Below are 142921 nucleotides of genomic sequence, written 5' to 3' on the forward strand. Positions count from 1 at the left end.
AACATTGCCCTAGCTCAGCTCCAGCCGATTTTTGAGCCTTCCAAACCCACCGGAAGTCGGGAAACAGGCTGTTTCTGGCCCCCGGGGAGGGGGGAGAGGCCATTTTCACCCTCCCCAGGCTCCTAGAAATCCTCTGGACTCTGGGGAGAATGAAAAACGGGCCTTCTAGTCCCACTGGAAGTTGGGAAATGGGCCGTTTCTGGCCTCCGGAGGGCCTTCGGGGGGGTGGGGAAGGCCGTTTTCGCCCTCCCCAGGCTCCAAGAAAGCCTCTGGACTCTGGGGAGAATGAAAAACGGGCCTTCTAGTCCCACTGGAAGTTGGGAAATGGGCCGTTTCTGGCCTCCGGAGGGCCTTCGGGGGGGTGGGGAAGGCCGTTTTCGCCCTCCCCTGGCTCCTAGAAATCCTCTGGACTCTGGGGAGAATGAAAAACGGGCCTTCTAGTCCCACTGGAAGTTGGGAAATGGGCCGTTTCTGGCCTCCGGAGGGCCTTCGCGGGGGTGGGGAAGGCCGTTTTCGCCCTCCCCAGGCTCCAAGAAAGCCTCTGGACTCTGGGGAGAATGAAAAACGGGCCTTCTAGTCCCACTGGAAGTTGGGAAATGGGCCGTTTCTGGCCTCCGGAGGGCCTTCGGGGGGGTGGGGAAGGCCGTTTTCGCCCTCCCCTGGCTCCTAGAAATCCTCTGGACTCTGGGGAGAATGAAAAACGGGCCTTCTAGTCCCACTGGAAGTTGGGAAATGGGCCGTTTCTGGCCTCCGGAGGGCCTTCGGGGGGGTGGGGAAGGCCGTTTTCGCCCTCCCCAGGCTCCAAGAAAGCCTCTGGACTCTGGGGAGAATGAAAAACGGGCCTTCTAGTCCCACTGGAAGTTGGGAAATGGGCCGTTTCTGGCCTCCGGAGGGCCTTCGGGGGGGTGGGGAAGGCCGTTTTCGCCCTCCCCTGGCTCCTAGAAATCCTCTGGACTCTGGGGAGAATGAAAAACGGGCCTTCTAGTCCCACTGGAAGTTGGGAAATGGGCCGTTTCTGGCCTCCGGAGGGCCTTCGGGGGGGTGGGGAAGGCCGTTTTCGCCCTCCCCAGGCTCCAAGAAAGCCTCTGGAGCCTGGGGAGGGCGAAAAACAGGCCTACCGTCCTGTCACGTTCCAAAAGCAGGGGGAGGGTGGTGGTGTCGCGCACGCATGCACAGGGGGACGGGACACATTGAATTATGGGTGTGGGCACACGGGCATGTGACCCCCCCACCCACACACTACCCCCGCTTTTGGCACGTGACGGCAAAAAGGTTAGCCATCACTGATACAGGGTTTCCTGCCTAAGCAGGGGGTTTGACTAGAAGACCTCCAAGGTCCCTTCCTACTCTGCTGTTCTGTTCTATTCTATTCTATTCTATTCTATTCTATTCTATTCTATTCTATTCTATTCTATTCTATTCTATTCTATTCTATTGACTTTGCTTGTCAGAAGGTTGTAAAAGCTGATCGCGTAACTCCGGGACGCTTCAACCATCATAAGTACGAAGCCATCGCCCTAGCCTCTAAATTTTGATCACGTGATCAAGACGATGCCGCAACGGTTTGTTGCAAGTCTGAAAAACGATCCTAAGTCACAAAGTGCCGTTGTAAATTTGTACAGTCACTAAACGAACTGTTGTAAGTCGAGGACTACCTGAACTGTGTTTCTAAATTGCTGGAGAGAAAAATGAACAGGGAAAAAAAAACAACCCACATACACACATACATCTTGTTGGCACCTTACATATTTCGGAGAGCGCTTTTGCTTGGATTGATGCTTCATGGAGTTGCGTTTCTGTCGTTTTCCTTGGGGGCCAGTCAGTAATTTTTAGAATAGAATAGAATTTTTTGTTGGCCAAGGAATTTGTCTTGGGGCATATGCTCTCAGTGTACATAAAAGAAAAGATACGTTCATCAAGAATCATAAGGTAATGATTTTTTAGAAAGCCTCAGGAAAACTGACTGTTCCTTCTCTTCTGCCTCACGTCTCCAAATCTCTGCTTTAGATCATTGAGGAATGCAACTCCGAGGTCGGCCGCATGCGTCATATGGAAGAACTGATTCACACGGCCAGCAAGATTGAGTTTGATAAGCTGAAGGTCAGAAGGGGTTTGGCTTGGGCCCGTCTTTGGCCTTGCTCTAGCCTGCCACAACTTATCCCTGTGGGCTTCCAAGAAGGCTTGGCATGAAGTGGAGAATTTAAGAGAAGATACAGCTGCCTGGGGTAGTGCATTTGGGAGGTGGCGCGGGGATATTTTTCCCTGGAAGGGATGCCTCAGATCACGCCAATTTGACAGGTATAACAAACAAGGTTTTTTCACATTAAAGACAAGCTCGCTATTAAAGGATTGTCTCCCTTGGCATACCCTCCCTAACCCAGTGTTTTGCAACCTTGGGGAGCCTTAAGACGTATCAGGGGTGAAAGGTAAAATTTGTTACTACCGGTTCTGTGGGCGTGGCTTGGTGGTGGTGGGGTAATGTGACTGGGTGGGCATGGCCAACTTTTTTTTTAAAAAAAAAACTTTTCAAAGCATTTTTTCCTACAACCTCTTCGGCTGAAGAAGTTGCAAAAAAAAATGCTTTGAAAAGCCTCTGCCGATCAGGCAACTCAGCTGGGATCGTCAGAGGCTTTTCAAAGCATTTTTTTAACCACCTCTTTGGCCGAAGAGGTTGCAGAAAAAAATGCTTTGAAAAGTCTCTGGCCATCCCAGCTGAGCCGCGTGATCATCAGAGGCTTTTTTTTTTTTTTACTTTTAAAAGTATTTTTTCGGCGGAAGAGGTTGTAGAAAAAATGCTTTTAAAAATAATTTTAAAAAAGCCTCTGACGATTGTGCGGCTCAGCTGGGCGGGGGGTGGGTGGGGGTGCAGGGATTTTTGTTACTGGTTCTCCGAACCACCCACCGCCATCGTTAGCGGATTGGGCAATCCAGTCAGAACCGGGAGCATTTCACCCCTGAGATGTATGAACTTCAACTCAGTGGTGGGATTCAGCCGGTTTGGGCAAATCGGTAATTAAATTGCTGGCTGGCAATTTCAGGAGTCCCCACGTGCCCATTTTGGCTCCCAGGGAAGTGCAGGGAGGCTTACTAGGCACAAAACAGGGTACGGGGAGTGCAGCGCCCCCCCCAGCCCATTTTCGCTCCCAGGTGGCTGCAGGGAGGCCTACTAGGCCCAAAATGGGGTGCAGGGGGTGTGGCACGCCTCCCCGCAGCCCATTTTCGCTCCCAGGTGGCTGCAGGGAGGCCTACTAGGCCCAAAATGGGTTGCGGGGGGTGTGGTGCGCCTCCCCGCAGCCCATTTTCGCTCCCAGGTGGCTGCAGGGAGGCCTACTAGGCCCAAAATGGGTTGCGGGGGGTGTGGTGCGCCTCCCCGCAGCCCATTTTCGCTCCCAGGTGGCTGCAGGGAGGCCTACTAGGCCCAAAATGGGTTGCGGGGGGTGTGGTGCGCCTCCCCGCAGCCCATTTTCACTCCCAGGAGGCTGCAGGGAGGCCTACTAGCCCAAAATGGAGTGCTGGGGGTGTGGCGCGCCTCTCCGCAGCCCATTTTCACTCCCAGGAGGCTGCAGTGAGGCCTACTAGGCCCAAAATGGGGTGCGGAGGGTATGGCGCGCCTCCCTGCAGCCCATTTTCGCTCCCAGGTGGCTGCAGGGAGGCCTACTAGGCCCAAAATGGGGTGCGGGGTGTGTGGCGCGCCTCCCTGCAGCCCATTTTCGCTCCCAGGTGGCTGCAGGAAGGCCTACTAGGCCCAAAATGGGGTGCGGGGTGTGTGGCGCGGCCCTCCGCAGCCCATTTTCGCTCCCAGGTGGCTGCAGGGAGGCCTACTAGGCCCAAAATGGGGTGCGGGGTGTGTGGCGCAGTCCCCCGCAGCCTATTTTTGCTCCCAGGTGGCTGCAGGGAGGCCTACTAGGCCGTAAATGGGGTGAGGGGAGGGTGGCACAGCCCCCCCGCGACCCGTTTTTACTCCCACAGGACTGCAGCAGGCCGAGTGCTGCCTGTCACACACTCTGGCCACACCCACCATGGCCACGCCCACCCAGCTAATCATTAGGGCAGAGAACTGGTTGTTAAATTATTTGTATCCCACTACTGCTTCAACTCCCAGAATTCCACATTCCCAGAATTCTAGGAGTTGAAGTCCACAGGAAAAACGGCCTTAAATTAACTAGGGGGGAAAAAGCACTTCACGCATACAGATAATACCCTCTGCAATCCCAAATGTAATAATTGGAAACTAAAGTTATACCCCCCAGAATATCTTTCGCTAAAGAGTAAGACGTGACTTGATGGCAAATAATCAAATTAATCAATATCAACCAATACAATTCTCCGTTTCAACGACGCGTGGACTTCAATGCCCAGAATTCCATAGCCAGCTACCACAAAGTTTCTCAATTTCAGCTATGTTCACATGTGAGGACTTCAACTCCCAGAATTCCACAACCAGCAAAACTGGCTTGAGGAATTCTGGGAGTTGTAGTCCACCCATCTTCAAGTCCCCCCAAGGTTAAGAAACACTTAATCCCCTAATCTGGGAATTTGCTCAGAGAATCTTTGTTCTCCTTCCTTGCAAAAAAAAAAAAAAAAATCCAGGTGGCTTCCAGGAACTTTTTCTAACGATTCTTTTTCCGGTTTAGGCCGTTCCCATCATTTCCCAGACCCGACAGCTGTTAAAGCAGGGAGAACTCCTGGAAGTTGTGCATCGTGGTACCATTTTTGGCAACAAGCCCAAACTGATCCCCATCTACCTGTTCCTCTTTAATGATCTATTGTTGGTCACTCAGCGCAAGAGGTGAGCCCAGAAGCCTAGACTGAAAATTCTGGCGACAGGACGATCAGTCTGCATTTAAAGGGGTGTATCTATAGAAGAGGCAGGAAGGAGTGGCGCGGTGGCCTAGAGATGGAGGTCTCGCCTCACAATCAGGAGGCTGTGAGTTCGATCCTAGGTAGAGGCAGATATTTCTCTCTCTGGGCACAATGAGAATATATCTGCTGAAGAAAACTCCGCACTGGCGACAGGAAGGGCATCCGGCCAGTAAGCGCTCCATTCGGTGGCCCAGACTCCCACCCCGCAAGGGATTATGGGGTTGTTAAATGATGATGATGATCTATAGAAAAAGGCAGGAGGAGGAGGGCAACCTTGACCTCTGCCCCCAAGGTCACGTTTTGAGGGGATGGAGAATTAGGGAGACAGCAAAGTTTGGGGCTATGGTTCTGCTTCTGCAAATTTGGCAAGTTTGAGAATGGAGCACGGCCTACTTTCCAAGCCTCGCGCTTCAAATCTTGAGGCCTAGAAACTTGCCAGTTAAAAAAAAAAAGAAAAAATCGGTGATGGATGCAGAAAGACTTCTACCTCTGGGGTAAATTGTCAATCCATTTTACCTGGCGGAATGATTACAGATGCCGTGGTGGCACAGTGGTTAGAATGCAGTATTGCAGTGATTCCGCCCACTGCCAGCAGTTCGATCCTGACTGGCTTAAGGTTGACTCAGCCTTCCATCCTTCCGAGGTCGATAAAAGGAGAACCTAGATTGTTGGGGGGCAATATGCTGACTCTATTAACCGCTTCGAGAGGGCTGTAATCAAGGGTGGGCTGCTGGGGTTTGGGAGAACCTCTAGCTAAGATTCTGTGCAGTTTGGAGAACCCCCAAATCCCACTCTTGTCTGGCCCCTCCCACCTTGCCCCTCCCCTCCCAGGAGTCCCTGGGTGGCCTGTTTTCGATGCAGGTAAGTGCAGGGTGTGTGTGGAGGCTCGGGGTGGGCGAAAAATGGGCCTACTGGAAGTTTGGGAAGGCCGGAAACGGGCCCGTTTCTGGCCTCCGGAGCCTGGGGAGGCCATTTTCACCCTCCCAGAGGCTCAAGGAAAGCCTCCGGACCCCGGGGAGGGCAAAAACGCCCCCCTCCCCGCCGTGGTGCAGGAGGCCAACTAGCCCACGCCCACCATGGCCACGCCCACTCAGCAACCGGGCAGAGAACCCCTTGCTAAAATTTTTGGAGCCCACCCTGGCTGTAATAAAGCACTATGAAGTGATATATAAGTCTTAAGTGCTATTGCTATTGTCCCCAGGTTCTCTCCCTACCCCTAGATGAGAACCGTAGCGATCTAAACCAGATTCCTCTGGTTGGGGAGCTTCCAGATCTGTTCATCTGCAGATCCTAGGCCAGGGGTCAGCAACCTGCGGCTCTGGAGCTGCATGTGGCTCTTTCACCCCTCTGCTGCGGCTCCCTGTCACTCAAAATATGCGTCGCAACCGCCAATGTGCGACACCCACTGGCGTGCGATTTATTGAGCTTTTCAACCCCCGGTAGGCCAACCATGGATAAATCCAAGAAAAGAAAAGTTTCAGAAGAAAACAGAACATTTAATTCAACTGTCAGACTTCGATGCTATCTCAAAATAAATGCATTTCCAAACTGCCAATCTTTAAGGAAATTTTCTCTTTATTCGAGTACAGCAACCGGATCATGGCTCATGCGGTCAGGACTGACCTTTGCCCCCCAATCCCTCCCTTTCCGATCCCCAATTCTCTGCTTCTCATTGGCTATCTTCCAAGTCACTCTACTGACTTCTTGTCTCATCATTTCACAGGAATGTCCCCCCTCCCTTCATTTCCACGACGACCCAGCTTCAAAGGGATTTAGCAGGCAAAAGTTCAGGGCTTAAATCTCTCCTCTCTATGCCAGCGGTGAGACGCTGACATCAACTACATATGCTAGTTTTGTGGCCACTCAAGAAATAGTCAGGCAAGGGAAGGGTTTTGTGGCTCCCGGTGTTTTCTTTTCTGTGGGAAACGGGTCCAAATGGCTCTTTGAGTGTTTAAGGTTGCAGACCACTGTCCTAGGCAGTGGTGAAATCCTCCACAGTTTGCCACTGGTTCGCTGCATGCACGATGCGTGCTAAACACGCGCTGCTCGCACGGATGTGCAGTGCATGCCAAACTCCCACTGCATGCACACGCATGCACAGTGCACACCAAACGCACATTGCATGCGCGCACATGCTCAGTGCGCACAAAACACAAAACATTTGGTGCACACTGCATGTGTATGTGCAGTGTGCACCAGATGCATGCGCAGTGCACCCCAAATGTCTGCTTCGCACGGAAAAAGGACACTTAACAAGGTAAGTAGAACAGCGAGGGGCAGGGAACAGCTCTGCCGTGCTATTTAGATTCACTAGAAAGCAGGATTTCCTGCTTTCTAGTGAATATAAATCGCGCGTCACAGCTGATTGTCGGAAATACTGATTCGGAACAACCTGTCGCTTTTTTTTTTACTACCAGTTCGGCGAACCAGTAGATTTTATCACTACCGGTTCTCCCGAACCGGTGCAAACCGGTAGGATTTCACCACTGGTCCTAGGTCTCCACGGTGGTTGACGTTGATCCCATTTGCAGGCCCACTGAACTGGGAAACAGTCGTTGGGGGGAATCAGCTGCTGCCAGCCACACTTCTTCGAAAGCAACTGAGCTGGGATTCACTAAAATGTATTCTTTGCTTCCATTTCGGATCTCCTCCTGCAGCTCAGAACGCTTTGTGGTGCTGGATTATGCCCATCGCTCACTAGTCCAAGCCCAGAGTTGCGAGGATACTACCGCCGGCCAAAACGCCGAGAACAGCTTCTACCTGACGTTGATGGAGAACCACCAAGGGCGGAGTACCGAACGCCTCTGTCGTGCCCCGACACAGTGAGTAGCCACATAGGGCAGGGGTGGGCAAATGTGGCCCTTTTACAACCTGTGGACTTCAACTCCCAGAATTCCTGAGAAAGCTGTCTCAGGAATTCTGGGAGTTGAAGTCCACAGGTTGTAAAAGGGTCACATTTGCCCACCCCTGGCATAGGGGGTGAAGAAAGTTAGCAAAGACGGTAGTAACTGCACCCCATTTATAAATAGAAAGGAGAAGTGATCAGAGCAGCTTGCTTTTTCCAGAAGGCTAAAACATGAGATCTAGATCTAGAAGTAACTACGGAGATTCTCAGTCATCCAGGTCATATTTCTCCCAAAGGTGCTTTTTTACCCCAAGAAGCAACTGGACTTCCTTGGTTTTTCTTTGAAGATGTTTTGCTTCTCATCCAAGAAGCTTCTTCAGCTCTGACTGCATGTCTCAGGCCTGGAATCCATCTTGGGCTTTGAATCTTCAGGCCTGCCACATTTAGTGCTGTGGAAAACTGGGAGGGAGGATTGTAGGGAGCCAGGGAGATATATAATCATAATAACATTCCTTTCTCCGAGAGTCAAGGTCACTCTGCCCTGCGCCTGGAGGGGTGTGACTGAGAGGCTTCTCCAGTTGGGATGGTGCATGGTTTGGACCCTGTGATGGACACGCGGGTGCAGGGGAAGGGACTTGGACTTTCTTTTGGGTGGGGAAAACCTGGAAGCTTTCAGATTCGGGTTTTCCTAGATGTGCCAATATGACATCTCTAATAAAATGGAACTTTGAGGAATGCCTAGCCTCGGAGTCTTCTTTCGTTGGGGGTGTTACTTGGAACCCTGAGAATGGAAGGATTTATATTCCTTGCAAGCAGCAGGTCATTTGCATTCTTTTAAAGCAGCGGTGTCAAACTCAAGATCTGCGGACCAGATTTGGCCCGCGGGGTGCTTAAATTTGGCCCATGGGGCCAGTCTGGAAATAGCAAAGGACTGGCCCACAGTGCCTCTGGCAGCCAAAACAGGGCAGGGGCAGCCGCGTGTGCCCCACCCGTGCCCTACTTTCGGCCTGCACGGCCTCCTGCAGCACTCTGCCAGCCAAAACGGGACACAGAGTACCCCACGTACCCCGTTTTGGCTGGCAGGGGACTGCAGGAGGCCTCTGTCTTGTAGGATGCAGATGACCAGCTGTCTGCAAGGAGTATAAATCCTTCCATTCCCCACTATCCTGTTAGAGCAGAAGAAGCTTCTTGGATGAGAAGCGAAACATCTTCAAAGAAAAACCAGAAAGTCCAGTTGCCCCTTGAAAAAGCACCTTTGGGATAGATCTAGAAGTATGTACAGGTAGCTTTCAATTTAATGATCCTTATGGAGGCTGGAATTTCCCTCATAAGTTGAGGCAGCCACATGACAAGACTCAATTTTATTTATTATTTATTTATTTATTTATTTATTTATTTATTTATTTATTTATTTATTTATTAATTAGTTCGATTTATATGCCGCCCTTCTCCGGAGACTCAGGGCGGCTTACAATGCATTAAGCAATAGCCTTCATACTTTTGTATATACCTGCTTAGTAGGGCTTTCGGCCCCCCCAAGCGGTGTTCTATTTTATACAAAGTCAGCTTATTGCCCCCACAAACCGGGTCCTCATTTTACCTACCTCGGAAGGATGGAAGGCTGAGTCAACCTTGATTAAAATTGAGTCAATTTTAATGTTTATTTTTTTGTGCCGTGAATGCTAAGAGAGTGCCCCAGTTGTTAAGTCAACTTACGACCATAACGGAGTCTGCCCATTGTGGTTTTAAGTTGTGGCGGTCGTTAAATGAATCAACGTATTCCTAAGGGTGCGGGAGATATTACTGGTGCCGTGGTGGTGCAGTGGTTAGAATGCAATATTGCAGGTTGACTCCGCCCACTGCCAGCAGTTCGATTCTGACCACCAGCTCAAGGTTAACTCAGCCTTCCATCCATTTGGTGAAATGAGGACCCAGATTGTTGGAGGCAATAGGCTGACTCTGTAAACCGTTTAGAGAGGGCTGTAAAACACCGGGAACCGGTATATAAATCCAAGTGCTGTTGTGGTTGCTATTTCTATTGCTAGTGATCTGCAGAGATTCTGGGGTTTGTTTCCGATGACCGTTTTGGTTTTTTTAAATGCTTTGTTGAACATTGTTCTTTGGTTTGTTTACAATGAATGCATTATTACCCGTTCAGCTGCATCTGGACATCCAGGTGGGTGGGTGAATGAAAGAAAGAAAAAGAAAGAAAGAAGGAAGGAAGGAAGGAAGGAAAGAGAGAAAGAAAGAAGGAAGGAAGAAAAGAAAGAAAGAAAGAAAGAAAGAAAGAAAGAAAGAAAGAAAGAAAGAAAGAAAGAAAGACCCAAACAGTATATCTCAAAAATTGTCTCTTCCAGATCCGATATGCACCGCTGGATGGGTGCTTTCCCATGCCATGAGTCCCAGTCTAATAACAAACAGGAAACAATCTATGAAGATTGGGGTAAGACTTTTTTGCTGCCTTCCTTTTAAACCTCCCCCCACCCCTTCCTGTTCAAAGGCTAGGAAAATTGAGGAACATCACATTCCTGTCCCACGGCTTCTGGATCTGCCAGCGGTTTCTTCCACTTCGTGCTGGGCAGGCTAAAATAGCCATGATGGAAACGCACAGCTTTGAAACAGACTGAAGGCTGCAGGCTAGAGATAACAGAAGAGCAATAAATTTGATTAAGGGACTGGAGGATAAAACATACGAAGAACGGTTGCAGGAATTGTGCATGTCTTAGTTCCATCAAAAGAAGGACTAGGGCCATGATGGCGAACCTATGGCACGCGTGCCACAGGTGGCACATGTAACCATAACAGTGGGCACGCGAACTCAGCTCCGGTGTGCATGTGCGCGCCGGCCAGCTGATTTTCGGGCCGTTTGGGCCCACCAGAAGTAGGGAAACAGGTTGTTTCCTGCCTCCAGAGGGCCTCGACAGGGTGGTGGGGAAGGCTGTTTTCACCCTCCCCAGACTCCTAGAGAGGCTCTGGAACCAGGTGAGAGAGAAAAATGGGTCTACCAGGCCATCGCGTGCCAGGAAGGGGGGGGGGTATGCGTGTGGGGGCGGGACGCATAGAATTATGGATGTGGCCACACGCACGTGCACCCCCTTACCTTCCCCCCTCCCGGCACACGATGGTAAAAAGATTAGTCATCACTGGACTAGGGGGTGACATGATAGCAGTGTTCCAACATCTCAGGGGTTGCCACAAAGAAGAGGGGGTCAAGCTATTCTCCAAAGCACTTGAAGGTAGGACAAGAAGCAACGGAAGGAAACCAATCAAGGAGAGAACCAACCTTAAATTAAGGAGAAATTTCCTGACACCGAGAACAACGAATCAGTGGGGAAAACCCGCCGCCAGAAGTCGTGGGTGCTCCAACACTGGAGGTTTTTAAGAAGTGACTGGACCACCATTTGTCTGAAATGGTATAGGATTTCCTGCTTGAGCAGGGGGTTGGACTAGAAGACCTCCGAGGTCCCTTCCAACTCTGTTGTTCTGAGTTTCGGTGCATGCTGCATGTTACAGAAAAAGTGGGATATAAATTTACCCCCATGTTTTTGTTGAGGGTAAAACTGCCCTCTGCAAAGTGGTACAACGGACCAGACAGCGAATAGATACGTTGCTTAGCAAAACACACAGATACTCACAGACTCTGAACGTTTAAAGAAAAATAAACTTGGCTTCTCAAAACAAAGATAACACTTCTTCAAATAATCACGGTTCAACACAAAAACATAAGTTTGCTTACAGTTCCAGTTCTCTTCAGTAACACAGACATAGTTCCTTTCAGCAGTTCAACCTTCTAATAGCAGGAACAGAAGTGAATGAACTTCCTGCCTTCTTTTATGTCTGCTTAGCACAGCCAATTAGTCATCTTGTAGCAGTTAAAGTTACAGAACATAGTTTTCTATATATTATCTACCCAACCGTAGGATAAGCATCCAACAGTTTTCCCGAAAATAAGACCCTGTCTTATATATTTCTGCCACCAAAAATGGCACTAGGTCTTATTTTCGGGGTGGGGTGGGAATGTCATCCACTGGCTCACTTCACTTGCACGTATCGCCCCCGGCCTCCTTTTCACTGTCAGAAGCTTTCTGGAACTTCTTCTGCAGCCGGTAAGGCTTTGCTGAAGGCCTCTGCAGCCGATAACAGAGCTCCAGATCGATCTGGAGCTCTGGTATCAGCTGCAGAGGCCTTCAGCAAAGCCTTAATGGCTGCAGAAGCAATGGGCCGGCAAGGCAGGTTCTGGGGTGTGCGAGGCCTGGCTGCAACTGTCCAAAGGTAAGTAGTAGGGAAGCTCCATCCATTCACCCTCACCCTAGCTTAATTTTTACCTGTTCACCCTGGAGTGGACGTGGTTTTAATTAGGGCTTATTTTGGGGGGTAGGGCTTGATGTCAGCGTTGCAACGCTGCCATAGAGAGAGCAGAGGACAGCGAAAGATAAACTCTGAAACTTTTGCCTGCAAAATCCCTTTGAAGCTTGGTTGTCGTGGAGATCAGGGGAGGGGGCACATTCCTGAGAAATGACGGGGAAAAGAAGTCTGAAGAATGACTTGGAAGACAACCAATGAGAAGCAGAGTCTTGGGGGTCGGAAAGGGAGGGATTGGGAGGCAAAAGGTCAGACTTGTCCACGCGGAGTCATGATCCGGTGGCTGAGCTCAATTAAAGAAAGATTTCCTTCCGCATGTTTAAAAATCAAACTAGGACTTACTTTTAGGGTAGTTTGTATTTTCGGGGAAACTCAGTAATAACTACATAAGGGGCCAGGAAATTTGTTCCCTGCCACCACAGACAGTTGATAACCTTTCCTACATTGTCCGTCCTTCCCTCTTTTGATTATTATTGTTTTCGTAAGAAATAATTGCTTCAGTTGTTTGTTTGTTTTTCCTCCATCGTTTCCGCAGATTGTCCCCAGGTTCAGTGCACGGAGACCTACAGCGCAGCCCAGGCAGACGAGCTGAGCCTCGAACCGACGGACATCGTCAACGTGGTGCGCAAAACCGAGGGTGAGCCTGGGGGATGCGACCCTCCCGAACCGTTGTGACCAAATTGCGGTTTCTTCCTCTTCTTTCTCGGAACGATGTAGAAATTGGAGCCTGGGTCTGTGGGGCTTCCTAACCCAAAGATGGTGTTTTTTTAGCAGAGTTGTCCGCTAAAGGATTCTCTTCCGATCCTTCAAGGTCCTTTCGGTGACTGCGGCAGCTTCCCAAATTCTCAGCCAGCTGGAAGCTAAAGTCCCCAACACAAAGAGAGGGTATCCTTGAAGACAATTGCCCTCCACCGTTTAGAACACTGGCCGTCCCGAAGGTGTTAATGCTGTGGTGCTCCAGCGGCATTTGAAAGGGAGACCACCAGGTGATCCCAGGCTAGGCTGTAAGCATCTGAGGAAAAAGCGATAGCAAATCACTTCTGAGAACTGCAGGGCTGTCTGTATTGTTCCCTTGAACTTTAATCTCACATACTGTGTAATATTGGGTAATAATCGGTCTAGAGCAGTGATGGCTTAGCTTTTTGTCATCATGTGCCGAAAGTGCACCCACACGACAGCACACATGTGTGCCTGCACCCATAATCCAAGGTGTGTGCAACCCTCCCCCCCGTGCATGCCTGTGCAACCCCCCACGCATGCGCGCACAGCCCCTTTGCCCCATTTTGGGCCTAGCAGGCCTCCCTGCAGCCTCCTGGGACCAAAAACAGGCCATGGGGGGTGTCCCGCGGTCCATTTTTGGTCCCAGGAGGCTGCAGGGAGGCCTGCTAGGCCCAAAACGGGCTGTTGGGGGTGCCCTGAGCTCCCCCTGCCCCGTGTATGCGACGCAATCCCCGTTCCCCTGGGCATCCATGCGCGACTCCCCCAGGCATGCGCACACATCTCCCGCATGTACCCCACCCCCCATGCATGCGCGGCAGAGACCCGAAAACCAGCTGGCTGGCGGGAGGTATGCACACATCCAGGGTGGAGCTGAGCTGGGCGAAGGCTTGTGTGCCCGCAGAGAGTGCTCCATGTGCCACCTGTGGCCCGCCTGCCATAGGTTCACCATCACGGGTCTAGAGCAGCAACCCCCAATCTTCTGGGCACCAGGGACCGTTTCTGTGGAGAGAGGTTTTTCCGTGGACCAGATAAGGCGTGGTTTCACATGCTGCTTGCATCTCATGGATGGGGTTCACTTGTTTGTGCAGCCCAGATTCTGGCATGCTGTGGTCTGGTGCCAGGCCACAGACCGGGGATTGGGGACCCCTGGTCTAGAGTCTTAGAGCTACCCCCAACTTCCCAGCTGTAAGCTATCCACCTCAGCACAGAATCCTCCTTTATGGATTACTAGCTGGACACTCGTGCTTCGCTACAAAACTATGTGATCGGGCATGATAAAATGACAGTTAAAGCCTGAAACTTACTGTAGACTGTGTAACTCTGTAGCATCAGAATGTGTTAATATAAGGCAATTGGCAGTTGGAACAGAGGGGGAGGGGGAGTAGAATACCCCAGCCCATAGGCCAGATGAAGGGGTGCCTGGTTTAGCGAAGGGGTAGCAGCAGAGCGCGTTAATATAAGGCAACTGGCAGTTGGGACAGAATTCTTTTCAGATGGGAAGTGGGAGTAGAATGTCTAGCTCCTTAGCATCAGAGTGTGTTAATATAAGGCAACTGGCAGTTGGGACAGAGTTCTTTTCAGATGGGGAGTGGGAGTAGAATGTCTAGCTCCTTAGCATCAGAGTGTGTTAATATAAGGCAACTGGCAGTTGGGACAGAGTTCTTTTCAGGTGGGGAGGGGGAGTAGAATGTCTAGCATCGGAGCATGCAGTTTTCATACTGTATATGAAATATTAATGATCTGATGGTCATTTTGAAAAATCCTTTCTTAGCAAGCACTTAGAAGCCAAGAGGAACATACATGCCAAATTTCAAGTTTGTAGGCTTTACAGTTCTGGCGAGAGCTTCTGCCTTTTAATAATGTTTGTGAGTCACAAAAGATGCAAGTAGACTCCTAGGGGTTTTTGGGGGGTCCTCCCCAGACCCGTGTTTGTCAGTCTTGGCAACTTTTTAAGATGTGTGGACTTCAACTCCCAGAATTCCTTTCAGCCAAGGGTGAGAAACATTTAACATAGACTCGCCTGAGTTTTGATCATGGGAACATGGGAACGCGGCAACAGTTGTAAGCGTGGGAAATGGTCATAGAGCAATTTGCTTTTTTCAATGCTGTTATTAACTTTTGAAGAGTTACTAAATGAATGGTTGTAAATTGAGGACGAACGGGATGAGGGCGGGAACTGATTCAGCAGGAATGTGCTTGTTGGGAGTTTCACAAAGTGACAGGACAGTCTCCCGATAAATTTTGAGGCAACGAAAAGGGTTTCAGAGGTCTTGATCTTTTCCTTTTTTTTTTTTTTTTGTCCTCTCCTCTGTTTTCTGTCTACCTCTCATCTCCTCTCCTCTCTCCTTTTTTCGGTCTTCTTCTCCTCTCTTTTCTCTATTCCTCTCCTCTTTGCTGCCTCCTCTCCTCTCTCCTCTTACCTTTCTCTCCCTTTTTCTGTCTTCCTCTCCGCTCTTATCTTTCTCTCTTATCTGTCTTCTCTCCTCTCCTTTTGACTTCCTCTCCTCTCCCTTCCCTCCCGTCTTCCTCCTCTCCTGTCTTCCCCTCCACACCTCCCCTCCTGTCTTCCTCTCCCCTTCTCTCGTCTTCCTCTTCCCTCCCCTATCTTCCCCTCCTGTCTTCTCTCCTCTCCTGTCTTCCCCTCCCCGCCTCGTCTTCCTCTCCTCTCCTCTCCACCCCTCCCCTCCTGTCTTCCCCTCCCCTCTTCGATCTTCCTCTCCTGTCTTCCCCTCCCCTCATCTTCCTCTCCTCTTCTGTCTTTCCCTCCACTCCTCCCATGTTCCCCTCCCCTTCTCTTGTCTTCCTCTCCCCTCCCCCTCCTCTCTTCCATCTTTCCCTCACCTGTCTCCTCACCTGTCCTGTCTTCCCCTCCCCTTTTCTCTTCTGTCTTCCTCTCCTCTCCCCCATTCTACAGGCTGGTACGAGGGCATACGCCTAGCCGACGGCAAGAAGGGCTGGTTCCCCTCTTGCTACGTGCAGGAGATCACGAACGAACATGTGCGCCGCCGCAACCTCCGCGAGCGTTACCGTGTCCTCCAGGTGGCCCGCCAACTACAGCTGATGCGCACCAATTGCGTCAAAAGCAAGTACAGCTCAGCCTGAGACCGAAAACCACATGGCCAGCTGAGCCAGTGACCCCGGCCTACGATCAATCTCACGGCTGGACTCGAGGTTCGAGTTCAATTTCGCTGGGCGTGGAGCGGCATTTGCCTCAAGGGGGCGCCGAAGATGAGAAGGACAGTGGAACAGCAGTTGTGTTTTGGATCAAAAGCCACTGAAGGGCGGGGGAGAGCGGAAGAGAGATACAAGCATGCCCGATTGACTGTCCGGAGCTGCAATGCCAAAAGCTAGCCAGCAGAGGCACTATTTCGAATGTGTCCTTTCCGCCACAAGGGGGCGTTTTTAGACTGCATTTTCAGTTGCATCGCCGAGTTTACAGACTTCGCAACGTCCCGTTTCTTACCGTTCCCAAGTTGCGTCTTAACTCCTCTTGAGTCTGCGTGGCCTCTCGGTAGCCCTGAGCTAGGACCACGAACCTTTCTCAGAGGATGGTGGGGGGGGAGAAGAGGTGACCCCCCCCATCCCCATCTTCTACCTTAAGATAGCGATGATGCTGTATTTCAGGAGATTCCCTTGATCCGAGATTACAATCAAATGGATGGCCTCGGGTTTTCACCAGAAGGGTCAGTTCAACCTGAGCAGGAGTTCTACCTGCCCGTCCACCCCTCCGTTTTGCAATGATTTATCCACCACCTGTTAAAAAAAATACCTGTTCACAATTCAGGCCTACCACCTCCGTAGCCTTGCTTTGGGCTCGTTGCAGGCTGGTTTGTATTTCACCGGTTGTCAAACGGGTGCGCCTTGCCTTTCATCGGCAGAACTCTGGTAGACAGAACGCACTCTCCCCCCACCCCACCCCGCCAATAAAATGTATTTTGCAAACAGGATCTACACCGGTATAACCAGTTTCCTAATCCTGATCTCGGTGCTGTCGCTGCCAATACTTCAAACCTTCCCGATGGTCCTTAACCTGAGCTCAGGCGATGTCCCATCTCTACCTCAGTTCCTGACCTTTCCGATGTCGGGAACCCGGGACTCTTACAGCCTGAGGACCCAGTTAAATTCTAACTTCCCCACACCGTCACAATTCAACAGATCTTTCTCCTTCATGCTAACCTGCCTGAATATCCTGGATTTTCTCCTTTGCGAAAGAGGAATTTTTGCTCCTCACTGCTGGAAACCTCAACCACGGACCGGCTTGTATTTATTAATGTGCTGCTCTCTTTAGCTCTCGAGCTGGAAGAATTTTGGCTTGGGGGAGGGGGGGAGCGGGAAGCAGAGATTGTATTTTAATTTATTCTGTGCCATATTTGCTTGCGCTGTGACCTCTCTTGTGTTTTTCTATCCCAAATGGCCTTTTTAAAAAAAAATAAAAATAAATAATAATAATTGAGGAACAAAAACGTGCCAGTGCTTGCTTTCAGTTGTTGCTTCTCCCTACTAAATACGGGAGACAGTGGTTCAGTGGTTAAGACGCTGAGATTTTGTCGACCGAAAGATCAGCAGTTCAGCGGTTCGAATCCCTAGTGCTGCGTAAACAGGGTGAGCTCCCGTTACTTGTCCCGGCTTCTGCCAACCTAGCAGTTCGAAAGCACGTAAAAAATGCACGTAGAAAAAAATAGGGACCACTTTTGGTGGGAAGGGAACAGCGTTCCGTGCGCCTTTGGCGTTTAGCCATGCCGGCCACATGACCACGGAGACGTCTTTGGACAGCACTGGCTTCGTCGGCTTTGAAACAGAGATGAGCACCGCCCCCTAGAGTCAGGAATGACTAGCACATATGTGTGAGGGGAACCTTTACTTTTACCTTTACCTTACTAAATACAAGAGTCTCTTAATGTTGTGGCCTGTCGGCCGCTGGCCCCTCCAGCAGCCAAATCAGATGAGGAGGCGGAGTGGGAGTCGGGGCCAGCATCAAGGCAATCTGAGACTTCCGACAGGGAAGAGGGAATGGAGCTGTCGAAGAGGTGGAGCCTGAGCCATCCGTCAGCCCTCAGATGGAGAGTTAACAGCCCCCAGGTCTGGAGGTGGCTGATGAGGAAGAGGAGGAACAGCTGGGTCCAGTGCCTAACGTGCAGATGCGCAGAATGGAGAGGAGAGCAGCGGGAAGCTATGGGCCGATCCTCGGGACGGAAGAGTCACAGCTGCTAGCTAAACCCCACCCTACGTCTGGGGATAAAAGGCAGGAGGCGGAGACGAATAGGTGTGGCAGACAACTATTCGTCCCCCTGACAGCCACTGATAGTCCAAACTTCTGAATCCTGTCTGGAGCTGTATTGGAATTCTTTCTGGGAATCTGCGATGCTGAGAGTAGGGCGTACCTTCGGAGCGTGTGTGTATGTGTGTCTCTGCTGCTGGAAAAAGAGCGGGTGCACCTTCCAGGACTTCCGTTATGAGTGTGGTGAAACAGAGAGAGAGACTCCTGGTGCATTGGGAGTCAGTTCAGGAGGAAAGGGAGAGAGTTTTGCTTTCCACAGGCACTTGAAGACTTTGTTAGCCTTCTCTCTCTCTCTCTCTCTGTGTGTGTGTGTATGTGTCAACTTGGAAAGCTTTCAAGTTGCCATGAGCAGGAGGGAGAACTGATAGAGCTGACTGATTTCCCTAACTGAAGTGCATTCCATACATTCTTCCTGACCGCAATCAGAAGGAGGGTGTTGGATTTCACAGCCAGCCAAAGTGGTTAATTGGAGAATGTGATTTATGACATGGCCAGAGAGGAGGGGAGAGACAGGGTCATAGGGGAACATAAATCTACATGGGATTAGTTCTAACTGCATCCAAATATTGCCGAAATGGTGCTCCTAATAAATGACTGTATTTCTTTTGAAGTTCGGCTCATGGCTCATGAATTAATTAGGGCATCTTTCGGAAACTTCACAGTGTGTGTGTGAGAGAGAGAGTCTTTACCGGGTTTGCTGGCGCTCCTATCAAAGGGAGCGTTTAGTTAAAAACAGTGTGCTTGTCGAGTTTGGAAGCCGGGTCAGAACACTTAATGCCAAGGCAGGATATTTGCCCAAAATAGCAAATTCCCCAAACTAGAATAGTTCCCTTCGACAACCCACAAAACCAAAAGAGAACATATCACCAGTCGGATTAATAGATTGTACAAACTAGGCTTTTGACCTTAAATGGGAACCTTTCCAGCTTCAAAACTCAGCTGGAGCACATGAGCCTGACATCGGAGACATCCTAATATTACGGCTCGGCATTGCGTTTCAAGTCTGCAACTGGAGATAAGAATAGAGGCCTCTGTGTGAAAATCACTTCTCTGAGCTGAAGCTCGGCTCCTGTTGGCTGGTGCTGAAAGGAGTATTATTCGACTTGCCTCGGCGGGGACGGCTCTGAAAACTGACGGCTCAGTTTTCCAGTTGCAGAAACAAGAAGGGATTTAGCTGGTTCCAGAAGGAAACATCAGTGATGCGTCTACGGAATGGCTGGGCTGGTTTTCTTCCCATCGGAAAGTTAAGAATTTCCAAATCGATTACAATCCCTGGCTCGGGATGCTGGAAGGCAAACCGATCCCGTATTTTAGTTCGGTATTTTGTCAACCTCTGCAGGTTTAGGATGCATGGACTTCGACTCCCAGAATTCTAGGAATTGAGATCCGCGCATTTTAAACCGGCCAAAGGTTGACAACACTGCAGAGGTGGGTTTCAGCAGGTTCTGACCGGTTCTGGAGAACCGGTAGCGGAAATTTTGAGTAGTTTGGAGAACCGGTAGGAAAAATTCTGATTGGCCTCGCCCCCATCTATTCTCTGCCTTCCAAGTCCCAGCTGATTGGGAGGAAATGGGGATTTTGCAGTAACCTCCTCCTGGATTGCGGAGAGAATGGAGATTTTATAGTATCCTTCCCCTGTCACGCCCACCAAGCCACACCCACAGAACGGGTAGTAAAAAAAATTTGAAACCCACCACTGCTACACTTGTTTAGTTCATGCCTGGCACCCTTGTATCATTAAGGTAAAGGATCCCCCACATAGGCATGCTAGTCGTTCTCAACTCTAGGGGGCGGTGATCATCTCCATTTCTACAATGAGCCAGCGCTGTCCGAAGACATCTCCGCTGTCGTGGTCGGCATGACTAAACGCTGAAGGCGCACGGAGCGCTGTTACCTTCCCACCAAAGTGGTCCCTATTTTTCTACTTGCATTTTTTTACGTGTTTTTGAACTGCTAGGTTGGCAGAAGCTGGGACAAGTAACGGGAGCTCACCCCGTTACGCGGCGCTAGGGATTTGAACCGCTGAATTGCCGACCTTCTGATCGAGAAGCTCGGCGTCAACCACTGAGCCACCGCGTCCCTCTTGTATCATTACGAACATCTAAAAACTTTAGCTTACAGAGGTACTGTTTTCCAAGACCCTGTCTTAGATTTTTTTTTGCCATCAAAAAAGGCACCAGGACTTATTTTCGGAGGGGATGTTGTTTATTGACTCACCTCACTTGCGTGCATTGTCCCCGGCCTCCTTTTCACTGTCAGAGGCCTTCAGGAACTTCTTCGGCCGGCAAGGCTTTCCTGAAGACCTCTGCAGCCGATAACAGAGTTCCAGATTGATCCGGAGCTCCGTTATCGGCTACAGAGGCCTTCAGGAAAGCCTTGCTGGCTGAAGAAGAAATGGGCCAAGATGTGCAAGGCCTGGCTGCAACTATCCGAAGGTAAGTAGTACGACAGCTCCACACACACACCATCCCCACCCTAGCTTAATTTTTACCCGTGTACCCTGGAGTGGATGAGGTCTTAATTAGGGTTTATTTTGGGGGGGGTAGGGCTTATATTGGGTGCATGTGTAAAAATCAAGCTTGGACTTACTTTCTGAGTACGTCATATTTTCAGGGTAAAATGGTAGATACAAGCTGGGTGTCAGGAAAGATGAAGTATAGCCAGCGGAACTGTTAACCAGCAGAACAGACAGCCACATGAGATAGCTACTCTGTTTCTAATAAACCCAATGGGCTTTTGAGCACATGTGCTAAAATAAGCCCCCTCCAAAAATAAGTCCTCCCCGAAAATATTTAAACGCATACGCAGCTGGTCCCCGCCATTTCCTTTGGTTAGGGTTAGGGAGACAGAGCTGGAAATCAGGTAAGACAGCAAGAGGAGCTCCCATCTTGCTCTACATGCCCCAAAGTAATAAGACATCCCCGAAAATAAGGCCAAGCACTTATTTCCGGGCTCCAAAAAATATAACACAGGGTCTTATTTTCGGGGAAACATGGTAGTCTTCACTAAAGATCTTCAAAGAATAGACCGTCTCCTGCTAGACACGTTCCAGTGGATTCTTCCCTGAGCAGCTGACCTCCTAAAAGTCTCTTCTAATGATTCTGACTAACCAAAAGGCCTTTAGCCAAACAGCACGCCCGCAGCCCGGGTTGCAAAATTCCCATGTCTCCCCTTTTCTCGAGTGAAGCTGAGCACACTTGCCTCTTTTAAAACAGAGCTTTATTTAGTGTGCTGCTGTCCGACAGGAAATAATTTAAAGCACGCTTCGTATGGGGACACGGCTAGCACACTGCCACCCCCTCCGTCCGCACGGACCCGACAGCCCACGGCGTAGTGTTGCGAGAGGCTACGCAAAGCTGCGAGCTCCCACAAGAGAGGTTCAAATCTCGAGGAATGGAATGAAGCCATCTCAGACGAGGGTCTCTTAGCTATCGAATAGATACAAGTCATCCTTTGTGGAGCGTGATGACGGAAAGACTTTTAGCCCTGGGATTGTGCCCAGCATTGAAAAATAAGATGTGAGTAATGTCTCTGCTCCCATTACAGTGCTTAACATTCCTAGGAATTTGAAAATGCATTGAGAGCATTTTTTTGGGGTGGGGCTGATTTGTAACTGTAGTTAGCCTCCCATGTCCTCCTCCGTCCCTCTTTCCAGCCCAACTAAACCGAGAGGCATGCCTATAGAAAAGACTTGTCTCTCTCTCTCTCCCCAGCATCAGGAGTGAAGAAAAACCAATTACATCTGTCCATTGTCTTCTATCTTCATTGCTTCCTCGGACTTCCTGGAGTTGCTTTTTGTAGACCAAGAAAGAAGCCTCCCAGGACACAACTTCCGGCCCCGTCCCGATCCTCTCCATGCATGGGAGTTGGGTTGACGCACCCTTATGGTTTCACCAGCAGCTGGATCTTGAGCTCCCACCCCCCCTCCTACTCTTCCAAAATTAGATTCGGAGAGATCCTTGGGCAGATTGTAGCCCAAGGAGGGGTTTGGTAGAAAATCGGGAGCGGAAGAGATGGAATTCTGGAATTCCCCGACAGGGAAGTATTCAGGTTTTGTATCCATCTGCTGGAAAAGACTGCAAGGAGATCTGGTCCGTAAATTCTAAAGAAAATCAACCCTGATTGTTGTTTGGAAAACCAGATAGTGAAGCTGTAGCTCTTCTCTTTTTAACAAGGGATTGAACAATCATTTTGTCTGAAATGGAGTAGGGTTTCCTGCTTGAGCAGGGGGTTGGATTAGAAGACCTCCAAAGTCCCTTCCAACTCTTGTTAACTCTGAAGCTCAAATACTTTGGCCGCCAAATGGACTCTGTGAAAAAGACCTTGATGTTGGGAAAGACAGAGGATGAAATAGCAATAGCACTTAAGACTTATATACCGCTTTATAGTGCTTTACAGCCTCTCTCTAAGCGGTTTTACAGAGTCAGCACATTGCCCCCAACAATTTTGGGTCCTCATCTTACCCACCTCGGAAAGGATGGAAGGCTGAGTCAACTGGTAAAATTTGAACTGCCAAATTGCAGGCAGCCGGCAGTCAGCAGAAGTAGCCTGCAGTACTGCCCTCTAACCACTGCGCCACCGCGGCTCATTGAATGATTAGATAATGTCATCAATGCAATGAACAAGAATTTGGACAAAAGTGTCCAGAAGACACTGGAGGACATGGAGGGTGGGGCGTAGCGGGCTATGGTCAACGAGGTCACAAAGTTGAAAGTGGTGTAGCAACTGAACAACCTCAAATTCATCCCATGCAGAGGCTTAGCTCAACAATGCTCGTCCTCTTTAGCGTGGTAAGAATTCTTTCAGGGCGGAGCCACAGGGACAGGACTTGAAGCAGATCCGGATCAAGTAACAACTGGCTGAAGAGTGGAATGACCTCTGTTTCTCCAATCTTGGGTATAATGGGAGACGAGGGAAGGAAGGCAACAATGGCTTTTGATGCTAGTGGTGATCGACGATGAAGGGCTGAGCTATAAAACGAGTCCATTTGCGCTTGGAAACCAGTTGTCCCTTTCTCTGGTTTTGAAGGCACTTAGTGGCAACGAAGCTGGAGAGAGAGAGAGAGACAGTCCCCTCTTTTCTGCACCTCTCCTCGTGCACTGGCCACCATGGGGTCCTCAATCCATGGGCCGGAGGAGGGGGAGCGAGCCAGGGGATGCCAGCGTTAGGGGTCCACAAAGGAAACCATGATGTAGCGAGTGCCCCAAGTGGTGGGCAGACCTTCGTGGTAGTGGGTGAGACGTCCTGGGTGGATCAGGCTCCAGCCCTTGCGGGGAGATTCCACTTTGCAATTGTAGCGGATAAATCGGCATCCGCCTCCCTATTGGGGCAAAGAGAACCATTTTAGACAGACAAGAGACCAAGTTCAAATGATCATACTGTCAAATTTTGAGGTTGTCTCAAATAAATTGCATTTCAAACAAAGTCTTTGAAGAAAAACTCTAAGCACGACATTCTAAACCAGGCTCCAATCGAAGCCAACACTGACTTCCAGCCCCAAAACCCTCCCTTTCCGTTCCCCACTCCCCTGCACTCATTGGCCATCTTCCAAGTCATTCTACCCCTAATCTACTCCAGCTCAAAGGAATTTCCCCCCTCCCATCCCATCTCCTAAGGGATATTATCTCCAGGGAAAATAAGTAGGTGAAAAATCAAACGTCCCTTTCCAGACGCCTTCGCTTCTCCTTCTTATGTTAGCACTAGAGTAAATGCAGCTTGAAGTGCTGACACATACGTTTATAGCAGTGTTCTGATCTAGGCTCCCTTAACAAGCAGGAGGCAGGAATCACTGGCAAAACCAAAATTTACACAACTGTGAATTACGTTCATTCACAGTCAGCAAGATTTGTCCCAACAGTTTTTCAAAGGAATATTTCTCAAAACACCTTATCTCATTTGGCAAGCTGCCACATAACTTGTTTCCAACTGCAGTACAAGGCAAAACTTGGAACAGAGTCTCTCAGAGTCATGGAATGAACAAATTGTTTCCTGCAAAAGGCCACTCCCTGTTTGCTCCTCTTTTATTTCCTATGGGAGGGGCCAATCACCTCCAAGGTGTGGCTTTACTTCTGAGTTGACCCTGCTTTCTGTTTTGTTCTTGTCTTCTAGCAGCTCTGCGCATGTGCGCACTGGGAACTGGTTCCAGCTGTTCCTCACTTGCCGACTCTGCTGCCAGGTCCGCCAGTGGGCCACAACAAGGAGTGTCAAACTCGATTTCATTGAGGGCCACATCAGGGTTGTGTTTGACCTTGGGGGGGTCTGGGGTAGGTTTGGCCAGTTTGATGTCACTTGTGTCGTGGGCTCCTTTGATAGCCCGAGAACTCTGCCAGCGAAAATGGGCTCCCCGAGCTCTATTTCTGGCTGCGATGGTCTCCTGCAACCCTCTGCCAGCGAAAACAGAGCCAGGAGAGCCGCACACAGCCAGCAGAGGTAGCAGCAGAGTCAGACAGTGAGGAGGTTGGGGAGGAAGATGGGCCAGTCCTAGGGGCTGGGGAAAGCTCGGACGAGGGCTCTGCGTCGGAGGCAAAGAGGGAAATAGACAGCAGTGAAGCAGAGGAACAGCTGGAGCCCGTTCCCAGTGTGTGCATGCTCAGAGCTGCCAGAAGACAACAACAACTAAGAAAGCAGGGTCGACTCGGGAGTAAAGCCACACCTTGCAGATGATTGGCCCCTCCCATAGGAAACAAAAGAGGAGAAAACGGGGAGGGGGCTTTTGCAGGAAACAATTCGTTCGTTTGGTAGTTTCAAGAGTGAAAAGTTCTGTTTGTGGCTCTAAGAGACTCTGTGCCAAGTTTTGCCTTACTCTGCGTTTGGAAACGAGTTAAGTGGCAACTTGCCAAGCGAGATAAGGTCTGTGTTGATAAATATTCCTTTGAAAAACTGTTTGGACAAAGCTTGCTGACTGTGAATGAAAGTAATTCACAGTCGTGTAAATAAAAGAGGTTTGGCCGGGATCAATTCCTGCTTCCTGCTTTTTAAGGGAGCCTAAGTCAGAACAGGGTGGCCCCACAGGCGAGATCTAAGCAACCCCGCGGGCCAGATCCAGCCCCCCGGGCCTTGAGTTTGACACCCCTGGTTTATAGGCATTATGCAAAGACAGGCCCTCTTCAGAGGTCTATCGTGCTGGGAAAAATGGAAGGAAAGGGAAGAAGACAATCGGCAGCAAGGTAGATGAATGCAATGGCCTTGGGTGCACCATTGGACGACCTGAAGGATCAGGTTAGAGAGTGACCATCTTGGAGAAGGTCTATCTCTGTAGTTGTTAAAGAATCAACACTGACCACATGACCCATTATGCATCCATCAGGCAAATATAAACTTATGAATGAAGGCAGATATAGGTGTCCCAGGATAATGTTGCAGGATCCAATCTGCAATCCACATCACAACGAACGAGGACGTACCGTATTTTTCGGCGTATAAGACGCACCTTTCCCCCCCCAAAAGGAAGTGAAAACTTAGGTGCATCTTATAAACCGAATGTAGCGCCGCCCACTCACTGGCCCTCACCCTTTGGCCTCTGCCTCCCAGCAATTTACCTCCTTGCAGCAAGCAGCAAGGAGAAACAGCCCATTTCAGCTTCAGCACAGCCTAATTAGCACAAGTTGATTGTCCGTTGGATCGGCCTCCCGACTCTCAGCTGTTTCAGGCTGCAGGCCATTGCCTATTGCTGCATGGGCCTCTGCTGCTTGCTGCAAAAAGGTAAATTGCTGGGAGCAGATTTTTTTTTCTTGTGCTAATCAAGCTATGCTGAAAACGAAAATGAAAGTAAAGCAGGCTATTTGCTGTTTGCTGCAATGAGGCAAAATTGCTGGGAGGCAGAGGCAGATTTCTTTTTCTTGTTTTCCTCACCAAAAAAGGTAGGTGTGTCTTATAGTCCGGAGCATCTTATACTCCGAAAAATACGGTACATTCAATTTTTGCAGCTACTAAGATTTTCAGACGAGCAGGCACAAAAACAGCCAGGGAAATGATTGAAGCCTGGGAAACTTCAGTCAACAGGAGGACTGATTTACCACCAGCTTTTCAAGTACTTAGGACGGGAGGGCTTGGTAGTACAAGCAAACAACAGCCAATGACTTAATAGCTAGCCATCACACACAACGGGCACCATTTGAGCACACACAACTGTTGTGGTCCGCCAGCAGCCTGCGGAGCTGGTAGTGGAGTTGGACAGTAAGGAGGCTGGGGAGGAACATTGGCCAGTCTTTGAGTCTGGGAAAGGCCCCGACGAGGGCTCTGCGTCGGAGGCAGAGATGGGGCCAGGGCCATCTGGGAGTGATGCGCGGACTCTGGAGCCCCCAGAGTCACACAGCAGAGAGGCAGAGGAACAGGAGGAGCCTGTTCCTAGTGCACTCATGCGCAGAGCTGCCAGAAGGCAAACAGGCCGTTTCCGGCCTCCGGTGGGCCTCCGGGGGGAAGGCTGTTTTCGCCCTCCCCAGACTCCTAGAAAGGCTCTGGAGCCTGGTGAGAGAGAAAAACAGGCCTACCGGGCCATTGTGTGCCAGGAGTGGGGGTTACGGGGGGGGGGTCGCTGCGCATGCACGGGGGCATGGCACATAGAATTATGGTGTGGGAACACGTGCGCAATCCCCCCCCCACACTCCTGGCATGTGATGGCAAAAAGGTTAGCCATCACTGCCCTAAGTCCTATCCTCATTCTCTTCACAGCCCCAAAGCATCCAAGACCAAGCCATGCACAGGGAAGCTCCAGCACTTCACGCAGGACACCTGCCCTCCAAAGGCACTCACCTTGTAATCTATCCCTTTGTGGTTAAGAGCAACATTGATGGTGAAAGTGGAAGAATCATGATGGGGGCGAAGAGAAGGCTGCTCGTCCGGACGGTATCGGACCATGAAGTTCATGATTGCGCGAGCCTGAGAACGGGAGATTGGGTGAAGGCAGGGTGGAGAATGGCACACTGTGTACATACCTGTTCTGACCCAGCTCCCCAAATACGACAAACCCTCTGAAATTAACTCAAAGATTCTTTTATTAGGAGCGCCAGCAGCCCTGGCAAAAAGTTTCTCTTTCACCGCAGGCTAACAAGTCCATCTGTCCGGGAGATGAATAATTGTCTGCTACATCTATTCATCTCCGCCCTCTCACCAGAGCTAGGGTGGGGCTTCGCTAGCAGTGGTGGCTCTTCCATCCCAAGGATCGGCCCACGGATTTCCAGTGCTCTCCTCTCCTCTGCCTTCTGCGCATCCACGCGTCAGGCACTGGACCCAGCTGTTCCTCCTCTTCCTCATCAGCAACCTCCAGACCTGGGGGGTTATTGACTTTCTATCTGAGGGCTGAGGGACAGCCCTGGCTCCACCCCTGTCTCTCTGTCTCTGTCTCTGTCTCTGTCTCTCTGCTAGCTGCATTCCTTCTTCCCCCTCAGAGCTCTCAGGTTGCCTCAATGCTGACTCTGACTCCCACACCTCCTCCTCCTCTGATTTGGCTGCAGGTGGCCGACAGGCCACAACACCACCTGCCTAAAACGGGGCACTCATATTCACTGCAGATACAACTCGCCCAGGTTGTGTTCTTGCCACTGCAGATCTCAAGAATCTAAGTGGACAGCAAAGAGTAGATGGCAGGCTGACCTTGAAAAAAAGTTAAGCAGGGTTAGATCTGGTCAGTCCTTGGGAGAGAGACAAGGCTGTAAACTGGACTGGGCAGTGAAAAAAAAATCCATATTCTTTATATGAAAATTTGAATGGTACCGTGTCCTTTCCCGGAACTGAATCTATTTATTTATTTCATGCATACATACACTGTTATCTCTATTTCTTAAAGAACCCTTCCAACATTGGTGGACGTTATTAACAGGGGGTTTGGACGTTATTAACAGGGGGTTTGGCACTTCCCCCCCTTTGCAATAAACAAATTTTATGAAAAGGCACCTGTATATCTGACGAAATGAACTGCAGCCCACCAAAAAACATATGCTTTTTAATGAAGTGTGTTCATTATGGGAAACTGAGGTTTCCCATAAGACATCCCCAGGGGTGGGCTCCTGGGGGTTCGGCAGGGTTCGGGTGATCCTCTAGCCAAGGATCGCTGGGGTTCGGCGAACCCCCGAATGCCACCCCTGGCTGGCCCCTCCCACCCAGACCAGCCCCTCCCACTCCACCGTAAATCTAGCTGCTAGATTTGAATTTGACTAGGGATGATTGCACAGATGATCTTCAGGTTACGACATCTTGTTCAGCAATCCGTCAACCATGGGATAACCTGGAATGAGAGGAACTTACAACCAGTCCTCAGAATCCTAGCTTTGGAGTGATCCCGTGATTGCAATTTCTGATGTTCCCTGCCAGCTTCTCATAAGCAAAGTCAATGGGGAAGCCAGCAGGAACTCAAAAGTGGCAATCACATAAGATCCTCAACCACCCCAGTAATCCTCGCTTAATGGCAACAACTGGGATTGTCGGAAGCAGCGTCACTAAGTGACACAATCACGTGACAAATGGTGGGGGGGACAAAAGCCAATATTGCGGCCCGATTACTTTGTAGAAATGGCAAAAGATATCCTGTAGGATTCTCTGCTTCCTCTACCTACACTCGGCCCCCAGTAACCTTGAGACACGGTGCTGTTACCTTGGTGTGGTAGCCTGGATAGAACTTTTCTGTGACCGGTGCAATGTAGTCCTGCAAGAACTGCAGCCACTCCTTCTCAAAGCCGATTTGGTTCATGTGAATGTCAACGGTGGGGACGTTCTCATAGCCGCCAACCAGCCGAGTGTCCTAGAAGGGAGGCGCAGAATGGAAGGAATTGTGATAGGTTGTGAAAATAAACTTGAGAGACAGAAGGAAGAGCCGTAGCCTAGACCAGGGTGTTCCTCCTTCCCCATATCATGCTCCATTTTATACACCTTGCCCATAAGATGAAAAGGGACAAAAATGATCATGGCCAAGACTATGTGTGTGAAGCACAACTCTTGTTTTACATCCAACACATATAAAAAAGTAGTCACCATCTTGATTTCTTTTGACCTTTCTGTGAACTGCTCCACTCCTCAATTATGCCTTGTTTTAATGTTCAGGGTTCCAACTGTTTTTGTTCTAAGGTGGTTGAGGTCCCCCATCATTCTGCAAGCCTTCTTTGACCCTCTTCCAAACTCTCCTCAATCCTCTTCCAAATGAAGCAATCTGAATGATCATCTTGGAGGAAAAAGGCTAGGATGGTCCCAACAGTGGTAGGATTCAAATAATTTAACACAGGTTCTCTGCCCTAATGACCAGCTGGATAGGCGTGGCTGAGTGGCCATGTGACTGGTGGGCGTGACATTCAGCCAGCCTTGCTGAATGTCATTCATCTTGGTTCCTTGTCATTAAAAGCTTCTTTCTGGCAGCTCTGCTTCGTTATTCAATTATTTCTTTAAAGCGCTAATGGTTGCATCCTGGCTGGAAGAACTCCAACAAGGTAGTATTTCCTCCCAACAGCAGTGTAAAAAGCTTAAAACAACCCTTCCCCTTTAAGAAAGTCAAGCCCCTAATAAAGCAAAACAAAGTACCAGCAAAGAAAAAAAAAACTCTAGAGAAGCTCAGGCGACAGTAAGTCTGGGAGTACTGCCAAGAACCTTTAGCTGTTACAATGTAATAAGGGTTAACCGGAGAGGCAGTTTCTGTAAGCAGGGCAATAAAGATTAAGCTAGAAATAACACCAGAATGTTTCCTTCCTGCCTTCCTTACAGGATTAGCTCTGTAAAGTGGAAAAAAACAAAAGGTGATTTCTTCCAACAACCGGTTCTCCGAACTGCTCAGAAAGTTAACAAACGGTTCTCCCGAATAGGTGCGAACTGGTTGAATCCATCACTGGGTCCCACCTCATGTTTTCCTCCAGACCACCGGCCAAAGTGTTCCGCCTCTTCCACCAGATCGTCGCACATCTGATCAGTGAACACTGGAAACCAGTAAACATCAGGGCAAGGCTGCCAACGGGAAGAAGAAACAGTGAGCCCAGGAAGTTTTGAGAGAGTGAATTCAGCAATTCAAGAGGACCAGGGAAAAGAGAGACAGTCACCTGTTCAAAAAATTCTCCCTCAAGAACGCGCGAGTAGTTCTCGTGGATATATTTCTCCTGCCAGTCCTGTCCAGAAAGAAAAGGGACAAACTAAAAACAGAGTCATGTAGGGTTATCAGAATACTCAAGAAGTGCATCCCCTAATCAGCGGTGAGTTTTACATATTCTTACCACCGGTTCGTCCCGTTCGCACATGCTTGCTTCACGCGGGCCTTCCGCGCATGCACCCGGCCTTCCGTGAATGTGCCTGGCCTCAAAAACGTGGCTAAATAGGATGTCTTTACGCCGGGGCGGGTGAGCAGGCCCACCCACAATCTCTGCTACTGGTTCGCCTGAACCGGTACAAACTGGCTGAAAGCACCACTGCTCCTAATCTAATGCATGTCAGCCAATCCAGTCCTGGACTAAACATTTCATTTCTGCAAAACTTGCCATCTTATCTCCGCCTTCCTCAAACACTTTCTGATATTCTGAAACTACAATTCCCAGAATTCTCAGAGGGCGTTGGACATTGTGGGAAGCTCAAGAGACAGCTACCCAAGGAGTACATCTGGATTTCCTGTAATGCCATGGAAATTGCAAAGGTAGTTCCATGAGCATATAATTTCTCACCCCTCCAGAGAAGTCCTCCCTATGATGTCTCCCTTGGACAACTCCTCTGACTCTTCCTCGGAGGCCGGCTTGAAGGAGAATGATCTCATTCCTGGCACATCAGGAACCGAGTTAATTACTGACTCTGAATGGCCAGCAGAAAAAGAATTACAGGCTTCGGCTGGGGACAGCTTGCAGGCCAGTGAAGAGGAGAGAGAGGGGCTGCCTGCCCTGGTGGAAGTTAGATCACGCATGGCAGAGGAATGGAGGTCTGCCAGATTGCTCGGGAGAAGGCCCTGCCCCTCTTGATGGGCTCCTTTGGGAAGCTATTTAGCACGGGAGACCGAGGGAGGCATTGCTGGGGACAACATGCATGGGTCGTAGCTGTGTTGGTTCATCTTTCCTGCTCGAGACTTTTGAGACTCTGAATTTCTAAAACCCATGAGCTAACGTGGATGGACTTTCGGTTTTTGCCCGGAGGCTTTGTGTCCATTTATGGGACTTACTTGTTTGACCAGCTTGCTATTTGTTTTATGGACTAGTTGGCCATTGCCTGAAGGATTAATCTGGGCTTGTTTGTGGTTGGCTTCGTTTGGAACAGTCCTGAAGCCAGGTGTAGAGAACTGCTGGGGAATACCAATAAAACTTTCCGCGTGTAAATCACACCGGCGTGTATGTGTGAGGGAGTCGGGCAGCACACTCTGGGATCTAGGCGCAGGGATGGATGTATTAGATTGAGAGAAAAGGACCCCATCCTGTGCAACTGGGTGCACTCACCAGAGGATTTTCAGAAATCTGCCAGAGCTCAGGATGTAGACGGGAGATGTTGTATCTCGTGGTGGAAAGGAGGCGTCCAAAATCATCCCGGTTACTAATATGGAGAAAGATGCCCTGTAAAGGATAGGAGGGGCCATATTTAGGCCAAATTTGCATGACTTTGGGATCCCAAGAGCCCACACGCCAGGGGATACCAAAAAATGTTAAATATAAATTATAAATTATTATAAATTATAACTATGAATATAAATATAAATATAAATATAAATATACACAGGCATCTTTCACGTATGTCCTGTGCTTCTTCTGCAGAGTTTTAAAACAAAATTCTAGAGAAGCTTTTCTCAACTTTGATAACTTTTAGAAGTCCGGACTTTAAGGTTGGTTGAGGAATTCTGGGAGTTGAAGTCCAGACATCTTAAAAGTCATCAAGGTTAACAAACATCACTTCAGAGTGTATTTTGGTCTAGAGGAAATTTCTACTCCTTAAGAATACGTCGAAACAGTACCTGGGGAACGTAAAGGTATCATATTTTTCAGAGTATAAGACGCACCTTTTCCCCCCCTAAAAGGGGGTGAAAATTTAGGTGCGTCTTATATACCAAGTGTAGTCCCGCCCACTCACTGGCCCCCACCCTTTGGCCTCTGCCTCGCAGCAGTTACCTCCTTGCAAACAAACAGCAAGAAAAAACAGCTCCTTTCAGCTTCAGCACATCCTAATTAGCACAAGTTGATTGGATCGGCCTCCCGACTCTCAGCTGATTTGCTCTCAGCTGTTTTGCGCAGGGCTCTGCTGCTTGCTGCAAAGAGGTAAATTGCTAGAGCAGATTTTTTTCCCTTGTGCTAATCAAGCTATGCTGAAAACAAAAATGAAAGTAAAGCAGGCTGTTGGCTATTTGCTGCAACGAGGCAAAATTGCTCAGAGGCAGATACAGAGGGAGCTTTCTTTTTCTTCTTTTCCTCACCAAAAAAGATAGGTGTGTCTTATACTCTGGTGCGTCTTATACTCCGAAAAATATGGTAAATTGTTTATAAAACTACCCAAGCTACAGATAGTCCTTGTTTTAACAATAATAATTGGGAGCAGAGGTTCTACTGCTAAGCAATGCAGTCATAAAGTGAGACATCACATGACCACATCTCTTAGAGACGACAATCCCATCAGTCGCTGTTGCCATTGTTAAGCAAGGATCGTGGATGGTTAAGCAAGGACCTCCTCAGGGGTGGGCTTCAAAAATTTTAGCAAGGGGTTCTCTGCCAGGTTGCTAGGTGGGCGTGGCCATGTTGGGCATGGCCTAGTCGGCCTCCTGCACCACGGCAGGTGTGTGTGTGTTTTTGCCCACCCCAGGCTCTGGAGGCCTTTCTCGAACCTCCCAGAGGGCAAAAACGGCCTCCTCAGCCTCCGGAGGCCCTCTGGAGGCCAGAAACAGGCCCATTTGCAGCCTTCCCGAACTTCCGGTAGGCCCACTTTTCAACCTCCCCGAGCCTCCACACGCACCCTGCACTTACGTGCATCCAAAACGGTCTGCGTGGGAACTCCTGGGAGGGGAGGGGTAGGCGGAGCCAGCCACGAGTGGAATTTGGAGGTTTCTCTGAACTGTACAGAATCTTAGCTAGAGGTTCTCCCGAACCCCTGCGAACCCCCAGCAGCCCATCTTTAGACCTCCTTGCAATGGGGAAGCCAGCAGGAAGTCGCATGTCCCAGACAGGTTCACAAACAGACCAGTAGACAGGTAAGTGGTTGTTGCAGTGCAGTGCAAGTGTGGCAGCGCTAGGGGAGGCTGTTGTCAGGTGAGGAGGATGGTACTGTAGGTTCCAGGCTCCTTGGAAGAAAAAGAAGTAAAATTGCAAGCAATTTACTAGAGAGACCTGCTGGCTTCCCCAATGACTTTGTGCAAAGTCAGCAGGGCAGGTCATGAATGGTGATCACATGATCAGGGCACACTGCAACCATTGTTAGAGTTGATTATCAAATGTCCAGATTGTTTCTTGAAGTTTGAAGATCTGTCGAAACTACAAGTAGTCCTTGACTTACCACCACAATTTTACCCACCTCGGAAGGATGGAAGGCTGAGTCAACCTTGAGCTGGTGAGATTTGATCCGCTGATCTGCTGAACTAGCAGTCAGCTGAAGTAGCTGCAGTACTGCACTCTAACCACTGTGCCACCTCGGCTCTTTTTGCCGAGTGTTCGAAATTTGATCGTGTGCAACCGTTTTGTAAGTATGAAAAACCTAAGTTATTTTTTTCAGCGCCATTGTAACGTCAAACGGTTACTCAACAAGCTGTCATAAATTGAAGACTACCGCATTTAGTACCCTCCCAACTTTGAACGTTTGCTGAAAACAATGGTTCTCAACTGAAGACCTTTGTAATACCGTGTTTTCCCGAAAATAAGACCCTGTCTTATATTTTTTTGAATCCTGAAATAAGCGCTTGGCCTTATTTTGGGGGAGGTCTTCTTATTTTGGGGCTCGTGGAGCAAGACGGGGCTCCTCTTGCTGTCTTACCTGATTTCCAGCTCTGTGTTTAAATATTTTTGGGGAGGGCTTATTTTCCAGGGGGAGGCTTATTTTAGCGCATGCGCTCAAAAGCCCGATTGGGCTTATTATCAGGGGATGTCTTATTTTTGGGGAAACAGGGTACACTTATATTATCAATATAAAATTCGAAAAACAATTTTTTTTAAAAGAACTTCGTTCTTTCGGAGGAGCAGGTTGTAAGAAAGCAATAACGCTCACCTTCTCCCGCACACTTTTACAAAAGGCCATGTCCGGATCCGTGTCCTCCAAGGTGAAAATATTGCGTTGGGGCAACTCCTGCCTTAAGATCTCCCCTTTCAACAGGTAGGCCTGAGAGATATAGGGCACGTTCCACACCCCACTGCAATAGGGAAAAAAGCATCATGAGAATCCGCAGTACAATAAACAAGGTTTGGATTATGCCAAGGAGTATTCAGTCCAAAATTCCAGATGCAACATGGCTTCTTGGAAGATCGGAGGGAGGTAGATTGATGGAAGCCATCTCCTTCTGTTGCCTCCCAAGAAAATTAAGAATATAAGAGGAGAGGGGAGGGGAAGGGAGGAGAGAGGGGAGGGGAGGAGAGGAGAAGAGAGGGGAGGAGAGGAGAGGAGGGAAGGGAAGGGAAGGGAGGAGAGGAGAGGAGGGAAGGGAAGGGAGGAGAGGAGAGGATTTGATGGAATGAGATAAGATGATAAGATAAGATAATGAGAGACGATAAGATGATAGATAAGATTACTTTATTGTCATTTTTTTTTACTGTGAGCACACTGGCTCACATTAAAAATGAAATTCTGTTGCATGCTCTCAAGAGAAAGTGTATATCTACCCAAACACATACGTAACGCACATATATACCAGTGGTGGGTTGCCCCCGGTTCGGTCCAGATCTATAGAAACCGGCGGGAGGCTCCACCCACCCGCCACGACGTCATCATGGGTGATCTGCAGATGCGCAGAAGCGCAAGCGCGCACGCGCTCCCGTTGCGAACCGGTAGTAAAGGTAAGTAGAACCCACCCCTGATATATATACACATGCTACATACATACAATATGCTGACTCTGTAAACCGCTTAGAGAGGGCTGTAAAACACTGTGAAGCAGTATATAAATCTAAGTGCTATTGCTATTTGTTCTGACCTAGGCTTCCCCAAAAATCACAAAGCAGAATCCTGGTCCCGACAAAAACCCCTTTTTATTAAACAAACAGTGAATTCCTCCCATTCACCTTCACCAAAGTCTTTCAAGGGAGAATTTACAGGCACAGACCTTATCTGGCTTGGAGAGCTGCCAGGCCGACATCTTCAAAACTTGGCAAAGAGTTTCGGAGAGTCACGAACCAATTAGGCGAACTAATTGTCTCCCGCAAACTCCACTCCCCTTTCGCTCCTCTTTTATTCCCTCTGGGAGGGGCTATTCATCATCCACCTGTGGCCTTACTCCCAAGCTGACCCTTGTTCTTTGGCTGTTCCCTTCATCTGGCAACTCTGTGCATGCACACACTGGGAACAGGCTCCAGCTGTTCTTCTGCCCCACTGATGTCTGACACCGAAGGCAGCTGATAACTGGCATCCGGCCCTGGCCCCATCTCTGCCTCCGATGCAGAGCCTTTCCCAGACTCCAGGACTGGCCCATGTTCCTCTCCAACCTCCTCATTGTCCGAATCTGCTGCCAGCTCTGCTGGCCGCTGGCGGGCCACAACACTATTGCTATTCTTCTCAAGCTCCAGAATTCTGCTTTAGCATAGCCTCTTTTAAGGATATGTGGAAAAGATGAAACAAAGAGGAATGATCAGATAAGAGACAGCATAGCCCTCACCTACATAGCGGTAGAGCAAGAGGCTCAGAAGGAACTCTCCCTAGTTTATTGGTATGTAAAGAAGACCGTGGGAAATTTGTACTTTCAGACCTATAAGATTTTGCTAACTAGCCCTTCCACAGAGACCGTGGGAGATTTGTACTCTCAGACCTATAAGATTTTGCTAACTAGCCCTTCCACAGAGACAGTGAGAGATTTGTACTTTCAGACCTATAAGATTTTGCTAACTAGCCCTTCCACAGAGACCGTGGGAGATTTGTACTCTCAGACCTATAAGATTTTGCTAACTAGCCCTTCAACAGAGACAGTGAGAGATTTGTACTTTCAGACCTATAAGATTTTGCTAACTAGCCCTTCCACAGAGACCGTGGGAGATTTGTACTCTCAGACCTATAAGATTTTGCTAACTAGCCCTTCCACAGAGACAGTGAGAGATTTGTACTTTCAGACCTATAAGATTTTGCTAACTAGCCCTTCCACAGAGACCGTGGGAGATTTGTACTCTCAGACCTATAAGATTTTGCTAACTAGCCCTTCCACAGAGACAGTGAGAGATTTGTACTTTCAGACCTATAAGATTTTGCTAACTAGCCCTTCCACAGAGACCGTGGGAGATTTGTACTCTCAGACCTATAAGATTTTGCTAACTAGCCCTTCAACAGAGACAGTGAGAGATTTGTACTTTCAGACCTATAAGATTTTGCTAACTAGCCCTTCCACAGAGACCGTGGGAGATTTGTACTCTCAGACCTATAAGATTTTGCTAACTAGCCCTTCCACAGAGACAGTGAGAGATTTGTACTTTCAGACCTATAAGATTTTGCTAACTAGCCCTTCCACAGAGACCGTGGGAGATTTGTACTCTCAGACCTATAAGATTTTGCTAACTAGCCCTTCCACAGAGACAGTGAGAGATTTGTACTTTCAGACCTATAAGATTTTGCTAACTAGCCCTTCCACAGAGACCGTGGGAGATTTGTACTCTCAGACCTATAAGATTTTGCTAACTAGCCCTTCCACAGAGACAGTGAGAGATTTGTACTTTCACACCTATAAGATTTTGCTAACTAGCCCTTCAACAGAGACCGTGGGAGATTTGTACTTTCAGACCTATAAGATTTTGCTAACTAAACCTTCAACAAAGACAGTGAGAGATTTGTACTTTCAGACTTGCAAGATTCTAATAATTAGCTTCACAATAAAGCAGAATTCGGTTATCTGGACATCTTTCTTGTCTGGTCCACATGGGAAGGCTGACACATCTGGCTGACTTGTAGAAGTTTAGCGCTCTGCAAAAGCTACCTTCCTGCCCAACCATCCATCTGCTCCCACTTACATTCTCTTGCCTTGCACCAATTCCACGTAGTCCTCTGAGCGGGCGTAATATTCATCGGGGCTCAGGGCACCCCAAAAGTTGGACCAAAGCTTGCCATATCGAGATACCATTGGAGCAATCACATACCTGGATAGTACAGAGGAGTAATATAGAAATCAGGAGCACAAAAGCCAGTGGGTGGGAGGAGAAGTGATAGGGCTTGTAGCTTGGCCGAGAGCTCGGGTGGGTGTGGAACTACTGCTTACTTGTTCTCCTGCATAAGTATTTGCAGGATTTCGGGATTTGTCACCACCACGTCAGCATCGAGGCTGAAGTAATAGTCGCAGGTGGCATCCTGTCGACACAGGTCCCTGGGATGCAAAAAAAGAAAGAGGACGAATTAGAACTGTGTTTCACAAACTCGGCAGCTTTAAGATCGGTGGACTTCAACTCCCAGAATTCCCCAGATAGCCATGCTAGCTGGGGAATTCTGGGAGTTGAAGTTCACCCATTTTTAAAATGGCCACGGTTAAGAAACACTGGATTAAAAGGTTGATCTTTTGCTGCCCATTTCTCTCCGCCAACCAAACACAGGAGACCTTGTACAGGTGGTCCTCGATTTACGACAATAATCGATCCCAAAATCTCTGTGGCTAAGTGAGACGTTTCTTACGTGAATTTTGCCCCGTTTTACAACCTTTCTTGCCACAGTTGTTAAGTGAATCACTGCAGTTGTTAAATTAATGATACGGTTGTTAAAGTGAATCTGGCTTCCCCATTGATTTTGCTTGTCAGGAAGGTCGCAAAAGAGGATCACATTGTGACCGTGATAAATATGAACCAATTGCCAAGTGTCTGAATTTTGATAATCCTGGCGTAGAGAAATATCTCAGACTTGATTTTTATCCTCAGGTTTAGGCAGATGCTCCCCACTCATGTGGCTTTCATTATGTCAGGAATACAGCCCCTTATCAAGGAGTGGTGTGATGGCCTAGAGGTGGAGCTCTCGCCTCACAATCAGGAGGCTGTGAGTTCGATCCTAGGTAGAGGCAGATATTTCTCTCTCTGGGCACAATGAGAATATATCTGCTGAACAAAACTCCGCACTGGCAACAGGAAGGGCATCTGGCCAGTAAACACTCTGCTAGCTCCATTCGGCTGCCCAGACTCCACCCTGCCAGGAATTATGGGGTCGTTAAAAGAGGAGGATGAATACAGCCACTTATCAACATGTGTTAAATCTAGGGACTTCTGTTCGAAGCGAGTTGCCGAACTGGAGACAAAACATCTGCAGAATCACACTTCATTGCTATGTCGTGCCTGATATCCGGCAATAGTAAAAACTACTTGAAAGGTAGCGCTTAGTAGCCACAAGCAAAGCTTTCCTGGTTGAATTTCTGCCTGGCTGTGTAGGATATGATGCCAGCCCTGTTGAAAATGTGCCTTGGCATCTCTGCTTTTGCTTCTGGCACCCCGTTCCCCTTCCAGACATACACATCCACCCTGTGCTTTCCTAACCATTTTAGATAGCTGAATCTGTCATTTCTTACACCATATCAGGGGTGGGTTCTAATTTTTTTTTACTACTGGTTCTGTGGGCGTGGCTTATTTTGTGGGTGTGGCTTGGAGGTCATGTGACTAGGTGGGCGTGGCTAGCTGGTCAGAGTCATTTCTGGAAGGTCCTCGTACTTACGACCCGACTCATTTGTTTGCTTTTAACACTGATCAGCTGTAGGGCGGCCCTTTGAAGCCCCGCGGCAAGAGTTTAAACAGTTTTTTTCCCCTCTAGTCATCAGCTGGGACTCAGGAGGCAGCAATAGATTGGGGGTGGGACCAATTAAAAGGTAAGAATAACGTGGGAGGGTGGGGGGGTGGGACGGAGAACCGGTTCGGTGACATCATATCGTCACCGCTACCGGCTCGGCCGAACCAGACCGAACAGGGGAGGAACCCACCACTGCACCATATGTATCCCACAGGTGCTTTGGACTTTCAGGAGGCAACTGGATTTTCTTGTTTTTACTTTCGAAGACGTTTCGTTGCTCATCCAAAAAACCTTCTTCAGCTCTGACAGGATAATGGATGACGGAGAATCCCTACAGACTTTTAGCTATACAGTTTGGGAAGAGCACTCTTTGAATGGTGTGGGAGTAGGAATGGATTTCCAGAGGAAAAAAAAATAGCAGACGACAGAAACCAGGAGCACTATTCAGGTGACCCTAAGGATAGGGTTGTGCGGCGACAGCGAAAAAAGCCAATGCAATCCTAAATTGTATTAACAGAGGGATACAATCAAGATCAAGGGAGGTACTAATACCACTCTATAAAGCCTGCGTCCAGTTTTGGTCACCACAATATAAAAAACTCTAGATAGAGTGCAGAGAAGAGCAACGAAGATGATTAGGGGACTGGAAGCTAAAACATGCGATGAACGGTTGCAGGAACTGGGCATGGCTAAGTCTAGTGAAGAGAAGGTCCAGGGGAGACATGATAGCAGTCTTCCAATATTTGAGGGGGTCAAGCTATTTTCCCAGGCACTGAAGGCCAGACAAGGAAAAATGGATGGGAACTGATGATGGAGATATTCAACCTGGAAATAAGGAGAAATTTTCTGACAGTAAGAACAATCAACCAATGGAACAGAAGTTGCCTTCAGAAGTTGTGGGAGCTTCATCACTGGAAGCTTTCAAGAAGAGACTGTTATGGGAAAGGAATTACAAACTAACAATGTCCACTGTATATAAAGAAAATCAATATCAATCAAAATCAAAATCAATAAGGAGCCTGGATAGCTCAACAGACAGAGCACTGTAATTTAACACCAGCTGTCTGCAATTAAAGTAAGATCGAATCTCGCCAGGCTCAAGGTTGACTCAGCCTTCCATCCTTTCTAAGGTAGATAAATTGAGGACCCAGTTTGTGGGGGCAATAAGCTGACTTTGTATAAATATACAAAAGTATGAAGGCTATTGCTTAACGCACTGTAAGCCGCCCTGAGTCTCCAGAGAAGGGCAGCATATAAATCAAATAAAAAAAATAAAAATAAACCAGTTACCAGGATCTTATTATCATATGTGGTGGACATGTCCAGAAGCTAAAAACTATTGGAATACAATTAAGACATGGTTGGAAGAAATGATACAACAACGTATAGATTTAAAACCAGAGCTGTTCCTACTGGGTGTCCTTCCAGAGAAAACTAGTAAACAAAATACCTATTTGATTACACATGTAATAACAGCTGCAGGGATTGTTTCTGCACAAAATTGGAAATCAGAGAAAAAACCCTTGGAAGGAGAAGTAATTAAAAAAAATTTAGACTGTGCAGAAATGAATAGATTAACCCTGATGATTAAAGAAAGAGAGGATTCAGAATACTTTAAGATATGGGCTCAATTTTACCATTGGTTAGAAAAGAGATACAGATGAGTAAATTAATAGCTATGTAAAAAAATGGTATAATTAGAATATTGTACTTTTGGAGAAATGTTGCAATAGATTTGGTGAAAACGAAGACAGAAGAAACAACAAAAAGATAAAGTTACAGAGAAAACGCCGAGATGTCACACGGGAGGGATGACTGATGTATTAAATGTTTGCTTGTGTATAAAATAATTTTTTTTTTCTTGTATTCCCAAAAGGAAAAATTCCGGTTTGACTTCTATGTTTATTAACAAAATTTCTTCCAACCAACTCTTTTATCAGAGGGCAAATACAAGAAAGACATAAATTATCTACTACTGCATATACTTACAGCAGCACGGATAGCCTTTGCACACAAGTGAAAAGAGAAAGCTACCCCAAATGAAGAGGAAATACCACTAAAATTTTTCAACTGCGCAGAAATGGATAGACTCGCTTTGGAACTCGAGGATAAAAGCGAAACATTGTACTATAAAACCTGGGCAAAATTCTACGAATGGTTAGATAAAAGGAGAATAGCCGAGACAAATGTGTAGTGTTAGACTACACGTTATTATTATATATGTTATTATAGATAAATATGTATGTGAATTGTATAGATAGGTATATGTCAGAGGTGGGTTCTAAATTTTTTTACTACCGATTCTGTGGGTGTGGTTTATTTTGTGGGCGTGGCTTGATGGTCATGTGACAATTCTTTAGGATTTAGCAGAGGTATTGGTCTACCAGGCTTTTAACTGCTTGCAGAGCTGTACTGGTCTACCCATTTGTTCTTGGAGCGTTCAGGTCTACCTATGTGTTTTTGGAGGCACCGGTCTACCCATTTGTTTTTGGAGGCACCGGTCTACCCATTTGTTTTTCGAGCGCACTGGTCTACCACCACGCTGCGTTTTAACACTGATCAGCTAAGGCGGCTCTTTGAAGCCCCGCGGCAAGTTTAAACAGTTTTTTTCCTTCTAGCCGATCAGCTGGGACTCGGGAGGCAGCAAATAGATTGGGGGCGGGGCCAAATAAAAGGTAAGAATAACACGGGGGGGGCGGGGCGGGAGGGCCCAGCTCCCAAACAAAGAGAACCGGTTCGGTGACGTCATATCGTCACCGCTACCGGCTCGGCCGAACCGGGAGGAACCCACCACTGGTATATGTAGGTATAGATATGTATAATTGTATAGGAATAAGGTATATATGATTAATATTATACTATTTTTAAATAACGTATAAGGGTAAGGAATATATTATTATATCATCATTAGTATATTATGTATTAACTTAAAGTGTTGGAAGATGCTTGAGACCAGTGATGTCATATTATTATTATTATTATTATTATTATTATTATTATTATTATTATTATTATTATTATTTATTGAATTTATATCCCGCCCTTCTCCCCGAAGGGACTCAGGGTGGTGAACAGCCGAAAATTAAAATAACATACAATATAAAAGTTAAGATAACTAAAAATAAATTAAATTAATCGGCCTCTCAATTTAAAACCTCAAGCTATACAATTAAAAAACTAACCCATAAAACCTATTCAGGCCAGGCCGGCTTGCTGAAATAAAAACGTCTTCAGGGCCTTACGGAAAGTGCAGAGATCCGAGATCAGCCATATTCCGGGAGGTAGCTCGTTCCAAAGGGCGGGTGCTCCCACAGAGAAGGTTCTCCCCCTGGGGGCCACCTGCCGACATTGCTTGACCGACGGCACCCTGAGGAGGCCCTCTCTGTGAGAGCGTATTGGCCGGTATCTATGTCCAATGTTTTTAATTTTTGAATTACTAATAAAAAACGTTTTTAAAAAAATAAAAATTAAAAAAAAAAAAGAGACTGGATTGCCATCTGTCAAAAATGGTGTAGGGGTTGCTTGGGCGGGGGGTTGGACTAGATGACCTACAAGGTCCCTTCCAACTCTGTAATCTCTATCTGATACAAATAAACCTCCAAGTGCTTCAACGACCCTCTAAAAGGATGCAAATGACCAGCTGTCTGCAAGGAATATAAATCCTTCCATTCCCCACCATCCAGCCAGAGCTGAAGAAGCTTCTTGGATGCGAAGCGAAACGTCTTCAAAAGAAAAAAAACAAACAAACCAAGAAAAGTCCAGTTGTCTCCTGAAAAAGCACTTTTGGCACAACCATAACCTGGATGACTGAGAATCTCTACAGATTTGCACTATTATTTACTTACATAGCCATATCTCGGGCTTCCCCCTCACTCAGATCTTCTTCCGGCCCTATTAGTTTGATGGTGTCAAAGGCCTTGCGAAGTTGATCCCATTCAGTTTGGATGTGGGGCTCGTGATACACCTCCTGGCAAAATGGCAAACAGATTTATTAGTGCCCATGGGCAGCCAAGATGGAGAGGAAGCTCAGGGTTTGAGGAAAGGAGGTGTAATGGCATCCGCGAATGATTTTAGGAGACAGAAAAGAAGTGCCACAGACTTTAATAATGATTCGCAATCTCGGCAACTTGAAGATGTGTCGACTTCAACTCCCAGAATTTCCCAGCCAGCCATATGGCTGGCTGGGGAATTCTGGGAGATGAAGTCCACATAATCTTCAAGTTGTTGAAGTTGAGAAACTAGGCCAGACAATGGTCAGATGAGAGAAGACAGTTGAGCCTGCACAAAAAACATGACACGGCAAACATCTCAGGAGTGTCCCTCGCTTGTTTCGAAGTGCCTTGGTGGCGCAGTGTTTAGAATGCAGGATTGCAGGATAATTCTGCCGACTGCCAGCAGTTCGATTCTCGTCTTCTCAAGGTTGACTCAGCCTTCCGTCCTTTCTGAGGTCGGTAAAATGAGGACCCAGATTTTTGAGGGCAACAGGCCGACTCTGTAAACCGCTTAGAGGGGGCTGTAAAGCACTGTGAAGCGGTATAGAAGTCTAAGTGCTATTGTTATTCTTCTATTGTAAATGTGAGGGATGCAAGATGTACTTTCCACCAATGCAACTGTATATTAAAACAGACCAAGTACTGCTAAGTGTGCCTTCCTGTCAGGACTACCTCACAAGGTTGACAGGAAGGCAGCAGAAATAATAGGAGGGCTGTTAAACCTACAAGCCCCTCCTCAATTCTCTTCCTGTTTAACCACATTACATTCCAGCCAGTGGTGGGTTTCAAATTTTTTTACTACCAGTTCTGTGGGTGTGGCTTGGTGGGCATGGCATGGCTTAGTGGGCGTGACAGGGGAAGGTTACTTCAAAATCCCCATTCCTGCCCCACCCCACTAACCTGTTCTGGGAAGGAATCAAACTCCCCCTTCGTCATTTCCCCAAATAAAATATTACTCATAAGAAAAGGCTCCCAGAAAAGCAAAGAAAAGCAAGGAAAAATCAAGCTGCTAACAAGGAACCTGCCTGATACTCATTCCATATTCCTGCCAGCTGCATAAAGGAAACTTTGTAAGAAGAAAACAACTACCGGTGCTTAGAGATAATAGAAAGTGGAAGCCGGAAGTTCGGCTCCGTTTACACGCAGGCAGAAAACTCATTCCCAAGACAGGATATTTCACAATGGAAATTGCCCAAACCTTTTTAGAAACACAAAGCCCATGTTGCACAAACCCCAAAACTACAAAAACATAGAACCATATAAGAATCCCTCCTCTTATCCAGTTTGTTGTTCAGCTGACCCAGAAACGAACTGCTGAATGTCATTTCGCTTCTGCAAGCAAAAACCTCCTTCCAGCAGCTGCTTCTTGGCTTGTCAATTTAAAGCGATGGCGTCTTTTTTTTTTCCCCCTTCTTCTTTGCCAAGTGATCTCCTGGCTGAGAAGCGAGTCCTGATTTTTTCCTTCTAGCCAATCAGTTGGGAGGCTGCTTGGCTTCTCAATTTAAAGTGACGGTGTCTTGTTTTTTTTTTCCTGTTCTTTGTCAAGTGAGCCCTGATTTTTTTCCTTCTAGCTGATTAGCTGGGAGTCGGGAGGCAGAATAGATTGGGGGCGGGGCCAGGCAGAGGTGGTATTTACCGGTTCTCCAAACTACTCAAAATTTCCACCAGTTTGCAAGAACCGGGGAGAACCGGTAGCAACCCACCACTGATTCCAGCCAGCCAGGACTTTTCTACAAACTAGAAATATTTTATTACTTGAAATTTCATAGCACTCATTTGAATCGTTTTGTATTTTATGCTTTTGCGGACAGTCTCAATTTGCTAAGGGTAATTTTTTTTTCCCTGTCCTTTTTGGAAATATGTTTCTGTACTTAATTATAAGTATGCTAAGCTTGGTTATTGTGCATTTTTAACATACTTTTTTGAGATCTTCACAGATTTCAACTGTATAACTGGGAGAGGGGGGAAGCTAACATCTGTTGCCTATTCAACCCCCCCCCAGGGAATCCAGAGTTATAACCTCTGCAATTGATACCATGTCCAGCTGTGGATCTCATTCCAGCGACACACAACAGAAAAGCAATCGGTATCAAGGAAATTACTGAAATAAAGGAAGCCACAGAGAGGAAGTTGAGCAACCCCAGAAGTTCCCCGTAACGTAATGGCCCTCTAGATTTCTGGGAAGATCATTCTCATCGTCCCCCAGCTGAGAGGCCCATGGGCTGATGGGAGTTGCAGTCTAAAGTCAAGGCGGACTGTTTATGGGCTCAACTCACGTGGTTGTGAATGAAGAGGCTGAGGTGAGAATAAGGGTAGTCCAAAGTCAGAAGACGCTGAAGAAACTGAGGCAGGAACGGTATAGGCTTTTCAATAAAGACACCCAGCAGAACTCGTGGATAGGACTCTTCCTGGCGAAGGAGGACAGAAAAAGAGATCTATGTGTCAAAACTCTCTACTCAGACCAGGGGTGTCTAACCTTGGCAACTTTAAGACTTGTGGACTTCCAACTCCCAGAATTCCTCAGCCAACATGGCTGACTGAGGAATTCTGGGAGCTGAAGTCCATAAGTCTTGAAGTTGCCAAGGTTGGACACCCCTGATGTAGATCCTTATCAAAACCCATCTGGATCAGTGGTGGGTTGCTACCGGTTCGCGCGAACCCGTAGCGGTGGCAGGAAGACCTGACCCACCTGAGCAGACCTGGTCACCTGACCAGACGTCATCGAAAATGCTCTGCGCATGCACAGAAACCCTCGCAAAGCGAGCGAGCGCGCCCGTGCGCTCCCGATAACGAACTGGTAGCGCCGGGATTTGAATCCCACTTCTGATCTGGATCATTATTCCTCCCCTACTTTCAAGCTCTACCAGGATACCCCATAGACTCACTGGTATGTCCGACAGATCCAGGAGGTCATCATCGCACACTTCGCAGCCCCCCTCGTACGTCCAGGCGTTGGGGATGTAATTCCCCAAATAATTCAGCTGTAACTGCATGGGGAGAAGGAAAAAAAGCCAGTGAAAGACCGAATGAAGCTCAGTTGCACTAATACTTCCAAAACTGGATTCTGCTTTAGGGCTCTTAGGAAATCAGCAAGGAAGGATGTGAAATTGAGATCTTTGGAGAACAATGGTTATCAGAAGAAAGAGCAGCCTTGTTTAGCTTCCCACTCCCTGAAAAGGTGGAAACTCAATACCAACTTCCTAAGTAGGCAAATACGCACAGCCATTTAGCAAGGAGGCTGAAGAGGTAGAAGATCTGATTCATATGTTATTCAATTCCTGTTTGTATAAGGGGGCGAGAGAGAAGTGCCTTGATCCACATATAGCCCAGTGAGAGGCCTATATTAAAACAACATACCTCATGTGGGGCCAGAATCTGAAAACGACATTTAAATACAGCACAATTTCTGACTAAAATGGTCGGACGGGAGATTGGTATATGTGGACCTGATTGGGGTAGATGGCAGGGATGATACAGAAATACAATTTTATGTCATCTGATTCTATCTTACATATTTATGTATTAATTTATTATATTTTATCCTAGAACTATTGTATTTTACCCTAAGCTCATTTTCAATGATTTGTTTAGAATTTATTGGTAATAAGTGTTTGAACTTGTACATTGATATTGTACCCTCGGACTATCATTAAGTGTTGTACTTTATGATTCTTGATGAATGTATCTTTTCTTATATGTACACTGAGAGCATATGCACCAAGACAAATTCCTTGTGTGTCCAATCACATTTGGCCAAGAACCCTGACAAAAACTATTCTATTCTATTCTATTCTATTCTATTCTATTCTATTCTATTCTATTCTATTCTATTCGGTAAAGGTAAAGGTTCCCCTCGCACATATGTACTAGTCATTCCCGACTCTAGGGGGACGGTGCTCATCTCCATTTCAAAGCCGAAGAGCCAGCGCTGTCCGAAGATGTCTCCGTGGTCATGTGGCCGGCATGACTAAATGCCAAAGGTGCACGGAACGCTGTTACCTTCCCACCAAAGGTGGTCCCTATTTTTCTACTTGCACTTTTTATGTGCTTTCAAACTGCTAAGTTGGCAGAAGCTGGGACAAGTAACAGGAGCTCACCCCATTACACGGCACTAGGGATTCAAACCGCTGAACTGCCGACCTTTCGATCGACAACCTCAGCATCTTAGCCACTGAGCCACCGCGTCCCTATGATATGGCCTTTAGGCTAATCAAGATAGATAGATATAGATAGATAGATAGATAGATAGATAGATAGATAGATAGATAGATACAATTATAGATATAGATATAATTATAATTATATAGATATAGATAGGTAGATATAGATACATAAATATAGATATAGCTATAGATAGATACAGATATAGATATAGATAGATAGATAGATATAGATATAAATAGATAGATAGATATAGATATAAATAGATATAGATAGATATAGATACATAGATACATAGATAGATATAGATATAGATAGATTTAGATAGCTATGGTGCAACCTGCTTCACAGGATCTTTGAATGGACTCAAAGTCTGGGTATAAACATTGTGCAAATGTAAATTGTAAAAGGGGACAAGTTACCTTGGTCGGTCCGTTGCCGTGGATAACCACAGGAAGGGTATCGTATGCAACATTTCGGGCTCGCACCCGGGTCTGCTCAAATTTCAGCACAACCTCTTCTGTAAAACCAAGAAGAAAAAGTAAAAATGAGCCAGTTTGGAGTCATGATTAAGTTGCTGGCCTAGAAACCTGGGATATTGTTATATGAGTTCTGGTCCTCCTTTAAGCACAAATTAGAACTGCAGAAAAAACAATGGCTACCAACCTGTCTTCCATTGAGGACCTGTATACTGCACGAATCAAAAAGGGCTGTGAAAATATTTACAGACCCCTCGCATTCTGGACATCAATTGTTTCAACTCCTACCCTCAAAACGATGCTATAGAGCACTGCACACCAGAACAACTAGACACAAGAACAGTTTTTCCCCCGAATGCCATCACTCTGCTAAACAAATAATTCAACACTGTCCAACTATTTACTAAGTCTGCACTACTATTAATCTTCTCATCGTTCCCACCACCCATCTCCTTCCACTTATGACTGTATGACTGTAATTTTATTGCTTGTATTCTTACGGTTTATATTGATATTGTTTCCTGATTGCTTATTTGTTCCCTATGACTATCATTAAGTGTTGTACCTTATGATTCTTGATGAACGTATCTTCACAAGACAAATTCCTTGTGTGTCCAATCACACTTGGCCAATAGACTTATATATCGCTTCACAGTGTTTTACAGCCCTCTTTAAGCCGTTTACAGAGTCAGCCTCTTGCCCCCACTCCCCCCCCCCCCAACGATCTGGATCCTCATTTTACTGATCTTGGAAGGATGGAAGGCTGAGTCAACCTTGAGCCTGGTGACATTCGAACTGCCAAATTGCTGGAAGCCGGCAGTCAGCAGAAGTAGCCTGCAGTACTGCATTCTAATCACTGCGCCACCACGGCTCATATTATTGTATTATAACACGGCTCATATTACTATACCAGGGGTGGGTAAATGTGGCTCTTTTACAACCTGTGGACTTCAACTCCCAGAATTCCTGAGACAGCTTGGCTGTCTCAGGAATTCTGGGAGTCGAAGTCCACAGGTTGTATACTATACTACGGTATTATAGTATATACATATACTATTGCATGTACGGTATGTAATACAGCTATGCATTACATAGCTGCCCACTGTGTGTGAGTTGGGCACCTATGTAAATTTGTTTAATAAATAAACAGGGAACCCAGGTTGATATGGAGTTGAACAAGTGGCTAGTTTGATTGTGTTTGTTGTATGTATGGTGTATATATCTTAGGTGTGTGCACTAGGGCAGGAGTCGGCAACCTTAAACACTCAAAGAGCCACAAAGGTCCTAACCGGAAGTCCCCGTTCAATTCTGGAGCCAACCGGAAGTCTGGTTCCCCCACCATAGAGTCTCCTTCTAGCACGGCATCCTTTTCTCTCTACCTGTCCTAACTGAAAGCCCTATGAATTTTGGAGGCGACTAGCAACAGGGAACCGCAGCAGAGGGATGAAAGAGCCACATGCAGCTCCAGAGCCGCGAGTTGCTGACCCCTGCACTAAGGGTTTTAGATTCTGTAGTTACATAATTTGTGTAGTTACATAATTTGGCGGTTACATAAATTTGTTTAAAAAGTAAATAGATGGGGAAAACAGAGATAACAATTAAATAAAATGTTGATGATAGAAATGGATTCATTGTGTTTATTTCTTCTAATCTAGAAATCTGTAATCTGTAAATTCCTCTACATCTAGAGACAAAGACAGCAGGAGTACTGTCTCACATTCTCTACGGTGACCAGTTCTGGCATTCGGAATCCACCAGGTATGTATCAAAGGAGACTGCTGGTTATCCATAGTGGAAGTTCTCCAAGCCCAATTAAAGCCCTATCAAATCATAATCGCCTTAACCAGAGGTGTGTGTGGTATACATCTGAGTGCAAATGACAAAACAAGCAACAAAACACACCAACACTAAATTCACCTTTTGGTTATGTGTATTGTGATGTTGTAGGCATAGGTTGGTGATTGCCTCATGCCATTAGAATAGTTGCTTTGACTAAATTGTCCGGACACCCTTGATCTCCTCCATTCTGCTCTAGTTAAGTTTTCAACCCTGGTGTTTGTCAAGGTGACAAGTCTTGTATTTTGAGATCGCCAGGTCACAAAATTTCCCAAAGATTGTCCGCTCCCTTCCTGCTACTTCAAACCTTTCTTCCTCTGCCAGACATATTTTTGCTGATTCTCCACATTTGGAGCACCATTCACTTACCAATGGCCCCATTCAGGTTCTGGAAGATTTTGGACGTGTGATCCAAGGTGATCCCGTATTTTTCCTATAAACACAACAGGGAGGAATTAAGATCAGAGTAACCTTTCCCTTACACAACGTATTCTTCTTCTCATCCTTCTACAAAACCCTCCATGGTCAAGTTACAAATCAGGCCCTTGGGAGGGACACTGTTCTGACCTAGATTTCCCAAGAGCATGACTCCTTGTCCTGACAAAAACCCCTTTTTATTAAGTTACCATGAATCACAGACCTTATCTGGCTTATCGGCTGCCAGGCCAATATCTTCAAAACTTGGCAAAGAGTCACGAATCAATTAGGAGAACTAATTGTCTCCTGCAAACTCCCTTTCGCTCCTCTTTTATTCCTCTGAGAGGGGCCCTTCATCATCCACCTGTGGCCTTACTCCCAAGTTGACCCTTGTTCTTTAGCTGTTCCCTTCATCTGGCAAGTCTGCACATGCGCACATTGGGAACAGGCTCCAGTTGTTCGTCTGCCTCACTGATGTCTGACTCCGAAGACAGCTGATAACTGGCACATGGCACTGGCCCCTTCTCTGCGTCCGACGCAGAGCCCTCATCAGAGCCTTCCCCAGACTCCAGGACTGGCCCATGTTCCTTCCCAACCTCCTCACTATCCAAATCTGGGGGCCACCACAGACACCACAGACACTGAACCGTAGCTTAGGAACATCGGAGATAACATAAGAGTATAAATCCTTCCATTCTCCACCATCCAGTCAGAGCTGAAGAAGCTTCTTGGTTGAGAAGCGAAACATCTTCGAAGAAAACCCAGAAAGTCCAATTGCCTCTTGAAAAAGCACATTTGGGGCAACCATGACCTGGATGACTGAGAATCTCCATAGATACGTAGCTCAGCAGCATGATAAGAGCCTTGGTGGTGCAGCAGACTAAAGTGCTGTTAAGTAGCACTTAGCTGCCAGCTGCCTGCAATTACTGCGAGTTCAAATCTCACCAGGCTCAAGGTTGACTCAGCCTTCCATCCTTCCGAGATGGCTAAAATGAGGACCTATTGTGGGGGCAATAAGCTGATTTTGTATAAAAAGTACACCGTTTGGGGGGGGCAAAAGCCCTACTAAGCAGGTAAATACAAAAGTATGAAGGCTATTGCTTAACGCATTGGAAGCCGCCCTGAGTCTCCGGAGAAGGACGGCATATAAATCGAATCAATCAATCAATCAATCAATCAATCAATAAATAAATAAATAAATAAATAAATGGTGAGTTGTAGATCGAGACTCAGTTGTTGGTATTTTGTAAAATTCTTCCTGGCTAGAGATGCTCCTTCAAAAATGGGGTGGGAAAACCTGAAATCGGTTTAGCAACTCAGCTCATTTGTCACTATGTAACTTGATGTTTGCATCATATGTTAAGATTCTGCTGAACACGTGTTGCACTAAATCCGGGGTCACCAACCTTTCGGATCTCAGGGACCACTAAATTCATAATTTTAAATCCCGCGGACCACTAATATGATCTGCCTAATGACAGGCTGGGTGGGCGTGGCTCAGTGGTCATGTGACGGGGAAGGCGTGGCCAACTCGATGTCACTCATGTCGAGGGATGCCTCACTGACCTCTACACACCTCTCCCCTGCCAGCTACTCCTCGCCTCTCCACCCGGGCTCCTTAGAGCCCCAAGAGGAAGCAGTTGTTGGAGCTAAGCAGCCACCACGAGAAAGAGTTGGCAAAACAGTTGGCTCAGTTCAAATTGGATCTGGCCAAGAAGGAGGCTCAGCAGAAGCACCTCCCTGAGGACTAGGAGCATAGGCTTTCCAAGCAGAGGGAAGACCCACAGGAGTGCAAGAACAGGTACCGGCGCCTGGAGGCTCAATGGCTGAGATGGTCAATCAATTCCAGGCCATGATGCAGTCCCACTGGAACAAGGCTCTCCGGCTCTTCGCTACCAGCAGCACTTCCCTCCAGCCTTCACCCAAAGCCCCGCACCAGGAGGCTGAAGCAGAATTTCTGCCCCCTACGATCTGCACAAAAAGACCCCAAAGGGGGAGACTCTCTGCAGCAACACAAACGTTCATTGCACGTATCCGGCTCAGGGGCCGTAGTTTGAGGACCCCTGATTTAGTGCAATATAAAAAATGGAAATAATTTTTCTGTGGATCACCAAAATTTTCTCACGGACCACCAGTGGTCCACGGACCACCAGCTGGTGACCACTGTACTAAATGACATGCATTTTGGCTTTTTGGAGGTTGGTCCTGCTCCCACAACTGACTTCCAACAGATAGCCACTACTTCAGGCAAACTTCGTTAAATTAACTGGGTCAAAAGCACCAGTTTGGGGAAGACAGAAAGTCTTCAATTTACAACCGCAATGGAGCCTGAATACAACCGTTTACAACCTTTTTTTGGCGGGGGGGGGGGGCAGTTGTTAAGCAAACCCTGCAGTTGTTAAGTGAGCCAATTGTTCATTATAGACAAATGTTGCTAAAAACTAGAAGTAAATGCAATTCCCCCCCCCCAAAAAATGCTGTTAAAATATGGTCATGTGCCTTGCAAACAGCCACTAACGTGCATAAAATCTGGTCATGTGACTGCAGGAGAAAGGAGGCATCCATTGAAACTTCTGAACTGGGTCTGGTACTTAAGACCTTTTCATCTCTAACCTCCAACATATTGAGTAGAAGAGAAAGAGTGGCTGGGAGGAGAAAGGGCCGCTCTAGGATGGAATTCATTGCCAAAGCAATACAGATCACCCTGCCCACATTCTGGTCAACTGCAGGGGATGAGCCATGTTTACAGTTGCCTTCCTGGCCAATGGGGAAGAAGAAGCTAGTGACGTCATGAAGCCTTGCCAGTAATCTGGTGTATGAGGATTCATGGGATATCCAATTCCTGCCATCTTAATTTTGAATGGTTGCTAAGCAACTGAGTTCCCTTCCCAACCTCTCTAGCAGAAATTGGATATCCCATGAGTCCCCATACACCAGATTACTGGCAAGGCTTCATGACATCACTAGCTTCTTCTTCCCCATTGGCCAGGAAGCCAATAGTAAACATGGCTCAGCCCCTGCAGTTGACCAAAATGTGGGCAGGGTGATCTGTATTGCTTCCTAGAGCGGCCCTTTCCCCCCCCAGCCACTCTTTCTCTTCTACTCAATATGCTGGAGATTAGAGATGAAAAGGAGAGAAACTGACCGGGTTTGGCTGAACTTTAAGCAAGATTGGGACAATTTTAAGCCAGCTCCATCCCTACATCAGGGGTGGGCAACTGTGGCCTTTTTACAACCTGTGGACTTCAACTCCCAGAATTCCTGAGACAGCCAAGCTGTCTCAGGAATTCTGGGAGTTGAAGTCCACAGGTTGTAAAAAGGCCACAGTTGCCCACCCCTGCCCTACATGGATGTAATAAAGGCCTCTATGGGAACAGCGCCATTGGAGAAGCGATGTCAGAATTGCATAAGCCATTTTAGCGACTGGGGAATGAAGCCCCAATATTTTTTAACAGAGGCAGACATTAACTGTATAGAAGTGACTACAAAAGCCACAAAGGGAGTTTCTGCCAGCACTCACACGCAAGGCAGGATCCAAGTAAACGCGTGTGTAAAACAGCTGGTCGTCATCATCATCCTTGTACTTCCACAGCTGGACAATGCGGTTGATCACGGGAGCATAGCCAATAAATCCTGGAAAGCAGAAATGCAAGGTGTTTTTAGGTGCTGCGTAACAGGGTAGTAGCGCTAAGGACTAGAAACTTGTAACCATTTTTTAAACTCTTAAGCAAGTGCTTACAAAATATTGCACTTCTATGTTTGGAGAAGATTGGAATTTAGCTTACAAAACTGCCGGCCGGCTGACTAACTAAATCATCAGCTGCTTTTTTAGCCATTTCGCCTGATCTAGACTTACTTGTGATCTATCAAGATGGGGATTATCCTGTCCGTGACAATTGATACACATCATTGCCTTGTTCCTTTGCTTCCTGGACTCATTGACTTATTCCCTTGCCCTGCTGGACTTCTTGCTTTGAAGCCGTTGTGCTAACAACCTTTTGCTGGAGTAGTTGCAGCTAGACGTTGCTGGAGGTGCGTGTGTGTATGTATGTGAGTTCTTTGCTCCAGGACTTGCCATAAACGTGGGAGCCTTTGGGGGATAGTCGGAGCAATAAAGGGGCGTTTTGAACTACCAGCTGACTGTGTTGCCTCCGTGCCTTGCCTCGGGTCATCACACAGAATTGAAATCCCACCACATCCGTATTGGCACAGAACTGGGTCTTTCCTTGCATGGAATTGGGAGTTGTCCTGATTCCACCCTCACCCCACGCCACCCCGAGCCCTTTACCTCCAGAGTTTAAGAAGCGCTTTCCAAAGGTGACCGGTGGGTACTTTTCAGCCAGGGACCACTCCGGCCAGCAGAAAATTTCTGCTGAGAAGACCAGGTTGCTCTTAAACTGCAGGAACTTCCAAAGAAGTTCAATGGGACTTCCAGCCAGGATCACATCATAGCTAGGGTGGAAAGGAGAAGGCACATTCTGAGTTAGTGCTTGAAATAATGGTTCCTCTCTAGAAACGATGGGAATGGTTGGGATAGGCAGATGGAGAACTCACTCTGGGCCAGCTTCAATGTATGGGCTGTGGCTTGCAGTCCACACAGGATGGACTTTGTATTAGCTGCAATATGGTTTTTGTAGTACTGTTCCACTGGCGAACCAACATGGGTTTTCTTGTGTTTTGAATTTGCTTTTTTGGATGTATTGCTACTAATTTTCCACAATAAGCCGTAACCTTCAAGAAAAGCCTCTCTCTTAGAAACCAGGACTGGCCAGACAGCATTCAATACGTTGTAGATAAAAGTTTTGTTTTCAGCTGTTTTTGAGCCTCCGTGAGCAAAGCAAATATTCAAGCCCAACCTTGGGAAGCGCTGAGACTGTGTCTTACCCATACCCATTCTGATGTTTTCCCTTTGCAAACGTTTCTTTTATACTTTTATTCAAAATATAATGCTATTTTCTATGGCTATGCTCACACAATATTGGATTCTTTAATTCTAGTGTTGTAACTAGGGAGATGGTTAATTCTAAACCAATCTGCGTACGGCATGACTATGTGAGACAACTCAAGGGCAAACACAGTAAACAGAGGTTTGTATTTAAATAGTGGTTATATCTACAAAGAATATATACATACATGTACTTTAGTCAGACCTCAAACAAACAGCAATTACAGCAGGAAAGCACACACGGAGAGATACGCCCCAACAGGTCCTCTTCTTATTACAGGCTCTTAAAGTGATATCAGCCCAAAAACCTTGCTGACTCATTCCTAGTATTACATCATTGTAGCAACTGGTCAGCTCTTAAATCATTACCCTGACACAATCAACTTTTACTTTGAGGTTCTTTATTGTGCTTCCTATAAAAGTAAAGCCATGTTTACAGGTTCCCCTTTTTCACAGGGTGACCCCTTTTTATTAGAGTAATTGAAATTGCTTTTAAATGATCTTCGGTTGCGAGGCAGAACCTAGAGCCAGATTTGGCCAACAGGAGAACTTCACTTCGCACATGCACCACTTATGGATCCAGCCCGAGATTGATCAGCCTTACCTGTCCACAAACAAGACAATAAGATCCTCTTCATTTGCATATTTCTTCATTTCAGCCTTCAGCCATCGGACCTTCTGACCTCCGCCGACCGTCCGGGCAACATCACCTCCTTTCCAATCTTCACCGAGCCCTAAAGTCTTGGAGAAACATTAAGACAACTGTTGAGACAGATGAGGGAGGGGCTGCCACAAGGAAAGAGGGAGTCAACCTATTCTCCAAAGCACTTGAAGGCCGAAGAAGAAGCAATGGATGGAAACTAAACAAGGAGAAAACCAACCTAGAACTAAGGAGAAATTTCCTGACAGTTAAAACAATTAAGTAAGGGAACAAATTTCCTTCAGAAATTGTGGGTGCTCCCAACACTGGATATTTTTAAGGGACTGGATAACCCTTTGTCTGAAATAGTATAGGATCTCCTGCTTGAGCAAGAGGTTAGACTGGAGGACCTCCGAGGTCCCAATTCTGTTAGACAGCATTTTATTTTTTTAAAAAAAATCTTACTCTTCCAGTTTGAAATTCAGATGCTCCTGCCCAGGGACATGACAGGTTACACAACGGTTTCTCCTAAAATGCTGAATGTTCCACTCATCTACCAACCATTCTGTGCTTTGAGGTGGGCCCGGATGTTTCAGGACTACATCTTCCAGAATTCTCAGCCACTGTGGATCCTTAGGCTAGTTTTCTTTGACCTGTTCTCAGGGGTGGGCTGCTGAGGGTTTGCAGGGGTTCGGGAGAACCTTTAGCTAAGATTCTGTGCAGTTCGGAGAACCCCCAAATCCCACTCCTGGCTGGCCCTGCCCACCCTGTCCCGCCCCTCCCAGGAGTCCCCACATGGCCCGTTTTGGATGCAGATAAGTGCAGGGTGCACATGGAGGTTCTGGGAGGGCAAAAAATGGGCCTACCGGAGGTTCAGGAAGGCCGGAAACAGACCTGTTTCCAGCCTCCAGAGGGCCTCCGGAGCCTGGGGAGGCCGTTTTTGCCCTCCCAGAGGCTCAAGCAAAGCCTCCGGAGCCCGGGGAGGGCAAAAACACCCCCCCACCATGGTGCAGAAAGCTGACTAGGCCACGCCCACCCAACAACCAGGCAGAGAACCCCTTGCTAAATTTTTTGAAACCCATCCCTGCCTGTTCTCCAAAAGCTACCCTACATATTGCAAAATGGCAGCAAAAGCAGAGCTCAGATTAACCCTTCTGGTTGGCTATGTTCCCACCCCACTCCCTCCCTTTTCTTCCCCCCCCCCTCCAATAATATAGAAAGTACACACCTTGACGGTGTAGTTGAAATATTTTGTGGTTCGTAGAAAGCGCCGGTAGCCCTCTGTTGTCTCTGTGGCAGCAGTCAGGACCAAGAGCTTCCCTGCAAAACGCAGGGCAATGGAGGAATTAGACAAGGGAATTCAAAATGAGAAAACAAGAGAGGGAAATCAAAGCATTGTTTTTCAATCTATCCAGCGGTGGGTTCCACATATTCTTACTACTTGTCCGCCCTGTGCGTGCACACTTGCTTCCGCACATGCGCTTTGCTTGTGCGCGCAACTTCCATGCATGTGCCCGGCCTCAAAAACATGGCTAAATAGGATGGCATTACATCTGGGCAGGTCGCCGCTACCAGTTTCCCCGAACTGGTACAAACCGGCTGAATATCACCTCTGGATCTATCCATCTCTTCTTCTATCAAGCCCAGGAGGGCAGGTTTAGAAAAATTCCCCGAATATTTCAAATTCTTCACTGTTTAATGTGCAGGAAGCTAAAGGAAATTGTTTAATTGCTTTCTCTCCCTATCTGAAGATTTAAATTACTTGAAAAGGCTGAAGTTGAACTCAACGTGAACCGGAGAAATTCAAAAGTGCTCTTTTTCCTTTCAACCTCGTGAGGCAGATTCTTCCATCTCTGGGCTCAGATTCACCTAACATCCCGTATTTTTCCTTCCAAAAGCCGCGCTGAGTTCAGGTACACTGAGTTTGCAGAACGGGATACAGATAATCTTTGATTTACAACCAATGACCGTTTGAAGTTACAAGGGCGCGGGGGGGGGGGAGGAATGACTTATGGACGTTTTTCACACTTATGACCACTGCTGTGTAGAAAGTTAGCACCCACCCCTCTCCTAGAAGAATGAAATATTTTGAGAAATGTTAAAATGGCAGAATATTATGTTTCCTTGGATGAGAAAGGGAGAAACATGCTCTTAAGAGACAGAAAGCAGCCCCCACCCTCCTTAATAGTCCACAGCAGATATCAGCACTTAAGAGATAAAGAGATAGATAGCTCTATTCATAAACAAATACCCTCGCTCAGGATCCAAACAAGGACAAAGACATTAAGCCTTAATAGGAATTGCCCAACACCCTTTCAGAACATAAGCCCCTTCATTGCATCATCTCAGTTGCACCCCCTCCCCAGCAAACCTCAACCAACCTAGGAGCTCAGACAAACACTTAGGATTTGTTCTTTGCCTATAGAGCCAGCTATGATCCCCTACATGGCCCTATGGGAATCCGGCAACAGCCAATAGAATACATGTTCTTGCACAGGAACAGGAAGCTCAAGTGCAAAGAGCCCAAGAGAAGGTATAAAAACCCCTCACTCTCAACTCCATGTGGTCAGCTGCACCAGAACCACAAACCCGTGTGGTTCTGCTTCATCATTACGCCATCTTTCCAATCAGCCTCCAGCCTCCATTTTGTCTCCAGTGCCTTTCTCCCGGCTTGGAACTGAACCAGATGGATATTGCTTCCAACAGCATTTCTTCTCATGAAGCAGAACACATATGGTGCACATTTTTACAACCATTTAGATTACGAGTGGATGTTCGCCTCTGGGATGATCTAATTAGTTCCCAGCATTGTTGGTAGGCGTATAAAAAGGGAAGGGATTAAGGAGGCTTACACGCTAAACCAGTGTTTCTCAAACCTGGCTAGCTGGGGGAGTCCACCCATCTTAAAAGTTCCTAAAATGGAGAAACACTGGTCTAAGCTTTGAGCCATTTGTAAGAAATGTGGGGGGGGGGGTGCACCAGCAGCCTGCGGAGCTGGCAGCAGAGTCGGACAATGAGGACGCTGGGGAGGACTATGGGTTAGTTCTGGACTCTGGGGAAGGCTCGGACGAGGGCTCTACGTTGCAGGCAGAGATGGGGTCAGGGCCATCTGGGAGTTATGTGCTGATTCTGGAACCTCCAGAGTCTGTCATCAGCGAGGCAGAGGAATAGGGGGAGCCTGCCAGAAGGCAAGAACAGTTAAGACAAAAGGGGCGACTTGGGAGGAAGGCTTGGAGATGATTGGCCCCTCCCAAAAGACATAAAGGGGGAGCAAAGGGACATGAGCCTTTGCAGGAAGCAACTTTGTTCATTCTGGTCGGTTTAAATTCTGAAGCTCCATTTTGACTCCGTGTTGCCTTGGAAAGCTAATTACCAATTAGGTCTTTGGCAGCGTGTCAAGGGAGATAAAGGCGAGTGCTTATCAGCCTTATACCGAAGGACTGTGGCAGACTTCTGTCGGACTCTTTACAAACTATTTGTGACTCATTACGGGCTGTGAATGAACAGAATTCACAGCCGTTGAAATAAAAAGAGGGTTTGGGGACTAATCGTGTGCTTTTTACTGTCTCAGGAAGCCTAGGTCAGAACAAAATATGTGGTCCGAATCTTTTTTTTTTTTTTTAATTTGATTTATATGCCGCCCTTCTCCGGAGACTCAGGGCGGCTTACAATGCGTTAAGCAATAGCCTTCATACTTTTGTATATTTTATCCAAAGTCAGCTTATTGCCCCCACAAACTGGGTCCTCAATTTACCTACCTTAGAAAGGATGGAAGGCTGAGTCAACCTTGAGCCTGGTGAGATTCGAACTTACAGTAATTGCAGACAGCTGGTGTTAATCACAATGCTATCAGTCTGCTGAGCCACCAGGCCAGAATCTTGCTGTTGTTTAACCTGTTGCCTATTATTTCTTCATATATACAATGTCTGGCAGGTCAAATTGGGTTGCAAATAAATGTAGAAGTTTATAAATTTTGGGCCTCTTTTGCAAGGCGGGGGGAAGAATTATTATTGCTGCGTTATATTTGTCAATATTCAGCCAGGGAAGATTGCATGTGTTTTGGGGTTGTTTTTGTCCTTTTAATTCACTTTATGTAATGTTCTTATCTAGAATGGTATGATGGCTTAAGAGGTGGAGCTCTCACCTCACAATCAGGAGGCTGTGAGTTCGATCCTAGGTAGAGGTAGATATTTCTCTCTCTGGGCACAATGAGAATATATCTACTGAACAAAACTCCGCATTAGCAACAGGGAGGGCATCCGGCCATTAAACACTCCGCTAGCTCCATTCAGTTGCCCAGACTCCACCCCGCAAGGGATTATGGGGTCGTTAAAAGATGATGATGATGATGATGTAATGGTCTTATCTAGTTTTGTTTTTGTTCAATTCTTTTTCCTTTGGATTTTGTATTTTAATCCTTGGAATAAAATAAAAGAAAAAAAGAAAAAAGAAATGTGTGGTCCAAACTTTACTGTTGTTTAACTTGTTAACTGTTTTTTTCTCCATATATACTCGTGATGGCAAACCTGTGGCATGCGTAGCCAAATTGGTGGGCACACGAGTTCAGCTCCGGTGCGTGCTGATTTTTGGGCCTTCTGGGCCCATTGGAAGTAGGGAAACAGGCTCTTTCCTGCCTCCAGAGGGCCTCGGGAGGTGCTGGAGAAGGCCTGTTTCTCTCTCTCCCCAGGCTCCAGAGCCTTTCTAGGAGCTTGGGGAGGGCGAAAACAGCCTCCCCCCTCCCCCGGAGGCCCGCTGGAGACTGGAAACGGTCAGTTTGTCAACCTCCAGTGGGACTGGAAGGCCTGTTTTTTGCTCTTCCCCAGGCTCCAGAGCCTTTCTAGGAGCTTGGGGAGGAGGGTGAATACGGCCTTCCCCACCCCCCCACCCCGAGGCTGTTTTCCCCCTCCCCAGGCTCCTAGAAGACTCTGGAGCCTAGGGAGAGAGAAAAACGGGCCTACCGGGCCCACAACGCCATCGTGTGCCAGGAGCGGGAGGAGGGGGTCACGCACGTATGCATGGTGGTGGGGCACACAGAATTATGTGTGTGGACACATGTGCGTGTGACTCACCCACCCACCCCCGCGCTCCAGGCACACGATGGCAAAAAGATTAGCCATCACTGACATATACAATATATGATAGGTCCAGTATTTTACAGTATTGAATAAACAACGAACTGGATTCGCATAGACCCCTTCGGCTGACCGATTATAATAATTTCATATGACGGGTACTTGTTTTATCAACCTTTTTTTGCCCCAGAGGCAACCTTTCAAATTATGTTCAGGTCGCAGGGTATCACATATCCACAATGCGAAAAGTACAAGCCCTTCGCACAATGCAGTTCACTGTCCATCTTCACAATCTACCTCTTATGTAATTTACAATAACAACAATGTACCAGGTTGGCAGTTTAGCAGCGGCATGCAAAAAACTCCCACCAGTGTGAGTGTACGCTTTTACATAATCTGTAATTCTTTTTTAAGGGGGAAAGAAAAGTTTATTTTTTTTCCCCAATCACAATCACTCATTGGGATCCTAGCTTACCAGAGAACGCCAGGTGAGAACGGTTGTGCTAGACCAGGGGTGTCAAACTCAAAGGCTCGGATCCAGGCCGTGGGGTGCTTACATCTGGCCCGCTGGGCCGCCCTGGAAGTAGCGAAGGACCCCCCTCCTCCCTGAGCTCTGTTTTCGCTGGCGCAGGGCTATCAAAACAAACTAAAAATAAAACAAAAGGAGAAATCTTTCCCCTTTGGCATTTAAGGATGCAAGAAGAGACAGGAAAGGAGAAAGGGAAAGAGGAAAGACAAAAAGAAGGAAAGAGAGCAAGGAAGGAAAAAAGAAGAAAAGAGGCGAAGGAAGTAGAAAGGAGAATGAAGAGGGAAGGGAAGGGAAGGGAAGGAAGAGAAGAGAAGAGAAGAGAAGAGAAGAGAAGAGAAGAGAAGAGAAGAGAAGAGAAGAGAAGGAGGGAGAGAGGAAGGAAGGAAGGAAGTGTTCTGCCCCAGCTACAGATCCCAAAGAACGCAGCACACACAAAGTCCGTTCAAACCTTGGTTTACTAAATAAATCAGTCTTTTACAACAATGGTTGTTAATTAATTGCATTAACAGCCACCAAGAACTCAAAGAATAATAACTGAAAGCTTACTATGGTTGACAGAATGCCCAGAAGCAATTTGCAGGAAGCTGATAAGATAAGCAAGACAAGACACGAGGGTATGTGAATGAAGTTGTTCCCTGCAAATTGCTTCAGTCGGCGTTCCTCCTTAAATAGACTAAGGGAATGGCCAATTAGCCCCAAGCCCTATTCTCGAGGAGACCTCCTCCTGAGGAGCCACTCCTGCCTTTTGGCAGCTCTGCGCGCCCGTACATCGAGAAGAGGCTCCTCCTCTTCGTCCTCTTCACTTAAGAGAGCTTCTGGAGGTTCTGAAGGCCCTGGCTGAATCCCCGCCTCTGGCACCACATCTTCTCCAGCCTCCTCATTGTCCAACTCGAGTGCCAGCTGCACAGGCTGCTGGCGCAGCACCACACCAGCCTCCTCACTGTCTGAATCGGCTACTAGCTGCACAGGCTGCGTACAGGCCACAACAGGAAGGAAGGAAGGAAGATTATAATGAAAGTGAGGGAGGGTATCAGGGAAGTCCTGCCTTAGCACTTGGCCACCACAGGGGCCTCCCATTCTCCGACACGAGTGCTGTTGAGCTGACCACGTCCACCATGGCCACACCCACTCCTAGCCCTCCAGTGTCACACACAACCCTGATGCAGCCCTCAATGAAATGGAGTTTGACACCCCTGTGCTAGGCCCAAACTAAATAAACCCCTCTTCCTTACCACCGTCCTTAAACCCCGTTATTGTCATTTATATGTCGACAACAGGCAGTCCTCCACCATTTGTTTAGTGACCACTCAAAGTTACAATGGCACCGAAAAAAGCAACTTACGACCAGTCCTCGCACTTACAACCGTCATAGTGGCATCCCCATAGTCATGGGGTCAAAATCGGGCCACTGGGCAACTGGCACGTATTTAGGATGGTTGCAGAACCATAGGGTCATGTGATCCCCATCGGTGACATTCCCAGCTGGCTTCCAATAAACCAAATCAAAGGGGGATGATGGATTCACTGAACGACCACGTGATTCACTTAACAACGGCAGTGATTTCCTTAACAACCGTGGCAAAAAGGTGTGAACCACTTAATTGCCTTGCTTAGCAACGGAAATTCTGGTGTCGATTGTGGTTGCAACCTGAGGACTACCTAGGCTCAAACATTTTTTCATCATCATCCTCAACTCTGTCCCTCCTTTCTGCCCTGAAAGCAACATTTATTGATTCTTTAGAGTGACAACTCCCTTTTTACAACCCTCTAATCCAGTGGTGGGTTGCTCCTGGTTCGGTCCGGTTCTTGCGAACCGGTAGTAAAAGCGGCGGGAGGCTCTGCCCACCCACCCGGATGTCATAATGGACGATCTGTGCATGCGCAGAAATGCGCACACTCCCGTTGTGAAACGGTAGTAAAGGTAAGTAGAACCCACCCCGGCCCTGCTCTAATCCCTTAATTTGAGGTAAAATCGGCGCGACTGGATAGAGCTCAGCATTTACTGGCCGGATGCCCTTCCTGACGCCTATATGGAGTTCGCAGCAGATATTTTTTCTTTGCTCCCCAGACGAGAAACAGTTAAGGATCAGAACATGTTAAAAACACTCTGGAAATATTCTAGTATAAAATAATAAGTAACAGATAAAACCCACGTTAAAATCATAAATTTGGCATCGAATCTGACAGTTGTACATAAATGCTACCGCTACCTCATCACTGGAAGCTTTCAAGGAGAGACTGGACTGCCATCTGTCAGAAATGATGTAGGGCAGGGATGGCTAACCTTTTTGCCGTCACGTGCCAAAAGCGGGGGGAGCGCAGGGGGGGTCTCACACACGTGTGTCTACACCCATAATTCAATGCGCCACACCCGCCGCACATGCACATGCGACCCCCCCTCTCTGTGCAACCTCCGCTTTTGGCACACGATGGCACGGTGGGCCCAGTAGGCCCGTTTTTCGCCCTCTGCAAGTTCCAGAGGCTTTCTTGGAGCCTGGGGAGGGTGAAAATGGCCTCCCCCACACCCTGGAGGCCCTCTGGGGACCGGAAACGGCCCGTTTCCTGACTTCCAGTGGGCCCAGAAGGCCCAAAAATCAGCTGGCCGGCGCACGCATGTGCACTGGAGCTGAGCTAGGGCAACACTCGCGTGCCATAGGTTCGCCATCCCGGATGTAGGGCCTCCTGCTTGGGCAGGAGGTTGGACTAGATGACCTACAAGGTCCCTTCCAGTTCTGTTAATCTGTTAACAGAACTGCTGAGATTGAACTCTCAACCTTCTGAGTGGAAGGCGAGTGATTTTTTTGTCTTAAAAAAAAAAGAAAAAAAGCACTGGAACTTTGTATTATTTATCCATTTTCTTGGAGGACATTGCCCAGATATTTAAATATTGCAATCCAAGGTTAACATCTAACAGCCTAGAGCTGTAGAAGGGCCCATCAGAAGCTAAGGCCCAGAGACTTTCCTGCATTCTGCCAAGGTTTTAATGCCAACGTGGCTCGTCTCTGAGCAGATGGGCACAGATTTCCAGAAAGCTGGAAAGGTGGAAAATCCATAGGGAAATTCCAAGTCCTTTTGTGGTCTGCAAAAGCCACAAGTGGTACACTTGTTGACAATGTGTACGGCTTGATTCCTGTTCCCAATTAGGCCAATTTTATGTATTGGCACAATGCATTTAGAAGCAGTCCTCAGCTTATGGCCACAATTGATCCCAGAATTTCCGTCGCTAAGCGAGACATTTGTTAAGCGAGTTTTGCTCAGTTTTACGACCTTTCTTGCCGCAGTTGTTAAACGAATCGCTGCCATTGTTAAGTGAGTAACAGCTGTTAAGTGAATCTGGCTTCCTCATTGATTTTGCTCGTCAGAAGGCCGCCAAGATGATCACATGACACACACCCCGGTGTGTCACCGTCATAAATATGAGTCAATTGCCAAACATTTGAATTTTGATCATACGACCATGGGGATCCTGCAATGGTCGTTCAGTGGGGAAAAACAGTCACAAGTCACTTTTTTCGGTGCCATAACTTCGAACGGTCACGAAATGAACTGTTGTAACTCGAGAACTATCTGCAACAATCTGATGTTGCATTACAGGTAATCCTCAACCTACGACAACACGGAGCCCACAATTTATGTAAGTGAGACATTTGTTAAGGGAGTCTCGCCTTGTTTCACGACTTTTTTTTTTTGTTGCCACGTTCGTGAAGTGAATCGCTGCAGCTGATAAATTAGTAACCCGGTTGTTAAAAGAATCTGGCTTTCCCCATTGACTTTGTTTGTCAGAAGGTTGCAAAAGAAGATCACATGACCCCAGGACACTGCAACCGTCATAAATGTGAGCCAGTTGTTAAGCATCTGAATGTAAATCACATGACCATGGGGATCAGAGGTGGTATTCAGCCAGTTCAGACCGGTTCGCCCAAACCAGTAGCAGGAATCGCTGGTGGGCCCACCCACCCACCCACCGCAGCTCTATGCCATCCTATTTAGGCACGTTGAGGACGGGCGAACCAGTAGTAACATGTGAAATCCACCACTGAGGATGCTGCAAAAGTTGTAACTGTGAAAAATGGTCGCAAGTCACTTTTTTCAGTCCTGTTGTCACTTTGAACAGTCACTACCATGTTTTTCTAGAAAATAAGACCCTATCTTATATTTTTTTTCGAACCCTGAAATAAGCACTTGGCCTTATTTTTGGGGAGGTCTTATTATTTTGGGGTGCGTGGAGTGAGATGGGGTCCTCTTGCCATCTTACCTGATTTCTAGCTCTTTCTCCCTAACCCTAACCAGAGGAAATGGCGGGGACCAGCTGCGCATGCATTTAAATATTTTTGGGGGAGGGCTTATTTTCAGGGAACAGCTTATTTTCAGGGGAGGGCTTCTTTTCAAGGGAGGGCTTCTTTTCAGGGACGGCTTATTTTCGGGGGAGAGCTTATTTTCGGGGAGGGCCTATTTTCAGGGGACAGCTTATTTTCGGGGGAGGGCCTATTTTCAGCGGACGGCTTATTTTCGGGGAGAGCTTATTTTCAAGGGAGAGCCTATTTTCAGGGGACAGCTTATTTTCGGGGGAGGGCTTATTTTCAGCGGACGGCTTATTTTCGGGGAGAGCTTATTTTCAAAGGAGAGCCTATTTTCAGGGGAGAGCTTATTTTCGGGGGAAAGTTTATTTTGGGGGGAGGCTTATTTTGGGGGGAGGGCTTATTTTCAGGGGGCACCATATTTTCGGGGGAGGGCTTATTTTCAGGGGAGGGCTTATTTTCGGGGGCAGCCTATTTTCGGGGAGGCTTATTTTTGGGGGAGGGCTTATTTTCGGGGGGAGGACTTATTTTCAGGAAAACGCGGTAAATGAACTGTTGTTAAGTCGAGGGCTACCTGTATAGCATACATCGCAATCCTCTTGCTGCTCTTTTATCCTGGACGATCAGAGCCATCGGTGCTCCTTGGCTCAGTTCTGCATGTCTCCCTTTGGCTGTAAGCTTTAAAATGGCATTAAGGGAAGCTTCTGGCTAGAAATGTTGGCTTTATATTTTTTTGGTCTCTGAGAATGCCAGGCCACGGAGGGCTTCCGGGCCTTCGATAAGTCTTCCATGAATCTGGAATGCAACTTTGGGGAACAGCCAAGGCTGCTGCTTTGGCACACAACTGCTATTGCTGCTGGCACACAACTTTATTACAGCCGAAGGATGAAAAAAACAGACAGGCTTTGTGGAGGGAAGATACTAAGCTGGCAGGAGTAACCAATACCCTAGATCCGTGATGGCGAACCTGTGGCACGTGTAGCCATATCAATGGGTATGCGAGCTCAGCTCCGGAAGCTGGAGGATCTCTGGGGAGGGTAGGGAAGGCTGTTTTCGTCCTCCCCAGCCTCCTAGAGAGGCTCTGGAGCCAGGTAAGAGAGAAAAACGGGCCTACTAGGCCATTGCATGCTGGGAAGGGCGGGGTCACACATACATGCACGGGGGCAGGGCGCATAGAATTATGGGTGTGGGCACGCACGCGCCCAACCCCCCCCGACCCCCATTCTGGCACGCGATGGCAAAAAGTTAGCCATCACTAACTTTTAGTGCAGCATCACTGCCCTAGATGAAAGGCTCAAGATCCAAATGGATCTTGACAACTTGAATACTGCACCCTATGTAACAAAATGAAACTCAACTAGAGAAAAGTAAAGTCTTACACTTAGTACACATATAGACTGGATGAAACCAGGCTTAATAGCAGTAACTGTGAGAGGGAACTTGGAGTCTTAGTGGACAACCAGTCTTAATATGAGCCAGCAGTGTGCAGCGGCAGCCAAAAAAGCCAATGCAGTCCTAAATTGCATTAATAGAGGGATACAATCAAGATCGAGGGAGGTACTAATACCACTCTATAAAGCCCTAGTAAGATACCACCTAGAGTACTACATCCAGTTTTGGTCACCACACTATAAAAAAGATGTTGAGACTCTAGTAAAAGCGCAGAGAAGAGCAACCAGGATGATTAGGGGACTGGAGGCTAAAACATACGATGAACGGTTAGAGGAACTGGGCATGGCTAGTCTAGTGAAGAGAAGGACCAGGGGAGACATGATAGCATCCTTCCAATATTTGAGGGGTTATCAAAAAGAGGAGGGGGTCATGCTATTTTTCAAAACACCCGAAGGCCAGACAAGGAATAATGGATGGAAATTAAACAAGGAGAGATTCAACCTAGAAATAAGAAGTTTTCTGATATTGAGAGCAATCAACCAATGGAACAGCTTGCCTTCAGAAGTTGTGGGAGCTTCATCACTGGAGGCTTTCAAGAAGAGATTGAACTGCCATTTGTCAGAAATGGTATACCCTCCACCTGCTTGGGTCGAGGGTTGGACTAGATGACCTACAAGATCCCTTCCAACTCTGTTAAATCTGTTAAAGCCCACTTCAAGAAGCTCCATCCAGCTTTTTCATCCCATTCCAATAACCTATTTGTACCTCCTGTAGTGACAGATGATCTGACACCTAGAAAACGTTTTAGATTACAAGTCCTACAAATCACGTGTTATGGACTGTTCTTGCAGCAGCTGATAGGGCCTGAAATTCAGAATACAGGTAGTCCTCGATTTACAACAGTTCATTTAGTGACCATTCAAAGTTACAACGGCATTGGAAAAAGTGACTTCTGACCGTTTTTCACACTTACGACCTTCATAGCATCCCCACGGTCAGTTGATCAAAATTCAGATGCTTGGCAACTGGTTCATACTTATGACCATTGAAATAGTAAAAGACATAAGGCTCACTAAATTGCACAACTCCCTGGAGCATCTCAATCTTCAAACCTCAGAACCCTATATAAATTCATTCACTCATTGAGTCATTTTGTCATCCACCCCAGAAGCATTGCTGCCTTCGCTGAAGTTTCTGGAAACCAAATATGAAGTCGGTCTCCATTTTATTTCCAGCACCTTTCTCCTGGTTTGGAACCGAATCAGATTTTGCTTCCCCCAAATAGTACCATTTTCATCTTCAAAATTAGCCTCTGGTTTTAAAAATACACCCTTCCATTGCCCTATTTTTGCTTTTGCAGATAAAAAAAAAAAGTTATCACTGCATTGGGAAACTGAAGGATCTTTGGTTTTGTTAAGGGGCGGATTTGTGGTTGTCGAGAATGAATCGCAGTAGACCAGAGAAGCTACTCCAAACACATCAAAACAATTTCTGGGCACCAACAAGTTGCTCCTTGACAGCCAACCCATTACCAAGTTTCTTTGGCAAACTTTTTAAGCCACTGTTTTTTTCTCTCTTGGAAATGTTTTGAGACTTTTGTCTGTGGAAGAGAATTCCAGAACCAACAATAACATTGTACAATTCTCCCGGAGGAATGCAGAATTTAGTAGCGGGATTAAAGTGAGAAAAAGCTAAGAAGGTCCCATTCGGTGCTCAAGAACCTTAAGAAGCAAGGAAATGGATCATGAACAAAACTAAGGGAAGGTGGAAGTGTGAAAACAAATGAGATGTTGTTATACAAGTGTTACTTTACCGACAGAAGACAATATTTGTAGCTCTGGGTTAAACTAGGGCAGGGATGGCTAACCTTTTTGCCGTCGCGTGCCAAAAGTGGGGGTCGCGCAGGGGCTCGTGCGCGTGCATGCCCACACCCAAAATTCAATGCGCCCTGCCCCCCCACGACCCTCCCGCGATCCCCCACTTTTAGCATGTGATGGCCCGGTGGGCCCGTTTTTCGCCCTTCCCAGGCTCCAGAAACTTGTTTGGAGTCTGGGGAGGGCAAAAACAGCCTTCCCCACTCATCCAGAGGCCCTCCGGGGGCCAGAAACAGCCTGTTTCCTGATTTCTGGTGGGCCCGGAAGGCCCGAAAATCAGGTGGCCAGCACGCGCATGCACTCGGGAGCTGAGCTAGGGCAATGCTCACATGCCCACAGATATGGTTCCGCGTGCCACCTGTGGCATATGTGCCATTGGTTCACCATCAGGGAACTATGGGGTCCTTCATCCTCTCTGAGCCTGGTGGTTTTATTGCAGACATTTCACTACCAAACTACCTAACATCATCAGTGCGGTCTGCAAGAAAACCAACAAGCTGAGAGAACAGCGAGGATCTCACAAAGGGGCTGCCAGCTGCGCTGGCCATTGGCGGGCCACAACACTTGGCCAATAAAGAATTCTATTCTATTCTTAGGTGCACAGATCCCATGGTCTAATGGGGCATTGTGGGTAACCCAAACCAGTTTGAATTTTTAAGCCCATCAGTTTAAAAATGTTTTTCCTTGAGTCACCATCAGGGTGGATTTGATTTAAATCGAGATGATTTAAATCACAATTTAAATCATGATTTAAATCACTACTAAAAAGGCTTGATTTAAATCAACTCGATTTAAATCATAATTTTTAAAGAGCAACTGTCATCTCTGCTACTCCTTTGACCCACTGTTGACTCACCGATAGTCCCAGTGTTGCAGAATATACAGCCTCATGCTACATAACTAAGCTCCATTTCATGCTGAGTAAACTAATTTATGTATCTTAAATAGAGAACTATCTTACAATAGATTTTTACCCCAAGTTTTTTATTAAAATAAATTCAATAAAAATAAAAAAAATCTGATTTAAATCAAAAAATTCCGATTTTTTTGATTTTTTTTAAAAAATCATTGATTTTTATCCACCCTGGTCACCATCGGCTCCTGGTGGACTTCATGGTGTTGTGGTCTGCCAGCAGCCTGTGGAGCTGGCAGCGAAGTCAGACAGTGAAGAGGCTGGGGAGGAACATGGGCCAGTCCTGGAGTCTGGGGAAGGCCCGGATGAGGGCTGTGCATCAGAGGCAGAGATGTGGCCAGGACCATCTGGGAGTGATGTGCAGACTCCGGAGCCCCCAGAGTCAGACAACAGAGAGGCAGAGGAACAGGAAGAACCTGTTCCTAGTGCACGCATGCGCAGAGCTGCCAAAAGGCAAGATCAGCTAAAGCAAAAGGGACGACTCGGGAGTAAAGCCAGGAGATGATTGGCCCTTCCCATAAGGCTTAAAAGAGAAACAAAGGCACTTGGGGCCTTTTGCAGGAAAGCAACGTTGCTAACTCTGTTTCCAGTCGGCGTCTCTTGTTTGTTTCTGAACTTCGTGGGGCTTTGCCAGGTAAGGCCTTTGGCAGAGTGTCAAAGAAGATAAAGGTTGGTGATTATCCCGAAGGACTTCTTCCGAAGGACTTGTTATGCAACTAATTGGGACTCAGCTGGGAATGAACGTAATCCTCAGCTGTTACAATAAAACAGATTTATTTGGGACTAATTGTGTCTTGTAATGACTCACTAAGCCTAGGTCGCAACACATGGAGGCATCTCTAGGGTTTTTCTAGAAACCGTCAAGAGGTTCTCTACCACCGAGAATTCTTTCAACTTCCCAAAGCCTACAACTCTGCAACTGCTCTGCAGCTCAAGTACTGACCAGTCCCACCCTGGAGATCAGCTTCAAGATCAGCTAAGGTCAGCTTGGTGCTTCCACAGAACTGGACAACCTCGCTTTAAGCTGTCCTCCAGCCAAACAGATATTTGTTTCAAGCTGGAATGTAGCCTACGTGGTGGTGGAAATTGCTGTTTTTCTCCAGAGCCAGGACAGCTGTCTTCTTCAGACAATCAACTCCCTCTTGCAAACACAAGCAGCTTTCACAAAAAGGAAGTTGCCAGTCCTTTTTAGCCTATTGAGTCATGTCAGTAAAAAATAATTATGCGAAGGGGAAGGGGGAGGGAAGGACAGAAGGAGAAGACATTCGGCGACTGGGAATGCAAAGCGGAGAACTGTCCGCTTTTAAACCTGCTTTGGCCAGTCCGGCGTGCAATTCGCATGATTCCCCCAATGAGGAGTTGTATTCAAATGTTAAGAACAGCTCAAGGAAGCACGGAGACAGACAGGATTGGAAACAGATGAGCGGCAAAACCGAAGCATGCTACTTTCCATTAGCGTTCGCTAATCAAAACCATTCGGTATAGCTCCCCTCACTCCTGTCAAAAAAAAGAACGTCGGATTGAAGAGCATAGGCCGAGAGAAATTATTAAAAAAGGGCACGAGAGAAATTATAAAAAAGTGGCAATCTATTTGAGGGGTTGGTTTTCAGGCGGCAAACCAACATGATCTAGGCAGGGATGGGTGTCAAACCAGGGGTGAAATCCAGCAGGTTCGGACAGCTTCGGGAGAAACGGTAGGGGAAATTTTGAGTAGTTCGGAGAACCGGCAAATGCCACCTCTGGCTGGTTGGATGGCCGCAGAGGGGGGTGGGTGGGAATGGAGATTTTTGCAATATCCTTCTACCAGATGTGGGGTGGGAATGGAGATTTTTGCAATACCCTTCTACCAGAAGTAGGGAGGGAATGGGGATTTTGCAGTATCCTTCCCCTGGAGGGGGGTGGGAATGGAGATTTTGCAATATCCTTCTACCAGACGTGGGGTGGGAATGGAGACTTTTGCAATATCCTTCTACCAGACGTGGGGTGGGAATGGAGATTTTTGCAATACCCTTTTACCAGAAGTAGGGAGGGAATGGAGATTTTGCAGTATCCTTCCCCTGGAGTAGGGTGGGAATGGAGATTTTTGCAATATCCTTCTACCAAACGTGGGGTGGGAATGGAGATTTTTGCAATATTCTTCTACCAGACGTGGGGTGGGAATGGAGATTTTTGCAATATCCTTCTACCAAACGTGGGGTGGGAATGGAGATTTTTGCAATATCCTTCTATGAGACGTGGGGTGGGAATGGAGATTTTTGCAATATCCTTCTACCAGATGTGGGGTGGGAATCAGGGTGGATAAAAATCAATGATTTTTTTTAAAAAAATCAAAAAAATCAGATTTTTAAAATTTAAATCGGATTTTTTTGATTTAAATCGGATTTTTTTGATTTTTATCGAATTTATTTTAATAAAAAACTTTTGGGGTAAAAATCTATCATAAGATAGTTTTCTATTTAAGATACAGAAATAATTTAGTTTATTCAGCATGAAATGGAGCTTAGTTATGTAGCATGAGGCTGTATATTCTGCAACACTGGGAGTATCGGTGAGTCAACAGTGGGTCAAAGGAGTAGCAGAGATGACAGTTGCTCTTTAAAAATTATGATTTAAATCGAGTTGATTTAAATCAAGCCTTTTTACTGGTGATTTAAATCATGATTTAAATTGTGATTTAAATCAACTCGATTTAAATCAAATCCACCCAGGTGGGAATGGAGATTTTTGCAATATCCTTCTACCAGAAGTGGGGTGGGAATGGGGATTTTGCAGTATCTTTCTACCAGAAGTGGGGTGGGAATGGAGATTTCGCAGTATCCTTCCCCTTGCCACGCCCACTAAGCCACTCCCACCAAGCCACACCACGCCCATCAAACCACTCCCACAGAACCAGTAGTAAAAAAAATTGAATTTTACTACTGCCGCGCACGCATGCACAGGGGAGCGGGGTGCCCATATTAGTCTTGTTTCAGCACTTAATAATCCTCCTGGTGGCCCTGGCCGTTGTAACGTCAAAAGGTCATTAAACAAACTGTGGTAAGTCTACCTGCAGTTTCCAAAATGGAGAAAAAGATTTATGTTGCAATCAGAGAGATGTAGAACTGGAAACAACAATTTCTAACCCCTTCTTTTGTCCTTTTTAAGACCCCATCCCATCTTTTTTTTTTTTTTTTTTTTTGGCAAGGATGCAAGAGAGGATTCGGAGATCCTAAAAACAGAGAAAATGAGGATGGGTGGGCTCAAACCTCATCGCAGCTCGTACTTTCTACTTTCAATTCACACCGTCAGCCAAAGTCGGGAAAGATACCAATTGGGATCTAAAAAGCTCTCCTTTCATCTCAAAAGTAATCATCAGTTCAGCCAAAGGCAGGGTTCAAAGAAATGATAATTTCCTAAGTAGCATATGCAAAGCTGGAAGGCATTATAAAACAAACCCCAGACAAAAAAATTCATCAGGGTAAGCCAAAACTTTCTATTTTTTTCCTTCATTCTTTCTGGACATCCTAGCTCAGTGTTTCTCAACCTTCGCAATGTTTATTTTATTTATTTATTTATTTTGTCGCATTTCTATGCTGCCCAACTCCCAAGGCACTCTGGGCGGCTTACAACAGAGAATAAAACAATGCAACAATATCCCATACAAAAGTTAAAAGAAGACATTAAAACATTAAAACACATACATTCCAATTTGTGGCCGGGTCTCGCAAGATCACTATAACGAGATCAACGGCCCCAGGCCTGCCGGAAGAGCCAGGTTTTCACCGCTTTCCGGAAGGCCAATAGGGTGGGGGCGGTCCGGACTTCAGGAGGTAACTGGTTCCAGAGAGCCGGGGCAGCCACAGAGAAGGCCCTCCCCCGCGGGCCCGCCAGCCGACATTGTTTAGCTGACAGGACCCGGAGGAGACCGACTCTGTGGGATCTTACCAGTCGCTGGGAGCTATGTGGTAGAAGGCGGTCTTGAAGACAGCCTGGTCCTGAGCCATGTAGGGCTTTAAAGGTAATAACCAACACCTTGAATTGTGCCCGGAGACCGATAGGGAGCCAGTGCAACTCGCGGAGAATTGGTGTAATGTGGATGTATCTAGGGGCACCCACTATAACTCGCGCCACATGTTAAGACGTATGGACTTCAATTCCCAGAATCCCCCAACCAACTATTCTGACTTAGGCTTCCTTAGAAAGTAAACAGCACAAACTTAGTCCTGGCAAACCTCTTTAATTCAAACGGCTGTGAATTACTGTCATTCCCAGTCTGAAAGGCTTCTCAAACAGTCTATCAGGGGAGTGTTTACAAACACCCACCTTATCTCCCTTGGAATGCTGCCAGAGAATTAATTGCCAAACGGACCAGCAGATGAAATTTGAAGTGGAAATTTGGTTTAATTATGCAAATAACTGAAATTAAGAGACAAAATTGAAATGTTAAAAAGCGTGATGGGGAGTTTGAAAAAAATACGTTGTAAGTGATGAAATAAAATAATTAATTGAAGCTAGAATAAGAAATTAGGAATTAAGGGCAGATAGTGATATTGCTTATTATGTAATAAGAAGAGATCAAGATAAGATGTGGAACGTCAATCAAGTTAAAGGGTTTCAATGTAAGAATTGAATAAGATGAAGCACATTGTTTAGAGCTAAAAAGCGTGATTGGGATTTTGAGAAACATACTTAATAAATGGAAAAATAAGATAATTAATTGAAGTAATGCTAAGAAATTAAGATTTGAAGGGCGGATGGTGATATTGTTTATATATTATGTATTAGGAAGATATTAAGATAAAATAAAAAAGTAGGGAAAAAGAATATTTCGGCAGAAATTGAAATATGTAAATTGTATTTGGAAAAAACAAAAAAGATTGGAACAGATTATAAAAATTAATATATAACTGTGTTACAAATTGTATAAGATGTGACCCGGTCAATACTCTGCTCATAAAATATGTATGTGAAAGAAAAAATTAATACAACTTGTTTCAAAAAAAAAAAAAAAAGAACTAATTCCCACACGCAGGGCAAGGCCAAACTTAGCACAGAGTCAAAGCTTTTCCAGAGCTTTTACCGACCAGATGAACTAATTGCTTCCTGCAAAAGCTCATGTCCCGTTCGCATCTCTTTTATGTCTTATGGGAGGAGCCAATCATCTCCAAGCCTTACTGCCAAGTCGACCCTGTTTTCTTAATTGTTCCTGTCTTCTGGCAGCTCTGCACATGGGCACACTGGGAACAGGCTCACGCTGTTCTTCTACCTCGCTGATGTCAGACTCCGGAGACTCTGAAGGCAGCAAAGAACTACCAAATGGCCTTGGCCCCCTTTCTGCCTCCGACTCGGAGCCCTCATCCGAGCCTTCCCCAGACTCCAGGACTGGCCCACGTTCCTCTCCAACCTCTTCACTGTCCGACTCTGCTGCCAGCTCTGCTGGTCGCTGGCGGGCCACAACACCAACAAAGCTGGCTGGGGAATTCTGGGAGTTGAAGCCCACACATTTAAAATTGGCCAAGGTTTGAGAACTAATGTTCTAGTTCAAGGGTGTCAAACTCAATTTCATTGAGGGCCACATCAGGGTTGTGTTTTAACCTAGGGGGGACAGGTGAATGTGGCCAGAGTGGCGTAGCCAGCTCAACGTCACTCATGTCAGGGGCGCCTGTGGCGGCCGAAGAGCTCTGACAGTGAAAACGGAGCTCGGGAGGGCCACACGCGGCCGTCCCAAGCTCCGTTTCCACTGGAGAGGCACCATGGGCCGGTCCTTTGCTGTTTCCAAGGTGGCCCTGTGGCCCAGATCTAAGCACCCCGCAGGCCGGATCCAGCTCGCGGGCCTTGAGTTTGACCCCTCTAGTCTAGTTGGTCAATATTAGATTACGACATTCCTGGGTTTTTTTTGTTTTTTTAAAGCCATGAAATACTAGAGTTCTGGGAACTTTTATTTATGAAATTTGGTAAATTTTGTCTTTCTTTACCGACACTTCTATCAAGTTTAGTTTCAGGAGATTGAGAATTGTGTTCCGTTATTCATGCAGTACTATGATGGCCAATTGGGGCCCCAGAAGACCAAACTATAACTGAAGTAGTCCTCAACTTACAACGATTCTGTTAGTTTCAAAGTTACAACAGCACTGAAAAAAGTGACTTAGTACGACCATTCTTCCCAGTGATGACCTTTGCAACATCCCCACCAGTGGTGGGTTGCTCCCGATTCTGTCTGGTTAGATAGAACCGGTAGTAAAACCGGCAGGAGGCTCCGCCCACCTGCCACCACATCATCAATGGTCATCTGCACATGCGCAGAAGCAAGCAAGCGCTCCTGCTGTGAACCAGTAATAAAGGTAAGTAGAACCCACTCCTGATCCAGTGGTGAAATGTAAAATTTGTTACTACCGGTTCTGTGGGCGTGATTTGGTGTGGGGGGGTGTTAATATGACTGAGTGGGCGTGGCCAACTTTTTTTTTCTTTTAAAACCATTTTTTTCTCTTCAGCTGAAGAGGTTGTAAAAAAAATGCTTTTAAAGCCTCTGACGATCCCAGCTGATTTGCCTGATCGGCAGAGGCTTTTTTCTTTTTTTTTAAAGCCTCTGACGATCCCAGCTGACTTGCCTGATCGGCAGAGGCTTTTTTCTTTTTTTTTAAAGCCTCTGACGATCCCAGCTGACTTGCCTGATCGGCAGAGGCTTTTTTCTTTTTTTTTAAAGCCTCTGACGATCCCAGCTGACTTGCCTGATCGGCAGAGGCTTTTTTCTTTTTTTTAAAAGCCTCTGACGATCCCAACTGACTTGCCTGATCGGCAGAGGCTTTTTTCTTTTTTTAAAAAGCCTCTGACGATCCCAGCTGATTTGCCTGATCGGCAGAGGCTTTTTTCTTTTTTCTTTAAAGCCTCTGACGATCCCAGCTGACTTGCCTGATCGGCAGAGGCTTTTTTCTTTTTTTAAAAAGCCTCTGACGATCCCAGCTGATTTGCCTGATCGGCAGAGGCTTTTTTCTTTTTTCTTTAAAGCATCTGACGATCCCAGCTGACTTGCCTGATCGGCAGAGGCTTTTTTCTTTTTTTAAAAAGCCTCTGACGATCACAGCTGATTTGCCTGATCGGCAGAGGCTTTTTTCTTTTTTCTTTAAAGCCTCTGACGATCCCAGCTGACTTGCCTGATCGGCAGAGGCTTTTTTCTTTTTTTTAAAAGCCTCTGACGATCCCAGCTGACTTGCCTGATCGGCAGAGGCTTTTTTCTTTTTTCTTTTAAAGCCTCTGACGATCCCAGCTGAGCCGCACAATCATCAGAGGCTTTTTTTTTTTTTTTACTTTTAAAAGCATTTTTTCGGCCAAAGAGGTTATAGAAAAAATGCTTTTTAAAATAAATTAAAAAGCCTCTGATGATTGCGCAGCTCAGCTGGGCAATGAGGCTGGGAGGGCAGGGATTTTTGCTACCGGTTCTCCGAACCACCCGCCTCCATCGCTACCGGATCGGGCGTTCCGGTCCGAACCGGGAGCATTTCACCCTTGCCCTGATCCCCACGGTCATGTGATCAAAATTCAGATACTTGGCAACTGGTTCACATTTATGACCGTGACGGGGGTCTCAGGGCATGTGATCCCCTTTTGCGACTCTCTGACAAGCAAAGTGAAAGTCAGATTCACTTAACAACCATGTAATAACTGTGTAATCCTGCTAAGTTTCCAGAAACACTAGCTCGAACTTCATTTCAATTAAAATCTGACCCTAAAAGTCAACCTTAAGTCTTTCAAAAAAAACCAGATACGGATTGGATTTCTGCTCCAACTGAGCAATCAGAGTTATGTTCCAATTCACAGTGCCAAAACTCTGCCCCCCTCCCCACACACACAACAGCTGTACTATTTTAACCCAAACACCCTTCTCGATTTACTAACTGGTTTGACTTGTTCCTTTCTCCATCCCTTTTCTCAAATGAACCATCGTATCTCTGTGATGGCTGCTAACTTGCCGTGCCATTTAGAAGCTCATCTTCCTGCTCAGCATGGCTAACTTTGCAAAATCCAAAATTCATTTTAACTTCACATTGAAGCGGGATTTTCCAAGATCAGGTCATTAAGAAAATCCATCGGTGACTGACACTTTGTAGAGATAATGACAGCTAGAAAGTGGATCCTCCATAGTCAGGAGCAGTATTACCTCTAAATCTCATTTCTACACTGACGCAAGAAAAACCAAAATGCACAGGTGGAGCATAGGTGGTACCTCACTCAATAGTAGTAACTGTGAGAGGGATCTTGGAGTCTTTAGTAGGCAACAGGGTGGATAAAAATCAATGATTTTTTTTAAAAAATCAAAAAAATCAGATTTTTTTTTTATTTAAATCGGATTTTTTTTTTTATCGAATTTATTTTAATAAAAAACTTTTGGGGTAAAAATCTATCGTAAGATAGTTTTCTATTTAAGATACAGAAATAATTTAGTTTATTCAACATGAAATGGAGCTTAGTTATGTAGCATGAGGCTGTATATTCTGCAACACTGGGACTATCGGTGAGTCAACAGTGGGTCACAGGAGTAGCAGAGATGACAGTTGCTCTTTAAAAATTATGATTTAAATCGAGTTGATTTAAACCAATCCTTTTTACTAGTGATTTAAATCATGATTTAAATTGTGATTTAAATCAACTCGATTTAAATTAAATCCACCCTGGTGGACAATCATTTAAATAGGAACCAGCCATGTGTAGCAGCTGCCAAAAAAGCCAACACAGATCTGGGCTGCATAAACAGAGGGATAGAATCAAGATCACTGGAAGTGTTAATACCACTTTATAATGCCTTGGTAAGGCCACACTTGGAATACTGCATCCAGTTTTGGCCGCCACGATGTAAAAAAGACGTTGAGACTCTAGAAAGACTGCAGAGAAGAGCAACAAAGATGATTAGGGGGACTGGGGGCTAAAACAAATGAAGAACGATTGCTGGAACTGGGTATGTCTAGTTTAATGAAAAGAAGGACCAGGGGTGACATGATAGCAGTCTTCCAATATCTCAGGGGTTGCCACAAAGAAGAGGGAGTCAAGCTATTCTCCAAAGCACCTGAGGGCAGGACAAGAAGCAATGGGTGGAAACTAATAAAGGAGAGAAGCAACCTAGAACTAAGAAGAAATTTCCTGACAGTTAGAACAATTAAATCAGTGGAACAACTTGCCTCCAGAAGTTGTGAATGCTCCAACACTGGAAGTTTTTAAGAAGATGTTGGATAACCATTTGTCTGAAGTGGTGTACGGTTTCCTGCCTAAGCAGGGGGTTGGAGTAGAAGACCTCCGAGGTCCTTTCCAATTCTGATATTCTATTCTATTCTATTCTATTCTATTCTATTCTATTCTATTCTATTCTATTCTATTTTATTCTATCCTATTCTATCCTATTCCAGTGGTCCCCAACCCCCGGTCCGCGGACCGGTGCCGGGCCGTGGAGTACCTGGCACCGGGCCGCGCAGCGGCCGGGGGACATGAACGCTGCAGCGCAAAGGCTCCTGGGCCGTGCGCAAAAGCTCCTGGGCCGTGCGCAAAAGCTCCTGGGCCGTGCGCAAAGGCTCCAGGGAAGAGAGCCCCGCGCAGGTACGCACGTGTGGCCCAAAGCCCCCACCCCTGCGCGCGCTCAGCGGGCCACGGTAAAATTATCAAAGGCTGATTGGTCCGCGGCGATAAAAAGGTTGGGGACCACTGTCCTATTCTATCCTATCCCATTCCATTCTACTCTAAGTATTCTATTCTATTCTATTCTACTCTACTCTATTATTCTACTCTACTCTATAACTCTACTCTACCCTACCCTACCCTACTCTATTTCCATTCCTATTCCTATTCCTATTCCTATTCCTATTCCTATTCCTATTCCTATTCCTATTCCTATTCCTATTCCTATTCTTATTCCTATTCTATTCCAGTCATTTGATTCCTTCAGAACCTATTGGAGGTTTCTCAGAAAGTCCCATTAGATGTCTGCCACCGTCTTCCTTTTACTTCTGCTGCTCCCAAATTTTTTTTCTCTTAATAGCAGATGAAAGCCACATGCCTCAGCAAACGCCACAAATGCACCTCTTACCGTCATTTTCCTCTCTGCCAACTCAAACACGTCCAGTCGGCTACAATGTTTATCCTGGCTTCTGAATCTGCCCACTACAGGTCACCAGGGTGGATAAAAATCAATGATTTTTTAAAAAAAATCAAAAAAAAAATCAGATTTTTTTGTTTTAAATAGGATTTTTTTTTTATTTTTATCGAATTTATTTTAATAAAAAACTTTTGGGGTAAAAATCTATCGTAAGATAGTTTTCTATTTAAGATACAGAAATAATTTAGTTTATTCAGCATGAAATGGAGCTTAGTTATGTAGCAGGAGGCTGTATATTCTGCAACACTGGGACTATCGGTGAGTCAACAGTGGGTCAAAGGAGTAGCAGAGAATTATGATTTAAATCCAGTTGATTTAAATCAAGCCTTTTTACTAGTGATTTAAATCATGATTTAAATTGTGATTTAAATCAACCCGATTTAAATCAAATCCACCCTGCAGGTCGCCCTCGACTTACGACCACAATTGATCCCCAAATGTCTGGTGTTAAGGGAGTTTTCAGCCCATCTTACGACCTTGCTTGCCCCCCTCCCCCTCCGTTGTTAAGTGAATCGCTGATGTCGCTAAGCTAGCCGCAAGGCTGCGAAGTGACTCTGGCTTTCCCCATTGACTTTGTTTGTCAGAAGGTCTCAAATGACTATGGGGACACAGCCACGGTCATAAGTATGAACCAGTTGCCAAAGCCTCTGAGTTTTGATGACACGATCGTGGGGATGTTGCAAAGGTCGTAACTGGGAGGGAAATGGCCATAAGTCACTGTTTTCAGCACCGTTGAAGGCCCTCTCAACCTTAAGCTGCCCAAATTGTCCAGCTTCATCCAAAGAGGAGGTGAGCTTTCTACAGCAGGGGTGTCAAACTGGATTTCTTCAAGGGCCAGATCAGCATTGTAGTTCTCCGCGGGCCGGCCGGGAGGTGGAGGTGGGATTCATCCGGTTCGCACCGGTTCAGACGAACTGGTTGCGGCCGCCCACCCAGCCCCAGCTGCATATCGTGCTATTTAGGCACATTTTTGAGGCCGGGCACATGCATGGAAAGTACGCGAGCGAGCAAAGCGCATGTGCGGGGGCATGTGTGGACAGCGCATGCGTGAAGTGAGCGTGCGCACGGCGAACTGGTAGTAAAGGTAAGTGAAACCCACCTCTGGGTGGGGGCACGGAACAGACACCTCCTGCCAGCCAAAACTAACCCGCGCCCCCCCCACACAGCAGAGTGTTGCAGGAGGCTGTCCAGGCCGAAAACGGGGCGCACGGGGCCCTCGCGCGGCCCCCTCAGTACCCCATTTTGGCTTCCAGAGGCATCGCAAACCGGTCGTTTGCTATTTCCAGGCCCTGCGGGCCAGATTTAAGCACCCCGCAGGCCAAATCCAGCCCGCGAGCCTTCGAATTTGACACCCCTTTTCTACAGCGACCAATTCACGTGTAACTTCCAGACAGAGGCAACCTGGTGCCCTCCCAGACACATCGGCCCCTTAATTCCCAGAAGTCCCCTCTCCCCAAACGACAATGTTAGGGAGGATTCTGGGAATGAGAAAAGCGTTACAGGTAGTCCTCGGTTTACCACAGCCCGTTTAGCGACCGTTTGGAGTTACGACAAACACTGGGAAAAAAGTGACTTTTCACACTTACGACCGATGCATTCCCCATGATCATGCGATCAAAATCCGGACACTCGACTCCCGACTCATATTTACAACAGCGGCGGCAATGTCCCGTAGGGGTCATGCGATCCCCCCCCCTTTTGCGACCTTCTAACAAGCAAAGTCAAGGGGGGGGGAACGGATTCACTTAACAACCGTGTTTACTCACTGAACGACTGGGGTGATTCACTGAAAAACTCAACCAATTTCTCACTTTAGCCACCTAAATTTTGAGCTCAAGTTGCCCTCCTCAATTGAGGACTAACCTTGTCTATTTAGAAAGCTCCTGGATCAGCGATCTTTCTCCCCACCCCACCCCCCCATCCTAGGGATGGCTTACGATCTCTCCTTCCCTGCCCCCCCGATCTCTCTTTTCTTTTCACTTTTCAAAGTTACAGCAAAGTGATCAGGTAGACTCCGATAAGGAACGCGGAGGCAGACTCGATCCCGGGCTTGGCGTTCTCTCCTCGGTCCGCAACCGCTAGACTGATGGGGACCCATTCCTGGGAGTGAAACCGATTATTCTGCCACTGCGGAGCCAAAGCGGTGGCTCGTGTGAACGGGCTCTTTGTAAGCCCCGATTTCCTTAACTGATCCTTCAGCGATTTCTCCGGTTCCAAAGCCAAGGGATTCCGTGCACGCAACCCTTCTCCTTCCCCCTTTCTCCCTCCTGCCCTCCCCCCCATCCAAGGTACCGGGGACCGGTCGCTTCTACCCTCCCCTCCCGCGCCCCCCACACAGCCTGATCCCTGCCCGATCCTCAGCGCTGCGCCCTTCTTTACCGGGATCCACGCTTTCCCGCTTGCCTTCGCTGCCCGCAGAGACGCCCACCGCCGCCAGGGCGGCCAGCGCCAGGGCGGCGCGCAAGGTCAGGATCGCTCGCAGCTCCATGAGCTCAGAAGCACCGAGCGCCGAGAAGCGACTGGAAGTGTGTCGGGGGGGGGTCCCGCCCGGGTTTGGCTCGCTCTCGCGAGCGGTCGAGCTTTGGGAAAGGGATCTCAAGCTCCTCCCGATCGCAAAGCCAATCGCTGGGCGGGGATCCACCTCTAAAAGGGGTAGGCTTAGCCCTGCGTTGGAATGGGGTGGATGGGTGGGGGTATCCTATCCTCCTTCCCCCCCCCCAAAAAAAATACGTGCAAACCTCCGTTCTACCTCCCCGCCTAAGGGGAGATCAAAGGGGAAACAAACGTTCCAAAGCCTAAGGGGAGATCAAAGGGAAATCAACGTTCCAAAAGGGAAAGTCCTTTTTCCCTTTCTCCTGCGCGCGCGTTCCATTCTTGATTTTGACGCCTCTCTTCTTTTTTCTCAATGGGGAATTCGACGCCTGGACATCCAACCAATCGGAACCTCGCGAGAGGGTTCGGCCAACCAGAACAGGGGATGGGGGGGGGGAACTTTCCCCCCCCCCCAAAAAAAACCCTTCCCTCGGCAAGCCAATGAAGAGTCTGGAAAGTTCGGGAGAGCCGAAGAAAGGGGCGGGAGGGAGAGAGAAGAAAGAAAGAAAGAAAGAAAGAAAGAAAGAAAGAAAGAAAGAAAGAAAGAAAGAAAGAAAGAAAGAAAGAAAGAGGGAGGGAGGGAGGGAGGGAGGGAGGGAGGGAGGGAGGGAGGGAGAGAGGGAGGGAGGGAGGGAGAGAGAGAGAGAGAAAGGAAGGAAGGAAGGAAGGAAGGAAGGAGAGAGAGAGAGAGAGAGAGAGAGAGGGAGAAAGAAAAAGAAAGAGGGAGGGAGGGAGAAAGAAAGAAAAAAGAAAGAAAAGAAAGAAAGAAAGAGAAAGAAAGAAAGAAAGAAAGAAAGAAAGAAAGAAAGGGAAAGGAGCTGGAAAAGATCTGTGTTTGAGGAGTTTGGTCGTGGGGATATAGGGTTACGGGGCATTTCCACGCGTGGCAACTCCCTCCGGCTGGGGGGAGATGCTTAGACCCAGTCCAGACCCCGGTTATTAATAATCTTTAATGTTTAATTCTTTAATGTTTAATATCCTTTAATGTTTAATTAATATCCTTTAATTTCCTAGTATGATTTGATTGCTTATCTGTACCCTATGACTGTCATTAAGTGTTGTATCTTATGATTCTTGATGAATGTATCTTGTCTTTTTATGTACACTTAGAGCATATGCACCAAAGACAAAATTCCTTGTGTGTCCAATCACACTTGGCAATAAAGAATTCTATTCTATTCTATTCTATTCTATTCTATTCTATTCTATTCTATTCTATTCTATTCTATTCTATTCTATTCTATTCTATTCTTTGCAACTTATATTGTTTTGATTGTTTCCTAGTATGATTTGATTGCTTATTAGTATCCTACAACTATCACTAAGTGTTATCTTTATCTTTATCTTTCTTTATCTTTATTTGATTTATATACCGCCCTACTCCCGAAGGACTCAGGGCGGTGAACAGCCAAAACAGTAAAAATACATAAATACAAATTATATATTTATATAAGTGTTATATATTTATAAATATTTTTTTCCCTATGTACACAGAGCATATGTACCAAAAATTCCTTGTGTGTCCAATCACACTTGGCCAATAAAGAAATTCTATTCTATTCTATTCTATTCTATTCTATTCTATTCTATTCTATTCTATTCTATTCTATTCCATTCCATTCCATTCCATTCCATTCCATTACATTACATTACATTACATTACATTCTTCCCTTGTCTGCTCGTAAATATTAGGAATCTGTGATGCTGCGATTCTCAGATCGCTTCTTTAACAGGAAGCCCCATCAATCTCTAGTCTAGAGTGACCTGTCCCTGCCTGAATATCCAAATATTTGGAGAGGGATGAGATAAGGGCTTGCAGGAAATTATTTGGTGATCAGCGTTGCTTTGCTTGCAAAACAATTTATTTTTACTGTAATCAGCTCATGAGTTGGTAAATACATTACAGTAATTCCATAGTCTTGGGAATTTGAGGGGGGGGGGGATGCAAGTTTTAAAGAAATGCAATAAAAACTGAAACCCCTGGTACTATAGTCTGAGTAGAATGGAATGGAATGGAATGGAATGGAATGGAATGGAATGGAAAATGGAAAATGTTAAATATAATAGAAAATGGAATGGAATGGAATGGAACGGAACGGAACGGAACAGAACAGAACAGAATAACAGGGTTGGAAGGGACCTGGGAGGTCCTCTAGTCCAACCCCCTGTTTAATCAGGAAACCCTACCTGCACCATTTCAGATAAATGGTTGTCTAATCTCCTTTTAAAAACCTCCAGTGTTGAAGCAGCCACAACCTCTTGAGGCAAGTCGTTCCACTGATTAATCGCTCTAACTGTCAGGAAATGTCTCCTTAGTTCTAGGTTGCTTCTCTCCTTGATTAGTTTCCATCCGTTACATGCAGAATGCATAATAACGATAATCATCATCATCACAGTAATATGATGATATATAGTACCGTGTTTTCCCGAAAATAAGACTCCCATGAAAATAAGCCCTCCCCAAAAATAAACCTTCCCTGAAAACAAGCTGTCCCCGAAAATAAGCCCTCCCCGAAAATATTTAAACGCATTTATTTTATTTTATTTTATTTTATTTTATTTTATTTCAAATTTATATACCGCACCTTCTCCCGAGGGACTCAGGGCGGTGTACAGCCAGATAAAAACATACAATACAAATCACAATCACACCGCATGCACAGCTGGTCCCCGCCATTTCCTCTGGTTAAGGTTAGAGAGATAGAGCTGGAAATCAGGTAAGACGGCAAGAGGAGCTCTATCTTGCTCCATGCGTCCCAGAATAATAAGACCTCCCCAAAAATAAGGCCAAGCTCTTATTTCGGGGTTCAAAAAAATATAAGACAGGGTCTTATTTTCGGCGAAACACGGTAATATCCAACTTGGCATTAATGTAAGTAAAATAATCTCCTAAATTCAGAATTGTCTTTCATGGGGATCGTCCTTCCACTTTTTTCTTCCACTTGTTCCGTATATCCGGTGTCCATGTTTATGTGTAATGCACTTTGCACATGCTCGGAAGAATGGTGGCTATAGAATTTGTATTATCACCGCAACTCGAAACGCTGGAAACAATTTCAGGGGCTGAAGGGAAGCTGTTTAAATGTTCCTCAACTTTGGAAACTTTCAGACGGGTGGACTTCAACTCCCAGAATTCCCCAGCCGGCATGCTGAACAGGTTGAAGTCAAACTCGGCAACTTTGGGGACTTCAAATCCCAGAATTCCCCAGCCGGCATGCTGAACAGGTTGAAGTCAAACTCGGCAACTTTGGGGACTTCAACTCCCAGAATTCCCCAGCCAGCATGCTGAACAGGTTGAAGTCAAACTCGGCAACTTTGGGGACTTCAACTCCCAGAATCCCCCAGCCGGCATGCTGAACAGGTTGAAGTCAAACTCAGCAACTTTGGGGACTTCAATTCCCAGAATTCCCCAGCCGGCATGCTGAACAGGTTGAAGTCAAACTCAGCAATTTTGGGGACTTCAACTCCCAGAATTCCTCAGCCAGCCATATTAGCTGAGGAATTCTGGGAGTTGAGGTTCACAAGTCTTCAAGTCCTCGAGTTTGGACATCCCTGACCTACATACAGGTAGTCCGCGTTCGAAATAGAATATAATAACAGAGTTGGAAGGGACCTTGGAGGTCTTCTAGTCCAACCCCCTGCTTAAGTCATTTTTTTCAGTGTCGTTGTAACTTTGGATGGTCACAGTTCACTTAGTGACCATCCAAAGTTACAACGACACTGAAAAAAAATGACTTAAGCAGGGGGTTGGACTAGAAGACCTCCAAGGTCCCTTCCAACTCTGTTTTTCTATTCTATTTCGAACACGGCGGAGTGTAGGACCCAGGGGAGCCCAATCCCGCCTCTGCTGGAAAAACCAAACATTCTCAGCGAGGACAGACTTGATGACGCGTCTTAGTGGGCGTGTCCTTGCCGCAGAGGCGGAAGTCCATATGCCTCCCAATAACATGGCGATCGTTTGCAGGTTGCAGCTAGATGGGGAGTCCTTAGATGCACAGTAAATGCATTTTTTCCATTGAGAGCGCCAAAAGCCTGATCAGCTTTGCTCTGTACCTCGTCGTCACCTCTTGCGGTGCAAAGGGGGTTTTTTTTTTTGCAGCTTGGAAAGCCGGAGTGGAGAGAAACGAGGCGGATTTATACCAGAAAGATCAGGAAAACAGTCCTTACCTGGCTGGCAGAATGGTGGAAAAGAAAATTTCAGGTATTTTGGCATGGAGGGGTAATAAAGGGGGGGGGAGCTTGTTGGTAAATGCAAAAGGTGAGTGGGGCATTTATTATTATTATTATTATTATTATTATTATTATTATTATTATTATTATTATTATTTTGCAAAGGAAAATAAAGAATATATCTTTGGCGCAGCGCAAGCAGCTTATACCTGTGTAAGAGAAAGAATAAGGTCAGGGACCTGAAAATCATCTCTCCTGCCACAGGAGGGGGCATTGGGACAACATATTCAGAGATTAGGTTTATGTAACGGGGCATCATGGAAATAGAATAGGAATAGGAATAGGAATAGGAATAGGAATGGAATGGAATGGAATGGAATGGAATGGAATGGAATGGAATGGAATATAGAATAGAATAGAATAGAACAGAATAAAATAGAAAATAAATAGAAAATAGGGAATGGAATGGAATAGAATAACGAATGGAATGGAATGGAATAGATTAGAATAAGAATAGAATGAATAGAATAGAATAGTATAGTGTAGAGAAAATAAAATAGAAAATAAAGTAAAATAAAATAGAAAATGGAATGGAATAGATTAGAATAAGAATAGAATGAATAGAATAGAATAGAGAAAATAAAATAGAAAATAAAATAAAATAAAATAGAAAATGGAATGGAATAAAATAGAATAACGAATGGAATAGAATGAATAGAATAGAACAGAATAAAATAGAAAATAAATAGAAAATAGGGAATGGAATAGAATAGAATAGAATAGAATAACGAATGGAATGGAATGGAATAGATTAGAATAAGAATAGAATGAATAGAATAGTATAGTGTAGAGAAAATAAAATAGAAAATAAAGTAAAATAAAATAGAAAATGGAATGGAATAGATTAGAATAAGAATAGAATGAATAGAATAGAATAGTATAGTGTAGAGAAAATAAAATAGAAAATAAAGTAAAATAAAATAGAAAATGGAATGGAATAGATTAGAATAAGAATAGAATGAATAGAATAGAATAGAGAAAATAAAATAGACAATAAAATAAAATAAAATAAATAAAATAGAAAATGGAATGGAATGGAATGGAATAGTATAGAATAAAGAATAGAATAGAAAGAATAGAATAGAATAGAATAGAATAGAATAGAATAGAATAGAATAGAATAGAATAGAATAGAATAGAATAGAATAACAGAGTTGGAAGGGACCTTGGAGGTCTTCTAGTCCAACCCCCTGCTTTGGCAGAAAACCCTACACCACTTCAGACAAATGGTTATCCAACATCTTCTTAAAAACTTCCAGTGTTAGAGCATTTACAACTTCTGGAGGCAAGTTGTTCCACTGATTTAATTGTTCTGTCAGGAAATTTCTCCTTAGTTCTAAGTTGCTTCTCTCCTTGATTAGTTTCCACCCATTGCTTCTTGTCCTATATGAGGTGCTTTGGAGAATAGTTTGACTCCCTCTTCTTTGTGGCAGCCCTTGAGATATTGGAACGCTGCTATCATGTCTCCCCTAGTCCTTCTTTTCATTAAACTAGACATACCCAGTTCCTGCAACTGTTCTTCATATGTTTTAGCCTCCAGTACCCTAATCATCTTTGTTGCTCTTCTCTGCACTCTTTCTAGAGTCTCCGCATCTTTTTTACATCGTGGAGACCAAAACTGAATGCAGTATTCTGAATGCAGAATTAAAGGAGAATATTTGTAGCTCAGGGTTGAAACGAGGGATCTTTGGTACTCTCTGAGTTTGGTGGGTTTTTTTTTTTTTCTTTGCAGACATTTCATTACTGATGATGTTATCTAGTTTGGATCTGCAAGAAAACAGCCAAGCTCAGAATGAGCTCAGCCCTCATAGCTGAATTCACCAATTGTAGACTATAACTTGTGGCTTGTTTTATCTATATATATAAAACCGAAATACCACTCACGCATCATCATGAAATCTCCAGAACTGTAAAGCCTACAAACTTGAAATTTGGCACGTATGTTCCTCTTGGATTCTAGGTGCTCACTAAGAAAGGATTTTCCTAAATGACCATCAGATCATTAGTATTTTTTTATATTATTATTAACATGCTATGATGCTAAGGAGTTATGACATTCTACTCCCCCTCCCCACCTGAAAAGAACTCTGTTCCAACTGCCACTTGGCCGAGGGCTTGGCCAGCGCATGACTCACTCCCCACCAGAAAGGGAGAGAAGGGGATAAGATCCCACGGATGGGGCTTTGCTTGTTTGCATGGCCCAGTTGCTGGCATGCCGTGGCCCAGTGCGGTTCCATGGACCGGGAGTTGGGAACCCCTGCCGTAAGGAAAAATAAACTCGACCCAACAAACCATAGAAACTATATTCCTTTTCCTTGGCAAAATTTATGGGGAAGGAATTATAAATTAACAATGGCGACTTCTTATACAGAAAACCTACATAAAATGTTTTATAGATGGCATCTAACGCCTGTTAAGGGACACGGTGGCTAAGATGCTGAGCTTGTCGATCGAAAGGTCGGCAGTTCAGCGGTTCGAATCCCTAGTGCTGCATAACGGGGTGAGCTTCCGTTACTTGTCCCAGCTTCTGCCAACCTAGCAGTTCGAAAGCACGTAAAAAATTCAAGTAGAAAAATAGGGACTGCCTTTGGTGGGAAGGTAACAGCGTTCCATGCACCTTTGGCATTTAGTCATGCTGGCTACATGACCACGGAGACGTCTTTGGACAGTGCTGGCTCTTTGGCTTTGAAACAGAGATGAGCACTGCCAGGGGTGAAATGTAAAATTTGTTACTACCGGTTCTGTAGGCGTGGCTTGGTGGAGGTGGTGGTAATGGGACTGGGTGGGCGTGGCCAACTTTTTTTTTTTTTAACTTTTCAAAGCATTTTTTCTAATGCTTTGAAAAGCCTCTGCCGATCAGGCAACTCAGCTGGGATCGTCAGAGACTTTTCAAACTTTTCAGACTTTACCACCTCTTCGGCCAAGAGGTTGCAGAAAAAAATGCTTTGAAAAGCCTCTGACGATCCCAGCTGAGCCGCCCGATCATCAGAGGCTTTTTTTTTTACTTTTAAAAGCATTTTTTCATCGGAAGAGGTCGTAGAAAAAATGCTTTTAAAAGTAAAAAAGAAAAAAAGCCTCTGATGATCGTGCGGCTCAGCTGGGCATGGTTGGGGGGTGGCACGCACAGGGATTTTTGCTACCGGTTCTCCGAACCACCCGCCGCCATCACTACCGGATCGGGCAATCCGGTCCAAACCGGGAGCATTTCACCCCCGAGCACCGCCCCCTAGAGTCGGGAACGACTAGCACATATGTGCCAGGGGAATCTTTACCTTTACCTTACCGCCTGTTAGATTAGCTAAATGTGCTTTAAAAAGGCATTATTTTATCATATGTGGCGGATGTGTGTCAAAGCAAAAAAATTTTGGACAATAATACACAGGTATATTATTTGGACAATAATACACAGGTAGAAAAGATAATAGGGAAACATGTTTGTTTTTATTAGGTATAATATCAGGAAAACCTGATAAGAAAAGTATGTATTTAATGTTACTTGTCTTAGCAGTGAGGATTATTTTCGCACAATACTGGAAAAATGAAGAGATACCGCAAGGTGAAGAAATAGTTAAGAAGATACTAGGTTGTGCAGAAATGGATAGACTGATATTGAAAATTAAGCAGAAAGAGGACGGAGAATATTATCAAACACAGCATTTATTTTACCAATGGTTGAAAAAAGGGGTGGAGTTTAAGAATGTAATTTGCATTGTTAAGCAAATTAAATACCCAGACAACACGATGTTTATAAAGCACTGAGAAATGTATTTAATAGAAAATCAATAAAAATAAATATCTACATAAATAAAAAAAGAAAGAAACTATATTCCCTTGACAACTAAGAAATACACGGACTGCCCAAAGAAATAGAAGGAATATAGGTAGTTCTCGACTTAGGACCAGAATTGAGGCCAAAAATTTCTGTTGCTAAGGGAGACATTTCTTAAGTGAGTTTTGCCCCATTTTACGAACTTTCTGGCCACAGTTATGGAGGGGAATCCCTGCAGTTGTTAAGTTAGTGACACGATTGTTGAGTGAATCTGGCTTCCCCATTGACTATATAGTCAGAAGGTCATAAAAGGGGATCCCATGACCCTGGGACGCTGCCACCGTCATAAATATGAGTCGGTTGCCAAGCATTTTGATCATGGGGATGCTGCAACGATCTAAAGTGTAGGAAAATGGCCGCCAGTCACTTTTTTCAGCGCCGTTGTAACTTCAAACCGTCACGAAAATGGAACTGTTGTAAGTCGAGGACTACTTGAATTCTCGAGACAGCTAAGAAATATGCAGACCAGATAAAGAAATAGATGTGATATTGCTAGTGGGTAGCAATAGTGGGTTTAGTGCGTTCACAGAGCACCCTAAATCAGGAGTCTCCAACCTTGGCGACTTTTAAGACTTGTGGACTTCAACTCCCAGAGTTCTCTGCCAGCAAACCGAGGAACTCTGGGAGTTGAAGTCCACAAGTCTTAAAAGTTGATAAGGTTGGAGACCCCTGTCCTAAACCAAAATGAAACATGCCACGTTGTGGGATTGTTGAGAAGCAGACAACGGATCTTGGGCTGTTTACTGGCCTTTGGGTGGGGGGGGGGATTTAAGGGTTGGGATAGAAACAGGAGAACTCATCCTTAATGTTGCTGCCAATCGTGTAAAACAGGCAGGCAAACTGATGGGCAATTCAGCCATTTTACTGCCAGATGTTGGCAGGATGATCTCAGGTGCTTGGAGGGAGATATGTGTGTGGCATTTTATAGCTCCCCGGGCCACATCTGGCCTTTTGGCTGCCCCTGTCTGGCCAACATGAGGTCAATCCACGGGTGAAATTCAAATTTTTTTACTACCGGTTCTGTGGGCTTAGTGGGCGTGGCTTGGTGGGCGTGGCAGGGGAAGGATACTGCAAAATCTCCATTCCCTCCCTACTCCAGGGGAAGGATACTGCAAAATCTCCATTCCCACTCCAGGGGAAGGATACTGCAAAATCCCCATTCCCTCCCCACTCCTGGGGAAGGATACTGCAAAATCTCCATTCCCACTCCAGGGAAAGGATACTGCAAAATCTCCATTCCCTCCCCACTCCAGGGGAAGGATACTGCAAAAACTCCATTCCCACTCCAGAGGAAGGATACTGCAAAATCCCCATTCCCTCCCCACTCCTGGGGGAAGGATATTACAAAATCTCCATTCCCACCCCACTCTGGGGCCAGCCAGAGATGGTATTTGCCAGGTCTCCGAACTACTCAAAAATTTCCGCTACCGGTTCTCCAGAACCTGCTGGATTTCACCCCTTGGGTCAATCGGAAATTAGAAATCCAATGTCAGTAAGTATATGGCCCAATTGATTTGGTACTCCACAACAGTCCTTATTTCTCATGTGACCCCCCCTCAGGAAAATGAATCGCCTACTCTTGGCCTAAGGGTAATTGGAGCATGTGCTAATTAGGAGATTGGAAGTGACCTTTGCCAGCTGGGAAGGTTGCCCCATTGACAGATGCCAACTGATCTCCTTGAAGGCAACATGGTTGACTCAATCAGGCTTGGCTTCAGCCTCTCACCATCTTTCTTTTCTCTCAGCAAGGTCCCAGGACCCCAGCCAGAGGCGTATTTTAGACCGGGCCACCCGCCAGCGTCGTCTCAACCGCCAGTTAGAGGCCCTGGAGAATGACAATTTCCAGGATGACCCTCACGCCAATATGCCACAGCTGGTAAAGCGTTTGCCTCAGTTTGATGACGATGCCGAAACAGGTGAGGTTCCTTGCTGGGGGTTCCTTGGATTTCACTTTCCTTTGATTTTCACTTTCGCTTGATTTTACTTTCCCTTGATTTCATTTACACTCGAGTTAACTTTCCCTTGATTTCACTTTCTCTCACTTTTCTTTGATTTCATTTTAACTTTCCCTTCATTTCACTCTTTTGAGTTTACTTTCCCCGATTTCACCTTCCTTCAATTTCATTTTCCCTGATTTCCCTTGATTTCTATTTCCTTCAATTTCATTTTCCCTGATTTAATTCTCATATAATTTCACTTTCTCTCAATTTCAGTTTTCTTTGATTTCATTTTCACTTTCCCTTCATTTCACACACTTTTGAGTTCACTTTGCCCGATTTCACTTTCCTTCAATTTCACTTTCCCTGATTTATTTCTCATGATTTCACTTTCCCTGATTTAATTCTCATATGATTTCACTTTTCCTTGATTTCACCTTCCCTTGATTTTATATTTCTTTTATTTCATTTTCACTTGATTTAACTTTCTATTGATTTCACTCTCTTTTGAGTTCACTTCCCTCAATTTCATTTTCCTTCAATTTCACTTTCCCTGATTTCATTCTCATATGATTTCACTTTCCCATGATTTCACCTTCCCTTGACTTCAGATTTCTTTTATTTCATTTTCACTCGATTTAACTTTCCCTTGATTTCACTCTTTTGAGTTCACTTTCCCCCCGATTTCACTTTCCTTCAATTTCACTTTCCCCTGATTTCGTCCTCTCACGGATTTCACTTTCCCTTGATTTCACTTTCTTTTGATTTTCCCTTGATTTCCTTTTTCCTTTGATTTCACTCTCCCTTAGCTTTATTATTTGACTTCCTTTTCTTTCTTGGCCGGTAGATGAGTATTGTCATCTATTGGTTTGTTTGTGGGAGCACCTGCATACATATATATGTCTCTTATGTGCCTGTAAATACAATACACCAGAATGTACACAAACATTTGCATATACATACTAGTAGAGGCGTGTCTCCAAGGCAGTCAGAAAAGTCAAGATGGTGACTACAAACATGCCATTAAAGTCCTGCTCTTTTTACCTCTTTTGATTTTTTTTCATCCCCTCTCTGAACATCCCTCGTTAGATAGATTCTTTGGTTTGTATGTGAGGAGAATGTATTTCGCGTCTGGATGTGTACATTGTCATTAGGGATTTTGTGCGTGTGTGTTTTTGTAGTTCTCTAAGATTGTCAGAGGGATGCAGTGGCTCAGTGGCTAAGATGCTGAGCTTGTCGATTGAAAGGTCGGCAGTTCAGCTGTTCGAATCCCTAGTACCAGAGTAAGCTCCCATTACTTGTCCCAGCTTCTGCCAACCTAGCAGTTCGAAAGCACGTAAAAAATGCAAGTAGAAAAATAGGGACCACCTTTGGTAGGAAGGTAACAGTGTTCCGTGCGTCTTTGGTGTTGAATCATGCCAGCTACATGTCCACGGAGACGTCTTCGGACAGCACTGGCTCTTCGACTTTGAAACAGAGATGAGCAGCGCCCCCTAGAGTCGGGAACGACTAGCACATATGTACGAGGGGAACCTTTACCTTTAAGCATTGCCAGTTTGGTTTTTGAGACATACAGATAGATCCCTTTATTGGGAGCAAAGAGCTAATATTTGATTGGACACTGCGACCCTCGTCTCCCTCAGTTTCATAGGAAAACTATTTTTTCACTTCTCCCACTTCTCTTCTGCAAATTGGGAGTATGTACTGGCCATGCCCCCCCCCCAGGACTGCCATTTTGTGACAGCTCCCACAAAACATTTGCCTGGAAAAGCAGGGCACCCACTCCTATCCTAAATTAACAAAATCCCCAAATTCAAAACCTTCCTTTATTATTGTGTTCAATGCCACAAAATCTACTGAGGCTAAAAGGCATTTCCCTTCATCAGTAATTTGTGGTGGTTTTTTTTTTTTCTTCTTTGTTCATTATTTGCAGGGAAAAAGAAGAAAAAAACCCGCGGAGACCATTTCAAGCTGCGGTTCCGTAAAAATTTCCAGGCATTGCTGGAAGAACAGGTTTTTCTCTCCTATTTTCTTTTTCCTAACAAAAAATTGGGGGGAGGATCTCTATTCTTAATTTTTCTTATTATAATGTTGCTCATTTCAGTACAGATAGCCCTCATTTAGCAATTACATAAAGTTAAGTACATATGTGTGCCTTCAAGTCAGTTTTTTTTAAAAAAAAAACTCCTAATGACTGACTAGAGAAGTCTATGCAGTTTTCATGGCAAGATTTTTCGGAAGTGGTTTGCCCTTACCTCCTTTCTAGGGCTGAGAGAAAGTGACTGGCCCAAGGTCATCCAGCTGATTTGGAAGCTAAAATATACAAAGAACGGTTGCAGGGATTGGGTATGTCTAGTTTAATGAAAAGAAGGACCAGGACAGGAATGAAATCCGGCAGGTTCTGACAGGTTCTGGAGAACCGGCAGCAGAAATTTTGAGTAGTTTGGAGAACCAGCAAATACCAACTCTGGCTGGCCCCAGAGTGGGTGGGAATGCAGATTTTGCAATATCCTTCCCCCAGGAGTGGGGAGGGAATGGAGATTTTGCAATATCCTTCCCCTGGAGTGGGGTGGGAATGGAGATTTTACAGTATCCTTCCCCTGGAGTGGGGTGGGAATGGAGAATTTGCAGTATCCTTCCCCTGGAGTGAGGTGGGAATGGAGATTTTGCAGTATCCTTCCCCTGAAGTCGGGTGGGGATGGAGAATTTGCAGTGTCCTTTCCCTGAAGTGGGGTGGGAATGGAGATTTTGCAGTATCCTTCCCGTGGAGTGGGGAGGGAATGGGGATTTTACAGTATCCTTCCCCTGGGGTGGGGTGGGAATGGAGATTTTACAGTATCCTTCCCCTGGGGTGGGGTGGGAATGGAGATTTTGCAGTATCCTTTCCCTGAAGTGGGGTGGGAATGGAGAATTTGCAGTATCCTTCCCCTGGAGTGCGGTGGGAATGGAGATTTTGCAGTATCCTTCCCCTGAAGTCGGGTGGGAATGGAGATTTTGCAGTATCCTTTCCCTGAAGTGGGGTGGGAATGGAGATTTTGCAGTATCCTTCCCGTGGAGTGGGGAGGGAATGGGGATTTTACAGTATCCTTCCCCTGGGGTGGGGTGGGAATGGAGATTTTGCAGTATCCTTCCCCTGCAGTGCGGTGGGAATGGAGATTTTGCAGTATCCTTCCCGTGGAGTGGGGAGGGAATGGGGATTTTACAGTATCCTTCCCCTGGGGTGGGGTGGGAATGGAGATTTTACAGTATCCTTCCCCTGGGGTGGGAATGGAGATTTTGTAGTATCCTTCCCCTGGAGTGGGGTGGGAATGGAGAATTTGCAGTATCCTTTCCCTGAAGTGGGGTGGGAATGGAGATTTTGCAGTATCCTTCCCGTGGAGTGGGGAGGGAATGGGGATTTTACAGTATCCTTCCCCTGGGGTGGGGTGGAAATGGAGATTTTACAGTATCCTTCCCCTGGGGTGGGGTGGTAATGGAGATTTTGCAGTATCCTTCCCCTGGAGTGGGGTGGGAATGGAGATTTTACAGTATCCTTCCCCTGGGGTGGGGTGGTAATGGAGATTTTGCAGTATCCTTCCCCTGGGTGGGGTGGGAATGGAGATTTTACAGTATCCTTCCCCTGGGGTGGGGTGGAAATGGAGATTTTGCAGTATCCTTTCCCTGAAGTCGGGTGGGAATGGAGATTTTGCAGTATCCTTCCCGTGGAGTGGGGTGGGAATGGGGATTTTTCAGTATCCTTTCCCTGAAGTCGGGTGGGAATGGAGATTTTGCAGTATCCTTTCCCTGAAGTCGGGTGGGAATGGAGATTTTGCAGTATCCTTCCCCTGGAGTGGGGTGGGAATGGACATTTTGCAGTATCCTTCCCCTGGATTGGGCCGGGAGTGGAGATTTTACAGTATCCTTCCCCTGGAGTGGGGTGGGAATGGAGAATTTGCAGTATCCTTCCCCTGGAGTGGGGTGGGAATGGGGATTTTTCAGTATCCTTTCCCTGAAGTCGGGTGGGAATGGAGATTTTTCAGTATCCTTTCCCTGAAGTCGGGTGGGAATGGAGATTTTGCAATATCCTTCCCGTGGAGTGGGGTGGGAATGGGGATTTTTCAGTATCCTTTCCCTGAAGTCGGGTGGGAATGGAGATTTTGCAGTATCCTTTCCCTGAAGTCGGGTGGGAATGGAGATTTTGCAGTATCCTTCCCCTGGAGTGGGGTGGGAATGGACATTTTGCAGTATCCTTCCCCTGGATTGGGCCGGGAGTGGAGATTTTACAGTATCCTTCCCCTGGAGTGGGGTGGGAATGGAGAATTTGCAGTATCCTTCCCCTGGAGTGGGGTGGGAATGGGGATTTTTCAGTATCCTTTCCCTGAAGTCGGGTGGGAATGGAGATTTTGCAGTATCCTTTCCCTGAAGTCGGGTGGGAATGGAGATTTTACAGTATCCTTCCCCTGGGGTGGGGTGGAAATGGAGAATTTGCAGTATCCTTTCCCTGAAGTGGGGTGGGAATGGAGATTTTGCAGTATCCTTCCCCTGGAGTGGGGTGGGAATGGAGATTTTGCAGTATCCTTCCCATGGAGTGGGGAGGGAATGGGGATTATACAGTATCCTTCCCCTGGATTGGGGTGGGAATGGAGATTTTTCAGTATCCTTTCCCTGAAGTCGGGTGGGAATGGAGATTTTGCAGTATCCTTTCCCTGAAGTCGGGTGGGAATGGAGATTTTGCAGTATCCTTCCCGTGGAGTGGGGAGGGAATGGGGATTATACAGTATCCTTCCCCTGGATTGGGGTGGGAATGGAGATTTTGCAGTATCCCTCCCCTGAAGTCGGGTGGGAATGGAGATTTTGCAGTATCCTTTCCCTGAAGTGGGGAGGGAGTGGAGATTTTGCAGTATCCTTCCCCTGCCAGGCCCACCAAGCCACGCCCACGGAACCGGTAGTAAAAAAATTTGGATTTCACCACTGGACTAGGGGGTGACATGATGACAGTGTTCCAATATCTCAGGCGCTGGCACAAAGAAAAGGGGGTCATCCTATTTTCCAAAGCACCAGAAGGCAGGACAAGAAGCAATGGGTGGAAACTAATCAAAGAGAAAAGGAACTTAGAACTAAGGAGAAATTTCCTAACAGAACAATTAACCAGTGGAACAATTTGCCTCCAGAAGTTGTGAGTGCTCCATCACTGGAGGTTTTTAAGAAGAGACTGGACAACAATTGGTCTGAAGTGGTATAGGATCTCCTACTTGAGGAGGGGGTTAGACCAGGGGTGAAATCTAAATTTTTTTGCTGCCAGTTTGGTGGGCGTGGCTTAATTAGTGGGTGGGGCTTGGTGGTAAGGTGACTGGGGGGCGTGGCTTGTTGGTCAGGTGGGCGTGGCCAAGTCAATGTCACTTCTTTGTCCTTTTTTGACCTACAAAACACAACACAACAACACAACTGGCTCACCCACAATATAAAAGCAGCTGTGCTAGACCCAAAATGGCCCCTGGAACAAGCAGGAACCTCACACAACCACAAAAAGCCCCAAAAAACAACTTTCACACTTTACACACAACACAACACAACTGGCTCACCCACAATGTAAAAGCAGCTGTGCTAGACCCAAAATGGCCCCTGCAACAAGCAGGAACCTCACACAGCCACAAAAAGCCCCAAAAAACAACTTTCACACTTTACACACAACACAACACAACACAACACAACACAACTGGCTCACCCACAATGTAAAAGCAGCTATGTTAGACCCAAAATGGCCCCTGCAAAAGCAGGAACCTCACACAGCCACAAAAAGCCTCAAAAAACAACTTTCACACTTTACACACAACACAACACAACACACACAACTGGCTCACCCACAATGTAAAAGCAGCTGTGCTAGACCCAAAATGGCCCCTGCAACAAGCAAGAACCTCACACAGCCACAAAAAGCCCAAAAAACCAACTTTCACACTTTACACACACAAAATTCCACATACAGCTTTGTGAGATTTTGTGTGTTTGTGTAGTTAGAGTGAAACACTACAGAAACACACTAAATCTCAGAAAGCTACACAAATATTATTTTATTTTAATTTATTTTTATTTTTATATAAAAGCAGCTAAATTTAAAACTTCCTAAATTTTAAATGGCTAGGTCTAAAAAAAGAAGAACTAAAAAAAAACCCAATTAACTATTTTTTTAAAGCTCCCAAAGGAGAAAAAAACTTACCCAATAAAACAGGGGTCTCCAACCTTGACAACTCTAAGACTTGTAGACTTCAACTCCCAGAATTCCTCAGCCAGCTTTGCTTTGCTGGCTGAGGAATTCTGGGAGTTGAAGTCCACAACTCCCTGCCTGCTTGATTGCAGGCAGGGAGATTCAGTTGCTTGCTGATGCAACGGATTGCAGGGATTACACAAAGGTGTTGCGACCAGCAGCTATAGTAAGCAAGCTGAGGGGGGGAGTGGGAGGGATTTTTGCTACCGATTAGCAGGCAACTCAGCTGGGATCGTCAGAGCTTGGCTGGTCAGAGCCATTTAAAAGAAAAAATGGCTCTGACGATCGTGCGGCTCAGCTGGGCATGGGGGGCGGGGGCAGGGATTTTTGCTACTGGTTCTCCGAACTGCCCGCCGCCATCGCTACCTACTCGCCCAAGCCGGTCCGAACCAGGAACATTTCACCCCTGAGTTAGACTGGAAGACCTCCACGGTCCCTTCCAACTCTTTTATTCTGTTAGATCGTCCTCTATCAGATCCGAACCAACGAGTTTCTTTCTCTTTTCGACTTCCAGCAGAACCTCAACACAAGCGAAGGGCCCAACTACCTGACGGCGTGCGCGCCCCCTTCCAATTTGCCGCAGCGTCATTTCTGCACAGTGTGCGGCTTCCCGTCAAATTACACGTGTGTGTCTTGCGGCGCCCGCTACTGCTGTGTCAAATGTTTGGGAACACATCACGAAACCCGGTAGGTGCATCCTAGCCCTCACCTCGTCGTTCGGTGCGATTAGGCATTGTTTCTAGGCCAGGGGGTGTCAAACTGGATTTCTTCGAGGGCCGGATCAACGTTGTAGTTCTCCTCTGTGGGCTGGCCCGGGGGGAGAGGGAGATAGGATGGATGTCTCCTGCAGCACTTTGCTGCATAGCCCGTTTTTGGCCTGGACGGCCTCCTGCAACACTTTGCTAACCAAAAAGTGTTGCAGGAGGCTGTCCAGACCAAAAACGGGCCGCGTGTGGGGCCCCCACACCCAGTTTTGGCTGGTGAAGTGTTGCAGGAGGCCGTCCAGGCCAAAAATGGGCTAGGCGGCAGCCGCGCACAGTTCCCCTGCATCCCTGTATTGATTTCTACATAGGAGGGAAAAATCCTGCTATTGACTTACAACCACAAGTGAACCCAAAATTTCAGTTGCTAACCGAGACATTTGTTAAGTGAGTTTTGCTCGATTGTACGACTTTTCTTGCAACGTTTGTTAAGTGAATCACTCCATCTGTTAAGTGAGTAACACAGTTGTTAAGTGAATCGGTCTTCCCCATTGACTTCGCTTGCAGGAGTCACAAAATAATAATAATAATAATAATAATAATAATAATAATAATAATAATAATAATAATAATAATAATAATAATAATAATAATTGGAGCCCTTGGAGCAATACCCAAAGGGCTACCCCGCTATTTAGAAATTCTAAATTTGCCGGACTTGAACATTTTGACTCTACAAAAAACCACCTTACTCAGAACAGCTTACATCCTCCGACGATACCTTAACAGTTCCTAGGTCCTTGGTTAGGACTCAAGCTGCTGAGCTATTAACCAGCCTCAAAGGCTGTGAATCTCACTAAAGATTAAATAATAATAATAATAATAATAATAATAATAATAATAATAATAATAATAATAATAATAATAATTTTATTTATATACAGCCCTCCTCCTGAAGGACTCGGGGCGGTGTACAGCCAATTAAAAACATAAATATAACAATATCATAGTTAAAATTAATTAAAATCATTAAATAGTTTTGGCCGAATTTTAAAACCCAAAGTTAAAACCCAATTTAAAATCATTCAATTAGACAACCCCGCCTGTCGGAACAGTAGGGTCTTGAGGGCACAGCGAAAGACCCGGAGATCAGAGATGTTACGAATATCCGGGGGCAATTCGTTCCAAAGGGCAGGAGCTCCGACAGAAAAGGCTCTCCTCCTGGGTGTCGCCAGCCGGCACAACTTGGCCGACGGCACCCTGAGGAGTCCCTCTCTGTGGGAGCGAACTGGTCGGTGAGAGGCTGTTGGTGGCAGAAGGCGGTCCCGTCGATATCCTGGTCCTATGCCATGGATATGAGCATGTGACCCTGGGACACCGCAATCGTCATAAATATGAGTCAGTTGCCAAGCATCTGGATTTTGATCATGTGACCATGGGATTCCTGCAATGGTCATAAGTGTCAGAGTTCGTTGCAAATAACAAATCCAGAAGCACACACAGATAAACTGATTCAGCTGGATTCATTAACTTCTTTATATACAAGAATATATATATATACAATACCAACAGCAGAGAACAGTTTCATTTCAGCTCAGATCAGCAGACAAGTTCACACAGACACTGGTTTCAGTTTCTCTTTTTGTTCTGCCCCAGCTACGGACCCCAAAGGACGCAGCGCACACAAACTCTATACAAAGCTTATTTTACTCAAATAACTCAGTCTTTATCAACCAAAGGCTGTTAATAAACTGTCTTAACAGCCTACGAGAATTCTAAGATAAGGTAATCACAGTCTTACTAGAGTTGACAGAAAGCCCAGAAGTAATTTTGCAGAGAATCCAAACACAGAAGGAGAGTGAACTAAAGTTGTTCCCTACAGCTTGCTGCAAGTGGTGTTCCTCCTTAAATAGGCTAGGGGAGTGGCCAATTAGTCCCAAGCCTTACTCTCGAGGAGACCTCCTCCTCAGGAGCCACTCCTGTCTTTTGGCAACTCTGCGCGCCCGTGCATTGAGAAGAGGCTCCTCCTCTTCGTCATCTTCACTTAAGGGAGGTTCTGGAGGCCCTGGCTGAATCCCTGCCTCTGGCACCACATAATTCTCTGCCATTTCCTTTCCTTTTTGGCAACACAAGAAAAAAAATATATTGCCTGAACTTCCTTCCATAGCGGGCCAGCTTCATTTTATTTCATTATTTAGTGTAGAGAAGCACAGAGGATTTTAACATTTGAAATCTGTCTGCTTTGAGCGTTTGGAATGTGACATGTTTTATAAAATCCTGAAAAATGGTCTGCTTTGCGTTCAGAACAGGCCTTCTGAATAAGGCCTGTTGTAGATCTTTTGCTTTCCTGCTGCGTGAAAGGGTGGATTGACTGAACGACTGACGGACAGACGGGCGGACAGTCTCATCTTTTAGGCGCCCTACTAAAACTCTGTTCTCTCTTCTTTCAGGTGCTTGAAGTGGACCGTTTGAGTTACGCCATGAAGATTTATAAGTATTATCATACAAAGAGGTCCTTTCAAACAAACCAGGTTGTCTCCCTCACGGGACAAACAGATTCTCCCTGCCGTGAAGAGGTGTCAACCGGACTGTAATTTGCGTTTGAGTAAATAAAATGTTTTTGTGTTTTGTACTCAGTGGCATGTGTTCTTCCTAATCATATCAAGCTATTTTTTCTGTAGCTTAGCTTCCTTTTTTATCTTTCCTTTTTCTCTGGGAAGCCATCCTTAAAGTCACTAACGCCAGGGGTGTCAAACTCGAGGCCCAGGGCCCGGATCTGGCCTGCAGGCTGCTTAGATCTGGCCCCCAGGGCCGCCATGGAAACAGCGAAGGACCGGCCCGCAGTGCCTTTACCAATGAAAACAGCTTGGGAGAGCTGCGTGCGTCCCTCTTGACTTCCGTTTTCGCTGGCAGAGGGTTACAGGAGGCCATTGCAGCCGAAAACGGAGCTCGGGAGGATTGTGGGTGGCTATTGTAGTCCACCAGCCTGCGAAGCTGGCAGCAGAGTCGGACAGTGAGGAGGCTGGGGAGGAACATGGGCCAGTCCTGGAATGTGGGGAAGGCCTGGACGAGGGCTCTGCGTCAGAGGCAGAGATGAGGCCAGGGCCATCTGGGAGTGATGTGCGGACTCCGGAGCCCCCAGAGTCAGACAGCAGACAGGTTTACAAACAGGAGGAGCCTGTTCCTAGTGCACGCATGCGCAGAGCTTCCAGAAGGCAAGAGCAGCTAAAGCAAAAGGGACGACTCAGGAGCAAGGCCAGGAGATGATTGGCCTCTCGCATAAGGCTTAAAAGAGAAACAAAGGCACCTGGGCCTTTTGCAGGAAAGCAACGTTGCTAACTCTGTTTCCCGTCGGCATCTCTTCTTTGTTTCTAAACTCCGTGGGGCTTTGCCAAGTAAGGCCTTTGGCAGGGTGTCAAAGAAGATAAAGGTTGGTGATTATCCCGAAGGACTTCTTCCGAAGGACTTGTTTTGCAACTAATTGGGACTCAGCTGGGAATGAACGTAATTCTCAGCTGTTACGATAAAATAGAGTTTTTGGGGACTAATTGTATATTGTAATGACTCAGTAAGCATAGGTCACAACAGCGGCACTCCCAAGCTCCATTTTCACGGGCAGAGGGTTGCAGGAGGCTGTTGCAACCGAAACAGCTTGGGAACCTATTTTCACTGGCAGAGTGCTCGGGCTACCACAGGAACCCCCAACATGAGTGACATTGATCTGGCCATGCCCACTCCAGCTGAAGACTCTAATTTTTTTTTGTTTGTTTGTTTGGAGTTTGTGGACTTCTTCACAGAAGGATCTTTATTAAAGAGCAAAAACTCTTGAGGACAATATTAAAAATGTCAGATCCGCTAAACAACCAAAGCCATACAAGTAGTCCTCGACTTATGACCACAAGTGAGCCCAACCTTCTGTTGCTAAGCAAGACCATTAGTAAGTGAGTTTTGCCCCATTTTGTGACTTTTCTTGCCACAGTTAAATGAATCGTTTGCAGTTGCTGGTAACCCGGTGTGTTAAGTGAATCTGGCTTCCCCATTGACTTTGCTTGTGAGAAGATCACCAAAGAGGATCACGTGACCTTGGGACACTGCAACCGTCATAGATAGGAACCAGTTGTGATGTGTCCCAAATGTTGATCACATGACCATGGGGATGCTGCAACGGTCATAAGTGTAAAAATGGTCATAAGTCGCTTTTGAAGTCACATAAGTCACGCTTCAAACGGTCACTAAATGAATGGTTGCAAGCTGGAGACTACCTCTATGCCTGTGATGGCGAACCTATGGTACGCGTGCCACAGGTGACGCGCGTAGCCATATCAGTGGGCACGCGAGCTCAGCTCCGCCAGCTGATTTCGGGTCTTCTGGGCCCACCAGAAGTAGGGAAACAGGCTGTTTTCTGCCTCCTGAGGGCCTGGAGGGGGGTGGGGAAGGCCTGTTTTTCTTTCCCACCTGGCTCCAGGGCCTCTCTAGGAGCCTGGGGAGGACAAAAACAGCCTTCCCCACCTTCCTGGAGATCCTCCAGAGGCCGAAAACGGCCCGTTTGACAATTTCTGATGGGACCAGAAGGCCCATTTTTTGCTGTCCCCAGCCTCCAGGGCCTCTCTAGGAGTCTGGGGAGGGCGAAAACAGCCTTTCCCACCTTCCTGGAGGTCCTCCGGAGGCCGAAAACGGCCCGTTTGACAACCTCCAGACCCACCACTTCATTCTCACCCAGCTGGAAAACACAACCTGAAATTAGTGCCATATGGATATTCATCAGAAGGCCTCGTATTCATTGCTAAACTATTATTTTTTTTATCCTTCCAAGTCTAGATTATATGCGACATTAAAAGGAGCTTAAATCTCACCGAATAAAGGAATGTTGTCTCAATAGTTGCATATTTCCAAAACAAAAAACAAAAAACAAAAACCCACCCCAATTATTTTACCAGAATGAAAAAAGAATGTTTCAGGGTACACAATATTTTCAATTCTGCTTTTTTGTAGGGTGTATATAGAATAGAATAGAATAACAGAGTTGGAAGGGACCTTGGAGGTCTTCTAGTCCAACCCCCTGCTTAGGCAGGAAACCCTACACCACTTCAGACAAATGGTTATCCAACCTCTTCTTAAAAACTTCCAGAGTTGGAGCATTCACAACTTCTGGAGGCAAGTTGTTCCATTGACTAATTGTTCTAACTGTCAGGAAATTTCTCCTTAGTTCAAGGTTGCTTCTCTTCTTGATTAGTTTCCACCCATTGCTTCTTGTCCTGCCTTCAGGTGCTTTGGAGAATAGCTTGACTCTCTCTTCTTTGTGGCAGCCCCTGAGATATTGGAAGACTGCTATCATCTCTCCCCTAGTCCTTCTTTTCATTAAACTAGAGTTGCAGGAACATAGCTAGTTCCTGCAACTGTTCTTTATATGTTTTAGCCTCATCTTTGCCTTTAGTATGGACTCCAAGGTAGTAGAATTGCAGCTGAAAGTGGGTGAATGGGGGGGGAAGGGTTTTGAAGACCTCTATTATCATCTTTTTGGTTTTGAGAAGTTATAGAAAACTAAACAGCAACATGAAAGGAGCAGGTGAATTTACAGGAACTGCTGAAGCTCAATGAAGGAAGACGAATTCAACCGTTGAATCCAATCCATTATTTATTTATTTATTTTTATTTTATTGGATTTCTATACCGCTCTTCTCCCGAAGGACTCAGGGCAGTGAACAGCCACAATAAAACACATAAATAGAAAAATTTAAAATAGAATAAAAACGAATTAAATAATTTGGCTGAAACAAATTTAAAATACCCGGTAATTTAAAAACAAATTAAAATTTACTTTTAAAAGAGGAGAAGATTTAGGCCAGGCCAGCTTCATGAAATAAGAGTGTCTTGAGCGCGCGACGGAAGGTGCGCAGATCCAGGATCCTCCGTATTTCCGGGGGGAGCTCGTTCCAGATCGTAGGTGCCCCCACAGAGAAGGCTCTCCCCCTAGGGGCCGCCAGTCGACATTGTTTGGCCGACGGCACCCGGAGGAGCCCCTCTCTATGGGAACGTACTGGCCGGTGGGAGGCTATTGGTGGTAGCAGGCGGTCCCGTAGATAACATTAAGAACATCTTGAAAAGTAGGTTGGAGAAGACAACCTATCCAAGCTTCTGAAGAGCCAGAATGGATGACAAGGGTTCAAGAACTGGGCTCAACATGGCAGGTTTATACCGCTCCACAAATGATGCTTTGCTCACCAGAATCAACCACACCACAATAATAATTATAGTAAATTTGTGTAACATTGCACAAATCCTTCAAGTGTCTATGGAGATTCTCAATCATCCAGGTCATGATTGTCCCAAAGAAATTTTTCCAAAAGGCATCTGGACTTTCTTGGGTGTTTTTCTTTGAAAAAGTTTCATTTCTCATCCAAGAAGCTTTTTCAGTTCTGAACTGAAGAAGGTTCTTGGACGAGAAGCAAAATATTTTCAAAGAAAAACCCTAGAAAGTCCACTTGCCTTTTGGGGAAAGTACCTTTGGGACAGTCCCTCAAGTGTGTGTGGATATTGGGAATTTTGCCTATGCTGGTAGGAAATTTGTGGAGTTCAGATCCAAATTGGTGAGATTCAAATAATTTAACAACCGGTTCTCTGCCCTAATGACCGGCTGGTGGGCGTGGCCATGGTGAGTGTAGCCAGGGGTTGTGACAGGCAGCACTTGGCCTCCTGCAACCCCCTGGGAGCAAAAACGGGCCACGGGGGAGATGTATACCTCCACACCCCATTTTGGATCTAGTAGGCCTCCCTGCAGCCTCCTGGGAGCAAAAACAGGCTGCAGGGGGTCCACATCCCACTCCCCCGCACCCAGTTTTGGGCCTAGGAGCCCTCCCTGAAGCCCCCTGGGAGCGAAAACGGGCCATGGGGGTGGGGGAGGCGCTGCACACACACACCACTCCCCATTTTGGGCCTAGTAGGCTTTCCTGCACTTACCTGGGAGCCAAAATGGGGAGTGTGGGGACTCCTGGATGGAGAGGGGAGGGGAGGGGCCAGCCAGCAATTTAACTACCGGTTCGCTCAAACCGGCCTGAACCAGTTGAATCCCACCACTGATCCAAATAAACGGAAGATCAGTAAGCTGTAGAAAGCTTCTCCAAACAGTAACTCAGTTTGTGTCAAGCTGAGGCAGAGATAAAGTGAAAACCATTATGAATCTTCAAACTTTTGATTCTGTACTATTTCATTTCCAGAATTAATTCGTGTTGAATGTTCCTCCCTTGATTTTTTTGAGGATCTCTTTTCAAGAGCTAATGTAAAACAAAGGACGGAAAAGCAATATTTTTCTGTTAAACTTTCTGATTTGCGTGGAGGACCAGGAATAAGAAGAACTTCAGAACTTCCATTCTTCTCACTCTGGAACATCCTGAATCTCTATGATACCTGTTGGGGCCCGTCAGTGGAGCTGGCAGCAGATTCGGGCAGTGAGGAGGTTGGGGAGGAACATAGGCCTGTCCTGGAGTCCGGGGAAAGCTCTGATGAGGGCTCTGCGTCAGAGGCAGAGAGGGGGCCAGGACCAGATGCCAGTTATCAGCTGCCTTCAGAGTCAGACATCAGTGAGGCAGACGAACAGATGGAGCCTGTTCCCAGTGTGTGCATGCGCGGAATTGCCAGATAAAGGGAACAGCTAAAGAACAAGGGTTGACTTGGGAGTAAGGCCACAGGTAGATGATGAATGCCCCCCTCCCCGAGGGAATAAAAGAGGTGCGAAAGCGGAGGGGAGTTTGCAGGAGACAATTAGTTCGCCTAATTGGTTTGTGACTCTCTAAGACTCCTTGCCAAGTTTTGAAGATATCGGCCTGGCAACTCTCCAAGCCAGATAAGGTCTGTGACTGTCAATTCTCCCTTGAAAGACTTTGCTGAGTGTGAAAGAGAGCAAATCACAGTAACCTAATAAAAAGGAATTTTTGTCAAGATAAGGAGCCTGCTTCGTGGTTTGCGAACGCCTCCGTCAGAACCACACCACGCTCCTCCAGGTCTAATTTGGCAACTTCTGGAAATAACTCCTCTGAACTAGAAATGGTTTGAGGTACCCTGAAGATGTTTGGAGATGTTTGGAAGACAAACATCCTCTGGAACACCATGGACCAGTTTTGGGCCATAAAATTTTTTTTCAAGAAAACTGCCAGCTCTCTTTAGAACAGTGCAGTTTGCTGGTGGTTCACCATGGTTCTGGAGGTACAACAGAACATTGGATTGTTCTCTAGAATGTTTCATTCTTGAATCACTGCATTTTGCATATCCCTACTGGTGACTACACGCAGCTACTTATCTCCCCATCACCAAGAGGCATTGCGTCTCCCTTATATATTCAGTTGGAGATGCTTTTATCCACAGACCGCCATCCTTATTTGAATCAGATGATCATTTAAATTATTTTGGAGGTTCCACGGTTCAGTAAGTTGTTGATCCTTATCTACTTTCTTTTCAGGCTCTCTGACTTGAGGAGCTCAACCTCATGGCATCTGAGCAGCCATGGCACCGTCCATTCCAATGACTTGGCCATTGGGACATTCTGTTGAACTGGCCTTTGTTGCTGCAATTTAGAATTGTTATCCCTATTCCAAAGTACGTCAACCTGGGCCTTTGTTTATGAGACCCATCAAAAAAAGGTGACACAAAAATGTATGTGTCAAATACAAACTTAAGATGGAGATGGGGTATCAAGAGTTGTGCTGTTTGTATCCAGACACAGCTTTAATTTGAGATTCAGTTGTCGTGTCCCATCTCACGCTAGCTAACTGGGTATCACTATTGTGAGAATTATCTAGTACTATCTGTGTTTAAGGGACGCGGTGGCTCAGTGGCTAAGATGCTGAGTTTGTTGATCGAAAGGTCGGCAGTTCAGCAGTTCGAATCCTTAGTGCTGCGTAACGGGGTGAGCTCCCGTGACTTGTCCCAGCTTCTGCCAACCTTGCAGTTCGAAAGCACGTAAAAAATGCAAGTAGAAAAATAGGGTGGGAATTTGGTGGGAAGGTAACAGCGTTCCGTGTGCCTTTGGCATTTAGTCATGCCGGCCACATGACCACGGAGACATCTTTGGACAGCGCTGGCTCTTTGGCTTTGAAACGGAGATGAGCACCATCCCCTAGAGTCGGGAACGACTAGCACATATGTGCGAGGGGAACCTTTACCTTTATCTGTGTTTATTGTCTATTACCTGGACATATTTAGATTACCTTTCTTGAAGGGCAGTTGCTAATTTTTGTGAGATATTTTTGTACTTGTGGCTATCCTTTGGAAGTAGTTATTGATTAGGCTCTGCATTTCTCATTGGGTCAGGTTAGTAGAGTATCCAATGTTTCTTCATGTAGTCTAAAGAGGAATGGAAATGATTTTATTAATAATTGAAGAAAGTAGCATTTGCTGTGAAGGGAAGAACAGGAAGAGGGTATTACTGTTTGCTGTCATGATGTCATATGACACAAGATGCAACACCAGCTGGATTGTTTTCTGATGTAAAGTCATACAAATCTTTGGTCCTTATGCTCTAGCCCTAACTCTAATTGTAGATTTCTGTTAATCAATATCTGTCTTTCTGTCTATGTGATAGATAAATGATAGACAGACAAATAGATAAATGAGAGATGGATATGAGAGATAGATGAGAAATGATAGATTAGATAGATAGACAGATAGATAGATAATTTATATATGTCTGCCTATATATCTACCTACCTACCATTTACCCTATTTCCCGAAAATAAGACATCCCCTGATAATAAGCCCAATTGGGCTTTTGAGCGCATGCACTAAAATAAACCGCCCCCCGAAAATAAGCCCTCCCCAAAAATATTTAAACACAGAGCTGGAAATCAGGTAAGACAGCAAGAGGAACTCCATCTTGCTCCACCCCAAAGTAATAAGACCTACCCGAAAATAAGATCAAGTGCTTATTTTGGGGTTCAAAAAAATATAAAACAGGGTCTTATTTTCAAGGAAACACGGTATGTATCTGCCCAATCCCATCCATCATCCATCCATCCATCCATCCATCCATCCATCTATCTATCTATCTATCTATCTATCTATCTATCTATCTATCTATCTATCATCTATCAATCAATCAATCAATCTATCTATCTATCTATCTATCATCTATCTAATGCTGCCCATCTCACAAATGTGACCCAGGATGACATACAATTAAACAAAACAAAATACATTTTTTATATATATATATATATATATGATTTGTATACCGCCCTACTCCCGAAGGACTCAGGGCGGTGAACAGCCAAACAATAAAATACATAGATACAAAAAATTTAAAAACCAGATAAAATCAAATTAAATCATTTTGGCCCAGACAGATTAAAACACCCCAATAATTTAAAAACAGATTAAAATTTACATATTTAAAAAAGGGAAGAGATTAGGCCAAGCCCGCCTGATGGAATAAAAAGGTCTTCACAGCGCAGCGGAAGGTGCGCAGATCCGGGATCCTCCGTATCTCTGGGGGGAGCTCATTCCAGACGGTAGGTGCCCCCACAGAGAAGGCTCTCCCCCTAGGGGTCGCCAGCTGACACTGTTTGGCTGACGGCACCCGGAGGAGTCCCTCTCTATGAGAGCGTACTGGCCGGTGGGAGGCTATTGGTGGTAGTAGGCGGTCCCGTAGATAACCAGGTCCTAAGCCATGGAGCGCTTTAAAGGTGGTAACCAAAACCTTGAAGCGCACCCAGAAGACCACCGGGAGCCAGTGCAGCTCGCGCAAGAGAGGTGTTACACGGGAGCGCCATGTCGCTCCCATTACCACGCGCGGCCACACTCTGCGCCAGTTGGAGCCTCCGGGTGCTCCTCAAGGGGAGCCCCATGTAGAGAGCATTGCAATAGTCCAGGCGGGAGGTGACGAGGGCATGAGTGACTGTGCGCAACGAGTCCCGATCCAGAAAGGGACGCAACTGGTGAATCAGGCGAACCTGATGAAAAATCCTCCCGGTCACGGCCGTCAAGTGCTCTTCTAAAGACAGCCGTGAATCCAGGAGGACGCCCAAGTTGCGAGCCCTCTCCGTGGGGGCCAATGATTCGCCCCCAATAGTCAGTGATGGCGTCAACTGACTATATCGGGACGTCGGAAACCACAGCCACTCGGTCTTAGATGGGTTGAGCCTGAGCCTGTTCCTCGCCATCCAGATCCGTACGGCCTCCAGGCACCGGGACATTTTGAATAACCATTAAAAACAATATGATTTACCCATTAGAGACCCTTACCAACTCTCTTGGTCCAAGGAGAAGTAGGGTGCAGACATTAAGATAGGCTAAGAGACACATTTATAAAATAGAATTCTTTATTGGCCAAGTGTGATTGGACACACAAGGAATTTGTCTTAGATGTATATGCTCTCTGTGTACATAAGGAGAATAAAATACTTTCATCAAGAATAAAAAGATACAACACTTAGTGATAGTCAAGATTACTAATAAGCTATCAAATTGTAATAGGAAACAGGTAAAAACAATATAAATTGAAAGATACAAGCAACATGGTTATAGTAATAAGTGGGAAGGGATAGTTACTAGTAAGGAAGAGAAGAATAATAGTAATACAATCTTAGTAAATAGTTTGACAGTTTTGTGGGAATTGATTGTTAAGCAGAATGATGGCATTTGGGAAAAAAACTGACCTTGTGTCTACCGGTAGTTGTTTTGGTGTGCAGTGCCCTATAGCATCTTTTTCCATTTCCAGATCTGAAGATCAGTCGGTTTGCAATAAGGCCACAAGTAATACATTTCAGTCTATTTATGGGAAGATGCACTAATTCCTTGCCTTTGTCTACAGTGAAGAGAGAAGTGTTGGGTATGGAGATATGAAACCTCTGCAAAATCCACCAGAACCTGAGCTGTGAGAAAGAAATTAAGCAGGTATATGATAGAAATAATATCGGTTCAGTTCAGTGGTGAAATCCAATTTTTTTTATTACCGGTTCTGTGGGCATGGCTTGGTGAGCGTAGTGTGGCTTGGTGGGTGTGGCAGGGGAAGGATACTGCAAAATCTCCATTCCCACCCCACTCCAGGGGAAGGATACTGCAAAATCCCCATTTCCCTTCCCACTCCTGGGGGAAGGATATTGCAAAATATCCATTCCCACCTCATTCTGGGGCCAGCCAAAGGTGATATTTGCCGGTTCTCCGAACTACTTAAAATTTCCGCTACCAGTTCTCTGGACTGCTCAAAATTTCCGCTACTGATTCTCCAGAACCTATCAGAACCTGCTGGATTTCACCCCTGGTTCAGTTGCAAGGCCATGAAGTCACAACTGCAACGGTGGCCTTGAAGCACAATTTGTATCCTGATTCTGACAATTTAATTAACTTGTTCAAACAACTTCATTCAACTTTGCAATACATAGACGGGTGTTGGAGAACTTAAGCTGAAATACAGCTCCTAGAGGATTAGCAAGATACACCATGAATTCTTGCCGTTTTACCAGAAATTCTTACCAGAAGAACCTAGGTAACTTCTTCCTCCATCCCATAATAATATGAATTCAGAGGAAAAAAGGGCAAAAGGGACCCACTCAGAAATTGATATGTTCTCTCAAATCTACTCAAAATGGATGACTTTTTACACTGAAAGGTATGGATGCTTAGATGCAGTGGTGGTATTCAGCCGGTTAAATCTGGTTCGTGCGAACTGGTAGCGGCGACTGCGGGAGGCTCTGCCCACCCACCCGGATGTCATCATGTCCCATTTTTGATGCTCTGCGCATGCACGGAAGGTTCTGCACATGCACGGAGGTGGCATGTGCGAGTGAAGCAAGCGCACACGTGGGCACACTCTGTTGGGTGCTTATCCTACAGTTGGGTAGATGATATATAGGAAGCTACGTTCTGTAACTTTAACTGCTACAAAGATGACTAATTGGCTGTGCTGAGCAGACATATAAAGGAAGGCAGGAAGTTCGTTCACTCCTGCTCTCACTTCTACTCTTGCTCCTGCTCCTGCTATTAGAAGGTTGAACTGCTGGAACGTACTTTGTCTGTATTACTGAAGAGAACTGGAATTGCAAGCCAATTATGCTTTGGGTTAAACCGTGATTGTTTGAAGAAGTTGTTTTGAGAAGCCAAGTTTGTTTTTATACTACAAGTAAAGACTGTTTATTTTTCTTTAAACGTTCAGAGTCTGTGACTGTCTGTGCGTTTTGCTAAGCAACGCTTTTATTCGCTGTCTGGTCCGTTGCACTACTTTGCAGAGGGCAGTTTTACCCTCAACACTGGTTATGAGCCCAGTGTCAGAGTGTGTGTACCAGTTAAAGCAATAAGAGAGTTGTGACACACATTATTGCTCCAGACATTCTGGTACGTATTTTAAATATCCTGGTGAGGATGGCACAAGGTCAAGCTCCCAATTTATCGCTGGTTACCCGGCTGGATGGCACCAACTACAAATCCTGGTCCACCAAGTGCCGTCTCCTGTTGCACAAAGAAGGGCTATGGGATGTAGTGCAGAATCCACCAGATGTGACCTCCTGGAATGCTGACGATGCCGAGGATGCCAGGACGATAGCCGAGTTCCAGAGGAAGAATGAGAGTGCATTGTGTATTATTGGTTTGTCTCTAGACGATACCCAGCTTGTTCATATCGAGGGTGAATAGTCTGCTGCAAAATGCTGGGGAAATTTGAAATGTCTTTATGTTCGTGACACTGTAGGGGCACAAATTAACATTACACGAAACTTGTTTCGCACACGACTCCTTAAGGGTGGTGACGTTAACACACCTGAATTGCATAAAAAGCATTTTTCGAGAGCTACATAAGAAGGAGGTGGTTTTTTCCGAGCAACAACAGGTTTATATACTGTTATCATCGCTAGATGAGAGCTACGACGACGTAGTAACATCATTTGAAGTTCTCATACAGCAGGAACTAACTTTGGCCAATGTAACCTCACGACTACTAGAAGAGGCCAGAAGGAGAGAAGAAAGAAAACAACTAAGGGAAGAACCTGAGTCGATTAATGTAAATGTAAAGGCAAATAACCATGTATATGCTGTAAAACATTGTTTTAATTGTGGCAAGAAGGGTCATATAGCCAAGTTTTGCAGAAGGCTGAAACAAAAAACCATGGTTAATGATAAAAAACAATGTAATGTAGCTATGTCTGATAAGAAACCAGTTAACCACGATTCGTGGGTTATTGATAGCGGGGCGTCGCTATGCATTGTCAGAACACAAAACTATTTTGTGAAAATGTTGCCTAGTAATAATAAGGTTTCTTTAGCAAATGGGTGGAAGCTAAAAGCATGTGGTGAGGGAATGGCAATATGTCCATATGTAAAAGAAAAAATGCATATGTTATATGTTCCAAACCTAAACTTTAATTTGCTGTCGGTTAGAGTATTGGTTAAGCTAGGATATACAGTAACGTTTAGAACCAATGATTGTTTAATTGAAAAAGGTTCAAGATTATTGGAAAACTGAAAGATGGTTTATATGTATTATCTAGTAACCATGTTACAAATGTTGTATACTCAAATGTCAAACCACATGATGAATGTGTTCACTTACTTCACAGACGTATGGGGCATATCAGTTTTAAGATGTTACAGAAAACTGTAAAATTAGTGGATGGGTTGAAGCAGAAACCATGTAACCTGTATTTAAATTGCAATTACCCTCAACACACTCACATTTGCGAACCGGTGAATACCACCCCTGCTTAGATGGTATTATAAGGCATAGTGAACATAGGTTTGGGTGTTGTGAGGTTTTTTTGAGTGAACAGACAGGGGTGCAATTGTTTCTATTGAGGCTTGCATGTGCCACAGAAAAAATAATTTCCAAACATTTGTTTGTTGTTGCCTAGCTGGCAGTTAACTTGACAGAAGTAGGAAAACAAGTGTTATTGATTTATTAATTTATTATCTGCATTGAGGATTTTACAGAAGGAAAGGGAGGGAGGGAGGGAGGGAGGGAGGGAGGGAGGGAGGGAGGGAGGAAGGAAGGAAGGAAGGAAGGAAGGAAGGAAGGAAGGAAGGAAGGAAGGAAGGAAGGAAGGAAGGAAGGAAAATCCATCTGGTTCAGTTCCAAGTTGGGAGAAAGACACTGGAAACATGGAGGCTGATTGGAAAGATGGTTTATTGATGAAGCAGAACCATATGTGATTCTGGTGCAGCTGACAAAATGGAGTTGAGAGGGGGTGGGTTTTTATACCTTCTTTGGGCTTTATATTTGAGCTTCCTGTTCCTGTGCAAGAACATGTCCTTTAATATTCTATTGGCTGTTGTCAGATTCCTATGGGGTCGTGTAGGGGTCATAACTGGCTCTATAGGCTAAAGAGGAAATGCAAATCCTAGGTGTTTGTCTGAGCTAATCTTGTCAGCCTTTTGTTTGTTGCTTATCTGGAGTATCCGTCTGACCCAGTCTTTCTGAATGGATTAGCAAATCTGTGTTTCTAAAAGCTGGCCTCCTCAGTTTCTGCTTGGGGCAGGGGAATTGGGGCTGGTTTCTGAATAGGCTGGCTTAATCTTTCTTAATGGGCACAGAATATCTGCTGGGGGCTGTTAAGAAGGACTGAGTCTGCTTTCTGACTTTTAAGAGCATGTTTCTCCATTTCTCCTTTAGGGAAATACTGTATAATATTCTGCCTTTTTAATATTTCTCAAAATATTTCATTCTTCTGGGGGGGGGTAGGTGCTGACTTTCGAAGGAAGGAAGGAAGGAAGGAAGGAAGGAAGGAAGGAAGGAAGGAAGGAAGGAAGGAAAGGGGAGGGATGGAAAGAAGGAAGGATGGAAAGAGGAAGGAAGGGAAGAGAAGGAGGGGAGGAGGAAGGAAGGAGGGAGAGAGAGAGGGGGAAAGAAGAAAGGAAGGATAGATGGAAGGAGGAAAGAGGAAGGGAAGAGGAGGGAGGAAGAAACAAAGAGAAGGAGGAAGGAAGGAAAGGGAGGAAGGGAGGACAGGAGGGAGAGAGGGAGGAGGAAGGAGGGAGGGAGGGAGGGAAGGTAATAGGAAAGGGAGGTAAGAGAAAGGAAGGAAAGAAGAATGAGAGAGGAAGAGGAAGGAATGAAGGAAATAAGAATGAAGAAAAAGGGAGAAAAGGAAAGAAGGAAGGAGGGAAGGAAAGAAGGAAAGAAGAAAGGAGGGAGGGAGGAAGAAAGAAAAAGAATGAGGGAGGGAAGGAGGAATGAAGGGAGGGAGGGAGGGAGGGAGAGAGGAGGAATGGAGGGAAGGAAGGAAAGTAGGAAAGTGAAGAAAGACGTAAGAAAGGAAAGGAGGAAGGAGTGATGAAGACAGGAAGAAAATGAGGGAGGGAGCGAAGGAGGAAGGAAGGAAGGAAAGAAAAAAGGATGGAAAGAGGGAGGAAAGGAAAGAAGGAAGGAAATGCAAGAGAAGAAAGCACAAGAGAAAAGGAAGAAAAGTTACGAAAGGCAACCGCTTCCCCTCTCTTTAAGAGAGATAAACCACCTAATCCTCACAACCACTATTCACTTCCTGATGCCAAACCTGGAAGGTCTCCATTCCACGTGGAGCCTCTCCAGCCAAACGAGCCGAGTCAAAAAAAAACAACCCAAAATCAACCCCTCCCACAACCTTAAATTTTTAGGCCGAAGCCTACGCAGATAGAAAGGCAGGCCTGGAACTAGCTGGAGGAGAAAGAGTTGTTACTACTGGCCTTTTACTAGCTGGAGAAGAAACAGCTTTTCCTACTTGTCCTTTTTACTCTACAACTTACTCTCTTCCCTTGCTCGGCCTTTCTTTCTTTTTCCTTTGAGTCGACCTAAATGATCCCATCTTCCTGTTGTTTTTAGCCCAGGGACCAGCCAGTTTTGCAGGAAAGGCAAGGTGAGCAAAAATAATGTTGAATATCATCAATATTGCAGTTGTGGCTGTGTGTTGTTTTCTGCCCTGCTCTTCAGGCCTGGAAAGGCCCAAAGCTGGATTAAATTTGGTTACGACATACACAGGAACCATGAGGAAAAAATGTTTTATTTATCTGTATCCCGCCTTTATTATTTTTGGGAAACCACTTAAGGCAATGAACACTATCCAAGAAACCTTCCTCCTATTTTCCCTCACAATAACAACAACCCTGTGAGGTGGATTGGACGGAGACAAACTTAGACTGGTCTTTCATGGCCAAGGCAGAACTTGAACTCGTAGCCCGCTTCTTTCATGGCTAAGGCAGGACTTGAACTCGTAGCCAGCTTCTGTCATGGCCAAGGCAGGACTTGAACTCATAGCCCCCCACTTTCTAGCCTGATGCCTTCACCGTTTTACAGCAAAAGGTGGCTGGAAGGACTGAAATTCAACATTTCGGCTTTTCATTTAAAAGAGAATTTTGACAAAATGGTGGACTGTTAAGATACGACAACAGAAAAAGAAAGAATGTGATAAAGGTACTTCACATCTAAGTTGGAAATGTGTAAAAAAAACACGAAAGGGTCATTTTATCATGCTGGGTGGATTCATGAAAAGGCCTTGGGAAATTTGGGTTTCAAATCCACACAGTGAGATAAAAGAATTTTAACAATTATTTTTTAAAACAGTTTTGTATTTAAAAAACAAAATAAAAAACAACCACAAACACATCAAAACAAAACAAAACACAGCAAAGAATGCATACCATCTAAGGTCATTTTATAGATTTCTGTATCGGCATATGTATTTTGCTTTTGTAGTTCTCTATTCTATGATATTTATTTACTTCTCGATAGTAGTATAATAACGTTACATCAACGTATATATTTGTTGTGGAATGATGAGACCAAACAACATTCCTGGGTCAGCCAGAGACAGTTTTATTGCGCAAGGTTCAGAGCCAGTTTTGTACCTGAAGCTTTGAACAAAGAAAGAACTCTGATACAACGGTTTTTATACATTTCTAAGACAAAGGATTCAGTGAGATCATACATTTTCCATATATGGTTAACATGAGATCATACATCTGATTTTCCCTATATGGTTACATACATTGGATAATATGTTCATCTAATTACTTAAACCATTAATTTTAGTTTATAAAATTATCTTAGCCACACAACTTTTCTTAAGTCCTTGTAGTTGTTAATGGGAGAGTTACTGCTGTCCTTGGGTAAATTTATTGGATTAAGTCACTCTTTGTAACATATAGGTCTTTGTCTCATTCATAGTGAGGTCACTCAGATTTTTCTATATGGCGGTCCTTCCGTGACATCTAGGTTTCCTCAGAAGATATATTACCACTTAATGGGGTTTAACTGTTTGTTAATATAATCTCCAACAAGCACTTTCCTCTCTTATAATAATGTGAATAGAGAGGTTCTCTCAGAGTTCATGTATCTAAGCACGTCTTTCCCCTATAACAATGTGAATAGAGAGGGTCCTCCAGAGCCCATATATCTGACTCTGTATGATTCCTTTCTTTTATCCACATTATTCCCCACTTTGAAAGTTTTTCCATGCAGAAACTTTCACCATTCCTTACATGTTCAACTCTTTAGTAAATATTATTCCATTCCTTTGGATAAACAAAGCTAACATATAATATCTAACAAAATATGACCAATCTAGGCAAGAGATAGGTATTTCTTGATCTTCACTCTATTAATCCTTGGAGGTACTCCCTCCATTCTTTTCCAGACTCCATTTCTACATATGTGTCTGTTTCAGAGTCTTTATCTTCAAGAAAGCGGTCTGTCAAAACTAATTCCTTCTCAGTCTGTATCTCTTTCATTGCTCTGATAGATAGCTGTTTCAGCACAGGGATTGCACAAGGAATAAAAGCTAAGCCTGCCACAGCCATATCAACAAGAATAACATTTGTTTAATCCAGCAGGATCCAGGCAACCAAGAAAACCACCTGTCAGTTGTTTGTAACCTCTGACTTATCTTGGATGCCCTATCCTGCAAATCCTTGGCAACTTCCCTGACCACACCTGATTTATTCATATAGAAACAACAATCTTCTCCCAGAAATACACACATACCTCCTCTCTCTGCGGTTAGGAGGTCTGAGGCACGTTGATTTTGTAGGACCACTGCTGCCAATGAATCTATCTGGTCTTGGACTTTTACCAGGGTTCAAGCAATTTGGTTCAGGCTTTCTTGGAGCTCCTCTGATAATTGCTGAAACTGTATTACTGAGTGTGTCACTCCACCTACACCTGTTCCAACTGTAGTTCCTATCCCCATGATTACTAATAGTGGGACTAGGATTGGTGCCCGTTTCTGAACATGTCCCATGAGAGGAACAGGGATGGTATGTTCTCCACTGACAACACCTATTTTAGGAAAAAGGTGTACTAGTGTGCATGTTCCGGTCCAATTTGTTGGCAAACATAAATACGCATCCTTCCCGCAGAAGAAGAAAACTCCTTTTTCCCTTACACATACGCCTATGTTCATGGAGAAAGCATGGGTCCGATGGTTCTTTTCATTAGTCCAGACCCTCAAGTCCCTGCCACGAACATTCCAGCAAGCGGCTGTAATGGGACTTCTAGTGAAGGGTCCTTTTGCTTATCTCTGAGGATTGGGCCTTCAAAAAGATACCAGGAGGTAGTATTCCCAGGGGGGAAGAAGACACATAAACCTGTGTTGGACCTAATGGAGAGCCAGATAGTGAAGCGAGGGGGCTGGAACAGACTGGGGCACTTTTCCTTGGATACATTCCAGGACCTCTTCCATCCTCCCATCTTGTGATGATGGTAGTTGGTGGTGATGAGAAACTGAGTGGTGTGCAGAAGGAAAAAGATCTTTGGTTAGTTTTACATCCCTAAGGTTCATTCTAGGACCAAGGTACACTTCTGATGGACATTGTTCTTTTGTCAGGGATCCTATAGGCCTACCAGGTTTCTGATGTCTCTTTACACACAGGGAAGGTGACCCTATGATTTAACAAGGTTTCGACCCAATTCCAGTATCCCTGATATGCAATCTCCTCTTTTCAATTGTTGTAGGGGTCCGTTCTCCTTTTCTATTCCTCCCTTTACTGGGATTGTCAAACTCTTAACCTTAGGTCTAGGGGTTGGTTTAGGAATAAGGTACCCACTCCACCTTCTGATGCCACGTTGTTGGCGGGAGTGGACTTGACCCAAAGTGTCCCCATTCAGTGTCCTGATGCTGCTAGGTCCCCTGGGATTCTTGACATCTTCAAATCCTTCCGCATAGACAAGGGGAATTTCTTGGACACTGATGCAACATTGGGAACTACTGTTCAAGATAGTATCACTCACTAGACCTTTTAGCTAATAGTACCCAAAGCCATAAATAAATCATAATGACCTAATTCCTACACCCACAAGGCCTTAAGAGCGCAAGATCCGTAGTTTATAAATTCACCACGTCAGGAAGAGGGTTAGGGGTATGCGTAACTTGGGGTAGGGCGAATATCAGTCGTATTAAAACAATACCAACAGAAGGGCTAAAGTAGCTGTTGCCCAGAGTCCCCACACCCAATCTTCCTCTAGCATGAGCATCTTTAAGTAGTGCTCACTGGATTCTATCACAGTTAATGGATTTTACATTACAAATTACAATCATGGAATGTTGTCTTCCTCCTTTCCAAGCTTCAGCCGTGCGCGGGGAACCAGCTTCCGGGGTGGTTCAGCAAGGCTGAAGATCACCACCGTGCATTGAGAGTCCGTTGCTGGTAGGACTCAGCAGGGTGTATTCTTCTTGAACTTCAACATCAATGGCCTGTCAGTTTTTATTACCTGGTATGTGACCGGATCACTCTGGTCTGCGGGCTTCAGTCTCGTCCAGTGGATCCAGGATCTTCCTTCTAAGGTCTTAAAAGCACAATTACAAAACCAATACATCTGGGAGAGTGTGCAAAGGAATCTGATCAGTTGTAGTCCTCTTCAGTTGGGAAACAGCATAGGCAACCACTCAATCCTAAGAAAGAAAAAAATACAAAAATAGTCCAGATGATGAAGAACGCTATTCCCACTGGTTACTGCCCACCAGTCCATTGGGTTCTTTGGATCATCAACTTCAATGGATCTCCTTGGTGAGATTCCACCTTCCACTCCTTTGGGGTTGGCACGGGCCCTTTCACTTGGGGTTTAGCTTCCTTCCAGCTCCGGATCAACATCCAGTAATCGTGGTGGAATTTATGGACTGGAAACTTCAAAGGTGGTGTTTGGGCTAATAGTCCTTGTTTCCTAAGAACTTCAAAATATCTGGACAGTTTATACACATATTGTTTCAATACTTTGTCTCTGGTTTCCAGGGAATCAATGCATATGCTTCCTGTAGTGAAAACTACTTCGAACAGTTCATATGATGATAATCTTTCTAGGTTGGGTATAATAAAACTCTTGACACCACTGTTGCTGTAGCATTACTGCAGGGAAAAGCTTCAACCCACCCTGTGAGGTGGTCCACTATGACCAATAAATATTTTACTCTCCCCACTTTTGGTAATTCTGTAAAATCCACTTGAATACATTGAAATGGTCTTAAAGCTGGTGGTCTCCCACCCATCTGTTGTTTCCTGACAGCTTGTTCATTCACCTTTTTTCAAATCAAACATTTGTTTATAATTGATGTTACTAAAGGATATATCCCAATACAACCATAGCATTTTAAAAGTTCATCTACAATAGCGTGAATTCCCCAATGACTCCACCCATATTTTGCCAAATGAATGCACTATCCCAAATGCATACTTGGAATCTGCCTATTTTTCCTTCCAGATGCATAGAGCACCCCCCCTTTTTTAAAAAATTTGATTTATGTGCCGCCCTTCTCTGGAGACTCAGGGTTACAATGCGTTAAGCAATAGCCTTCATACTTTTGTATATTTTACAAAGTCAGCTTATTGCCCCCACAAACTGGGTCCTCAATTTACCTACCTAAGAAAGGACGGAAGGCGAGTCAACCTTGAGCCTGGTGAGATTCGAACTTACTAATTACAGACAGCTGGAGCTTAATTTAGTGCATACAATTCAAAGGTTTGAGCAGACCAATTTCGAGGCAAACCCCTTGTTTCCAGGATCTCTTTAGTGTGCCCTTTTATAATAGCATATCCGTTTTTCCATACTCCCTCCTCCACCCTAGAGGAACCATTTATAAAAATTGCTTCTCCTTTCTCCAGGGGGGTGTTCCTCCAAATCAAGTCTTATTTTTGTATGTAAATCAATTACTTCGGCACAATAACGTTCTAATCCAAACTGATCCAGTGGTGGGATTCTGCCGGTTCTAGGGGGTTCGGCCAAACCCTTTGTTAAATTGTTGGCTCACCCCGCCCCTTGTCCCGCCCCTCCGCACCACTATTTATTGCCAATAAATAGTGGTGGGCGAGGGGCGGGCGAGCCAGCAATTTAACAAACGGTTTGGTGTTTTTTTGTAATTTTATTGTCCCGCGGAGCTTCAGCATAGGCTAATTAGCCCTTGCTTAGATCGGCTCCCGACTCTCAGCTGATTTGCTCTCAGCTGTTTTGCTCAGGGCTCTGCTGCTTGCTTGCAAAGAGTGCTGATTTTTTTTCCCCTAGCTATGCTGAAAAACAAAATTGAAAGTAAAGCAGGCTGTTGGCTTTGCTGTTGCTGCAACGTTGGAAAATTAGGCAGGCAGATTTCTTTTCTTTTTCCTCATCAAAAAAGGTAGGTGCAAACAATGGGAAATTTAGGGGAAAAGAGGAGAGTTCAAGATTTTAAAACACAAAAGAAAAAAAGCTCTATTTAATTAGGGAATTGTAATAATTGAGATACTATTAATGGTACATTGTGTTGAAAGCAGAAATGGTTAAGTTGTGGTTTGGAGGAATATATGGGGGAAATTATTTGGTTTATTATTATTGGTAAATATAATTAATTGATTTGTAAGAAATTGGATTGCATGGAAATAATTGGAATATTCATGTTCATATTGATTAATATACAAAAAAGGTAGTTATATAACTAATTGATTTATATTAAAATGTTGAATTTATATTAAACAACTGTAATATTACATAATTAACCAATGTGAGGATGGATATAAAAATAGATGACAATGGGAAGGGGTATAATTTAGAATAGAAGGGAAAAATTGAATTTGATTAAGATTAGAGATGAAGATGAAGAGTAATATTGGTTTTTTACAAAAATAGATGAGGAATAAATATGGCAAAAAGGAAATATAGAAATTGTAAATTTAATTGAAATGACTAAACACTGTTTAAATTTGTGAACCGGCCAAATACTCTGTTCAAAGAAAATACATTGTATGTTTGTATGTGTGTTTCTAATTATTGTTATTTATTCATATTTGTTCTCTTTTATTCTTTAAAGTTTAACAATTCATTCTTTATCTTAATATCTTTATATTTGTTTGGGGTTGGCTTTCTTCCCTTTCATCTTTTTTATTGTACAGTAATCTTTCTCCTCAAACCTACCACCTCTCTCTTTTCTTTCCTTCTTACTTTCTTCCCCCCCCGCTTCTTCTCCTCCCTACTTCCTCTTCCTTTCTCCTTCTCCTCCTCTTTTCCTCCCTCTCTTACCCTCACTCCTACTCTAATTTCCCTTCCCTTCCTTCATCCCTCTCTATTGCTGTATCCTTTTATGCATATGGACTACTCAGAGGGCTGAAAAAATTATTTCTGACTGGTCCTCGCACTTTTGACCAGTCCTCGAACTTACGACTGTCCTCACATTTTATGTTTTTGCCCTATCTTGTCACCATGGTGAAGAGAAACAGTTGTGAAATGAGTGACACGGTTGTTAAGAATGCTACAATGGGCATAAATGATGACCAGTCATAAGTGCGAAGACCGGTCAAAAGTGCGAGGACCAGTCAGAAATCACTTTTTTCAGCCCTCTGGGTAGTCCTTTTGTGCATATGGACTACTCAGAGGGCTGAAAAAGTTATTTTTGACTGGTCCTCACACTTTTGACCAGTCCTCGAACTTACGACTGTCCTCACATTTTACGTTTTTGCCCTATCTTGTCACCATGATGAAGAGAAGCAGTTGTGAAATGAGTGACACGGTTGTTAAGAATGCCACAATGGGCATAAATGTGAGGATGGTCATAAGTGCGAGGATTGGTCAAAAGTGCGAGGACCAGTCAGAAATGACTTTTTTCAGCCCTCTGTAGTCCCTATGCAGATAGCCGGCCACATGACCAGATAGCCACGCCCCCAACTAAGCCACGCCCACAGAACCGGTTGTTAAAAAAATTGAATCCCACCACTGAACTGATCCATTGATCTGGTGTTGGCTGAGAACTGTGCTTGATTCAAATTGTGATCTGTAGTTAAAATCAAGTCTGTCTGCTGCATTAAAATTGTTTCATTTTTGTTTAGAATTCTGGAATCAGTTAACCACCGCCCCGCCCATCCAGAAGGATGGTTCTGGGCTCCCCCAAAGGTCAATTTCCTACTTTCTGAGCCAACACCCTGTGTGCAATTCACAGATGGAATGGCTTTTCCAAATTTGGTAAACTTAATACAGGAGCCTTGGTTAAAGCTTGTTTCGAAATTTCAAGGCTTCCTCTTTCGTGTCCCTCCCATTTCAAACTCCAAGGTCAGGATTCAATTAATTTTGCATAGAATTACCTTAATTCTTGCTTGTTTATAGATAGAGGCTGAGACGCCACCCCTTCTATTCTATCAGAAGTGATTTTCCTACTCCTGTTGGAAGGAAAAAAGAAGCTTTTTCTTTTAAGGATTGTTGAAAGGCAGAGCTTCCCCTTCCTGAATTCAAAACTCCCGGCTGGGATATTACTTCGAAATGATTGGCGGTCAGGTGCTTGAGAGTAGAATCAGTTTATTGTTTCTAGGGTGGCAGGCAAGAAACAAATACAAGCACAGCGTTCTGAGGCTAGCCTGTCTTAACTGTGAGAGTAACCCTTTTTTATATCCTAAAACATCTTTTGATTTTCTATGTGACCCTTTAAAGTCTTTTGATTTGGCGTGTGAATTCTTTGATTTGTGTGTGTGATTGTTTTATGGTGTTCAAATCCTGTTTTTGTTTGTGATTAGGTTCTTCTGTCCTGGATCTGGCAAATAAGTAATTGTTTTATAGTCCACTCTCTGTTTTTCCTAGCCCTTTGTAGTTGTTCGTTCCCTATAATTATTCAGTTTGCTATTTCTGTGTTTTAGTGAATCTCTCTTTTTTTTTTTTTCTCCTCATGTGTTTAAATTACTTTGGCTTGATTTCTTTTTCTTTTTGGGTATTTGTTTTTCTTCTTCTTCTTCTTTTTTTTAATACAATTTTATTGATTTTTTTTTTTACACAAATAAAATATAATAACAATTCTGTTTAACATCGGATTCGCAGTGTTTGTACATATATACATGAATAAGTGTCTGGTGTCATTTGTACTATACATTTCTAATTAATTTCTGCACCTTTTATTTCTTCCTTAATTCTATCATCTATCCATTCGTACCATCTTCCCCACACAGTATCATAGTCAGAATTTTCATCGTCATTTATCTCGTGAGTTAATTTACTTATCTCTGCACACTCTAATATTTTGTTAATTATAAGGTCATCTGGTGGTAGGTCTTTCTTTTTCCACTATTGAGCGTATGCTAGTCTGGCAGCTGTAGTTATGTGTATTAGGAGGTGGACCTTTTCCTTTCCGTACCCTTTCTTTACCATTCCCAGGAGAAATATTTCTGGATTCAGATCAATGTCTTCTTTAAGTATGTCTTTCAACCATCTCCGAATTTTACTCCAGTACTTTTTTGCTTCGGGGCATGTCCACCACGTATGAAAGAAGGTGCCATGACCATGGCCACATTTCCAACAATTTGGCTGCGCATTGGGGAACATCTTTGCTAGTCTTGCAGGTGCCAAATGCCACCTATGAAGCATTTTGTAGTGATTTTCCTTATATGTGGCTGCTCTAGTTAATTTATAATTTTTATTCCAGGCTTCTTCCCATTCATTAAAATTCAAACTGTGTCCAATATTTCTCTCCCATGCTCTCAATTGATTTCTAATTATATCCTCATCTCTGTCTTCCTCTAATAAATAGTTATACAGCTTGGCCAACGCTTTTTTCCCTGGTCTTCTCAAAATTTTGTCTAATCCCTTATATCCTAATTCTAGGCCATACTCTTCTTTATCTTTCTGGTATCTTGATTTTATTTGCAGATAAGTCCACCAATCTAAGATTATACCTTGATCTCTCAGGGCTTCATTTGATTTAATATTTCCCCCTCCATCGACAATATCTTTGTATCTGCACAATTTCTCCATTCCCCACCTGTTAGGGTAAATCATTGCCTCTACCGTGGAAAGCCAGTTTGGGACTTTTGAATAGTATCTCTGCCTAATTCCCACCCACGTTTGTATTAGGGAGTCTCTAATTTTATGCCTGTGGAAGTAGGTTTTCTTTTTATTGTCTTTGTCCCATAGATATGCATGCCACCCTTTCTGTAGGTCATGTCCTTCTAACACTAAGATTCTCTTATTCTCCAAGGTGATCCAATCCTTTATCCATATCAGCTTTGCTGCTCTGTAATACATTTCCCAATTTGGGAGTCCAAATCCTCCCACATTCCTTTTTTCTTGTAGAATTTTAAGTGAGATCCTTGATTTTTTTCCCTCCCAAACAAATTCCCTAACGGTCTTATTTAATTCTGAAAAAAAAAATTTCTTTAAAATTACTGGTAAATTTTGATATAAAAATAAGATCTTGGGGAGGATGCTCATCTTAATTGCTGCAATTTTGCCAATAAGTGATAATTTGATCTTTTTCCATCTATCCAGATCTTGTTTTAATTTATTAATTAATGGAGTATAATTATCTTCTTTTAGAGATGAGCACCTTTTGGTTAGCCAAATTCCTAAGTATTTTATTTTTGGGACAACTTGTAAGCCCAAGGTTTCTTCTATCTCTTTCTTCTGCATCTCAGTTACATTCTTAGTAAGTATTTTGGTTTTAGATTTGTTCAATTTAAAGCCTGCCACCTCTCCATATTTACCCAATTCCTCTAATACTTTTTGTCCAGATATTAATGGATCTTCTAATATTAACGCCACGTCATCCGCAAAGGCTTGCGTTTTATAAATCTCTTTTCTAATTTTTAGGCCTTTGATTTCCTCGTTGTTTCTAATGTTTCGTAGCAAAACTTCCAGAGCCAAAATGAATAATAGTGGTGACAAAGGGCAGCCTTGCCTTACACCTTTCTTAATTTGAAAAATTCTTGTCCTGTCACCATTTACTAAAATGCTCGCCCTCTGATTATCATAGATAGTTTTTATCATTTTTTCGAAGTTTTGCCTGAATCCCATTATTTTAATTTGCTTGGTCATAAAATTCCAGTTTAGATTATCGAATGCCTTTTGGGCATCCAAAAAAATTAAGGCCAGCTGCTTTTCTGGATGTTCTTCGTAGTATTCTAGAGTATCTAGTACAATTCTCAAATTGTCCCTAATTTGTCGTCCCGGGAGAAATCCATTTTGGTCTTTATGAATCCAATTATTTAATATTTTTTTGGTTCTTTCTGCCATTATACACATAAACAGTTTGTAATCAGTGTTTAGAAGTGAGATCGGTCTATAATTTTGAATTTTTTTTGGGTCGGCACCTTCTTTCGGCAGTAGTGTAACATGAGCTTCCCTCCACGAGTCAGGAATTTTTGAGCCCGTCAAAACCTCATTGAAAATTTCCATTAATTTGGGTTGTAGAATTTCTTCCAATTTTTTATATATTTCTCCTGGGAATCCGTCTGGGCCAGGTGATTTGTTGTTTTTGAGTTTGGAGAGGGCTTTTTTAAACTCTTCAGTTGTTATCATAGCGTTTAGCATCTCCTTCTCTTCCTCCGTTATTTGCGGGAGCTCCGCCTTTGCCAAGTATTGATCTATTTTTTCCTCCGAGGTCTCCTCTTCTTTGTATAGGGATTCATAGTACTCTCTCGCTCTTTCTAGTTTATCTTCTTCTTTATTTAAGAGATTTCCCTCAGCGTCTTCTAATATCTGGATTGTCCCTTTTTCATTTTCCTTTTTTAATTTATAGGCCAGCCACCTGCCCAATTTATTTGCGTTCTCAAAATAGTGCTGTTTTGTTCTTTTTATTTTTTTGGGCTAGCTCTTCTTGATCTAGAATGTTTAATTTATGTCTCCACACCATCCAATTTTCTTTTGCTACAGTATCTCCAGGCATTTTCTGGAGTTTCCTTTCTGCTTCATCTAGCTGTTTGATAAGATCTTCCCTGGATTTTCTTTTTAGTTTGTTTTTATATGCGGTGTAGGATATTATTACCCCCCTCAAATAAGCCTTCATTGTGTCCCATACTATTTCACGGGGTGTCCCTTGGTTCTCATTTTCTCCAAAAAAAGTCTTTATTTCTCCTTTCAGTTTTTCTACGCACTCTTTGTCACATAATAGTTTTGTATTGAACCTCCATCTCTGTTGTTTCTTTCTCTTTACATTTCTCCATTTTATTTCCAGGGGATTATGGTCTGCCCAGATGTTTGGGCTAATTTCTGCCATCTCTATTTCTAACCCCAACGTCCTGGTAACCCAAGCCATATCTAATCTCGACCATGACTGTTGCAAGTTGGAATAGAATGTAAATTGTCTTTCGCTTGGGTGCAAAGTTCGCCATATGTCGATTAAATTCATTTCCTCCACCAAATCGAAAAAGGTTTTTGGTAAAGTCACTCTTTTATTTTTATTCATTTTATTGCTTTTATGGTCATTATCTGGATCTACAATTCCATTGAAATCACCTATCATGCAAATTTCATTATGTTCCATATTCCCTAATTGTTCACGTAACTTTTGAAAAAATTCTCCTTGTTTTTTATTTGGAGCATAAATGCCCACTAGTAACATTTTAGAGTTTTCTATCGTAACTTCAACCATAAGTATTCTGCCCTTTGTGTCGTTATATTTCAATTCTGCTTCAATTCCTTTTTTAACATAAATTGCTACCCCTCTCTTTCTTTTTTCTGCTGATGAGGTAAATAGTTTACCATATTTTTTATACTCCAAACATTTGCCCTCATCCTTTTTTATATGGACCTCCTGTAAGCAAATTATATCCATATTTTGTTTTGCTAGCTTTGTGAGTGTTAATTTCCTTTTTTTACTATCGTTTAAACCATTGACATTTACTGAGATTAATTTCAAATCCTTCATTCCTGTTTTCCTTGCTCGGTTTTAGTTCTTATTTAGTCTTACGGCTCTTACTGGTCTTGTTTTTTTCTCCTTGGCTTCTTCTTCGGTCTTCTTCTCCTCCGCGGTTTCTTTCTCTTCTAGATTTGTCGCCTCTATTTCCTCCTTACTACTTTGTTCTTCTTCTGCACCTCTTAACTGGTCGAGAAAGTCTTGTGCTGTGCTCAAGCTGTCTATTTTTATTTTTCTCCCCTGCCAGGTGATTAGCATCCCCTTTGGCAGGAGCCATCTGAATAATATATTTCTTTTATTCAATTGCACAGCCAAAAATCTGTATCCTTTTCTCACCTCCCTCACTCTTCTCGGGATCTGTTTTAGTATTATCACTTCTTTTCCTCTGTATGTTATTTGTCTGTCCCTCGCCATACTGTATAAGATGTCTTTTACTTTTTTTCTTGCGAATCTAATGTGGACTTCTCTGGGGAGCCTATTCCTCCTCGCATAGTTTGTTTGGACTCTATAGACATCGTCCAGTTCTCTAATAATCTCGTGTTTGTCTTGTTGGAGTACTTCTGCAATTAGTTCCGCCATCTTCTCTCCCAAATCCTCGTCTTTATCTTCTTCCACATTTTGAAAGTGCAAGTGGCCCTGTCCATCTCTAATTGTGTTAATGAATCTTCTAATTCCTTATTTTGCATCGTCAACGTCTGATCTACCATGTCCAGTTTCTTCTCATTTTGTTCTATTTTTTGCTCCACCTTCTGGATCCTTTGTTCGTTGTTCGAGATTGAGACTTGAATCTCATTCATCTTCTGGTCCAGTTGGTGGATATCTGTTTTTAGTTCGGTGTGGTTATTGGACATTTTTTCCTGCATGGCCATCATCGTTTCTTGGATTAATGTCAGTGTTGACTGTACTGTTAGTAATGTTGGTGTTGCTATGGCCTTGTCCGTTTTTTGTAATCCTTCTGTTGATTTTTGGGTAGCCGGGGAGGTCATGGATATGGTGGGATTTGAGGGGGTCTTCTTCCCTGTTTTCAGGATCGTTGATGACATGCTCGTCATTTCTTTCAGAATTATTTTTTGTTCTCTAATTATTTTCTCGATATTTCTCCAAATTTTCATACACTGGCTGTCACCTTTTTTTATACTTCTTCAAAGTATGGGGGGGAGACTTTTTTTTTTTTCAGTCAATGTCCAAAATCAATGTCTATTTATCACTTGTGTCACATGTATCACTTCCAATCACTATCTTAAATAAACTTAACAATCAATATCAATTCATCAATCTATATTACTTCCAATCAGTGTCTTAAATGAATAACAAGAGTTGATTTATGACTTATAGTTATGTAATTATAATAATAATTAATTGGTGTGTTAAATAATAATTGATTAATAGGGGCTTATTTCTACTTATTCGTAGTTAATTCAAGACCTGGTAATTCTAATCACAATAACCCGTTAACTCCTAGGTAAATCTATGCTCTATAACTACAATTCTTATGTCTAAATTACTGCTTAAAAAAAGTATTAATTCAAATTTCTATACTTCTGATTATCAATAAGTTAATATGTGTAGGAATTGTAATTCTAATATAGCAATATATCAATATATGAAAATATTATTTGTACAGATAAATATAAATGTAAATAGATATAATTAAATACAATTAAATGGTTGAATAAATAGATATAAATCTAATAAACTCTATAAGAATATATCTTGTATATAAGCAATTAATTAATATAGAGATCTACGCTTCTTGTTGATAACAATGTTAATATGCAGAGAATCAAAATATTAAAAAAAGATTTTTCAGAAGAAAGAGGGAAAAAGAGGGGAAAATCTCCAAGTTTTTAGTTGGGGGCAAGCAATATTTTCCCAAAAGCAAAGGGGTGATATTCTTTCTTTCTCACTCAGCCGCCAGTCTCATCCAGTCCTGTCTTCTTCTCACGTTTACTTTGCCACTGTCAAAACTCTATGGTAAGCCTCAAAGCTAGATCGTCTCCGTGCCTGTCCTTTTCAGTTTGCTCTGTCAGACTTCTTCAATGGCTGCACTTCCTGTTCTCTGGCACAATTAGATAGAGTCCAATCTCCAGCTTAGTTCATCTTTCTGCTTTAACCAGCAAATAGAGAAAAAAGAAGTTCTTCTGAATTCTTTTAGCTTCCTTACTCCCTATGCCCACCGATCCTCTTCTTGCGCAGGTAATTCAGCGACCTCAATTTCTTGTTCTCTACGCCGGCTTGTCGAGCTCCGTGATCTTTCAGTCTATTCTCCACTCTCCGTCGCCGCTCTTTTCTGTTTAAGCCCTTCTCGCCCGACTCCGCCGGCCCCTTCCTGATGTTCACTCTCACGTAGGCAGGGAGGACACGGTTCAATCTCGACACTGCAGTCTCTGATCTTCCTTGCTTCCCGTCTGGTTGTCAGCTACCACAGCTTCGGGTCAGCCATTGAAAGGCTGACTTCACACGCGTTGGCTTGACAGAGCCGCCCGGTTTAGCGAGAAGTGTGTGCGCTTCACTTTCTCGCTCACCCGGCTCTCTCTATTGTCCGCGGGGCTCTCCAGGACCCGCGCCCCCGAAGGGATCCCCAAAACGCGGTGACAAACGGTGTTGAGGGGTGACAGTCACTCACTCAGCACCATGTCGCTGCAGCTCGCCAACCGGAAGTCGGGTGTTTGTTTTTCTTTCCTGTGTCCCACATCTGTTTGGATGTTGCAGGCCTCTGTAATTCTTTTTCTTCCTTTGTTGTAGAAAATAAGGTGGTTTCAGCTTCTTAATGGCCCATTGGTAAAGGTAGTGTTATAGAAATTAAGACTCACAAGATTTCCATGGGTGATCAGAGAGGTTTATTGAGCAAGGTTCAGTGCAACACAACAAGCAAAGACTGAACGAAGAAAAGATTCCATTTTTTGAACCTAATGCCAAAGAAAGGGGGCCCTCCAGAGATCCTCTAGACTGACTCAAGTATTATATCACTTTTATATCTAATTTCATTATTCCATTTGGTTTTGGTTTTCCATATTATTTCCCCCCTTTGGAAGTTTTTCCATGCAGAAACTTCCTCTGCTTCCCATCTGTCCATGATTTTCTGTAGGTAACCATTCTATACTTTTTAATAAGTAAGCAAGCATATAATATTTTGCATAGCATAATCATTTCAGGATAAGGATACCTAATAAAAGAGACGGAAAAGATACATGTGAAATGACTTTCAATCCTCACTTTCTGAAGGCACTCTCTCCATTTCTATGGGTGCAAATTGTACATATGTATCTGTATCAGAACCTTCATCTTCATTAAGGGCATTAGAGTTCATCTGATGGTCAAGGCGGCATTCCATCAAAACTAACTCTTTCTCAACTTGTATCTCCTTCACTGCTCTTTTAGCCAGCTGTCTGAGTAGAGGGATTGCACAAGGAATAAAAGCGAGGCCCACTGTAGCACAGATCAATATGAATAGCATCTGTTTTATCCAGCCAGACCCAGGCAACCAGGAAAACCACATGTCTGTTGTTTGTAGCCTCTGGCCTATCCTAGATGCTCGGTCCTGCAATTCCTTGGCAACCTCTCTCACCACACCTGACTTGTTCATGTAGAAACAACAGTCTTCTCCTAGGAATACACACAAACCTCCTTTCTCTGCCGTTAGGAGGTCTATGGCACATCGATTTTGCAAGACCATTGCTGCTAAAGAATCTATCTGATTTTGGACTTCTACTAAGGACCCAGCAATTTGATTCAGGTTTTCTTGAAATTCTTCTGACAATTGCTGAAACTTTATTATGGAGTGTGTCATCCCACTTACACCTGTTCCAATTGCTGTTCCCATTCCTAAAATTACTAATAGGGGGATCAAGATAGGTGCCCTTTTCTGAACATGTCCCATGAGGGGAACAGAGATAGTATGTTCCCCACCAACAACACCCATTTTAGGAAACAGATATACTAGTGTGCATGTTCCTGTCCAATTTGTTGGTAAACACAAATATGCATTTTTCCCACACAAGAAGAAAACTCCATTTTCCTCTACACACACACCCATGCTCATGGATAAGATTTGGACTCGGTGGTTCTTTTCATTAGTTCAAACCTGCAAAGTCCCTGCTACTATCATTCCAGTCAGAGGCTGTAATGGGACTTCTAGTGAGGGATTCCTTTGTTTATCTCTGAGAACTGGACCTTCAAAAAGATAACAGGAAGTTATGTTTCCCAGGGGAAAGAGGATACATGGACGTGTACCTGTGGAGGACAGAGAGAGCCAGATATTATTTCGAGGGGGCTGGAATGGTCTTGGGCACTTTTCCCAAGATATATTCCATCCTCCCCATTTCTTAATAGTGATAGTTGGTGGTAGTGAGAAAGTTAACTTCTGTTGAAATAAGTTGTAAGCAGAAGGAGAAATGGCTTTGACTAGGTTTATATCTCTGAGATCCGTCTTATTTCTAGGACCAAGGTAGATTTCTGATGAACATTGTTCTTCTGTCAGGGACCCTACAGGATTTCCAGGTTCCTGATATCTCTTTACACACAAAGAGGACGGTCCTAGGATTTCCACACCAACAGCTATAGGGCCAACAATTGGGAGACAGCTTTCTCCCAGTCTTTTGAATGCATTATAAAAATCTTTTTGCAATTTGGCTGCTGCTGTTTTGGTTCTCCATCTAATATTTTTCTCAAAGACCATTGTGGTTTTGGTCCTCACCCAGAGATCTGGCTTGACTGGAACAGCATTATAAGATGAGGGACTAGCAGACAAACACAGCCAGCATTTTTGGCCCAAGGCAGGGTCAGATTGGTTAACAAGGCTTTGACCTAATTCCAGTATCCTCAACATGTAGTTCCCTTTTTGTAATTGTTGTAGGGGCCCGTTCTCCCTTTGTTTTACCCCTCCTTTCACTGGGATTGTCAAATACTTGTCCTTATGTCTCGGGGTTGTCCTAGGTCTAGAATACCGACCCCACCTATCGATGACACGTCGTTGGCGGGAGTGGACCTGACCCACGGTAACCCCACTTTGTGACCTGTTCTTGTCTAATTCCGAGCGGTTCTTGACCTCCCTGGGTCCTCCCTCAAGGACAAGGGGAATTTCTTGGGCATTTTCACAACATTGGGAACTATTGTTCTGGATACTATCGTTTAATAGACCCTTTGCCAATAACATCCAAAGCCACAGGAAGGTCATCGTTATCTCCTCCCTACCGACACAGGGTTCTTATTCAATCCCAGTACTCTTAGTTTACAGAATTACTAAGTCAGAAAGGGGGTTGGGAGAATATGTGACTTGCAAGGCAATATCAGTCTTAGGTATCCCACAGAACCAGTCCTTTTTTGTTAAACACAATGTCCACAGTCCCAGGAGTAGAACAGTGATACAGAGTCCCCACTCCCAAGTTTCCTCAAACATAAGTATCTACAGGAGTTTCGTACTGGTTCCCAGCACAGCTACTAGTTTTTAACTCAGTACCAGCTCCTTTGGTTTTGGGGCGATTCCAAAAGAATAGGTATCCTACACAGCAAATTACAATAAAAGCGAGCATACACGCTAAACCTAAACCTAATGCACTTATAGCTATGTATGAGCGGATTTCCATTCCTTAACAAATGGTCAGGTTCTTAATTCATTTTACTCTCCTCCATTCCATTCTTCTGCCGTGTGCAGGGAACCAGCTTCCGGGGTGATTCAGCAAGGCTCGTCGTCTTAGACTGTACGTAGAGAATCCGTTGCCGGTAGGATTCAGCAGAGTCTATCTCCGCATCGTACGTTGAGAACCCTTTCCCGGTCAGGTTCAGTAGGATGCTTTCTGGTGAATTTCAGCACTAGGGGCTTATCTGTGGCCTTTATTGCATACTGGACTGGATCAGTTTGTTCAGCTCTTTTCAGTCTGGTCCAATGGATCCAGGATTTGGATTCCAAGGTCTTAACTGCTAAAGGAGAACATACTATCACAGTATATGGGCCTTTCCATTTGGGTTTTACCCATACTCTATCACCTATTTTGAACCGATGAGGTTCCAAAGCTATTGGTGGGGGGGGGGGTTGTTCCATCACATAATGCCTTAATTTTTGCTGTTGTAAATTAATTTGCTGTACCTGTTTTAACAGTTCTTGCTGCCCTATTCCCCCTTTAATGGATAAATCAACACTAGTGGGTGTATTACGAGTAACAGTGGGTGGAAAACCATATAATAATTCAAATGGTGTAAGTTGAAGTTTGGTCCATGGAGTTGTCCTACAAATATAAAGAGCTAAAAGTAAGGCTTGGGGCCAATGAAGATGAGTTTCCATACAGATTTTAGTAAGAATAGTTTTAAGAGTCCTGTTAGCACATTCAATTTTTCCAGAACTTTGGAGGTGAAATGAACAGTGATAGCACCATCTAGTGCCTATAGTGTCTGCTAGTTGTTGATTTATTTTGTGAACAAATTTGGGTCCATTATCAGAAGAAAGCTGTGAAGGACAACCAAAGCGAGGAATGATATCTTTTAGAAGGCATTTGGCTACAGTTAGAGCAGTTTTATTGCGGCAGGGATATGATTCAAGCCAGCCAGTATCGGAGTCAATAATCATTAACAAAGCAGAGTATCCTTGGCATTTAGGCATATCGGTAAAATCCAGAATCAGATAGTCCATGGGGATAAAGGTAACCGGCTGGACCCCGGGAAGGGGTTTCTTGCCTTGTCTAGGGTTGACCTGGGCACAAGTAGCACAGGTCGCAGTTACAGAAGCACAAGTGTGGGTAAGAGGGGAATGTAGAAGGCGCGATCAAGTAACTGTGCTAAATAACTTTTTCCGCAATGGTGAGAAGAGTGTGCTTGCATGACTAAAGGTTTGGCTAAAGATGCTGGGATAACAGGTCGCTGATCAGGCAAGTAATACCATCCATTTCAGAAAGTCGCATCTAAGTCTGTTTGGAATTGTTCTGTTTCTGTCTTGGTGTAGGAGGGCGTATGTTGTTGGATGAAATCATCCAGGAAATAGAGTTTTCCAAAGAGTTCGTTAGAATATGGCTCACCCTGTCTGGCAGCAAATCGGGCAGCTGCGTCTGCCTTACGATTTCCCTTTGAGATATCGGACAAATCTCTTTTATGACCGGGACAATGAATGAGTGCCAGCTTAGAGGGGAGTTGGGCTGCCTTTAAGAGGGCCTTCACTAATTTCAAATGCTGTATGGGTTTTCCCGAGGAATCACCAAATCCTCGCTCCCGATAAATGGCAGCATGAGCTTGTACAGTGAGGAAAGCATATTTGCTATCAGTATAAAGATTTAGGGATTTTCCTTTGGCTTTAATCATAGCTTTAATCAATGCCCACAACTCTGCAGCCTGTGCACTCCAGAAAGAAGGGAGGGCCCCAGAACAAATGGTGTCTTTCAAAGAGACTACTGCAAATCCAGTGTAATGGATGCCACCTTCCATGAAACTAGAACCATCTGTAAACCAGGTGTAATCAGATTTCGACGGTGGTTGATCTGAAAGGTCAGGTCTGCATGAATAAGATGCATCAATAGTCATTAAGCAATCATGTAAAGGTAGAGAAGTGTCTGGTGAAGGTAGAAGTGCAGCGGGGTTTAAAGAAGCACATTGATGGAAAGTAAGATCCGGAGAATCCAGAAGTAACGCTTGGTATTTATGCAGTCTTTGATTGCTAAGCCACAAGTGTCCCTTGTTTTCCAAAATCGTAGAGATAGCATGAGAAGTGTAAACTTGAATTTTAGAAGCAAAGGTTAGTTTCTGAGCTTCGACTAGCAAGAGAGCAATGGCAGCAATTATTTTGAGACAGTATGGCCATCCCTTAGAAGCCGGATCAAGTTGTTTAGACAGATATGCTACAGGGTGTTGCCACGTTCCCATACGTTGAGTAAGGACTCCTAATGCAACATTACATCTGACCTCAACATATAGATGGAAAGGCTTGGTCAAATCTGGCAAACCCAAAGCAGGGGAAGTAGAGAACAATGATTTCAAAGTCTCAAAAGCATTTTTACATTCCTTAGTCCAATTGAAGGAGTCAGTATCCTTACCCTTGGTTGCTTCATACAGAGGAGTCGCAATCATTGCAAAATTAGGAATCCACATTCAGCAATATCCAGCAGACCCTAAGAATCCTCGAAGTTCATGCCTGTTTATTGGGATGGGGATCTGTTGTATGGCTTGAATACGAGCCGTTCCTAAAAGTCTTTTCCCATGAGTTAAAATAAACCCCAGGTAATTAACCTCATTCTGCACTAATTGGGCTTTCTCACGAGAGGCTCGATAGCCACAATCCTGTAGTCTATATAAGAGGGCATTGGTATTTTGCCAACAGGAATCTTTTGTATCACCTGTGATCAGAATATCATCTACATACTGTAAAAAGATGCCATCAGGCGCTGGAAGAATCAGGTGGTGCAAATCATTAGCTAGAGTTTAAGAAAAGTGTGTAGGAGAATTTTTAAAATCTTGGGGTAGACGAGTCCATGTGTATTAGTATCTATCGGGATCAGTCCACTCGAAAGCAAAAAGAAATTGACTCTTTTCAGCTAAAGGAATAGTAAAGAAAGCATCTTTAAGATCAATAACTGAAAACCACTGGGAAGTAGCCGGAATATTACTAAGGAGACTATAGGGGTTGGACACGGTTGCATGGACAGTTAGAACCTGCCGGTTGAGGGGTCTTAGATCCTGTACAGGTCTCCAATTTCCATTAGGCTTTCTGACAGGTAAAATAGCGGTGTTCCAATGAGAGCGGAACCTTCGCAAAATGCCTTCCTTTAAATATAACCTAATAAGTTCATGTATACCCCGTACTGCTTCTAAGGAATATTGACGCTGTGGGATATTGACAGGATATGCTCCGGGGCATAGATCGACTTGAATTGGAGTGGCATATTTTGCAAAGCCAGGTGGATTATCTTCAGCCCAGAGAGAAGACACATTAAATGCTTTCCAAGAATTAGACGAATTGGGCTCTGACACATGTAACAAGTGCCAGGTTTCAGTATTCGGGTGAGTCAAAGTAAAATAATTGGAGTCTGCTGAGAACGTAATTTTTGCCTGCAATTTCTGGAGCAAATCTCTGCCTAACAGTGGAATGGGACAGTCGGGCATATAAATGAATTGATGTTGAGTCACCGCTTTCCCGATCTGACATTGTATTGGTTGAGTCAGGGATTGGGATTGTATAGTACCAGCCACACCCTGAACTTTGATACATTGTTTTGACATTTTTGCAAGAGGTTGATTTAATACTGACCTACTTGCTCCAGTGTCTATTAACATAGGGACAGTATATTTTCCCACCCTAACATTTACAATGGGTTCCGGGAGTGGTTCCTGAGAACCCTGACCCCTCTAATCATCCCATTCTAATCCTCCTAGGGCCATTAGTTCTTCTGGTTCTTCAGGAGGGGGTGGTCGAGGTCGGTACCCTCCTCGATATCCTCCACCTCTTTGAGACTTCTGCCTATGGAATTGTCCTTGCGGAGGAGTTTGATATCCTCTTCCCCTTCTCCAACTCTGTCCAAAACCTCCTCTTCCACGTTCTCCTTGCCTTCGAGGACATTCGCTCTTCCAATGGCCAGTCTGTTTACAATAGGCACATTGGTTCGGCCTCAACTGCATATGGGTTATTGCGGCTGCCAACATTTCAACTTTCCTTTGTTCCTTCAAATCCTGTTTCTTTTCTTCCTCCAGAGATCAGTTTCTATATACTTTGGAAGCGATTTTGACAATCTCAGCCAAAGATTTTCCTGCCACCCCCTCCACTTTTGCTAATTTGCGCTTAATGTCTGGCCATGCCTGGGTCATAAATCGTTCAGCAATCAAAAGGCGGTTTTCAGGAGCGTTGGGGTCTATTCCTGTATGTTCCCTGTACATTTGCATGATCTGTCCCAAGTAGGCTTGAGGACTTTCATCTTTCCCTTGTATCACTGTAGTAATGAGGGAGAAATTCTGAGGTTTCCTCCCTGCATCACGAAGGCATCTCATCACCAGTCCCCGGTACTGAAGTAATTCAGTCATATGATTAGCATTCAATGGATCCAATCAGGATCGGCTGGTTTTCCAATGTTATCTCTTTGTTGTTGGTCATTGGCTGTGTCTCCCAGGTGTAATTGGTGAAGGATCTTTTCCTTAGCTAGTCTATATTTTTCCTGTCCTTCCAAATCTAATAATGTAGTCAAAAGAGTTTGAATGTCACCCCAGGTAGGCTGGTGACTTTTAAAATTAGAGTCCATTAACTCAATTATCTGTTGTGAATTTTGGGAAAAGGGTCCATATTGTTGTTTCCAATTTAAAAGATCAGTTGTAGTAAACGGAGTATACTGCAGGGCATTTACCAAATTTCTGGCAGCATTGGTTGTAACTATTGTTCTTAGAGGAGCCACAACTTGGATTTTTTTTTCTTTAGCATCTGATACGATTCGACTCCTGGTCCTGTAAGCAATCGGACTCTCACTAGGAGAACGAGGTGGAGTCGAAATAGAGGATCGGCGAACCGATTCTCACTTAATGGATCTGCCTCTCTGTGGGGAACACTGAGGTTGTACTGACGTAGTAACAACCTGGGGAGGCAGCACATTTACTCTTCGTCTTGGCGGTGCATAGGGCGGAGGTCGGTGTAGGTCTCCGTCGTCATCCGCCAGAGGAGCCGGTGGAGGTTTCTTTTTTCTTTTCATAGCACAACAGGGATCTGAGCCCTTGGCCAGGAATGCTTGAGTGCATTCCAGTTGGCATTGCTTTAGCCAAGGGGGTTTTGTCTTTATGGCTGATCGCCACCGGTCTATGTATGAATATTGGTCCCAATGACCATCTCTAGTTACCACCTGATGCACTAGTGAAGTGATTTTAGAGTCTATACTTCCTTCTGCTGGCCAGCCTACACCAAAAGTTGTCCATTCTAGCTGACAGAACTTCCTTAAATCCATTTTATTGCAAGGGGGATTTCCATAATCTCCAGAGAATCCTGCCTCAAAGTTTTTCAACATGCATTCAAGCGGCGTCAAAGATGCCGGTTGTTTGCTGCTACTCCCACCCATTCTAAGAAAACACTACGGTCGACTCAGGACACCGGACGTTCCAACGGCTATCTCTGAGAAATGCGACCGTTAAACCAGCCCACATAGTTTCCTACTTATCTGGACTTAGGCAAGGCAACCTGTCCAGTCGAGGATGTTCCTTCCCCGCTTCCAATCCTACAGATTGGGTACAGACCTATTCCATACTTGCCTGCAGGTCTTTTGGTCCTGGACGTCCACTCAGCAACCAGTCTGTCACCCTGAGGATCCTTGACGTGATTTCGAGTGCGGGCACTGTGATCCCGCTGTGGCTGTAGATGTACCGAACCCTTCAACAGAGGGTTGGCCGGCCTGGTAGATCAGCCAGACCACAGCGAGAGCTGTGCCGGACTAAATCCGCCAGGAGAGTCAACGGCTCCTTCTTATGGGTCCCTTCATGGTCGCCATGGAATGTTATAGAAATTATAAGAGCCTTGGTAGTACAGTGGTTTAAAGCAACCTGTTATTAACACAGCTGCCTGCAATTACTGCAGGTTCGAATCTTACCAGGTTCAAGGTTGACTCAGCCTTCCATCCTTTCTAAGGTAGGTTAAATGAGGACCCAGTTTGTGGGGGCAATAAGCTGACTTTGTATAAATATACAAAAGTATGAAGGCTATTGCTTAACGCATTGTAAGCCGCCCTGAGTCTCCGGAGAAGGGTGGCATATAAATCAAATTAAAAAAAAAAAAATTAAGACTCACAAGATTTCCATGGGTGATCAGAGAGGTTTATTGCGCAAGGTTCAGTGCAACACAAGAAGCAAAGACTGAACAAAGAAAAGATTCTAATGCAGTTACATTTATACATACTTTTGACATTTTAGGATTGGTTACATTTCTGACAGCCCACAGCGACAATCTCCCCCCCTTTGCTACTATACCCTACAAGCTTACTAACGTGTTTTTTTTTTGTGTGTTTCTAAAAAGGTTTGGGCGATTTCCATTGTGAAATATCCTGTCTTGGGAATGAGTTTTCTGCCTGCTTGTAAATGGAGCCGAACTTCCGGCTTCCATTTTCTATTATCTCTAAGCACCAGTAACTGTTTTCTTCCTACAAAGTTTCCTTTATGCAGCTGGCAGGAATATGGAATGAGTATCAGGCAGGTTCCTTGTTAGCAGCTTGATTTTTCCTTGCTTTTCTTTGCTTTTCTGGGAGCCTTTTCTTATGAGTAATATTTTATTTGGGGAAATGAAGAGGGGGGACTTTGATTCCTTCCCAGAGCAGGTTAGTGGGGTGGGGCGGGAATGGGGATTTTGAAGTAACCTTCCCCTGTCACGCCCACTAAACCATGCCATGCCCACCAAGCCACACCCACAGAACCGGTAGTAAAAAATTTTGAAACCCACCACTGGCTGGAATGTAATGTGGTTAAACAGGAAGAGAATTGAGGAGGGGCTTGTAGGTTTAACAGCCCTCCTATTATTTCTGCTGCCTTCCTGTCAACCTTGCGAGGTAGTCCTGACAGGAAGGCACACTCAGCAGTACTTGGTCTGTTTTAATATACAGTTGCATTGGTGGAAAGTACATCTTGCATCCCTCACATTTACAATAGAAGAATAGCAATAGCACTTAGACTTCTATACTGCTTCACAGTGCTTTACAGCCCTCTCTAAGCGGTTTACAGAGTCGGCCTATTGCCCTCAAAAATCTGGGTCCTCATTTTACCAACCTCAGAAAGGACGGAAGGCTGAGTCAACCTTGAGACGATGAGAATCCAACTGCTGGCAATCGGCAGAATTATCCTGCAATCCTGCATTCTAACCATTGCGCCACCAAGGCACTTCGAAACAAGTGAGGGACACTCCTGAGATGTTTGCTGTGTCATGTTTTTTGTGCAGGCTCAATTGTCTCTCTCATCGGATCATTGTCTGGCCTAGTTTCTCAACTTCAACAACTTGAAGATTATGTGGACTTCATCTCCCAGAATTCCCCAGCCAGCCATATGGCTGGCTGGGGAATTCTGGGAGTTGAAGTCCACACATCTTCAAGTTGCCGAGGTTGTGAATCATTATTAAAGTCTGTGGCACTTCTTTTCTGTCTCCTAAAATCATTCGCGGATGCCATTACACCTCCTTTCCTCAAACCCTGAGCTTCCCCTCCATCTTGGCTGCCCATGGGAACTAATAGGAGCCTTGGTAGCACAGTGGTTTAATGCACCCTGTTATTAACACCAGCTGTCTGCAATTAAAGTAAGATCGAATCTCGCCAGGCTCAAGGTTGACTCAGCCTACCATCCTTTCTAAGGTAGGTTAAATGAGGACCCAGTTTGTGGGGGCAATAAGCTGACTTTGTATAAATATAAAAAAGTATGAAGGCTATTGCTTAACGCATTGTAAGCCGCCCTGAGTCTCCGGAGAAGGGCGGCATATAAATCAAATTTAAAAAAAAAAAAAATTAAGACTCACAAGATTTCCATGGGTGATCAGAGAGGTTTATTGCGCAAGGTTCAGTGCAACACAAGAAGCAAAGACTGAACGAAGAAAAGATTCTAATGCAGTTACATTTATACATACTTTTGACATTTTAGGATTGGTTACATTTCTGACAATCCCCCCACCTTTGCTACTATACCCTACAAGCTTACTAACGTGTTTCCCCTCTTAAGTGGATCGCAAGTGTTCTTGCAAACCTATCTAAGTTTCCTGCCGTTATATCTGTGGTTACCTTTGCTTAGCTAGATGTGATATCTTGCTCGTGATGGTGTTTCCTGAACTTCCCAGCTGAGGAGGATTTCGTTAACTCTGTGGTTCCACTTTTTGAACCTAATGCCAAAGAAAGGGGGCCCTCCAGAGATCCTCTAGACTGACTCAAGTATTATATCACTTTTATATCTAATTTCATTATTCCATTTGGTTTTGGTTTTCCATATTAGTGGGAGCTGATACTCTGCCTGAGTTTCTGCTTATTTTCCTTAGGGGAATTTCCCTGCTCTTTTAATATTGAGCTTCTCATATCTTCCAACACTCTCTTCACTAATTAAGTGTATTCTAATGCTTTGTCCACTTAATCTGATCTCTGTCAATTAAAAACACCACTTCCTCTTCTTTGGATCGGGCAATCTTTAATGCTGACTTCCCTGCCCATATCATCACTTCTTCCCATTATCACTTGGTTCCACTCTCACATTCCTTTCTTCCTTCCCCATCCAAAGGTTATGCAATCCACTGTCGGAAGTTAGCACCCACCCCTTTTCTGGAAGAGTGAAATATTTTAGGAAATATGAAAAAAGGCAGAATATTATATTTCCCTGGATGAGAAATGAAGAAGCATATTTTACGGACAAAGCAGCTCCCACCTTCCTGCCCCCCACCCTTTGTCAATGGGCCATTAAGGCCTGGGCCAGTCTATTCTACATAACAAAGATTACCTCCTTCAGGCAGAGCCATAGTAAGAATTGCCAAAGATAGGATTAGCCCTCTACACAATAGCAGCAGAAACTCACCACATGTGACCTGGGAAGCACATGTGACCATCAGTCAGCAAGGCCCCCACCCCCTGGGAGTCTGACAACCAATCAGGATACTCTTTCTGGGCCCCAAGAAATGCAGAGCCAGAGAGAGCATAAAACCTGAAAAACTCGCTGTATCTGCCCTTTTCTGTTCAGGAACTCAAGCCATGTGATCCTGTCCACCATTAAACCATCTTTCCAAGCAGTCTCCATGTTTCCAGTGTCTTTTTCCCCACTTGGAGCAGAACCCAGAAGGATATTTCTTCCAACACCACAACACCCCTAACCTTCCAAAAACAAATCACATACCTTCTCCCTTCCATCAATTCTACTTTCTCTAACTCCTTCTTCTTATAAAACATTCAATT

At 45.1% G+C, this 142921-nt stretch overlaps 4 protein-coding genes across 13 annotated transcripts in view; 3 read left to right on the forward strand and 1 right to left on the reverse strand.

The window, feature by feature from the left end:
• Positions 1 to 17253, forward strand: part of ARHGEF15 (Rho guanine nucleotide exchange factor 15) — a 93746-nt gene extending 76493 nt beyond the window's left edge. For 3 of the 4 annotated variants that reach the window (XM_087893843.1, XM_087893844.1, XM_034441845.3), the window contains 6 exons: positions 2008 to 2100; positions 4635 to 4789; positions 7521 to 7685; positions 10066 to 10151; positions 12606 to 12707; positions 15705 to 17253. In XM_087893843.1, coding sequence (XP_087749969.1) covers positions 2008 to 2100; positions 4635 to 4789; positions 7521 to 7685; positions 10066 to 10151; positions 12606 to 12707; positions 15705 to 15892 — 789 coding nt within the window. In that variant the 3' untranslated portion in view covers positions 15893 to 17253. Of the gene's footprint in view, positions 1 to 2007; positions 2101 to 4634; positions 4790 to 7520; positions 7686 to 10065; positions 10152 to 12605; positions 12708 to 12881; positions 13075 to 15704 lie in introns of all 4 variants that reach the window. The other variant, XR_015734182.1, reaches the window with a different exon arrangement.
• A 4017-nt stretch (positions 17254 to 21270) lies between these two features.
• On the reverse strand, positions 21271 to 82668 carry PLOD3 (procollagen-lysine,2-oxoglutarate 5-dioxygenase 3). 2 transcript variants are annotated; one of them, XM_034441844.3, is made up of 19 exons: positions 81912 to 82668; positions 56566 to 56657; positions 55302 to 55438; positions 54041 to 54204; positions 53273 to 53385; positions 49705 to 49768; positions 47443 to 47540; positions 45745 to 45846; positions 45136 to 45267; positions 42713 to 42834; positions 37369 to 37473; positions 37124 to 37249; positions 34191 to 34332; positions 31451 to 31564; positions 30083 to 30148; positions 29886 to 29990; positions 28657 to 28803; positions 26820 to 26945; positions 21271 to 23388 (listed from the first exon to the last, which is right to left on the reverse strand). In XM_034441844.3, the coding sequence occupies exons 1-19, from the start codon at positions 82018 to 82020 to the stop codon at positions 23233 to 23235; spliced, it is 2220 nt and encodes a 739-aa protein (XP_034297735.1). In that variant the 5' UTR covers positions 82021 to 82668; the 3' UTR covers positions 21271 to 23232. The 2 variants fall into 2 exon arrangements, with proteins under 2 accessions (XP_034297735.1, XP_087749971.1); XM_087893845.1 differs by having other exon boundaries at positions 82271 to 82471.
• A 3354-nt stretch (positions 82669 to 86022) lies between these two features.
• Positions 86023 to 101698, forward strand: ZNHIT1 (zinc finger HIT-type containing 1). Of its 3 annotated transcripts, none has more exons than XM_034441842.3 (5): positions 86024 to 86326; positions 91930 to 92100; positions 94055 to 94134; positions 98883 to 99052; positions 101517 to 101698. In XM_034441842.3, exons 1-5 carry the CDS (start codon positions 86116 to 86118, stop codon positions 101536 to 101538), a joined length of 654 nt encoding a protein of 217 aa, XP_034297733.2. In that variant the 5' UTR covers positions 86024 to 86115; the 3' UTR covers positions 101539 to 101698. The 3 variants fall into 3 exon arrangements, with proteins under 3 accessions (XP_087747880.1, XP_034297733.2, XP_034297732.2); XM_034441841.3 differs by having other exon boundaries at positions 86026 to 86326; positions 98880 to 99052; XM_087891754.1 differs by lacking the exon at positions 94055 to 94134 and having other exon boundaries at positions 86023 to 86326; positions 98880 to 99052.
• A 5637-nt stretch (positions 101699 to 107335) lies between these two features.
• LOC117679684 (alpha-N-acetylneuraminide alpha-2,8-sialyltransferase-like) overlaps positions 107336 to 142921 on the forward strand; it is a 64151-nt gene continuing 28565 nt past the window's right edge. The window contains exons 1-2 of one of the 4 annotated variants that reach the window (XM_034441837.3): positions 107336 to 107484; positions 110867 to 110949. The gene's annotated coding sequence lies outside the window, so the exon portion shown is untranslated. Of the gene's footprint in view, positions 107485 to 110866; positions 110950 to 115510; positions 115872 to 123803; positions 123825 to 142921 lie in introns of those variants that run through there. The other 3 variants (XM_034441840.3, XM_034441838.3, XM_060684381.2) reach the window with 3 other exon arrangements.

This window comes from Pantherophis guttatus, chromosome 4 (assembly GCF_059756535.1).
Source record: "Pantherophis guttatus breed Tessera chromosome 4, ASM5975653v1, whole genome shotgun sequence".
Taxonomy (NCBI): Eukaryota; Metazoa; Chordata; class Lepidosauria; order Squamata; family Colubridae; genus Pantherophis; species Pantherophis guttatus.

Excerpts from the sequence above, each read along its gene's own strand:
- PLOD3 (XM_034441844.3), bottom strand. The coding sequence starts at position 82,020 with ATGGAGCTGCGAGCGATCCTGACCTTGCGCGCCGCCCTGGCGCTGGCC. Across the intron at positions 37,250-37,368 it reads ATACTTATGCAGGAGAACAA|GTATGTGATTGCTCCAATGG; the intron begins GTAAGCAGTAGT and ends TGTACTATCCAG. Across the intron at positions 30,149-31,450 it reads AGATTTCTGAAAATCCTCTG|GACTGGCAGGAGAAATATAT; the intron begins GTGAGTGCACCC and ends CTTTCTGGACAG.
- ZNHIT1 (XM_087891754.1), top strand. The coding sequence starts at position 86,116 with ATGCACAGTAAATGCATTTTTTCCATTGAGAGCGCCAAAAGCCTGATC. Across the intron at positions 86,327-91,929 it reads GGTGGAAAAGAAAATTTCAG|CAAGGTCCCAGGACCCCAGC; the intron begins GTATTTTGGCAT and ends CTTTTCTCTCAG. Across the intron at positions 99,053-101,516 it reads GGAACACATCACGAAACCCG|GTGCTTGAAGTGGACCGTTT; the intron begins GTAGGTGCATCC and ends CTCTTCTTTCAG.